We start from the raw sequence: 143,133 nt of genomic DNA, 5'->3' as shown, positions 1-143,133 counted from the left end.
TTTTTGCGAGAATGTCTCATGACAGTGACGTAAGCAAGTGCGACGTTGGTGACAACAGCTGTGTGCAGCTCAACAATGGATAATATATTGAGTGCGGGAGAGAGTATGAGCGTGCAGCGTTTAAAGCGTGGAAGTACTGACCTTACTTTGAGTTTGATTCCATAAAAAGTGACAAAAACATTAGTGTCCGTTGTGCGTGGGAAGAAAACTTCTTTTTACAGCGAAAAAACCCCCCTAAACTTCCAAGCAAGCACCGAGTGCGCAACGACGTAATGGGAAATTTACAGAGAAACTCGCGGATTCTTCAACTGACCGCTGCGGCACACCTGACCCAGGGTAAACCTCCGCCTACCCTACTCCTGCTTTACAGGTGAAAATAGAGCAAAAGGACCGCTAGACCAAAGGACTTTATTTATTTTCTGCTGTGTTTTACTTGCATCTATTTGAAAGAGTGAGTGTAAACACAAAATATATTTTATTTTATGTGCTGGAATGTGCAGAAAATAGGTTTAAATATTAAACAAATTTCTTCCAGTCAGAGAATGGTGCATATAATTAAATTTTTGCTTGATGCATAAAGTTAAAAGATTAAAACTAATAAAACAAGTTTTAAAAAGATGCTTTTCCATTTGATTACATTTTGTATGATGGATTATGTAGAAAAAGTAGAATTGGGCTGAAAGATCTTTCGCTTTATCACCTCTTCAGGTTGTAAATCGTGTTTTTAAAAAGTAACTAAGTAATTAATTTTGAAAGTAAGTAATCAGTAAAGTAACGGGATTACTTTTTGGGGGAAGTAATCAGTAATTAGTTACTGATTACTTTTTTCACGTAACTTGACCAACACTGGTGACGACATTGTTACCTCAGGTACCTCCGCTTCTTCCCTGATGGCCACGTCATCATGCTGACCACCCCTGAGGAGCCTTTGTCCGTTGTTCCCCGTTTGCGTACCAGGAACACCAGGTACACCTTATCTTTTCTCTAAACTCAGCTGGACCCATAGAGAGTATAAAGGATTGACAATTGTTTAATTGTGCTTCTTTTCTCAGAATGGATTCAGTTCTGCTCGGTCACTTCCGTCTCTCACAGGAGACAGGCAATCAAACCAAAGTTTTTGCTGTTGTCTGCAAGAAAAAAGATGAGGTAAGGAAATGTTTGAGGCATTTGAGGGGTGGGAGATGCATAGATAACCGTATATGTATAATAAGGCCAGCTCATTGAGTAAATGAAACCTCAATAAATGGAAGTGGTTAAAAAAAGTCATATGTTTAAAACAGTGCAAATACAGTTGCAGTTACACAATTTGGGGAATTTTCCCCTTGAAAAAAATTACATAGTTTAATCCTAGTATCTCATTCATCAGTGTGTTAGCGTGTCTGTTTCTTTTCATGGAAGAAGTTGGCCTCTTATTGGCCTCTACTCGAACACAAATAAGTTATTTAGCGTGCAGTACATGGCTGCACCAGCGTTGTGCTTGTCAAAAACATTCCTGCATAACATTAAATTGCATTACATAAACACAACACTGTTAAATGTATTGTTATAGTTTACTAGGTCTAAAATGATTTCCCCCTACACAAGTTATACTTCTACTAATGTGTGAGGGTGCTAAACACTGCAGCACTGACCCACGGGTGCTGACAGAATCTATGCCTCTGTTCGAAGCACCCAGAGCCTGGGAAAAAACGCTTTATTTATGTTACGGATACAGTTAGCCAACAAAATCTGAAACAAATGAATCTCAGCTGTGAGTTTGGCTTAATCTCTTCTGGTTGATTGCCAGCTTCGTAGTTATCACATTTCTGGCAGGTTTACAGTATATTCAGCGTTCTTAGGTGCCATGTCTCTGAGAGCATCTGCTGTGAATTCCAGTTTTCCATAATATTTCACCTAACCTGTCGGATTACCGCATCTTGTAAACCGCATCTGTTGACAGAAAGCGACCGACTTCCAAAGGAATCGGTTCTGCAGGCGGAACCCAGCTCCGGAGGCTGAACACAGCTTTCACGTGGGACTGGCTCTGTCCTCTGGGGGGCATCAGAGTTTTAGTAAGCTTGTGTGGATCCACCATTCCTGCCACATCACTTACAAGTAAGTCACAGGACTGCTAATAGAAGTGACCAAGAAGGGAAAAATGTCAATTTCTGTTCTAAACCTGACCGTGATTATGCTTTTAGGTTGACTGGGGAAACGGTCATTACTACTTTTGACCTGGACAGGATGTACACACCCTTCTTCTTTGCACGTGTGAAGAGTTACACTGCTTTCTCTGAGCAGCCTCTCTAAGCAGACCCTGCACATGATCTCACGAAGACCACAGCAGAGATTGAGTCATCGTTGCATCAAAAACTCACGTACTTCTCAACCTGTTTTAATTTGTGCTGCAGCTGCTTTATGGTGTTGCTGTTTGAACCCTCACGTTTTCTAAATGAAAGCATGTCATTCTTTCAGGTACACTTTAGAGAAAAATACTTATTTTCTGATTTCAGAAATTGTGGTAATATGCTGAGAGCTAAAATAATTAGCAGAATTTCCCACCTGTTCCAAGCAATGAATGTTCATACTGTTTTTGTTTTGTTGTGCACTTTCTTCCTCAAATAAACAGTGATGAACAAAACAGCCTCGCTGCTGTGTTGGGGCTTTCTTTTACTCAAAATTGATAGATTACAGAAAACCTACAATAGAAAACCTATTACACAACATGAGTTCAACAGAAAGCATTGCAGATTTAATTTCATGCTTCTACATCATTTGTCTCTTTGAGGACACGGGGGTTTAATCCACATATTACATTTTCTCTGAACTGAGCAGATCAAACAGGATTTACAGGAAAAAACCCCAAAAACAATAAATGTGAAAGTTGTTTGGATTAGTCTGAAATCATTTGTAGCTTTACTAGAGCTGGTGGCTGATCTAAAACTCTATGAAAATGGTAAGTAAATATTTAAATTGTTTGCTGTTGCCAGTTTTTTGGTGGTTCATGGTAAACGAAAGGAAAAGGTCAATAAACGGCTTCTTTTACAGCAATCCTGAATCACTGCGATGAAGCCAGCGTTTGGTCATTTAGCCGGCACTGATTTATGGGAAAAGCAGTGGGAGGATAATGAGGAAATTGCCTAATAATACCTCCAGAAAACCACACCAGTAAGCGGTTATTGTTTCTGACTCATGCTGGACACAATATCATTTTCCCATAGCAAGAGTTTGAGAAATTAGTTTGAGGCAAATTACCTGAACGGCCACTTGAACGTTTGTCTGTTTCATAAGTCTTTAAAATATCTCTGTTCGCATGTTTACATTTCAATGACATGTTAGATTGTGTTTACCATTTATGTAACAGTGTAAAAATGTACAGTTATTGCTATTAATTTGGGTTTCCCTGTCTGCATCCCCTAATCCCAACCGGGCGCCCCTCCCTGAGCCTGTTTCTGCTGGAGTTTTCTTCCTGTTAAAAGGGAGTTTTTGTTTTCATTTCTTTCAGACTTTTTGCTTTTCATTCAGTTAACTTTGCAACATTAGTTTGTTAATTTCACTTTAGTTTTTATTTATTGAAAATGTTTAATTTCCATTGGTTTTAGTCGTAGTTTTGGCCTTTAATATGTCAAAGGTAAGATAAAATAAATAAATAAATCAGCACATGTATTGCAAAAAATATGAATAAATATGTCTATCAAAGCCTCATCAGGCATTTTTTCCCCCCCCAAACACTAAATCTAAACATGCATTTACTTTATTTTAGTTGGTTTTCCAAGTTAAAAGAGGATTTGTTTTATTTTTTCAGAGGTCTAATTGTTATTTGTATTTCAGTTAACTCTTTTTTTTTTTTTTTTTTACATCTAGTTTTACAGGGGTTTTTTTGTTTACTTTCAGTTACCTATAATAACTCTGTTATTGATGGAGCAGCAGGAGATCTGATAACCAAACCTTGTTTTTACCTGTGCTTATGTTAGAGATACTGTGGGGGGAAAAAATCTAAACATTGCATACTGTACTGCTGATTTTATAAACGTCAATAATGTACTCTGACCTCTGGATGTCCTCAGGCCGTGGCCTCTAAAAATCAGTGAGTAAGTCATTGTTTGAATAGTGGCTGGCCAGCAGATACGCCACCAAAGCTCACAAACAGTGGCTCTGTCCTCCAAACGCGACCTCAGTGTGACTCACGGCTCTCCAGTGCATCAAGTCTGCATGCAGTGCTCGTGAGGAGGAGAACAGAGCAAATGGAAAAAACTTTGGGGTGAGGGTGGGTTATTGTCTCAACATATACTGTGTAGACTGAGTCGAAACGACGCTGACCGACCTCGGTAACAGAGGGGAAGAGACTTTTTTTTCTGTCCCCACACCATTAAATAAAAACTTTGTAAGACAAAGCTCCCAAAGAGCTAGTTGGAATAGTTTCATGTGTAAGTGAGAAAGCTGTGCAGGGTGTGACCCCCTCACTCTGGCCTCATGTCTGCTTTCTGAGGTCAGACATTTGGTCACAACATCCTGATTAAATCCACAGTGAGCGAGCACAGACAGAGAGACATAGAAATTGATAATCTCCTGAGAATCAGAAAAAATCATTTTGATATCTAGATTTTTTTAAAGATAATTAAGTATTGTGTTTGAAAGAAATGCTCCACAAAAATGTCCAAATTCTTCTTCTACACACAGTAATACCAAAAAACTTTAGAGCCCTAGCTTACACATTGGTTTTTATCCATAATGCACAATAGAACACTGAATACAAGTTTTATTTTGAAAAGGTTAAAATTACTATTCTGTACTAAACTGAATTTAGGAATCTCACACTGAGAAGAAAAAAGATTATCAATCAAAACATTATTAAAAATGAATAATTTAACATCCTTTCTTGCTATAAAATGTGGAAACTGCAATGCTTATGACTTTGAAAATAAAGTCTATGTTGTCTATCAAATCCCTACAAATGTGGCATCACTAGAAAGTCGAGGATGTCCTCTCGACTGTACACCAGGACTTAAATAGATGCATTAATGTTGTTTGGTATAGAGCTCTCAGACTCATGTCCCCCACATAGGACAATAATAATTTGCTGGGTCTGGATCATATTTAAAAACCAAATAAAAGCACAATGCCCTGATATGCAGATCATTCAAAACTATAACTACAAGAGCTATAACTTATTTGGAAGCTTTAATGCAAACAAGAAGTTTTCAAAAAGTTGGGTACAGGGAGAACAAGAATTCTGCCGATGTTACGTAATGGGGAAAAACCCACAGCTGGTGAAGCTTCTCAAAACTAATACGATTATTCAGTAAAATGCTTGGGTGTGGGAAAAAAACTCCCAGAGAGGTTGTTTCATGTCTCAAATTAAAGCTGGAAAGAATTTCAGGATTTCATAAACTAAAGGAAAATATCATTAAAGATTCAGACAGTCCAGACTCACATCTGCACACATGGGACAAGGCTGAAAGCTAATATTGGAAGGTTATTTTGGAGCCCTGCATTAAACACAGGCGTGATTCTGTAGTGGAAATCGATCATTGCTCGGGTTCAGGATCACTTCTGAAAGACAGTCAGTGAACACTGACATGCTAAAAAAGAGAAATGTTTACAAAAGACACAGAAATGCTTCTGCCTCCTTTGGGCCTGAGGGCTGCGGAGAAGAAGTAAAGCATATTGGGATTTGGCCAGTAAATTAATTTAAGAAAATGTGAGTGCCACGTCATAGCTTAAAGAGAAGAGGGAACATGCAGCTTGTGTCCCCAAAAACTAGGTGCGTTAATATGGTATAGAAATTTATGAAGGCACCCGTATTGTTCAACGATTCAAATTTCTGACTAACGTATGCTGCCATTCTTTTTTCCCCAATGCAACAGGCCTCACTTATCTTCAAAACTGATAGCAAACTGCATGTATTCCAAATGCACGGCTGTGTAGCAGCAGTGAAAAACACTGAAAACATGCATATTTTTTAATGTCGTTATATAAAATGACAATTAAAATGATTGGTTCATTGATGTGTAAATCATTTAATGTTGCAGCGGTTTACTTAAATTACTTTTGCACTGCTTGATCAATAATAACTTCACCTATAATAATGCAGTTTATCTGGAAAATGATTCAACTAAATGTTATTTATACAGCACCACATCACAATAAGTCACCTCAAAGTGCTTTACGCTGCAAGATAAAAACCCTACAACTTTAGAAAGAAAACCCCAGGAATCAGATGATGCTGGATGAGCAAGCACTTGGTGACGGCGACAAGGAAAAACTCCCTTTTAACAGGAAGAAGCCAGAAACAGAAACAGTCACAAAAATATTTGTAAATAACTTCTTTTTTTAAATACATAGAAATTGTAAATCTTTTTATCCATGCAGCCAGTCGTGCTAACATGCTCAAATGGCAGCATGTTCGCATACCAACAGTTACTAACTATACATAATACAACTGATAAACTAGTTTTGCTATTAGCAACGGCCAGTAAATGTTTTGCAAACTCAAAAATAATTAAGAGTCTGTTCTCTTTCGTTATTGTCAGTGTGATAAATTTTCAAGACAAACACAACAAACATGTTCATAGTCTTTTTTTTTAATGTGTTACAGTGAATAAACAAATTCTAACACATTAATTTGGATTCATGACCTGATTTCAGAAAATATATCTATCAATTTAACAATCTAGAAAATCTTTGATCTCAGTGCATCTTATTACATGTCATTACATGCCTGTATGATTTCATGGGTACAGTGTCAGAAATTAATTTAAGATTCATCCTTTAGCCACCCTTATACATTTCTTCTTCCATACCAGCATTTACTACTGCCTCTGCTTGGAAATTAAATAAAATTAATAAATAGTTTAATCACTAAAATCTTTTTCCCTCGTGGTAAGCTGTTATTTATTTTATTTTTTGTTTTGGGGGAGGGATATGAGAGGAATAGAGAAAATACTCATTTGCTGATATATGTGTGCCAAACATGTAGCTACAGCCAGTAGTTTAGCATGAAGGCTGGGAACCGGGTGAAAAGCTACTTTGACTATTTTCACGTATATTATGATCCAAAGTGAGCTTTCGAGGGTTTAAGTGGATGTAGTTACTTTTGAATAGAAAAAGGTCGGTCTTTTTTTTTTGCTGTTGTTTTTTTGCTATTCTGTTTTATCGACATCAAATTATGATTAGAAGTTGTTAGAAATAATAATTTGTTGAAATTCTCAAATCCCACAAAGGAAATGTAGATTCAGGCACAAGATTCAGACATGAAGTTGGACACATATTTGTCTGACGTGAACAAACATTAAGAAAAATGTGAAAATGCTACATTAGAAACCAAATCAACTGGTCCAGAAGGCACAGAAGACCCTATTTCAATAAAGATATAATTAAAAAGAATTGTAATGATATTAATAATAAACTGTCCTAACTGAGCTTTTAATGTAAAGCTTCTCAGCAATGGGATTCGTCCAGTTGTCATAATCTTTCCAGTTTTTGAATGTTTAGTCACGTGTTCAAGCAGATCATAGATGTTCTATCTGGTTTACCTACGGGGGGGTAAGATTGCCTTTCAACAACTTGATCTAAAGATAACAGATCTTTCATAGTCAACTATAAAATTTGTCTGAATACAACATATTTACTTACTTAGCCAAAAACACTATGGTTATCTTTACCATCTAAATAGTTTAAAAATAAGCATTTATGCTGCAGTGCTAATGGCATAGGTTCATTTAATCAAATTATATTTAAGGTCTTAAAAGCTCAGTGGACAAGGGAAGACTAAATTTTCTGAATTTATTAAGCAGAACTGAATTTAAACTACTCTCATGAAACACCACAGCTGCCCTGTCACGCTGTCTTAAATGCTTTTTAAATAGAAATCCTACAATGCGCAGAACACTATACTTTGGTTATGCTCTGTTAGATTGCTAAATATTCCAAATTTGAGACCCTGCACTGAATATTTTTCTGTAAATGTGCAATTTCAGTTGTTACAGCCTCTCAGTAAGTATGCATTACAGTATTACAGAGAGCAACATTTAAGATGATGCAACTGCTGAGGCAGGAATGAGATAAAGCAAGACGCGAGATGCGTATTCTGGTTACACATTAAGGACCACAGTAAGCATCGTGTACGTGTGCATGTTTTCAGTCCCTCAAGTTGACGTCACTGAGTGTGAGAAGAACCTTCAGCTGCCAACACACTCGGTGCAGCTTTCATTTGTAGATCTTGCGTGTGTAAAGCGTTACTGAATGTGTGCTTGTTTGCTGGTAGCAAGAACAACATGTTTGCTTTGGATTATCATTACCTCTAGAAGGTGGGGAAGGCAATATTGTACAGTGTCAACCTTACTACAAAATATTAATTTTCTTCATTAAGTCAATAATTCAGTACAGTAAGTAGCAATATGTGCAAAAACATGGAAAGTCTCTGGCTATACTGTATGTGGCTATGGCTTATTTCATCTGAAGAAGTGCTAGGCTATTCTAGGTAAGAAGACACATCTAGCAGCATTAGCTAACACGCTACATTGAGAAATAGGTTTCTCAAATGTCAATCCACCCTCAGTTTCTTGGGTGCGGTGAAGTCCGTTGACGGCGTCCCGTTAGCATGTCCATTTGTTGATAGCAGGGAGCTGTTCTGTGGATGCTTCCTCTGAGAACCGCTCTTCTTCTTGTAAGTCTTGAGTGAGACAAAAGAGGGAAAATAAATCACTACATATAATTTTATAGATGAAAATTCACTCTTCCTCTCAGCCTTCCTGGTTATTATAGTACAGCCCCGAACGACATATAGGAGACCAGGGCTCCACTCCTTGAGGCGGTAGTAATGTTTCCATGGTATTTCTCGATTCCTGGCTCCTCTAGTCGCATAACACAGTAACCTTGGGCTGGATACTGAACTCTGAGGAATCCATCAGAGTGTGAATGTTAGCTTGAGAACAGAACCCGTCTGTGAATCGGGCATATTTCATTTTATATAAAAACAAATGTAAGTTTGCTTGAGAAATAATAACTGCTGGCCACTGCTCTAATGACTCAAAGGTGCAAAGGGTACGTTTGCAGCAGACTACAGTCAGCTGTAGATAAAGGTTTGTATTGGTGCTTTCACAAGTTCAGGTATTTTAAGGAGCAAGTTATTGTAGGACTGCGGATGTCATCCACTCCAGTGAATGGCTCTCTAAATTTTAATGGGTTTTGTATAAAGGCAGAGGGCTGTAGCACAAAGGAACAAGAAGCACATCCGTGAAAAAGAAAGTTTTCATAGGGAAAACTAAGCACACGTTCACTGCTTCCTTATGATTTAAAAAGGGTCCAAGTAGCAGCCAGGTATTCCTGATAAAATGCAATCAATTTAAATGATCATCAGAAAGAGTGCATGCTAAATGTTCACAACATTAAAATGAGAAAGACTGAACAAGTATGGCTCGTTTGCAAAGGTTTCCAACTGAAAGCCTCTTCTCTCTAAAAGGATGCAATGTTGCATCTGAACAAACCACAAGGCATCTGGAAAAATGTCCTTCGGACAGATGTAGCCGAACACAGCATAATGAAACAAACTGCTTATATGAACTGTCAAGTTAGATGGACCTGAATCATGAACTTTAAAGGCCATCTGTGTGACATCTAGGACTTAGTCATGTTGTTTAAGCTGATTTTGACTATGATCCCAAGCACCGTAACAGACTGGGCGAAAAAGAAAAGAATCAAGATGTTGCAATGGCTAAGTTAAGGTGTTACTAAGTCCAGAGCTCATTTGCACTGAGACCTGGACTTTGAGAGCTGTGCCTGCAACATTCAATGAACTGAATCAACATTGTAAGACAGAGAGGGCCAAAATTCCACCATAACAATGTGACACGCTGATAAAGTCGTGCATAAAACAATTACTTCCTTTGAATGTTTTACCTTCTTGCAAAGGAAAAACTCACCTGAATGTAGAAGTTCATGAAAAGGATAATGAGTGTGAACATGTAACTTATTTGGAAGTACAACCATCCAATGGGGAAGCTGCATGGCCATATGACTGCTAAAGTTGTCTGGGTCACAGTTAAAAAGAACTGGATCTGTGGAGAAAAACAAACAAACACATCACACACCACAGAGTGAGAGGGTGACAGAGAGCCCCCCCCCCCAATGTTCCATACTACTTTATATTTCTGCAACACTACAGGCAAAGGAAATATTGCTCTTTTTATGCCACTACATGCACGTTTTCATACAATACACACAAAGTGCTTATAAAATATACAGTTCAGTGTGTCAATCAGCCTTAAGTTATTTGACTTTGTAACGGAGTCTGTATTTCCTTTAAATGTTCTTTAAAAGAAATAAATTTAAAGGAGAATTACAGCAAACAGATTTAAAACTAGGAAGCACTTTGAGACACTGTTTAAACCCAAAGTAAACCTTTTTTTAACAATACATTTTCATAACTGCTTATTTAAACAGGATTACAAGGGATAGTAGCAATCTGAGCTGACATATGACTGTTCTGCAAAGAAGAATGGGCAAGGATTTCAGTCGCTAGATGTGCAAAGCTGGTAGAGACAGACCCTAAAAGACTGGCAGCTGTAATTGCAGCAAAAGGCGGTTCTACAAAGTATTGACTCAGGGGGCTGAATAATTACGCACACCCCACTTTGCAGTTATTTATTTGTAAAAAAAAATTGGAATCATGTATGATTTTCGTTCCACTTCTCACGTGTACACCACTTTGTATTGTTCTTTCACGTGGAATTCCAATAAAATTGATTCATGTTTGTGGCTGTAATGTGACAAAATGTGGAAAAGTTCAAGGGGGCCGAATACTTTTGCAAGCCACTGTATATGAGTTTAAATACCTGGTTGACCCCACGTATTTGAACTCATCCACCTTCACTACCTGTCCTTCTTGCATCTTCACCTTTCCACCCGCCTCCTTCCCTTTCACATATATGTTTTCTCTTGCATCTCCTGACTTTCATTCATCTTCCACACGCACGCTAATCTAGCTACAAATCACAGAGTCATCTGCAGAAACTAAAGTCCATGGAGTTTCCAGTACTTTTGGATTTTAATTATGCATTTAATTGCACTTTTATTTGAAACAAACCACGTTTTTTTTACTAAAATGCTGCTATTTTTACTTAAGAATCTGAATATTGTTTCTAGCACTGGAGGAAGAATGTAAACCCACCAGCTGTAACTGCGTGATGTACTTCTTCCACCAAAGGTATGGCCGGATGGCTGGAATGGCTGAGAGGCCATAGTACGAATACATCACGACGTGAATGAAGCTGTTTAGTGAGGCACCGAAGTACGCTGGAGAGGCACAAAAGAAAGAGACAGGATGATATTAACAAAGAGAGAGCAGGGATAATAAACTTGTTATTAGTCTGTTGTGTTTGGAGAATTTACTACAGATTTTATGTTAAAATAAAAAATAAAAACACTAGAAACCATTAACAGTAAAGTAATGCAGAAGTAATATGGTTTATGTGAGCAGTAAAAAGCGCAAAGTTAGTTACACATTGTAGCAGCGTGTGGGTCAATAAGTGTCACTTTGTATCCTTTAAGAGACTAGAATGAGCTGCTTTCAAGGCTAATGGGTTAGAGCACTTGAATTATTTAGCTGAACTGTGATGCCAGACTGTTTCTGTGGTTACTGGAGGGTGAAGCTGTGTAAAAACACTCACAATGACCACAAGGTATCCAGTTCATAACAAACCACCAGATATTCAGCATGCTGGCATGGTGGTAAAGGTGCAGGAACGTGATCTGGTGATTATTTTTTCGTAGTATGAAGAAGAAGGTGTCCATGAACTCGATGAGCTTGGAGAAGTAGTACCACCAGAGGACATTTATAATCTGGGGGGGGGGGGGGGAGGAGACAGAGAGAGAAACCTTCATAGCAAACAAAATATATACACAAAAAAAAATGTTGGCAAAATTGGAATGGGTTCCCAAAGGTCTGGGAGGAATCTGTTTAACTGTAGGACTGACAAACTGATAAAACTTTTAATTTAATCGCTGCAGAACTGCAGAGCCAAGCACATTTCAGTGAGAGGCTTGTTTTCACTGATGCTGAAGAGAGCCATCATGATGTCGAGAACTGGATTAAATGCACTGTCTCTGCAGCTTATCTGGCTGGATTTATAGCTACCTGCCCACAGAAATCAAAGCAGATCAGTGGATACACATTTTAAGTAAAATGCCTAAATATGCTCTCTCTCTCGTATTACATAGACTCTCTTACAATTTCACTGTAAAGCCCATCAGTGTATCAAAGAAGCGATCAAAAGACAGAGGAACACCCACACAAAAAGAGTGACTGACCTTAATATCCGCTTCCTCTGCACTGTGAGTGTTCTGGCAGTAGAAGTTGTAGCCTCCGTGCCACGCAGCGCTAATGAGCTGTAGATAAAAAGACATTAAATGTAAAATAAATTTATTTTGTACCAAAAAAACAAAACTAAACTAAACACAAAGAATGTGCAGTGCACAAATAGAAGTGCAGGATTTGTGTTTTTAAATATGATTCAATCCTTCCAGCAACTAACAAACGTGTGCAAATACACGCACAAATAGCAAGTAAGATAACTATTTTCTCCTGTTAATACATGTTGTGTCAGATTGTGATGAACCATCTTTAGCTGATAACAATTAATGACAACAAAGATGATACAGTTTAAAAGGCACCAAGCTCCTTGTTTATTATCACACAACGTGCGGGAAGTCGTTTAATCTAGGAAAGGCTAATTGCAGTACTCTAGGACAGCAGGTCCCCAACCCCCGGGCCTCGGACCGGTACCGGTCCGTGAGTCGTTTGGTACCGGGCCGCGAGAGTTGAGGCTCAGGTGTGAAATGTGTGGTTTTCAGGGTTTTTATCGGTTTTCAGCGTTATTTTGTTATCGTTTTTATCGTTAACTCGGTTTCCCTGGGTCTTTTCACGTGTTTTATGTATAACTCTTCTATTTTTCGGTACCGGTACTAGTTTTATTTTGTTGTATTTTTCTGCGACACCTTAAAGGCCGGTCCGTGAAAATATTGTCGGGCATAAACCGGTCCGTGGTATTCAGCAAAGGACACCATGTACTCACCTTTAGTCTACATTAACTCCCTTTTGTTTGCACTGATTTTTGTGTGTGTCAAAGGTTTCATTGGAATGTTTGCAAAGCTCCGAACACTTTCTGACCGGCTGCTACGTTCCTTAAAATCCAGACTCTCAGACCATCTGCAACATATTAGCTTCAACAATAAACATGCACCAGCAGCAGCCTGTAATCTCTGTGGACTACATAAGAGGAGGAAACTTACAGAAACTGGATTATTCAGCCTATTTGTTGCCATTTCTAGTAAATCTTGTTAGAGGCATTGAAAGGGCACATTAAAGAATAATTATTCAAATACACGTGGATGACTTAGCTGATTGCTGAGTCACTTCCATATAGATGCACTTTGTCTGCTGCTGTAAAAGGCTTCACTTACACAGCTTAGAGCCAAGAAACCGCCAGCAGAATGAGGTTTGTATTTTATCTTGTGGGCACAGATATTAGCCTGTCTCTAACTTAATATACAGCTTTGATTGATTTTTTTCAGACTTACAGATGCATTATAGTCAAACAAAACTGATCACAATTACAGTTGCGCTCTGGAAAGTTGACAAAGAACAAAAGTGGCCTGTACTTTGATTCACATCAGGTGGCCTTGATTGATTTTGCACTGCCAAAAGTTCACCCCGTGGCTGCGGCATTACCAAACTGGAGTGCTTAATGAATCAAAGCAGGCAACAGTCCACTGGGGCCTTACGCAATGCAGCGGGACAGACAAGATTGGTCTGCCAGCTGTGATGGGGAGGAGACTAAAGATACTTTAGACTTACACGTCCTCAGAAATGCTATGTCTGGTTCTGACATCCTGGTGTTCACAGTACGCAAAACAGCAGATGCCGTCACTGATAAGAGAACTCTCTGCACTATTGCCACATCCCAGTGCACTGAGCTCAGACTGACTGAGCCTCCCTGCCAAATAAGAACGCTCTTCCATGTTTGTTTACATTAGTGCGTCTCTCAATTGCAGTCACTTAGTCAGCCCGTTTATAAAAAAGCAGTTTTCCAGCAAACAATAGTGTCCTGTGCTAAAAGCTGGCACAATGAGCCTGTCAGCATCCAGCTGCGTCCCTCTCTCCCCCCCGGGGGCTTTGTCTCTTGGTGCAGCTTTCAGCCACAGATGCAGGCAGCCAATTCCTCGCAAAAGAGTGATGGCGCACTGATATCTGTTAAAAATGAAGCTATAATTAATTTTACACTCAATTTTTGTACTAATCTAGCATGATAACTCATGTTAGAGGCAGATGTGGGAGGTAACAAAGTATAAATACTTCGTTACTATAAGTATCAGTACTTTTTCTGACAGCTTTTTACTTTTACCTGCTACATTTTCAAATCTGTACTTTCTACTCCTTACATTTTCAAAACTTTTTGAGGGGAGTTATTATTTCGTCACTGTGTCTTCAAACATGAAACTGATTTAAGCCTGAAGAGTAACAAATGGAATCACCGGAGGACGTCGCATAAAAAGAGATGAAAGAGGAAAACCGTGTGCCAAATTGGGCGGGTGTTTTTTGGCACACCGGAACGATTGCAGGTGTCTATAAGTTGCGGTGTCTGAAGTTCAGCATCTTCAGCGAGCATCTTGATGAATTCATTTGTGTACATCCACAAAGAGCAGTGGGTCAGCTGATCACAGCCTGTACACTAAGAAGATCTACTGGAGCTCTAAACGGTAATAATTGTGAGCTGATTTTAGGATTCCCCCACCTGCTAAATTAGTCTTTAACCTCTTCCCAACTCATTTTCCTGTTTAGAGGCAAAGTCACCCTCTACAGAAAATAGAGCTATTTTTTAATTTTCTGTCCTTTTCTCTGCTCATGTCCTACTTCCCTGATTCAAGCCCAGTACCTTTGTAAGAATTAAAATGTAAACTGAAATAAAATCAGTATTTCTATCTACTAATATTATTTTATCATTACATTAATATGGGACAAGGTTCGGTTAGCTTTGCATTGCAAAAGTGGTAGAAATGTTCTTCAAGGAGGTACTTTTACTTTCTTTCTTTAAGTAGGTGAGATGCCTGCTGTTGTGATTTGGCACTATATAAATGAAACTGATTTGAATTTTCAACACATTAACTTAAACAACCGTCACACTTACTGCCTTGTATAACCTGCCTCTTGATAGTTGCCACAGTAACAACACAATCAATGGCCAATTGGTGTATATCTAGTTCTGGGTCATTTTAGTTTCCTCCTCTTTATTTTATAATCTATTTGCAGTGCGACTCTGCTGTGTTTGCTTTGGCCCAGTTTAGCTCATCTATCAGCACTGAGCAGTTCATTTACCTCATAGAACATATAAAAGGACAAGAGCGTCAGGCCCAGATTGTAGAACACCATGACGGCTCTGCAGGAGTACGGCTGCCTGTGTTTCATGTACTTGGGCCCCATCCAAACGATCAGAAGGTACATGACTGTGAGTGCAAAGGTTGGTGGGTAGTTGTCGAGCAGCAGCATTCCCCGAACCCGCTGATCTGAAATATGGAGATAAAGAGGTGAGGAGAAGAGGATGGACAATAAGGTGGCCTGACTGCCAGCAGCAAATGAATGAAGAGAGCTGAAAAAAAATCACCAGCAAAAGGAATATTGCTCAACACCTAGAAAGTTAGCAGGCGGAAAAGCACAAGACGATCCACAGAGCAGTGTCGAGCATGTAACGTACGACTTGGGTCAAAGGTTTTAAGTAATGTTTACCTTATATAACATTTTCTCACAGGGTACTTGTAGAGTTGTGAATGATTTGCACCGTTCAGTGAATTAGTGCAATTTGCATCATCTTACCTCTTGGACCCATCCATGAGTCGATATACGCGTTCAGTTTATGATTGAAGGTCTCCATTTTTCACCTAGAAAAAGAACAGAGTGTTGTTAGACGTTATTACAAAATAATTATTCAAAAGCTTAAAAAAAAGAATAATAAATGTAAAGGAGTATGTGCTACAGTAAGGTAATCGAACTACTCTGTATCATCTACAATTAAGACTTTTAACAGCATGAGCATCACGGCGACTGTGGTTAGCACCGTTTCCTCACAGCAAGAAGCTTCTGGGTTCAGACCTTGGTGGGGCACTACTGTGTGGAGTTCGCAGGTTCACTGGGAGCTCTGGTTTCTTGCAGGATTAAAAGAGATGTTATGTTAATGCTGCCTATGTATGCCCAGGGTAAACTTGAGTTCTGTGCATTCAGGAGAGGATGACTCATCACACCACGATTTTATATGCAACATACCAGGTTGAACCCCATTTTCCTTCACAACTTCATTAATCCTTCATGGCATACATTCAACATAGATTCAAGGTGCTGGAAACACTCCTGGGAAAGCCTTGTTCATATTGACATGATGACACCACGCAGTTACTGCAGATTTGTCAGCTGCAGATCCAAGTGTAGCCCTGTTGGATTGTGATCTGGAGATTGTGGAGGACCTTTGAGCACACTAAACTCATTGTCATGTTCAAGAAACAGGTTTAAGATGATTTGAGCTTCGTGACATGCCACATTATTCCCCCAGAAGCAACCATCAGTAGGTACACTGCTGCCATAAAGGGACCCGGACATAGTCAGCAACAATACTCAGGTAGGCTGTGGTGTTTAACCAGTGCTCAGTTGTTATCAAAGGGCTCAACATGTGCCAAGAAAACACCCCAATAAACTAATATACGAACACCAGCAGCCTGAACACACTTTCATGTTACCTGGACCGAATTCAGACCCTCAACATCCAAATGTTACCAATGTTTCCAGTCTTGTATTGACCAAACTTGGTGGGCCTGTGCAAGTGGTAGCATCAGTTTCCTGTTGTTAGCTGCCCATCTTCTTTGAGATTCAATGTGTTATGCGTTCAGAGATGCTCTTCTGCATACCATGGCTGTAACGACTGGTTGTTTGTATAGTTACTATTGTCTTCTCATCAGCTTGAAGCACTCCGGCCATTCTCCTCTGACTTTTGGCATCAATGAGGCTTTTTCAGCCAAAGAAATGCTGCTCTTCAGGATATCTTACCAGTCTGTGTAAACCCTGAAGATGGTCATGTGAGAAATTCCAGGTAGATGAGCAGTTTCTGAAATTTCTAACCGATTGTGTTGCTTAATCAGTCATTTCAAATGTGAGTTGAGAGACTGAGCTAACGTCACTGGATGTCTCTGTGTGTGTGTCTCTCTCTCTCTCTCTCACACACACACACACACACACACACATACACAAAATACTAGGTTATAACCTAAATTTAATACCACGGTACCTAAATAAGTCTAATGAAGAACATGACGCCCAAAACCACCTCTCCCAATATGGTTGTCATTTGGAATTAGTAACAACGGTCACTTATGAGAGCAAGTACAATTTCAGGGAGTAAAACAAAACCAGCACAATGAAAAGATGTTAAGTCTATAGAGTGTGGTGGAAACCAACCATAGGTTTATCACTACAAGTAGACATACAGATGAATGCAGTGGTAATCAATCCTTGTGAAAGATGTCTTTATTAGTGATCAAAACCACAGCCTTTTAAAAAATATGATCAACTCTAAGCAGAGTTTGAACACCATGACATAACTCCAAGAAATCAATTCTGATATATGCCTATCAGCAGCTGAAAGCATCTGTGCCTGCCTGCCTTTTTAAGTCTCCATACTTCAGTCCATAGATTCTCTCCACCTAACACATCCCATAAACCTAGCAGCGATCCTTCACATCCCTCTTGTTTCCATCAACACATCAAATATATCCAGTTCTCACTCTGGGATGCAGATGAAGTGCAGAGGCCAGGAGGCAGGTGTACTCAGAGGATAACCACGACTCTATCCCATTACTACCGATGTGTATTGATCCTCTGGCTCTCAGATTGTTGAAGATGATGAACGTGTCAGAATGTGCAGATTCATTAGCCCTTTATGTGTCCAGGCAGCGCTGTTATATATATATATATATATTTCCTAAACCTTGTGGATGTTCTGCTGCCAAAGCTGTCATATTGTGGTGGTGGTTGTGGCCCTGTGTCTGCTGATAGTTCAGCCCTTTGTGACCGTTTCAAACCCACAGTTTGTAATGTCCCCCTCCTGATTTAAACAGCTGCCTGAGGAGCTGTCAAGAAGAGCGTGAAAGCAAATTATTGCTCTGTCAGTAGATATACCACTATATAACTGTCATACAGCAAAAAGTTAGGTTTTACTGCTATACTTCAGAAAGTCAGATCGGCCCAGTGATATGAAGCAGAAGGCCATGTACAGGCCAGTATGAACGTCTGGATGTGCACCACTGGATATTTTTTCCATATAAGTCTAATAAGTTACTACTGCCAGGTTCTGTTCACAAGCCTGTCTGCTACTATGATTTACAGCAGCAGGAAGCACATTCATCACGACACGCAGGCCTGGATAAACGCATCATATTTTTAACAATACAGGACATTTTCAAAAACCAGTGCTTCTACAGAATAACAGCACTGCTTCCACATACAGTCTTAACAATACTCTCACTTCAGAAGTGCATGAATCCCTGCGTTAAGATTTTCTTACTCCCAATCTGATAAGTCTCATGATCACATGCTTTATTCATTATCACCCCAGAGGTGTTTACACATTCCTGCAGGCCTTTATATTGTTTGCAAAAGCCTGCTGTATCACTTCAGCCTTTGCAAACAGAAATAGTACGACTGCCTTCTTTATATCCTCTGACATGTTTCCCCAGCTATTGAGTCAATGCAGCAGCCTGTGATCTAACCGACTGCTGCACCGCTGGACTGTCGCTACACCTGCCCCCTGAGAGCATGAAGACAAATCCCATTCTCCTGCAAGCTGAGAGATACTGTAGCTCTTCTACCACATATGAAAACACTTTTTTGACTCTTACATTGACAGTAAATCGCACCGTTTTTCAGAATAACCTTGGCCACTAAAGACAGAAATGTGAGCAGATCTATCAAATTTAACCAAAGCATCTCAATTCAATCTGCACACGCCTCTTAGACACAGTCATATGATACTGAAATGCAACTAACAGAACTGAGAGGACACACTAATGACTTTGTTTACATGCATTCAGAAAGTCTTTTAATCTATGTAAAGAAATTCTTATTTAAACTGACTAAAGCCCATAAATACAGAGTATATATAAGTAAAAGTTAAACACCTATTTGAATCGCTGCTCAGGGAACACATAGCATGTAATCATTTATCTGTCGGCACTGAATATGGCTTATTCTGATCGACCCCAGTTTGGTAATATCCTCGCTGATTATCTGAGATGCATTAGGCTGCACCAAAACATGATAATCTGCAGGGCCTTAATCAGAGCAGGCTGAGCCTCAACAGGGGAGCAGGTTAGCAGCCAGTCAGTGAGTCTTTGCTGGGTACAAGCTGCATGCAGCCCTGCAAAATATGTCTAAACAGTCAGAGCTGAAGCTTCTATTTAGTGATATTTTATTTATATAGCACCAAATCACAACAACAGTTGCCTCAGGGTGCTTTATATTGTAAGATAAAGATCCTACAATAATGCACACATGACCCCCTATGAGCAAGGGCTTTGGTGACAGTAGGAAGGAAAATCTCCCTTTTTAACAGAAAGAAAACCTGCAGCAGAATCAGGGTCAGAAAGGGACGGCCATCTCCTGCAACTGGTTCTTCTTGAAGAGAGGAAGACTCTCTAATAGTATTCATCACTGCAGTATGTGCCACTTTAAAGGCTCTCTGTTTCTTTCAGGCTACTCTGGGAATGGTTTGTAATAATTTCTCCACTACTGTGGCGATTTTCACTTTATTTACCAGGTGTTTGTCAAAAATCAGAGAGTCCTCTTATTAGAGTTCTCCTCAAACATCACCACACAAAGATAAGACTATCAAACCAATCCATGCACATCTGTTTTGCTAACCTGCACAAGAATAAACACAACCTTAGCTTTTTAAACTCATTTCATTGTCTTCACATTCATTACTGGTACTTTCTTGGACACTTTTATCTTCTCAATTTTTTATGACTGCTGTGTGAAGGTTGTCTGGCAAACTAAGATTTTCATTGTACAGTATAAACCTGTCTGTGCTTATTTGCATGTGTATATGACACTTACAAAACGTTATGGACATTTCCCACCTCTCGTAACACATGTAACTAATTCTCAACAAAAATTAAACTACAACTAAAAACCAGCATCATGTTTTCACTCTAAGCACCTGTCATGTCTTATTAATTACATGGAAATAGTCGATATAAGGCTAGCTTATTCTCTCTAGTGCCCTGCTTTAAATGCTAATGTACTCATTAACTGCATGGGTGACCACCGAGAATAAAGTGGCTCTACAGATGATGATGATGATGATGATGATGAAGAAACCCCATTCAGTTCCCGAGAGCACATAAAAATGCACACTTTCACTCCTGGGTTTGTCACATTATCTACAGCCATCACTTACAAACATGTATTAAGCGCACAAAAACACGTTGCAGTACTCGGTGGCTACTTCCAAAGAGTTTTGACGTGATGATCGCGACAGGTTCACGGGACTGCTACACAAAACCGCCTCCCCCCCAACACACACACAGTATTATTGTATAATAGCAACTATTCTGCATGGAGGAGGGAGGGGGGGGGGTCACACGCGTAACCCTAAGCTGCACTTTACGCACTATCCTGTTCAGCAGCTGCCCCGTTAACATAAAGATGTGAGCTGCTGCCGATGACGTTAACCCCGTTAATTTCAAAGCGGAAACTTCCAGAGAGGAATTCATTAACATGCCGAGCAGCAAACTTCGCATCCCGTCGATCGCAACCTACAACCCACAGTAACAGCAGAGGTCACCGCTTCGGCAGCATCAGTCAAAACTGGTCGCTTTCACCGCAGACGCCATGAAGGCAGCATCATTAATAATAATTTTTTTTTTTTTTTTTTTAAAGAAGAAATAAAACGTAGAAGAAGACAGAGAAAGCGCCTACCTTACAGCCACGGAGCTGGGCCGGCGCCTTATTTAGACGGAGGAAGAAGCCCTGAGAGTGGATCAGGAGAGAGTGGATGCAGCTGTGAGCAGCGGACTGCCTACCTTTGGAGGCGGAGTGAGAAAAAAGGAGAAAAAAAGCCCGCCTGTGTAACCTTGGCTTGGCCGGGTCTGGGCACAATGTGCAGCCTTGTCGCTCACAGTGGAAAATAGTGGGAGGAACACGCAGATTGGCCCATTGCCCCGCAGGAGGGTTACAGCCACGAGGTGACCCGATGCGTTGCAACTGCACACGCAGGAAAAAGGGAAAGAAGATGACATGCAGGTTTTCTGTACCTTCCTGTAACTTTATTACAAAGTCACATTCATTAGAAGGGAGAATTGGGTCGTTGCAGATTTTATTTCTCATCAGTGGGAAACATATTTGAAGTAGAAATGAAGTAGAAATAATTGAAGCCACACGTGACGTTTATGGTTTAAAGACACGAGTTATGTCACAGGTTTTTACTGCTGGTCAAAGGGGAGCTCGTTCGTGCATCGTGATTTTTTTTAAGCTTTGCACTATGCCAAGGAGTCAGGCTTCTGATCAGGCATCATTTAATCTGTATCAAAGATCACTTATGATGTAGAAAAAAAAATCCTCCTGTCGCAGGAGACTTAAAAAAATCTTTTCTCTAAGTGTCTAAATCAGGGGAGTTAAACATAAAGTTTGGGGGCCAGAATCAGCCCAGCAAAGACTCGAGTTTGGCCCACTGGAAGGCTGTGGAAATATGACAGATGGCATTATATTTAGATTTTTGTTGTATTTTCATAGCTTTTTACAGCTTTTCCTAAGTAATAGATAAAATAATATCAGTTAAAACACAGAAAATCCCCGTTTTTTACATTTCTTTTTTATTCTTCTTTTGTTTTTTTTTCCAGTGAGTCCACGGGAAAAGGGGACATTTTTTGCGAATTAATGTGAATTACTCTCATGCTCACTTGAAATCAAAGTGAGTTGACGTGGCCCACTATGTAAAATGAGTTTGACATCCCTGGTCTAGTTTACAACTGTTTTTATGACCTGTCATAATAAAGACACTCTTTCATTGTCTTTCTCTCTCTTTTGAAATGAAATATTTTGCAAATATATAATCAGTGTGTTTAGTGATGGTGTACAGTTCACTGAAAGTTTCCTTGATTTGTACAGAGCTAGCTGCAGTAAATGCTACACTCAGAGGTAATTCCTGCTGAATGACATTTAATATTGTGCATGTGGCTGCTGAGCTAAGCGTACTTGAAGTATGGCTGTGTGCTCACTATACATTTTTAATAAAAAACAGCTTTTTCTTTCTTTCTTTTTTCTCCTTACAGTTATGACTGGATGCTTGCAGGGTAAACAGGATATTTATGCATACCTCACACCCATCTCTTTTAAGAGACCAGTAGGTCCATAAAGCACAGACACAGTCCCAAAAAATCCCACATGTTTAGCCACATCTAAATGGGTTGAGAGAAAAACCTTTGGTGAGCATCACTTATGAGGAGTTTACAGCACAGCACAACATAAACCACAGTGGTGCTGTGGTTTGTTGGATTTTGAACTTTTTTGACTCAGTTATTAGTTTTTATATTGTTTAATTACTTTTATAATTCACCAGTAACACTTTCCAGGTCATGCTTTAATTTTTTTTCTTAATTTTTTTAAAAGAAAAAGAAAACACATTTATCCAATTTGTCATTAATAAGTACTCTGTTCACACTGATACAGACACACTCGCAGAAACACCCTTTGGCCATTGAACGTTCCCCCAGAATTTAAAATCCTTCTCCTCACATACAAGGTCTTGAATAATCAGGCCCCACCTTATCTTAGAGACCTCACAGTATCATATCACCCCAACAGAGCTTGTCACTCTCAGACTGTGGGCTTACTTATGGTTTCTTGGGTATTTAAAAGTAGAATGTGAGGCAGAGCCTTCAGCTTTTAGGTCCCTCCTTATGGAACCAGCTCCCAGTCCTCCCTTAGTTACACTGGAAAAGGCCTAGGCTGCTGGGGACTTCCCATGATGCACTGAGCTTCACTCACCTCTTTTCACTCTCTGTGTCTATATACGCCACTCTGGATTTAATCATACGTTATTATTAATCTCTGGCTCACTTGTGTGCCCTTTGTCCTGCCTCTGTCCCCCATCCCCAACCGATCGTGGCAGATGGATGCCCCTCCCTGAGCCTGGCTCTTCCAGAGGTATCGTCCTGTTAAAAGGATGTTTTTCTTTCCCACTGTTGCCAAGTGCTTGTTACTGTAGATATAAAGCACCATGAGGTGACTGTTGTTGTGATTTGATGCCATATAAATAAAAGTGAACTGAATCAGTGATGATTATGTGGGCTTTTTTTTCCTGCTCATTGATAAAGCTTGTGTCATACTGCCCAAAGTGAGACAACAGAAAGAAGCTGTAAGCATACAACTAACACATTTATCTGATATAGCATGCATGTTAACAACCAGAAAAACTAAAAATTAGTTGAAGTTAAGTTTCTGATCTGATCAACATCAAAACTCATTTTTAATCAGTTTTTGGTCTTCGTATAATCCTAAAGGAAACAATGGTGTCTTTGTCTAAACGCTCCGGTAATTTTCCACTAATTTTTTGTAAGCATCCATGCTTTCCTTTTTCCTTTTAAATTTATAAATGAAGAAGTTTCTTCCCCTGAATTTGACCCTTCCCAATGGTTTGGAAAAGGGTGTGTACACGTCTGCCTTCTGCTGATAGAAACCCTGCTGATCAGAGTGGGGGTGGAGACTATAACTCTCCCCCCCCCCCCCCCCCCAAAAAAAACCCAAAACAAAACAAAAACAAAAACAAAAACAAAAAAAACAACCCTTTAGTATGCCTTTAAGACAAGCCTTACTCTTTGTTGTTACAATCACAGGATAGGATGTTGTTGTATTGTCACAACATGAAGGCTAGAAAAGCTGCAGTTCAACCGATGGCCACTATGATTACAGCCTAAAACATCTTTCGTCATCATTATGGTCCCTTTTAATTTAATCCCCCCTAATAATCATTTTAGAAGTTTTCCTGTATAATCACTGGTCAACCTGTAATATTTTGAAGACCTGCTACTGGTTACTGAACGACCGCTGTTTCCACAAAGAGACCTAACATTGATTGCAGTACATCATCATGCCAACAGCACATTAGCTGCAGATTACTGTCAGAAGAGCATGATTGTCCTCTTGTTATGAGTACACAGTGTGAACCTGATATTTGTGCACAGCCTATAATCATACATCAATTCAGACCAGGGCATTTTATTTTAAAGAGAACATTGGGTCCCAGGGCTTTGATTTCTTTTGCAGGAGAAGTAGGCCTGTACCAACCACAATCGTTATCTTTATCCTGGAGGTCAAACCGAGGTAATGCTCTCATCTGTCACTGTTGTGTGAAACGCTGGTTCAATACCACCATCTTGTGGGTGACAAGGTTCAGGACTTCTACAGCAGAAGGTGACCAAAACAGAAAAAATATTGAAACACGCACTATTCCTTAAAAGGTCAACTCTATAGCCGTTAATAATTCACTGCAAAGTGTAGGTTGGTTCCAAGGCTTCTGCATCATATTTGAGCAAAATGAAATGGGACTCCATTAAATATAAACCCATGAGCTTACTGTTGCACAGATTTATTTTAAAACAGCATCACATTGCAAACAATTGTTTACCACTTGAATGCAACATCAAATTTAAAGGTCCCACTACAACGTCAGCCAGTTCATTCTCATTCCACGGGGGGGAAATCTGATAATGAGGTTTTTGTCAAAGTTGGCGGTGTGTCACATGAGACAGGTCAGTCACATCCAGTCTCTTTTTTTTTTTTTTTTTTTTTTTTAAATTTGCCTCCACATTGCAGGGTTACCACTGCAATGGGATTCACGTCCTCCCAACACAAAAACTGTTTTTAATGCCCGCATATGATCAAGTAGTTTCATTTTAGTGCCTATATGCGACAGAGTACTGATTGGTTCTCACTCAAACACATCCCCCAACCAACAAGTGATAGTAAACAAAACAAAAACAAAATAAAAAAAACAGAAACAAGTGAAAACAAAGTAATCTGAGTGGGGGGGAAAGAAAGTGAACTTCATGCTCTCCAGGCTGACAAACCTGCCCCAGATGTTGTAGATCTCACGGTCCTCTCACATTGAGTACCACCACCAAACAATACATTGTGCGTTACTATGACTGGCAGTCAACGGTATCTGATTTATGACCTCCCCGGGATGAGAACGCATTAGGTCAGCAGAGCAAAGCAAACATGTCATATAAATGTATTTTAAAAAGGCAAAAAGAAAAAGTTGTGTTAATGTTTTAAAGAGCTGAAGTACAGTATTTACAGGAGATTAAAAGCAGACTACTGTACAACTCTTTGCTACATTTACATTCTCACAGATAGGCTTAATTTCCAGATAAAAATAAATACACATCTGATTTCTATTACCCTTTGCATGTCTTATTGCTCATCTATTAAAATAACATTGTAATCATAAAAATCTCATACAGTATATACACACACATATGTCTGAAGCAGGTGCATTTCTTTACATTACACACATGCCGGTTTGCATTCTCATATGATTGGACCTCTTCTGTTCCGAGCCACACTTTTGGTCTTTCTTTACATGCATGTTTGTATCATCTACAATATTTTTTCCCCTCCTCTCTCGTTCACTGGGATCTGTTAACTGGGTTGCCAATGAGCTCAGGGCACTGCTCCTCTCCTTTAGCAATCCTGTCGCACTTTCTGAGCAGGTCGTAGTTGATCTTGTCGGTTATGATGCTGTCCTGCTTGTAGTCGGGGTGCTTCGCGACAAATTCCCTCATCCACTTGGCCATGGTCATCAGTTCACCTATTTAACATCAGGAGAAGTCGTTTAGGGAGCGTTACAAGGAGAAAAATGCTTTTGCTTATGAGACTACTCAGTATTAACCTTTTAATCACACTTTACCTGAGGCACGTTTCTTTATGAGCTTCAGATAATTCAAGATGGTGCACCTGGTGTCCACATCCACCTCCATGTTTTCCAGGTAGCAGTTAAGTATTGGGATAAGCCCTTGAAATACTCCCTCCTGATGATTGAAAAAAAGAAAAGAAAAAAAGATTAAAAAAAACAAAACAAAATGCTGAAGTCTCCTCAGCAAGATAGAAAAAGAAAACTTAAACTACTGCAACTACAAACCCTTCCAGATTATTTCAAGAGATTTAAAAACCGATACCCTTGCGGCCAAAACTTTTAATATTGTAAATGTCTCTCTTTTATTTGTATAACAAAGCTCCTTTAAAATTGGATAACTCAAGTCTGCGGGTTTCATTTCATCTACATGCATCTGCAAACAATGTTTTCTTCACAGGCAGAAATATTGTTCCTCCATCTCCATCCCAGAGTTTGGCTACTAAAATACATCTGCATGTTAATTTTAATCAATACGATGATAACTGAGGGCAGCTTTATTGGGGCGACCGTGGCTCAGGGGGTTGGGAAGCGTATCTGTAACCGGAAGGTCGCCGGTTCGATCCCCGGGCTCTCTGTCCTGGTCGTTGTGTCCTTGGGCAAGACACTTTACCCTACCGCCCACTGGTGTTGGCCAGAGGGGCTGATGGCGCAATATGGCAGCCTCGCTTCTGTCAGTCTGCCCCAGGGCAGCTGTGGCTACAACTGTAGCTGCCTCCACCAGTGTGTGAATGCGAGAGTGAATGAATAGTGGCATTGTAAAGCGCTTTGGGTGCCTTGAAAAGCGCTATATAAATCCAATCCATTATTATTATTATCACTTGTATAGTGCTCCATCCAAAAGCTGGTTCATGAATAATGACAACTTATAGTTGAGAACATCATCAGGGTTTTAAAATCAATAAAATTCAACTCTGTTCAATTCATTTTTATTTGTGTAACAGTCAAATCAGTGCTCTGTATACTCTAAGGTAAAGACCCTATCAGAAAGAATACCCCAATAATCCTCTAGCACTTGGCGACAGTGGGAAGGAAAAACTCCCTTTAACAGGAAAAAACCCCCTCTGGCAAGACCAGGTCATGGAAGGGACAGACATCTGCCATGACCAGACCAAGGTGAGGGGAAAGAAGAGAAAAGGAGAGCAGACGGGAGTGTACATCTGCTTCTGCCAAAGATTTCTTATGTTAAAAGATTCCCAACACACCACTGCCAACTGCTGCTGGATGAAGATCGTTAGGTTTCTATTTGTTATATTGCATGGCCTGACAATATTAAGTGCCTTGCAATAACTGCTATTGGAGTTTGGCATCATAAATCTAGGAATCCCTTTTCTAATCTTCTGAATCAATTTCTCAGGGAAATGGCTAATTTACTGGGTTTGTTGTTGAAGCAGTGGTTATCGAAGCAAAAATGAACTCTTCTCTCTGCAGGTCCTCATTTTTGTCTAGAGATACAATCCCCCCCAGCTCAGTCACGGTCTGATGAAAGTCAGTTGTCGTCTAATGCATTTTTGCTCTTCACAGCAACGGTTAACCTGCATGCAACTAATGCCTCAAATGTGACTGGCCTATACTTGCACAACAAGTATAAATCTGTCATTACAGACTGAAAACAGGATTAAAAAAAAAAAAAGTTAAAAATAAAAAGAAAGAAGGGATCGTGACTTAAAAAAGGTGAACTGAAATAAAATGACAGATACGGTCGTTCAACATCATTTTCCTATTGAGTCATTACTACCAGCATAGCTCAAACGTCATGCGCAGGAGAATAACTCACCTTTCCATTGATGATTGTGTCAATGCTCATCAGTGTGTACTCCTCATTGGCACCATCAGACTCCAAGCCGTTTTGAGCAGACGCGGTGCCATCGAGCACCGGGTTGCAGCCTGCAAAATAAATATATTAGCTGCTTCAGTCTGAGGCCTTGAGAACAAGCGCCGATCCAAAGATAAACTGGTTTTTTTTAAGCACCTTTAAAGATGTCCTTGCGGAAGTAAAACATGCCTTCCTGGACAGCGTTTCTCTTCTGCGCGACCTTCATGTTTTCATCCACCTAATAAAAGACACTTCCTGCATCAGACCACTGTGTACAAAAATTCACAGCCCTACTCACCGGTTAATTTCCTTTTTTAGAAAAAGAACTGTGGGGTTGTTATCACCTTTGACAGCGGGATTATGAAGTCCAGTTTGTAGGACAGGATCACACGGGTCAGCAGGACCACAAACACCACATATGCAGCGTTTTCAAAGTCAGTGAGCTGCACCTGGAAAGAAAGGGCAAAAAAAATAAAATAATAAGACAACTCACCACATCACTGAATTTGAAAGCAGATTACAACAAAACAGTCAAAGAGGTGGGCAGTACCTCCATGGGGCGGAACTCGACTCTCCAGCCGATATCAGAGTTTGGAGGGGGAGGTTTGAACCTCATCGTCTGCCAGTTGGTTGATTGGAGGTTCTGCAAGAAGTCTGAATGAATATTCGTGTACACTGCAGCCATGTGTATACTGCATTTTTACATGCAGGTGGCCCTCTTCTAAAAAATCATTTAAATTCTCACCTCAAAGTGATCGGACTCGTTCTCATCATCCAAGTGTATTTTCTCCTCAAAGACAGAGAGTGGGTCTCGTATAAAAAGATGCGCTATGTGCTGGGCCAGGAGCTTGTCGATGCCTATTCACACAGAATGCATTATTCATTTCATTACTGCGCGATCATCTCGTTTAGAATTTCCCCTGTGGCTAAAACGTTTGTATTTTCAGAATCAGTACCTGCACTCAGCAGCTGCTTGTAGATCTCCTCGTCTATCGTCAAATCAATGTCATTGTACTTTTCCCCACAGCAGGACAGGTAGCTGTCAATGGAATCATACCTCGACTTGAAGATCCTGTATTTGTTGTTTTTTAAAGGCTGCAAGGAAAGAAAAACATTTCGTTACTGCTTCACTTTCACTTCAACAAACTATAATGAAAAGTAACTTAGTAAAGAAAATAAAAAGTTGGCTCTTTACAAGGTTAGATGAGAAGCATCATAAGCATAAGAAAAAGGGGAAAAAAGAGCAGTTAGTAAAGTAGTAGTCGATGACAAGAAATTTACGGCAGAAGTTTGTGTTTGACTAAAACCTATTTTAAATCCACTACTGCCACTTGATAGGACTCAGCACAACACTCAAACTGCATAGACCATCAGTGGTCCTCTGGCCATTTTACTATACAGATTTATCATTTAAGTTACAACAGCCATCATTACAAATTATTTTTAAACACATGTAAGAAAGTCTGTATAATCTGAAATCTGAGCATACTCAGTCACTGCAGTGGTTATAATACAACTTCCAGTGTTTTGTTCCTTGCACCTTTATGCAAAAGCATTATGCAAAAGCAGAAATGCATCTTAGTTTGGCCTCTACACACAGATGTGACACTGCACTTCATTATAGGAGGAACGACGAGAGATTAGTTTCCAGGAAGCATGAAAGCACATGATGCAACACATGACTGACATAAACTTTACAAATAAAAGGGTCAAGCCATGATGTAGAGCGCCTACTGTCACTACTGACACCGGCTGGACTAGAAATACTAGAAATACAGTGAGTAAATAAAGCTACTCACTTTCATTTGAGGTTTTTAAATCTGATCAGTACACTGAACTAAAATGACGGCCTGAACTGGGTTTTCTGAGCTCAGCTCATCTGGCATCATCAAGCATGAAAAGGTTATGCTGACCTGCAGCTCACGCACTCTTTGCAGTTGGTTTCACAGTCTCATATCATATTAAACTGCTTGAAAGCACTGTCAGCAAACTGCACTCAAAAGAAAAAAAACATTCAAACTTTGTTGGGAAATCTCCCCAGTAACTTAGTTTCACCATTGCACTCGGGTTACTTCCGTGGATCTCAAGGGCTAATGACTTTAAATGTCAGAAACAGGAACACAAAAAGCCCCTTTTAAATCCAACAACTCACCAGAAGTCTGCCTCTACAAATGAATAAAACACATTTATAAAGTCATGGCTACTCCTGGCTGTTTTCAGGTCCACCTGCTCACCTTTAGCCCGCGCTCCTCCTGCGTCCTGTCGTCCACCGAAGCAGAAATAACTCCCCAGCGACAGTCGATGTCTGACACATGGCCTCTGTAGAAGGGTGAGGCTGCACTCAGTGCCATCTGGTAAAGAGTGAAAACTCTCTTTAGTGCGTTTAAAGGAAATGTGGGTTCAAATAAATAAAATCGATGCAAATTTGTTAAAAAAACAAACAAAAACAAAACAACCAAACAAAAAACGAGCAACCTACTTAAATAGCTGTTAAGAACCCAACAGCGTTTCAGAGCTTCTAACAAATCAAATGAATGCATATCAAAGAGGTGACGTGGACTGCATCAACAAAATACCAAAAATTTGCATAAATATGTATTTATAACACTTGGTTTGTTTGCAGGTTTTACTATTTGCATTCCCCTGCATGGAGCGTGCATCTACTGTAGAGCCACAGACAGTGTTTATTTACAGCATCCATTATGTCAGTGTGGTCTGTTTTTGGCTTCTTAGACATCACATCTACTATAGCACAGCAAAAACTGCAGGTTCTAAAGCTGCTACAGCATCAAGCGCATAAATAGCTTGATAAGCAGTTGAAACAGTCCTGCTGAGAATGAGGTCAGTTACGGAAACATAATATATGACAGGAAGCAAGTGTTTTGTTTATCCACTCACCACAATGGGGCAGAATGTTGCTAGTTGGTCATAAAGATACCTTGCCTCATCAATGCTGCAAGCCTGGAATGTCACCTGCAAAAGCATCGTAAAAATAGGATGAAGTACACTTATAAGTTACTTATTAGGAATGTGAAGCTGACTAAGACAACCAGACGTGGCACGCTGCTCGGTCAGTTCATTCACTACCTGCAGACAGCAGTTGCCCATGCCGAAGCCCATGGCATCCATGTAGATATGGTCAGGCAGAGCCGCCCTCGCCGCTTCGCCATCATCCTCAGGAAACTCTTCCACAAACGGAGATGGAGTGCACTTGTCTTTGAAAACTAAAGAAATTTGGTCACATGCATTTATTCCACAATGTCTTAAAGGCAAATGAACCACATAAAACCCCCCAAAAAACTTTAACTCCATTTACAGTAGCTTACAGATTCCACATTACAGATGTGTTCGACTCTGACCACATCTACAGGTCGCAATTGTTGCTTATCACAAAAAACAATAATATAAAAATATCCTCAATTCAGTCAGACTTACTTGGCACATTTATTACAACTTTTTCTCCCCTTCTGTGACGTATGTTTCTGGTTAGAGTGCTGAAAAAAACCCCATAAAAAATGCAAGTAAAATGTATTTATTTATACAGCACTTTTCACAGATTCAAAAAAAAAATAAAAAAAAATAAAGTGCTACACAATAAAAACACAAGAAGCAAACGTATGACATCACAATCTAAAACGTAATAAAAATCACACGTAACCCTGCAGATATTTCCTGTCCATCAGTTTCTGATCCAGTTTGCTCAACTAACTCCAAAATTTCTAATTAAACACATCTAAACTGTACTGACATTACAACCATGAAGCCTACCTGAATCTCGGGTGTCTGTTGATGGCTTCATCGGGGAAAAACAGCGACTTGGACACTCCTGTTTCAACAGGAGTTGGTCGGTACTCTGGTTTGGTGAAACCCGGGCAGCCTAACCTGAATAAAACCATCACATAACGCAACATTAAAAAGCTGCGGCTGACATTTATTAGAACAATCCCACATCAGCTTATAGATTCACATTTGTATTGACTTCCTTTATGAGGGTAAAAACCTCTGATCAGTATAAACTGAAGCACCTTGGAAATGCGGTGACGGTGCAGAGAGTTTCTTTTGGGGTCAGGACAGATGACGCCTCGCGCCGCCTCTTCCTCATGTTGCCCTCAACAGTGTTGAACTCTGACATTGTCCCGCCGTATGGCTGACCTGGAGTTCCCTCGATCATGTAGCTACCATACTCTGGTCTCCACAGTGTGGGGTGACTGCAAAAAACACACAAAGTGTATTATTAAGTTACAACACTTAGAGGTCAGGCTGGAAAAAAGGCCCCTGGTTTCAGTATCACGATGACCTTTCTGATTAAATAAACGGACCGCTCTCCCTTTATCATACGTCGGGCGTAATCCTGGCGGGGGCAAATGAACGCGACACATTTGTGCTTCTGAGCCTGCTCTTTGGTGTGTGCGACAGAGGGGCAGTAATGAGGAATGCATCGGCTCTACTATTCCCACTGTCACTGGTATTTCCCCTGGGTGAAGTTGGCTACACAGATTTAGACCGACGTCATGGGCTGCAAGCAAACATAACACTCAGGAGCCTGTACAAACACATTTACAGCGACTGCAGAGATGGCACTACAGATTAGACATGCAAACAGTATTCCCAGGAGGAGCTCATCAGGGGGGAAATACCTTGGCATCACCTTGGAGATGTCAGTCAGTCATCAGCAAAACTTTTGTAACCGATTAATTTCCGCGTCACATATTTTTAAAGCCACCTAAACGACGCTAAAAAAAGGGCACATTACAGAAACAAAAGGGACTCACTGTGCTGTACATTTTTTGTTTTAACAAGTGTGCTACGCACCCTTTTCTTGTGCTGCAATATTAATTGAACTATTGAGCAGAAAGACTGGAAGAGTCAAGCTTTGGTACCATGTGCAGGGAGCCTGTGGGGCTGTGCCAAAATCAAACAGAATAACTCAAAGCTCTGAGTCGGGGAGATGTGTCTCTTCCAGTTAACTGCTTGTGCAAAGACAATGTGATCAACAGAGAGTCTCTGTGCATGTTCTGTATGGACACTTTTTTTTTTTTTTATAACCTTAGGTAAAAAAATTCTGATGAGATAAAACAAGACAACCATGTTTGACTGTTTAAGACTGTAGTTTTTAAAGTGTATAGTAAAAAAAGTTAATCTGAGATCATATTAATAAAAAAATAACTACTGATCTCAGGAGCGTTTCACAGCAAAAATACTCAAAAGATTTCTGTTAATGGCACCAACTTGTGTGATTTGAGGAAAAACAAAAACAAACAAATACTCAAATACAGTGAATGGAAACAGCTGATTGAGAGTGAAAATCCAGCAGCCTGTATGATGTGAGAAACAGGATGAGACAGGAGGATCTGACTCCTGCACACTCAGAATGGGACATTCAACTCAACTGCACTTCTCAGGTGGTTTTGTTTTAAGTGTGTGTATATATGTAAATAAAAAACATGTTAAAAATGTTTAGCATTTTATTTTTGCTGGAATAAACTGCCACAGAACTCTGTTGAACATTGCAACAGAGTCATATACTAACACACACCTGAAACTAAATGTTCTGCAACAGCTGGAGGAATAGGGAGCTGTAATTTCTAATGCATAAGACCTCCAATGAACAGCTATAGCATCTGTTACTTTAAGTCACATTGATGCATATCAAAAAGAAGTGTTTTCTCTTAACTGCTGCACTTCCAATTTAAGTTATAAAAAAAAAAAAAAGCCACCATGCACCAACTCAGGAGCTTTCACTGAGGCTGATAACAAAACAAATACAAAAAGAAAGTGTCCGCCTGTGATGCATGCCGATTTAACCTTTATACAGCATCTCATCTCATCTCACTCATCTTCTTATTATCCCACTGTGTCATAAGCAAAGCAAGATCCGCCATTAATCTCTCATCTTACATTTATTCAAAACAAACCGACAGCCTTTTTGTCACAGCTCCTGACATTTGAGGTGTGGCATTTAGGGCTGCACGATTTTGCATAAAATGAGAATCACGATTTTTTTTTGCTTAGAATTGAGATCACGATTCTCTCACGATTTTCTTTTCCAATATAAATATTTATTGCGCTTATTAACTGCTCATCGACTTCGTAACAGTTGAGACAGAACATAAAAACAATAAATAAACATAACAAAACAACAAATGTCTCACATTTTGTCGTTGAAGCAAAATGTTGTACTGCTTGTAATTCCACCTCCACCGTTGCTCGACACTGCGTGTATAGAGCAGGTAGTGCAACATTTGAAAAATAGTTGCGGGATGGCACTGTGTAGCATTTGTCTAGGGTGTTGATAATTTTCATAAATTCCTCGCTTTGCACAGTGTTGATGGAAGCAATATCTTTGGTCAGGTGATAAGTGATAGCCTCTGTAATTTCTTTGTGCCTGTGGGAGTTCGACGGGTATGGGGAAGCGCTGTATAAGGTTCATGCTGGACGGATTTTCTCCTGTCACTTTCTTGGCCTCTCCATTGTTTTTTCCCTGCCAGCTGGCTTCTGTATCGCGTGGTATAAGGCTCCACCCTTGTCAGTTGCTGAGCAGGAAGAGTGAGCGCTTGTTTTCATGCAGATTATGTCCCGGATCAAAATGCGGTACAATCGTTATTTTTTTTTCTTTATTTAAAAAATCGTTGTCATTTGGAAATGAGATCGCACATAAGTATGAATTGAGATCGCGATTTTCTAACGATTAATTGTGCAGCCCTAGTGGCATTTATTCAAATGTTATTCATATTCTAGTTTTGTGTGTTGCCATTTCAGTGCAACAACAGTGTCTCCATAGTGTAGTGGTTTACACATTCGCCTAACAAGTAAAAGATCCCCAGTTTAATATTGGGAGGAGACACAAAGGAGAAAACGACACCAGCCAAGTAAATTATGAGCATCTTTCATATTTTAGTAGCATATGCAACTGAACGAACACACACACACACACTGTTACAGTGTACCTACTTGGGGTTTATGTTTTCTCCCTGGTCCTGCAGAGTTGCTAAAACATCTCCACCATTCAGGACGAGGCGAACCTTCTCATCCTTGTCGTCAAACTCCACCAACATGTATTCAACCTAAAAGCAAAACGATCAAAGACAGAATTAGACAAATACTGTATTTAAAGTACTTGCCTGATTTTTTTTTTTTTTTTTTAAATAAACACCAGACTTTCCATCGGCGCTATAGACGCCATCACATCAATTCCAGTTCATCAGTTACGTTTCCTTGACTTTTGACTCTGCTACCCTGTAATCCCCTGTCTGAAAGAGGGATTAATCTATAACAACAGCATTCCACATGGTTTGAAATCAAAATACTTTGTTCAAGCTGTACAGATTTTTGTGGCCGGTGACGGATGAAGAGATGTGAAGTTTTGAATGAAAATGTAAGAGAAAACCACAGCGAGCAACAGAGAAACCCACATACATTGCATAGTAGCCATTAAGTTACCATCCACACAGTAACGAGTGTCCTCATGTGGTAGCAGGCATGCCAGCAGTGTAAGCAGTAAGGGAAAATAAATGAGTGTTGGACCACCACCAGTGACAAAGCTAGACTTCTGTTTTGTCATGTTTTTTTGCTCATGGCTCTCTTCAACTCTTATTCAACGCTCCCCAACACCTGACTTAAAAGTCAAAACTGGCTCCATGGTTACGGCCTTGTCATGTCAATAAATGCAAACATTCTGGGAATTACATTGCTTCACATATTGCAAGGAGGCCAAACTAGTTTTACATCGAGGGCCATATACAGCTGCCTGAGCGGTTGGTGCAAAGGAGCACAATTTCAACAAGCACATCTCGGTTTTTCTACACGATAAAGAAATGGCTAAAATTGCTGCCCAGACTGTCCCGTAATTATAAAGCAAGAAACTTCTTTTAATTTACAGAAAATGTCCTGCTTTATTTATTTTATGGTGGACACATGAAAAACTGAAAATTCTATATCAGACGAACACGAACTTTTCTGTCATTTAATTGTTTATCTATTACTTAATTACTTGTGTGTAGGCAGAGTAGGGCAAGCTGTAATATATGTAAAAATACAGTTAAAAGTCCAAAACTTATGCCTTCCTTTGAAATTTTCCAAATATGGCCAGAGGGTCGGATGGGAGTCTTTGCCTGGCCAATTCTGGAACCCGGGCCTTATGTTTGCCACCGTTGGTATACAGTATCAAAGAGCTGCAGGATTTGTTGCAGTTACATGTGTATGTGCTGCAGTCGGTCAAGGTGCGCACACACACACACTTAATTAGTCTCTATCAACACAGGACCACTGTTGCATCATGCCCAGCCGCATTACTAATAGACTAAAAGCATTAACAGACAACACCAGCATTAATATGGTGTTGTCTGTTAATGCAACACCTTACCTCATCGCCCCACTTTAGCACATCTTTCTGACGATCCTTCAGTTTGTTGTAGATGTTGAGAAACTGGATGATACCGTGTTTTCTAATGTGGTCAGCATACTTTCGGGTTTCTTCCCAATTCAGCGGAGATCCCTGTGACAGTAGACCCATCGCACACGCTGACTGCAGGTATAAAGTGACCGCTGTTCGGCTCTTGCTGCCTGGTTTCTATTTAAACGGCACGCCGGGCAATAGCTAGCTAGCTCGTCTGTCCAGGTGGGAGAGCTCGCATGAAGCGTCGGTTAAAACAAGCGGCAGAGTATGGAGGGTTTTCAGCAGAGCCGCGGGCTGAATGAAGGATCTCTTGGGGTTTCTAAGCAACAACGTGCCCTGTCGGTAACCTCAGCTGGACGTCCAAAAGAAACAGGCCCCTGCTCATCACTTGCTAATGCCTCGTTAGCTCGGTACCGTGAGTTAATAACTCCGCACCCGCTGCTAAACGGACGACTTAGTCAGTGCCTGGTGACACCAGCTCGGTAAACAGCCACGGACTGAAGCCAGTAAAAGCGCAGCTATATGGGGGAGAATGACAGCGACGTGCGCCGGTAGAGAAGTCGGTGTTTCGGAACCACTCTGCCGCACGCAGTCACTCAGTGTTGTTCATATGAACGCCCTCCTACTTCAACACACGTGACATCTTCAGGCGGAGCGTAGCGTGGAGTTGCGTCACTATGACTCAGCAATCTTCGCTTCGAGTCTCCGCCCACTAAGCCGTCAATCATAGCGAGCACCAAGGCACGTTCAAGAGCGCTGGAAAAGCGAGATGCCGTAGATATAACATTCGTCCATATTACAGTTTTTCGCAAATGCTAAAACAGATTTCACAAACGTTTTCACCATGTTCCCCAATGTCTAAACACAACACCCTTTTCTAAAGCTACATAAACACAACCACACCTTCCCACTGCAAAACTCAAACTTTCACACCAAAAGAGCAGCTTGAAGCTTTCAAAAATGTAAACACTATACACATCATTACACATTACAGCAAAACAATTGAAAACACAATGCTCAATTTGTGAGAAGGTTCTTTGTTTCATAACTGCCAATGCATATTTTTATAAACCATACAGTAACGGGTCGTCGTAGATCTCTGCAGAGGATTAGGCATTTAGATTTGTGGGTTTCATATGAAGATAAGATAAGTTAAAACTTTATTAATCCCTCAGGTGGGTTCCTCTGGGAAATTCGGTTTCCAAAAGCACAGCACCGACAGAAGTTACATACACACACACACACACACACACACACACACACACACACACACACACACACACACACACACACACACACACACGAAGGGGATAAATAGAATAAATAGGAATAAAAATAAAAATACAAGTGAATTGCACATTTCAAGTATTGAGGTCTATTGCACCATTGACTATTAACAAAAGTATTGCACAAAAGGTATTGCACAGTGAAGTGAAGAGGCACTACAGCTTAGTTGTTCCCCCCTCCTTTGTCCTCCTGTTTCCCCTCCAGAGAGGAGTTAAACAGTCTGATGGCGTGTGGGACAAAGGAGTTTTTAAGTCTGTTAGTTCTTGTCTTGGGGAGAAGCAACCTGTCACTGAACAGACTCTTCTGGTTGTTTATGGCCGTGTGCAGAGGATGCCCAGCATTGTTCATAATGTCCAGCAGTTTTTTTAGTGTCCTTTTCTCTTCCACTGTCACCAGAGTGTCCAGCTTCATGCCGACCACAGAGCTAGCCTTCCTGATCAGTTTCTCCAGCCTGGATGAGTCCTTCTTTTCTGTGCTGCTCCCCCAGCACAGAAAAGTACTCCAGCAACCACTGACTGGTAAAACATCCTCAGGAGCTTCCTGCAGATGTTAAAAGACCTCAGCCTCCTGAGGAAGTACAGTCGGCTTTGGGCTTTTTTATACAGGTGCTCTGTGTTGCATGACCAGTCCAGTTTATTGTCCACCCACAGCCCAAGGTACTTGTTGACCACCTCCTCTATCTGAACCGGCAGGGGACCTTCTCTGGACCTCCCGAAGTCCACAACCAGTTCCTTAGTCTTTGAGGTGTTGAGTTGCAGGTGGTTTGTGTAAAGAGTATAAATCTATAGAAAATCCTGCATGTACGTACACTACTGTAACACAACTCAATGCAAAAACAGAATCTATTGCACACAACAGTACTCCTGAAAACATGATCATAGTGTGAAGTTTTTTGTTTTGTTTTTTTTTAATTTATTTACATTATTCACACCACAATCACTGTGCAGGATCATGTCACTGAGCTGCATCGGGCCACATCACCTCATCCACATCGCAGGCTATATTGTCTCTTGCCAGACACCGCGGGAAAAAACGCTCTGGAATGGCGAATCCATCCTTGGGAGGCCTCCGCTGGGATGTCAACACAGGCCAGCTCCATTGCCCTTAGGATGTTCTCTCTTGTGTATGGTTGTCTGTCATAAACCTTCCATCTCCACGATGAGAAGAACTCCTCTATAGGGTTCAGGAAAGGGGAGTAGGGTAGCAGACAGATGTTTAAAAAGTGGTCACTGTTGGTGGTGAACCACTGTCTGATTTAGTTTGTTCTGTGGAAGCAGACATTGTCCCAAATGATCACATAAATGTGATGTGCGGGCCCAGGATGGTGTTGTTGGCGGTCCAGGAGGATGTCTTTTAGCTCCTCTAGGAAGAGGAGGAGACGTTGGGTGTTGTAAGACCCAAGGACAGCATGCCGGTGGACAAGCCCCTCCGAACCCATGGCCGCACAAAGGGTAATATTACCCCCCCCGTTGCCAGGGACCTCAGTGATGGCTCTTTGGCCAATGATGTTACGGCCTCTTTGCCTTCGTTTCTGCAGGCTGAAACCAGCCTCATCCAGGAAGAGTTACTCATGAGGTCTGGCTATCGTTTCCAACTGTAATATCCTCTGTGAAAATGAGGAAGTGCACAGGTGTTCAGAACGACAGTCAATCAGCTAGCACAGTATTGTCCAGAAGTAATGTAGGCCACTGAGCAGCACAGTATGTCCATTAACTGTACTGTGAACATGGATGTATACTTACTTGCACATACTCGTAACGTAGGTCTTTGTGTCACGCAGAGTTGCGCTCAAAGGGAACCCTATAGACCCGTTTCATCCGCGTCTTATTGCGCCGGAGAACTCGGTCTATTGTAGCCAAGCTGACATCGTCAATGCTCTCAAAGTTGACATTATTGGCAATGACTTTGTCTCTGATCTCCCGGAGTCTGATGAGGTTGTTCCCAGAACCATATCCACAATGAGGGTTTCTTGTGCCGCTGTAAATATGGCAACCCTCCCACCTCTATGTGGCGTTCTTTCAACTCTAAAGAAAGAAACATGTGTTACAATACAGTCACAATTGATATGAAACCAATAGATTACTTTCACAGGTTTGTAAAACTGTATTGTGACAAAGAAAGCAATCAAGTACAATACCTGTTGTGTTGTCTGACTGCCCTGATAATGGTGAACCTACTCAGGTTTGTGTAATGAATGACGCCAGGTGTGTTCATTGTGTTCAAATATTGCTGACTGTGGCAAGCATGTTGCATCACATGAGCTTTCATTTGAGAATATGAGCAGAGTTCTTTTGCAACTTGTGATTTAGCAAGGAAAGATGTGTTTAGATTTATGACAACGGAGGATTGTGTTCTGTGAATTGTGTCTTCATGTGTTTATGATATTGGTAAATGATGGCTAGATTTAGTAAATGTGTTTAGACAACTGGTCATTTGGTTTAGAGGATTGGCTTTTGTGTTTTAGCATTTGAGAAAAACTGTAAAATACTTTAATAATTTAAAAATTATTTTTTATTTCTAATTTTAAGATTTTATTTTAGTTTCATTTAAAAGAAAAACAAGCTACACAAAGAAGAAGAAAAAAATACCATGACAGTGAGCAACACCAAAATAATCAATAAACTTATTTAAGAAGGTCTATTTTTTTCTATAGGGTCATCGGCGAGGCTCCACAGGCAACATCTTTCATCCTCTGTGTTTCTAGCCAGGAACAGATTTAGCCACAGTCTATAAATGGTAAAATGATAATGGAAAAATGGGGCACTGAACTTCAAAGAGAGTGAGTCCTTCCTTCCTGTGGAAATCAAGTTAAGCTATTGAATTACTGTTATTGTTGTTTAATTTAAATTTAATTATCTATTCGCGTTTACTCTCGAGCAACTGTTAAAAACAATTGACTATAGGGAAATCGCTCATATTCTCTTTACATTGACCTTTTCTAACGCAGATTACTGTTTGCCATTGTCTTTTCCATAATTATGAACTGATTATTTTGGTAAGACCAGAATCCACGCCAACTTAGGTTAACCTGCTGTATGGCAAAGTATTAAACATTCACTTTAGGCTTAATTATCAAAACTGGTATTATGTGACTTTCTGTCTTGACAAATAAATAATGAACATATACATTTACATGGAAGATTTGGTTTATTCTTATATGAAAAAAGAGGGTTATTACATTAAGAACAATGACTATTAAAGACAAAATATCATTTTGCCAGAGTAAATGTGCCTCCTTGTATACACAGAACACAAAATAAAAACACTGTTGTTTATCTGACATAAGGCAAGCTTTTCGTTTCTTTAGTTTTTTGGTTTCATGTTCATTTGGAGTTTTCTGATTATTGGCTCCCTCTTTGTTTTTGTTTTTCAAAGTAAAGAATAGCATGAGGAAGACTACGGAAGACAAAATCAAAAGCAGCCATGTCCTGTTTGTTTTTGCAGGGTAACTTATTTACCCTTAGTTTCCACAGCACTAAAATGAACGAGTCATGTTTAGGGTAGAGTGTTCATACTAAGGCAAATTTGCAAAAGTAAATGTAATAATGATACAGCACTCTCGTGAGAGGGCGAGGATAGGCCTATTGTATATGAGCATGAGTTGACAAAATAGCTTGTAGGGTTATTACACTCATAGCCAAATAAGGATTTAAGGATGTGGTTTAACCAAACACAATCGACTGCTCGGGTCACACCCCCTCTGTGTGGATAAAACCTGCACAGTCACTTAGAGGCAATCACTACAAGCGATGTCACTGTCGATGTAATGTTTTTGCCCAAATATTAAGAGTTTCTTAAGTTTTTTTCACAAATATATAGTAAAATAAATTTGTGAGACTCGGTTTACAGCTTGTTTAAATACATGTGGGTTGCTTAACACATTCTCCACGTGTATGGTTACATACTTATATAATAATTATTTTGTCTAGTTTGTTATATTAATTACTTGTTTCTTTTTTTTTTTGAGTGTCTGGAAAGCAAAAAGGTGTGGCAAAGGCTGGAGGATTGTGAAGTACTGCAGCTAGATTATAAAGATTAGATTATTAAACCAAAGCATGTGCTGCCACTGTATGGGGTTTAAAGAGGTTAGGAGAGGGTGGAGAGCTCCCACTGCCCCCCCCCAAGAGCACAAGGCAACGTTAAAAACAACCATTCAGACTTTCTGTTTGAATTGCTGTTGTCTTCAGGCAGAAGTTTTAGGACATCAAAAATAAGGACAAACATATTATAGATAAGTTTCAAAAAACCACTAAACCACTTCAGTTACACTAAACTCTGCTGGAGAATGACTCATGTGATCAATGGTCAGGGAGACTTTCACTGTATATTGTTTTCCGTGTATGTGCAGAGATTCAAAATGATGTGTCAAAGACATTGCAAACATCATGGGACCTATAAAGACTGAATTAAGACCAGAAACAAAAGGTGCATGTCTCTTTCATGTTTTAGAAGACAGGAAAACCGCTTTACTAATCCAGCCAGTTTACCAACGACGCTGTGAAAACCACGCACTACTAAATCCCGCTGATAATCATTCAATTTAAGGTTTGTACCGTCAAACAATCCAATTCAATGTTATTTATGAAGCATTTCTTTTTTAAAAACAACAGACTTTGACAAAGTGGTGTACAAAGCACCAAAACAACACAATAAAACAATAAAAACATTAATAATTACAAGATAAGAAAACACCACTCTCATTCTCAGTAAAAGCCAAAGAGTAAAAATGAGCTTTAAGACGTAGTTTAAAAACAGGCAACGAGGGGACCGATTCTAAATCGGGCAGGGAGATTGTTCCAAAGTTTGGGGGCTATAGCTGAAAAAGCTCAATCGCAGCTGTTTTTCATTTGAGTTTTTTGGGACTAGCAGGCCTCAGTGACCTCGATGGGACGTATGGAGTCAGCAGCTTAGATATATGAGCAAACTCACAGCTAGTTTGGAAATAAGACATTGTGCTACAGGCAACGTAGATGAGCATGTCATATGCCTAACTAAGGGCTTGTCATAAAGGCCAGTGTGACTTTACAGACTTAACAGTGAAATATTCAAGTTATGAAATCAGTTCTCTTCATCAGCTTTTGACTGTGAGTTATGATCTCTTATCTTATCAAGTTACGCTCTGTTCAAACACATTCTACTTTTGCTTCCATGTGAGCTCTTTGTGCTATTGTATTAATGCCACTTTTAATGCACATGTTAGCCAAGTTTTGCTGTAATACTTGCAGATGGTGCCCACCAGTTTCTGACTCATAAATTCAAACTTTATGAGTTGTATTGAAAGGTCATTGGACTTTTCAGCCCAGTTACAAAGCACAGAAAGCTGTAAATGCACATATAAATTTGCAAACACAACACATTCTGATTTGTTGATTTATGCAAAGTGTGCCCAAGAGTAGCAATAAAAAAATGGTTTTCAATAAATGACCACAGCTCAGACTAGCTTATCCTTATTCTCTTTAATTAAAACAAAGAAAAAAAATGGAAACACATGAGCAGTCAGGGAATCCATAAATAACGATTTCCAGCAAAGCTCAGGCTCTGAACATCATTCCCGAGTTAACTTGTTCCTTTTTTTTTTGTCCTTTTTACAAAAACAGTGTCTCACCATCACATCTAAACTCATTCAACCCTCATTGCTCCAACACGTTCCTAACCCCAACCTGTTTTCTTTGCTGCAATAGTGTTTATGGTGATCACACAACATACAGAGCAAAGCTGCAGAATGCTGCACGTGGCACACAAGCAGAGAATCTGCAGTCTTGCTCCGTGGTGCGTTTCAACACCAGTCACGAGCGCCTACTCCTGGTAGGTGACGCCAACACTTATTCCAGCTCCAGCTTCTTCTTCTTTTCAAGTATCTGAGAATCACAGTAGCTATAATCACCATAAACAAGACTGTCAGACCATACCATTGTTTCCATGGCACTGGGCCAAAAAAAATTGTTGTGCTGCAAGTGAATTTTAACAGGAATCTTGAAATTTATATCTTATATTTTATTTTAAATAGCACTCCATTTGCTGTAGAAAAAAGGCTAACAAAATTATTCTGGCTGAATTGGCCCCAGAGTTAGATTTGTCAAAAAAAAAGGAAAAAATAAAGAAGATAAATTAATAATTTACTACATCAATTTATCTCTTTTATAACCATTACCTGGCTTTACTGATGCCAAATATAATATGAAAGCTAAGGACCATTTTCAGGAGCTTGGACAAGTTGGAAACCTCCGGACATGTAAAGTACAAGGTTGTTATGATCTAATTCTTTATATACTGACAGGTGCAGATGAAACTGAACTGGCTCTGGACTCTCGTGTTTTCCGTGTCGGTATGGTGACGACACAGCATGAAATTCCGACTGTGGCTTCTGGCAGCTCATCATCCTCAGTCCATTCATTGAGGTCAGGGTTGTAAACCTGAATGCATTTCTTGTACTTCTTCTCGCCCTCGTTCCAGCCACCGAGGAGATAGATCTTGCTATTCAAAATGGAAATCCCTGCTGTGCTCACCCCCGTGTGAAGAGGTGCGCAGTAGCTCCACTGCCCACTATGAGGGTTGTAAGATTCGACAGCAAGGACGTCCACCCTCTCCCCACGCCCTCCTAGCTGGCTTCCGCCGATCACATAGGCGCGGTCTCCCACAGTGGCGGCACAGTGCCAGCCTCGAGGCGTGCTCAGACTGCTCTTATCCTGCCAGGTGTCAGTGGAAGGGTCGTAAGAGCACACAGACCTGGAGTAGGCGTTATTAATGTAACCTCCAGATACGAGTATTTTTCCGTCGATCACGGAGCTGCCGTGGCAGCAGCGGGGGACCTCCATGGGTGCTTTCATCTGCCACTGGTTGGAGGAAGGCACGTAGCACTCCACGGAGGCCTGCACACCATCAGCATTTCGCCCTCCGATGGCAAACAAGAGGCCATTGAATGTGTTGAGGCTGAAGTGGGTGCGCCTCTGGATCATGTTGCTCAAGTGAATCCAAGCATTGAACCGGGAGTCATACCTAAGGAATGCAAAAGGGATTATTTTATGCTACACATACACTAACTAAAATGACAGATGGTGGGCTTACGTGTCTTAGTTCTTACCTGCAGAAGTTGCTCACGGCATGTTTTGCCTGGTTTCTTGCATCATTCTGGTCCTCACCCCCCGCAACATACAGGAATCCGTCCAGGACTGCAACACACTGATTGAAGCTCTTTGCTGGCATCTCCGTCAGCTTATTCCACACATTATCTGAATCTCTGTAGAGAACGTCTTTGCTGAGAGATTTCTCTGTCAAGGCAGGGCGTCCGCCAACTGTGAGAATCACTTTGAGACCACCACGTACTTTTGTTCTGCGTGACTGGAGGATGTTCTGTTGGTACGGAAGCAGATGGTAATTCATAGCATCGACGAGGAGGCGGTGGCACTCGGGGTCCTGCATCATTCTTGGCACACCTTGGACATGATTCACCAGGTCTTGGGGAGTGATAGTGCCAAACCTGATGAGAGTTAGCAGATCTGCCGCATACTTTAACCTCTTCTCATCAAAGTCCAGCCATTTCATGGCAATCTGGAAGGCTGTAACTTCAGAAGGTAGCTGCAGGGAATCATCTGACAGAAATTCGCTGATCTGCTCATAGGTTAGCTTCAGGAACTGCTCCATCTCAGAAAACTCAATGAAGTTCTCTCTCATGAACTTCTGAGTCGCTTCCTTGGTTTCTTTGAGGTCGTAGGCATCAGCGATATTGGCTACGTACATGCAATTCTCCACACTGAGCTCCTGCATGAGGAAGTCACTGCACATCTTCACTAAGGTGCCGATCTGCAGCAGCATGGCTGCAGCAATAGTGCTGCCAATGCTGTAGAGCGACAGAGTGAGCTTTCCCGAGTATGCGTACGTAATTGCAGTAGCGAGACCAACCGGTGAGAGGTCGTTCAGGTCTATCTTCTGGAGGGTCGAGTCCTTCTTCAAGATGTTTCTAATGTACTCACTGCAAGAGGCCATGACAACCTTGTGCACATCAAATGACTTTGATTTGGTGGCGACTGTTAGATCACAGAGGAAGCTTTCGTTTCTCATGGTGCTCAGACCTTCAAGGAGGTTCGGGGCATACACAGAATCAGTAACTTCAGTCGAAATGCAGCTAAAGCCATTTCCGCCTTCAAGCAGAGTGTTCAGCCCGTTAATCTTGTTGATGGGGCTGTTCTCAACCATCAGGGCCATATCATTTATGTCTCCCTTGCTCTTTTTGGTTGCCTTGTTCTTTTTGGGTGCCATGGTTTTAGCAGCAGAACACAGCCCGGACCTTCTGAAAAATGAGCACATAAATGTTAGCTTTTTTAGTCTATTTCAACTTGAATGGATAAAAAAGTGTTTTATGAGCGAACTAGATAAAACCAGCTGCAGATAAAGTGCGACAAATGCAACTTGTGACAGAAATTAATTTTTCTGGGTTATCTTATTGATGAAAGCAACTCATTTTAAGCAGTGGGGACAGGGGCAGCAAAAGACACAGCTACCCAAGCTAATAGGTAAAATAAATGGGTAAAAAAGAGCACCCGAGAAAGCAACTGAAGAAAGTGTTCAGCTCTTTGTGAAAGACCATAAGGACAAATAGTTATAGACATTCAAAGACTTTAAGGAAGATTCAGATAACCCTCAGAGAAATTCCTGCACAAAAGGGACAGGACGGAGGCTAAAATGAACTGAGGCAAAGCAGAAAAACTGATTGTTAAAGATTTGAAATTCTGTTTGGAACTCATTGGTGCCCCGTCCCCAGGGCTAAAGAAGAAAAGGGAAAATCTAGCTTACTGTCACAGTGTGGGGTACGAGAGCCAGCATGTGTGAGGACATGAGGGTTCAGGAGGTGCACATGGCACCCTTTATCCTGAAAATCACATAGTCAGGCTTTTAGGGCAACATATATTGCCATCCAGCCAACTTGTCTTTTGGTAAGAACCTTGCTCATTTTAACAAGACCATAATGAACTGCACTGAGCTCACCATACCCTGTGTGAACACTGAAAATGAGCTTATATTTTTCAATGAACAATAAAGTTTTTACAGTTTTAAAATGTGATGTGTTGTCCTCATAGTATCATCAATGAGCGAATAATTGCTATCTGTTTTGTATTTATATTTTATATTATCTTATTATATTTCTAATTTATATTAATCATTTTCTTGTCAAATATGTAAGATGTCTCCACCTTCAATGTTGGTTTTGTTTTGGAACTGTTCAGATTTCTTTTGGCAGATTTGAAAACGTGTGCTACCAGGTGAGCCAGGAGTGTTTAAGTGCATCAGCATGCTCCCTCGTTGCATCTGTCACAATTTATCAGCAGCATGTCCAGGAATAGCAACACTGGCCGGCTCACCCATGACGTTCCTTTTATAGACTTTGAGACATGAACAGCAGGCCTAATGTCCTCTGACTGTTTGCTTGTTCTTTTCTTTTTTGACACTTTTCTTTCATAAATTGTTTCAAGTTTGTCTTAAAGTCTACAATGACGACCGTATACAAGACAAACGTCATTGCTGGCATTATTTACCACAGGCCTAGCAGACACAGATAGTTCTTTTTCCCATGCCTATGTTTGAAAAATGAAATTACAAGTTCTACTCATCAGACATTTTTGATATTCTGAAGCACAATATTTGGAGCGAGAAAGCAGATTTTCTGTTCTGTAAAAGCTTACAAATGCTGATGTACGAGCTTCCTCTGACTGCCTCCTGCTTTGTTATAATGCCAAACAATCAAGCTTTAGAAACTTACCTAAAAAATGAAGTTGAGGCCGGTGAAGAGGGAGCTTGCACCTCCAGTTACTGGAGCAGGAGAGAGACCAGCCGTCACCCCCGTGGAAAGGGATATGCAGTAAACTCCTCCTCCAGGGGAGTGGGTTCCAATCAAGTATTGTGCAATACCAGTGGCAGAAGACCCTCAACGTGAAAGTGTCCCACAATAGCCTGTAATCATCTGATAACAACATACTGCCGGGTGGCTGTGTATCTTCAGTGGGATGCCATGTGTCACGTGATTAGTGCAAACAACTTTGTACACTTTTACAATAAAACTATTAAAAGTAAATATTCATTTGCAGACACGATGTCGCTGCCAAATAAAGGTTTAATTATAGAGAGGCACGTGCAACATTTAAGCAACGTTAAAAATGTAATTGCAAAATTCACAGTGACCATACTGTCATTTGTTTTACAGCTTTTTTTATTGTAATATTTTTTTTGTTTTACAGAATATTCATGTATTCCTAAAATACAGCCAGTTTACATTAAAATGATGTTGTAATATTTACAGCAATTAGTGTCCCAGTACAGCACATTTAATGATCTGCATGCTAAAAGGCTATAGCAAAAGACAGAGACAGCAGAAGTCTGAGGAGATGTTGAATAAAGGTGAATTCTGCAGCTTGAGAAAGCATAAAGATGACATATTTTATAATAATAATTGTGGGGACTTTCTCTCCATTGTCAGGTCTTAACTTTACAGTATAAAGTGACTTGAGGGGATTGTTGTGATTTGGCATTATATGAATAAAACTGACTTGAATTGAATTGTTCTGAATCAAATAAATTATTTTTTCAAAACTAACCTGCTTATAGATACAAAACCTTCACTTTTTTAAATCACATCAGCATGGTTTATTGCTGTTTGCTGATTTGAAGGGTGCTATATCCATTTTATTGGCCTTACACGTGTGTTCAAAAGGCCAACAGCTTCCAGATAGGCGCCTGCAAATGACCAAAATTGAGTTAAGTCAATTTTAATTTAATTCAGTCAGTACCAAATCTCCACGATAGCCCGTGGGCACCTCTGATTGTGAGACCCACACAGTAAAAGGTCCCATAGCAATAATATTCTCAAGAAGCACTATATGTTACCGGTTCATATACACGTATTTATTATAAGTTGTTGTAATTACAGGACCTCCCTCCCAGTAAATGCTTTAAGAAGCAGCTCTTTAAACAATAGGCTTAAGATGATCCAGCATTAGTGGCATCATTTTAAAAGCCACACCTCACATACCATTATATCATTTGTCACTGGTTCCGCCCATTACTATAATAGTGTCATCAACGAGCGCGCGCTGCCCGCTGTGTGTAGACGGCTTCACGTGAGTCACCGTGATGGCCAGCAGCTCTGATGTGGTGAAGAAAATCATGAGGCTCAAACGTCAGCTCTCAGACAAAGCAGATCCTGCTACGGTAGTTATCGTTTGATTTAAACGGTTTAAAACGTTTTTATAATCCCAAAAACCCGGAAAGCTTTGAAGAATTATTTCACCGCTGTTTCATTACCGGCTGAACAAATCCCACCTGCTTTAGTCATGGCTTTGTCTAATCATTGGCTCACAACACCTGCTGCCACATCGGGCGCTATTTAATGAATTTAATGAAAATTATGAAGCTCAATTAGATTTTTGTATCTATATATTTTGTATTAGTATATGTGTGAACAGAAGCTGCGCTGGCAGTGTTACCCTGCCGCTTTCACACAGCACTGAAAATCCTTTGATTTGGAGTGTGTGTGGGGTCAGGCTATTTAAACTGGAGGCGCTTGGCTGCTGCTAAAAATGGCAGCTCCTGCAGTTGTTCAGCTTATGGCTGCTGTCCATCATCAGTGCACTGCAGGCAACTTTAACCACCTATGCCTGTGCTGTATAAGCCTTCTCATATCGTCTTTGTATCCCGTGGATCAATTTTCAGTTGAGGAATTTACACGCAAAATCTGTAAATGACCAATTTAGCTTTAAAGACATAAGCTGGTGCTACTACTACTACTACCACCACCTCCTATCAGCCAGCCACGGCTATATCCATTTATAGTCCAGGGTAAAAGGAGCAGTCTAAGTGGGTGTGTAAGGTCCCCATACATAGGTTCTGCTCTAAAATGCACAGTCAGCTACTGTGGCAATCCAAAACCAGGACTGCCATATTTGGCAAGCCAGTTTATCTTCGACAGAGGTCCCATTCTAGGTACTTTTTAACCAAAAACAATCAATCGAATCACCTTTATGTTGACAAAAATGCTCGAACATTATGAAATGCACCACAGCATGGCTGCAGGCAGTGGGGATAATATGCTTGTCACTCTTTCCAGGTTCTAAAAATCTTGCAGAAACTCAAGGATCTGGATATCACTTTAGATGTTCTTGCCGTGAGTCTCTTATTCACAGACTGTTTTTTTTGTTGATGTACATTGTGGTTGATTTTCATTTTTATTCCCCTGATAATGGTCTGATCATCAATTAGGAGACTGGAATTGGCAAAACTGTTAACTCCTTACGCAGACATGAACAGGGTGGAGAATTAGCAAAGTCTCTAGTAAAAGGTTGGAAAAAGCTTCTCTCCAAAGAATCCACAAGGTAAAGTGCATTTAACAATAAAATATTGCTTCTTAATTTTATGTGTTTAGGGGCTTAATCTTGAATTTTCATTCTCCGAAGCCGTGGAGAAGATGGGACTTTCTCTGAGAGCCTTTCTGTGAAAGACAAACTAGATGATCAAAGCAGTCCAAATAATGGAAATTTGGAAATGGAAGATGTGAACAATAATCCTCTAACATCTCATCACAGTAAGAATAGTGATTCTTCAGATGACGGCATCTTTAAAACGGGGAAAAGGAAAATGGATTCACAGAAAGGACAATGTGAGGGACGGAAAAGAAAAACAGACTGTGAGAAAAGTCCAGAAAACCAGTACGTCTCCCGGCACGACGTGTTAACACAGAAGGACAAAATGGACAAGAAGAAGAAAAAGGATCGGAGCGACCGAAAACCTGGAGACTGCGATCGTCTGCTCGGAAACAAAAACTTGAAGGAAAGCCAACAAAAATCCAGATCTGATTCCAGAGAGAAATGTAAAAGTGCCTCTGAGAGTGGGAGGTTCGGGTCAGACAGGGAGAAGAACACAAAATCAAAGCTTTCGAAAGATTCGAGGGGAGGCAAGGAGGATGACAGAATGTCAGGAATGTTGAGAAGCTCCGACGCCCAAAAGAGAAAAACAAAGCATACAACTTCGCTGGAGTCTGAAAGGGAACATTCAAAACACAAGAAGGCGAAAACGAATGAGACTAAAAGTGATCCAGAGGAGCCCTCTATGTCTTTTGAGTCCTACTTGAACTATGATGTGACTGTTTACAAGAGAAAGGAGCGATCTGGAACGAGAAAGCCGCCCAAAAAACCCAAGATGATTCCCAGTGAGCAACAAATAAAAGATCCTGTAATTAAAAATATGGAGTTGGCCCCAAAACAGGTATATTTGTCAAGAATCTTTGCTTACAGAGAAAAGGCCAACTTGCTGATGCTGATTAACAATGCCTCATTATTTATAGAAGTTTCTGGAGCCTGTAATGCACCTGATGAACATTCCTTTGCCTGCTGCTTTACCTGAATGTGACAAGCCCTCCAGCTTTGACTACTATGAAAGGAAAGGTACACGTTCAGTAAATGCAGGTGTATTTTCAGCTTTATCATTTGGCTCTTGACACCTCTGCTTTCGTTTTAAAGTGGAGAAGGAGCCTGTGGAGCCCGATTTCTGTGACGTCTCTGAGGAGTCTGCAGTCTTCACCGGCCAGCGTCTCAACAGGAAGATGCAGGTGTACTCTGGTGCCAAGACAGTTTTTCTCCCAGCCATGCTGAGCTTGTACCAGCAGTGTATCCGCACCCTCCAGAACAACATTAACTGTGAGTGAAGCCCAGGAAGACATTTTTTCCTAGGCTCTGTTGGTTTATGTCTGATTTAATAATTAGGTGCAGGCATCTCTTCTTAGTGCTTTATGAAACTGGCGGGGTCCCGTTTGAAATCCTCGAGCCTGTGTTGGAGAAGTGTACCCCAGAGCAGCTGCTACGCATCGAAGAATGTAACCCAGTAAGAAAGTGACACGCCAACATGTTTAGTGCAGAACAAAACCTTGTGGCCACTTCAGTAGGTCTACCTGACCAGCAGTGGGTTTACTCCTCCCAGTTTGTACCTGTAAATCTGGGTTGAAAGCCTTGTTTATCTGCTTTTCCTTAACCACCTAATCATTACTGTTTGTGATATGGATTAAGAAATCAGTATTACGAGCTTCATGCCCCTTTCCCAAAAAAGCAAATATTTACCCAATAGGAGTCAGGTGATCTACCAAATAACCTGAATATTTGTGGATATAATTTTTATGATAATGATCTAATGATAAGTACACAAATATAAATCTGGATTTAAAAGGTTAGCATTTTTAACTGCACTACAATGGTCATGCACTACTTGAGGCAGGGCTGTGAGGAACTTTGATTTCCATTATACTTCCTGGTTGGTTATTAATTTATTAAATACTTTTCAGTCTATCTGGTATCAAAAGGTGAGAAGTGCACAATTAAAGTTCCCATTTTTACATCTTATGTTTGTTTAGAGAAATGGACCCTACAATAATGTGAAATTGGAGAAAAGCAGAATACCCATAGCTGGGATTGTGAAATTGGGCAATCTGTTTATATTTTATATGAAAGGACAGTTACACAAATTCTTCCAAATTAGTTTTTTGATCCTCTAGTCAAAGTTTTTCTTTTTTTTTTTTTTTTTCTTTTTTCAGTCGTCCTCCTTGGCTATCAGTACAACAGATGATCTTTTTCATATAGGCAAGATTCAGCATGTTTTTGATACTGCCTATGTGTCTTCTCTGGGCTTTGGCTAATAAGGTGTACACCTTCAGTCAACAGAGAAGTCTAAACTTGCGTGCCAATGGAAAGTGCATCTTTGTGAGAGGGCTCCCACACTTGGCATCGATGATCGAGCCACATTCAAACTTTTAGACTGCGCACGTCATGCAGAACAATGTTTATTTGAATAATCTAACCTTCCGACCTCATTATGCTTTATTTATTTTGTTTTGTTTGGTTACAAAGTATGTAGAGGATGTTGTCTCCTCCAAGGAGGTTATATTTTTCATAGCGTGTTTGTGTAATACTGTAAACACAATAGCTTGAAATATTCTAAGTGATTTCTAATAAAACTTTGTAGGGGTGTAGATTTGGGGTCATGTTAACAATTCATTAAAATTTGGTTTGGCCACAAGGTCTTCAAGGCCTGGAACAAAAAAAGGACTTGGAGACGGTGATTGTGACAAATGTTGTGTTTTGTCAATTTCACATCTGCCGTTCTTTCAAATTGACCCCAAAATGCTTCTTATCTTTAAAGTATTGTTGAGAGAGAATGAGCTGCCTAATTAGAAATACACTGAAATATACTGTGTATACTGTGGTATATTATAGTTTAATAAGGTCAAGGTATTTATGTGAAGTTATTTACAAAATTAATGCCCATCATCTATTAATTATTCCAATGTAATATTTGTGTAAACATCTGTCGTGGTACTCTTACTGCACTACAAATTTCTTATTTATTTTTTTCCCCCCCCCCATTCATTAATTTTGCAGATCTATGTCGGCGTGACAGACCATTTATGGGGCAAACATTGTCAGAGAGACTTCAAAGACTCCAAACTTCAAGAGTATGAATCATGGAAAGAGATGTACATCAGGCTATCTGAAGAGAGAGAAAGGAAACTGAAAAGACTGACAAAAACTATTGTCTCAGCACAATCTCAGAAACCCAAAGGTGACTGCTCTACACTGAATGCAACTCGGGTCATTTCTACTGGTGATAATTCAGAAATAAAACAGCCATATGGTCGATGCAAGACATTTTATTGATTGATATTCATCCAGAAGTTCTGTATGAATTAAAACTCTGAAATTTGTAAAAAGTAGAAGAAAAGTAGTCTCTAGTGAGGTTTGTTTTGTATACTGGCTTTCATTAGACCCTTTTTGCATCTCTTAGGTCGGCAGGTGAAGATGGCATTTATTCACACGGTTGCCAAGCCACCGAGAGATGTGCGAATTCAGCAGGAAATTCATGGAACTGCTGTTCAGCAGCCTCATCAGCCCAGGAGCAGGTGGGTTTCAGCCTCCTACATACAGATGATACATCTTCTGACCAGGTTTTCTTAAAATCACATTAGAGCATATTTTTCTAATGTTTATATATTCATGACATTTATGTTATTGGTCTCAATATTAAGTACACGAACAAAAAGCCCATAAAAGAGCTTTTCTGGGTGATTTACATGCATCTGTTTATCTTTGGCAAAGTGTGGACACCTGGCTCGCTCTGTTCCTTTTCCACATAATAGCCCTTAACCACAACGTGATCACTAAACAAGAGCAGCTTAGCGGGGTCATAACCCATCAGAGATTCATGTGATAACGGTGGGCGAAATGCTTTTTGGGTGAGCTTGGCTAAACACAGGAATTAGAGCAATGTGCTGGATAAACTGGTTTTATTCTAGTTGTAGAGAGCCTTGGGTGCTTTTGTTGTGAGTTGTTGCAACATGGGATGTGCTCACCAGCAGTGTGTAACACCGATCTTTGGAGGTAGATGGACACTAATTTTGTAGTTTCATCTGCATTGTTTTTGTTTTTTTACTCTTTTAAATAGTTCAGTTTATTTCCTCTGTTCAGTGTCAAGGTTCAGGACAATCGATCGAAGCAGAGTTATGAGCCCAGCAGGCCCAGCAGCACCAGTTCAGGGGGAAGCGGAACACAGGACGCGCGCAAAAAAACAAGTGAGCTGGTAGTTTATGGCTTTCCAAGCCTCCCAGATTGATTGCTTCAGTTGTTTCTTTTATGCATATTTTTCACTGATCATCAGGCTGGAGGTTAAATGAATACATGTGCCATGTGCATAGTAATCCTGACATCATTTTACCTGATGATTTATACTTTTCGTTGTTCTCACAGGAGTGGCTCCAATGATGGCGAAGTCCTTGAAGGCATTTAAGAAACAGCTCGGACGTAGATAAGTGTTTATACAATGCTACGGTGTGGATGTGCACAACATGAACTCGATCAATGATTAACTCTGGGCAGTAATAAGCCTGTGTTCACTTTAGATTATTCTGTGTTGCTTGTCTATATGTATTGTGATCAGGCAGTGCCATGTTTCTTTTCTGCAAGTTGTCTTCACTATTAAATGGGCCATGAAGTCAGCAAATTTACTTGGCTTTGATTTTGTCTCTGTTCTTTAAGGGGAACAAGGTCATCCATTTAATGGCATTTGGTGCCCTCTAGAGGATATATTGTTAAATATTTTTCTCTTTTGAAATTGGAGAGTTCATAGTCATATTATATGGGCATTTTGACATTACTGATATCATATCTCTCAGCTCTTGCAGGACTATAAATTCAAAACTGAATCCAAATGTAGCAAACGTGTCAACTTTGTGCGGTACTGTGCAAAGTCTTGAGATATCCCTGATTTATTAATATTTTGCTCCAAAGAGCTAAAGCTGGACTCTGTTCTAGTTTTTTTTTTTTTTTTTTTTTTTTTTAAAGTGGTCTTGAGCAATAGTTGATGGAAACCATTTCAACAGACAAAAATAATGGCTGCTTTCTTTGCTCATTTTGAATCCAGTAACCACTTTCAGCGGAATGTTTTGTCTAAATCACTTAACGCTGACCTGTGACTCATCCAGTTACAAAAAAGGCAGAAAACTCATGGGATGAACCAATGTTGTGCCTGCACATAACAGTTTTAATTTGGGTCTTTAGGCACTTTTCTTTGGTCAAATCTGCAAAAAATCCAAAGATGAGTGTGATGGGGAAAATGGTATTTATGCACAAGCAAAGGTTTCCAAAATGTTCTTTGCTGAAAATGTGGTATATCACTGCATGGCGTTCTTATAAAACACACAGGATACTGGACAGATGGAAGATGGCCCTTCAGTTTGATTCATCTGTTTACTGAAGCCTCACTAGGCATGTCTGTGCAAAGGGTGTCTGTCAAGAAGTCATTAAGGGAGATGGGGAGAAAAGTCAAGAATTGGACTGCAACAGGTCTTATGGTGAGTGCAAATGTGAAACTTTTGGATTAAATGGTCAGTATATACGGAGGTCAGAGGTACGACAGTTACTACAGTCCTCTGTAAAACAAGGTGGAGGATCTATCTTGGTTCAGGGTTGCATTTCAGCCAGTGGTGTTGGGGATCTTGTCAAGGATGAAATTTTCATCACAGCAAAGTGCAGATTGTGATCCACCATGACCAATGATCCCAAACATACTGCCAATACGGTGAAAGCATACCTGGATACAAAAACACACAATGGAGCACTGAGTCAGGGATTGACGTCCCCAGAACCTGGACTTTATAGAAGCAGTGTGGGATCATCTTGGCAGAGAATGGAACAAACGGAAACTCTGAGGGTTAATGAAGCAGTCCTTCCACAAGAGGACCAGATAAATAAGACAAATGGAGCTGATGCTGACCCTTAGAAGGATATAATCAAGGGATTATATGTCGTGCTCCGCACATTCCTCAAGTCTGACCTCGGCAAAGTAGCAGAGGGCAAAAGATGGCTGCAGCACAATGATTCACACTTGTGCAAACAAACTGTTAATGTTTCTGCATCTTCATCAAAGTCAAAGTGCACAAAGCCATTGTAGTTGACCTAAACCAGGTATACAGCTGTCAGTGGGTAATTGGTTGAACAGGGTTTCAATCCTATTGGGTAATACATTTAAGAGTGGGAGTTGCCAAAGTCAGTGCATTAAGTGTCACACCTCCAAAAGTACAAAATGACAAAATACAGCAAGTACAACCACAATTCCAAAAGTTTGTATACTGTGTGAAATATGGAAAAAAAAAAAAAAAAAAACCTGGAATGCAATGATTTGCAGATCTCACAAAACCACATTTTATTCTCAACAGGACACAGAAAATATAAAACGAGAATATGTATTGTTTTATTTCTAAGAAATTAACTTTTTGCTTTTTTTTTTTTTTTTTTTTTTTACAAAATAGTATAAAATGTCTCAGTGTAAAGATTTTTCTATGCCCTATTGTGAATACAACAATCAGTTGCCCTCCATTTTTATTTACATTTTACATAGTATCCCAGCACTTTTGGAATTGGGGTTGTATAAACATCTGCCCAGTGTGACAAATTTAGATCTTTGTTTTAAGGCTGCAAAGTGTTTAGAGTATAAATCCCAGATGTCTCTTTATGGAGCAGTGACTTGCGGTGACATGAAGAAGGTAACTGCTTTTTAATAATGCAGTACAGTCTGTGAATAATGCTATCCAATATTATGATCTATGTTTTTTATACATTTTTCAGTCTGCATGTCTTAAAAGTTGCACAGGGGCATCTCAAAATAGATGTTGTGCAGTTGATAAAGATGTAATGGAGGACTTTCCCAGTATGTGGTTGCATAAGTACCTGGTATTTGACAATTAGAACACTGTGCACAGTGGCCATGGCAAAACAAACAACCATGCAGACTGGTTAGACGGCCATGTGAAGGTATTTCTGCATACAGCGGAAAATGCTGAAAAACTCAGTTACTCTTGGTGCTCTCGGGTGGCGCTTCGTTAATAACAGAAGTGAAATTTTCTGCATGAGCTCAGCAACACTTTTGAAAACCACTGTCAGAAAACACAGTTTGTCTCTGCAACCATGAAATCAAGTTAAAACTTGGAGATTCTGAGAAAAACAGAATTACAAGTAAAGCTTCGTTTGTTTTTGTTTTGTTCTTCGCTTTCCTTCTTGCCACTCTGCCCCTGGCATTGTTACACTATAAATGTAACAAATCTAAAAAGAAAAAGAAATCTGCTAACAATAGGAGTCAGGAGGAGACCAGGATTTTGCTTGCTAAAGGTGCCACACAGTTTAGTTAAAAAAACACAACAGAAAAAAAAAATGCTGTAACTTTTTCTGGGTACAAGCTCATGTAAGATGGACTGAGGCAAAGTGGAAATCTCTTGTGGTTTCTGATGAATCTATATTTAAGGAAAATTTTTGGAAATGATAGACGATGGTCTCCGGGCTAAAGATAAAAGGGACCATCTGACTTTTTACCAGGGCGAGTTTTAAAAGCAAGCCTCTGTAATGTTGTGGGAGAGTGCATGTGGCACAGACAGATACATAAATGTCCGATTAAACAATGACGTTTTATATATAAGCTCTTCTTTGGTTTAATGGCTCTGTAATAAAAGACTCCAGGGGAAACTGGTCTTCCAGACCTGGCAACTAAACATTTAGTGCTTTATGAAGAGCAGGAGATGCAGCATAGTGTTAAATTTCCCCCCATCCTAGCCATTTTTAGGTGTGTTGCTTGCATCAAATTCAAAATGATTAGGTACTAAAAAAAGAAAAGAAAGAGAATGTCCCAGTTTTGATGTCAGTGTCAACTTTAATCTTACAGGAGATTTTGAATGATTGATTGTCAGACTGTTTTATTTCAAACATGTACAGTTATCTGAAATAGCAACAAAATACATTGTAAATAGAAAAAAGTAAAGAAAATAAAATTGCCACAAATATCAATATACAACACAATGTACACGTTTAAAAAGGAGTACGATGATCCGAATCTTTTAAATCTATTTCATTAGATATGAACTCAACACAGGATAAAAAAACAAAGGCAAAAATAATAATAGGATTTATTATTATTTATATAATATTTATATTAGTTATTGTGTGTAGGCTTGTAAGAATAAAACTGTTTTAAGCTCGCTTTTGAATTTAGCTGTAACTGACCTCAGGTCAGCTGGAAGCTTGTTGTGAAGAACAGGATCAAAGTAAGAAAGTCAAGACACTTAGATTTAATTCAAGGAAGGAGTTAAAAGATCTGCCCCTGATGACCTGAGAGGTCTGACTGGGTTAAAGATACCGAGATGCACTGGGACTTTATGAACTACAATAAAAGGATTTTAAAGGTAAGTCTGTACTAAACTGGGATCCAGTGAAGTGGCTTTGTCAGTTTTAAGACATTGTATTTGTACCATTTTAAATTAGATCTAAACATTGGATATATATTATGTGAAATTCATTGCTTTCTGTTTTTATATTGAGTTCACACAGTATTTCCACGCTTTTTTTGTTGAATAAAATAAAATAAAATAAATAAAATAAAATAAACAAAGCAGGTTAAAATAGTACAGGATAAAACACTGTAACCCTTTAAACCTGAACCATGGACTAATTACCAGAAAATTATATTTTTTAAACTAAAGTACTTATCGAACCCAATGGCATTTTAAAAAAAGGAAATTAAATCATAATTTGCATATATGAGTAGTACAGGTCTCAAAAACTCATGTATCAAGTATGAGTAACTTGCAAGTGAGTAACAAGTTAAAGTTGTAGACATAATACAGGTTTGAACCCGGATAATTCACATACTTGAGGTCCGGGGTTTACACTGTGGGTGCCCTTCCCCCGCCCCGGGCCGCTGCCAGTCATCTGTGCCCTATCATGGCGGCCCCGTGCGGGACGGGATCCAGAGGAGGGACCGGAGGGAGGAGCAGCCTGGAATGATGACGTAGGATTGGAATGAGGGAGTGAATTTTCCGGGTCAGAAACAGGACGGGAGAGGAAATTAACTCCAGGACGAGACGAAAAAAAAAAAAAAAGAAAAAACCACACGAGAATGCCGCCCTCCTTTACACTGAGATGTAGCCCGTGTGTTTAACGCTTAAGAGGGGGCTTTAAAAAAGGCGGACGTTGGACGAGGAACCGAGTGGAGAGAAAAAACAGGTGTCTGCAAACTACAAAGTGAACCTACGACGGGGACTGGAGCACCCATGTTACTCGCGACCTGCGGAACGTTAGCTCGGTAACGTTACAGCGGCTGACTTACAGCGGGAGTTTCGGTGTTTACTTGCCTGCGAGTTTCGCCTCGCTTGTGTTTGTCGGTGGCTGTCCCGCCATAGCAATCTGTTGCATCTTCCACCATCTCCTCCTCCCCGCTGCTTGTTTTATCGCACGGGTACGAGATTTATTTCCACCTTCCCCGTGATGTTTAACTGTATACCCCTGTGGCGGTGCAACCGTCATGTCGAGACGATCGATAAACGCCACTGCTCCCTGCTCTATGTGCCCGATGAGATTTTTCGCTACGGACGGAGTTTGGAGGAGCTGTTGCTGGATGCCAACCAACTCCGAGACTTGCCCAAGGTAAGGAGAAAGCAGCTTCCGCTCGTTTAAATTAAATGGCAGGTAACTGAGCTGATCTGGCACCCCGTCTAGGTGGGATCCGGGCACGAAAATTACACAAGATCAGTAAAGTGAGACACCGCAAGGGTGGAAATTTCCCCCAAAGATACACATTTGCACCGCAGGGTAGCTAGAATTATGATTCACAATCTTAAAACTTAAGCTCTAAAATATTCATCGCACTGATACTACTATCTGAACTGCTGAACCTGTTTGGGCAGGTTATGATGACCTTTGTGTTTGTGCTTTTTCCTTACATGTAGTATCTTTCTGCATGACAGAGAGCCATACATGCAGATGATGTAGCTTATGTATATTTTACCCCTGGGAGTATAGAGTTAAACAGCACTGCTGCTCCAGGCTGATATTTATCCATGAGTATGGATGTCAGATTTTAATTAAGAGAAATGCAGTCATCATTTATGTGGATGTGGTTGCCAAGCAGGAAGAGGCATTCACTTCTTTAAACGAAACAGCTGTTTTTGCTCTTCTCTAATGCAAATGCTGAATGGCCTTGGATATATGTTGGCGAATGAAGCAACCTGTCTGCTGATAAAAGCACTGAGACCTCTATAAAAATTCCAGCAAGGAGATCATAATTTTCCGTCTGTAGCAATAAGGTAGCTTGTAATAAAACCAGGAATAGACAATAGATAAATGATAGGACAATCAGCACTGTAAGTGGGTATTGTACTATGACTACTAGTCAAGAGACACTGCATGTACAATGAATTGTTTTAGGGCTATCTGATAGCACAACTTGGTAGCACAAACTAAACTAATTAACATAAACGGGTACTTTGACATTAAAAATAGCAATCTTTGCTGTGGGTTGGTCATGATCATGGCTGATGCTTCATCTGCTGCTAATACAAATTTGAAAAAAAAAAAATAGCCCTATCACAAGCTTGATATCACAATCCTGGTCCTTCATCCTTTAAGAGCAACCACGTATTTTGATTGCAGGCTTCTCAGTGTGACTTACACTCTTGGTGAAGTTGGGATACACAATCCTAGTCTGTTTACATGTGACCTTAGAGATCTGGATTACTACTCAGAAGATTTACATGTTTTTTCCCAAGCGCATGAATGGGTCATGTAGACTTTTCTGGCTGAAGATACCTCGCCTGACATTAGTATTCTCTTTAGCAGAAAAGTTGGTTTTTAGAAGGTGCCCTTGGTTCAGCTCTGAGTACATTTTAAGGTGGAGAAATTGTTACTCGTTCATGCTGTAACCTAGGAGTAGTAATTCATTGGGTTTACAGCTGTTCCTGACAAGCAAGACCTTCCTGAAGTCACGGTGGGTCAGATGGAAAGCTTTGGTTCTGGAGGGCAGTTTTCTGCTCAACCTTTCTTCCTTGTGTCAAAAAGCTGAGATGTAGCCATTTTTAAAGCTGATGAACATTATCTAAACAGGATGTACAGTGATTTGGTTTGCAGTTTTCAGAGAGCCACGCAGGAAAGAAAAGACCACAGAAAGAATATTTTTGGGTCTGGCATGAGCATAGAAACGTGATGGAACAGAGATAATGTGAGCAACCTCCCATGGCTGTGCCACACTGCTTACTTTGTCCATCGAAGAAAGCACAGGAACAGGTATTCTGTCTGAAAACAAAGACTGCATTATGTGTTTTGTTGTTGCTTCACTAGAGCAATTGTGTGTTCTAGCATTTTCTAATGAAGTCATAATGAATCAATGACCTGAATTGTAAAGTACAGACTGATAAAGCCCCAAACAAATGCACAAAAAAGAGAAAGGGGGGAAAAAAAAAATCCCCAACACTTGACAGACTGGATATTTGCACCAGACAGGATGCAGTTAGCAGGTGTAATCTCACTGTGACGGTGGACACAGAACTGTGTGACATTTAAGCTATTTCTACACTTAGTTCACAAATATTTTAAGCATGTTTAGGGGATGGAGGGGTTGCATCATTTGCGTGGTGACAACTGAAAGTGTTGTCATCAATGCTTGCCAAGAGAACCCAAGAAACGCTCGACTGGGCAAACTGTTGTATCCGTCCAGTCCAGTGCGCACCTCGCAATCTCATCACATTTGCCTCGGAGGTGGCTAACTGATCGCACTGAAGCCTCCCCAATGTTATCATTGTATTGACAATGGCATTACAGAGCCTTGACAGTAACGTATTTCAAGTCGCTTTTACACAGCAGGCAGATAAAAACATGCACGAGGCAGTTTTAATAGCAAGATAAAACGGCAAAGGTGTCGTTTTACTGTGACAAGATGGGGCAAGTTGAGCAGATGGTTTCATAGTTTTACCAAGACAGATCAGCTGACTAAGTCAAGGAACCTGAAGCGTGGGTTTGTGTGAGTAGGGTTAATAGTTAGGCCCTGCTTCTCTCTTTGTTGTTTTAATTGTTTTATGTGTTATTTGTTGCCCAGGTACACGACTAAGTTTGCAAACTGTAACTCATGACTGTCTGTGTATTCAAAGTTCCCTTTGAGCAGCTGGCTCTTAGAGTACACACATCAAGCTGGCTGGTAAACAGCATTCAAATGAACAAACTGCCTGCAGAGACAGAATAGGAATGCAAGACTAGCTGGCTGTTGAAATGCACTTGCCTGTTTATCCAGTTTAAAAATGAATGCAGTTTCCAGCATACTGAGCTTCACTGAAACTGTAAGACACAGAGGTAGCGGTGACTCTGTTAAAGGTCTTTGAATGTTTTTGTTCTTTACCTGTGTAAGCATCAGTTTGTAATATCAGACACAAAACAGAAACTATCAAGCCACATGTAAAAAAACAAACAAAAAGCATTTAGTAGAGTAGAAACTATGATGACAGCCGTTGATATGAAAAGCTAAGAGCGGCCGATCTGGCCTTTACTGGGAAATTTAAAATAACAGTTTTGCAGTTTAACAAGAAAGTTGAGGACAATGCTGCCCTGATGGGTAGCTGAAAATGAACCTGCGAGGACACGTCCAGGAGAAGCCAGAATACTTGATGACTTTCAGGCTACTGTTAAATCCGAATAAATGAAAGCAGATCGATTAATAAGTCAGTCAACTTTTAGTCCAGTGAAAATTGGTTCTTGTTTTTGATCACTGTGAATCTGTCACAGTAGCATGGTTCATATGTTTTTTTTTACTGTACATAATCAGCAGATTGAGTGACAAAGTGAAAATAGGCACTAGTTTTTGGCCTCTGTAACTTTTTGGAGATCTGGTGTGCATTCGTTCAGAAAATACAGACACGGTGACTGTGGTGATGGAAGGAAGAAGCAATATCCGGTCTGAGACAGGAAGCTGCAGGGTTTATGACCCGAGTTAAGTGGTAAAGAAAGTTGTGCTCTGAGTATCCTGTGATCTACAGGAAGAACTGTCATAAAGGTAGTGCAGTTGTTGGCTGTCTGACATGCGGTTGAGACGGTTTTAACTCTCGCCTATGCTGCGATATATAATACTATAGCCTACTTTGCAGTGAATTAGACTCCACAACACATTTGACACTCATGTCTTTCACTTAAGCTTCTGTGCTTATAGGATTGTGCCTGGCAGTCAGTTTTGCTAAGTGTGTCAACATGTAATAGTTAAGTTAGTTTAATGCAGTCTGTTCTTTGTATGGACTAGACTAAAATAAACAAAGGTATTGTAAAGCAATTGTGTGATTATGTTTCCCAATTGCAGTCATTTTACCACAAAATCCCTTCAGACTGCTGCTTATGTTCTAACTAGCGCTGCTGAAGGTGAACCTGAGGATTCAAACGTCGGTTTGGACTGCATGAGAATGGTTAATGTTTTCTTGACTTGCCCTGTTTTGGTTTTTTGCGTTTCATACATGGGTGATTGTTTGGGGCAGAGCGTGAAAAAACCAACAGGAAGAACAGGTTTGTTGTCAGGGTTTCAGTTAATGCAGGACTCTGTCACAGTTAAAATAAAAGGTGGTAACAACACTGGTACCGGCTTTGCATTGCTCCCTTTTAACTCTGATTGTCTTTATTGTTAAAAGGATTTCCATGAAGCTGTATCTGTTTTGTCCTTAGCTGTTCTGAATCCTTGACATTGAACCTGTATGTCCTTCCCGCGTCGATTGTTGTGTCATAAAAGTTACACAGGAGGAAGTCGGATAGAGAAAAACACACGCTATAATTGAGTTTAAAAAATGTTTTTTTCCAAACGTGTTAAACTTTCAGTTAGTTTCCTGGTTGGAAACATGACAAATCTCCAGGTGTCCACTTGTAATATAGGAACTGGCTTAGCAGAAAAAAAAATTCACCCACACAAATGTGTTTTTTAGTGAAAGTGAAAAGAAGGGATTTAGGATGCAAAAGATCAGACCTATATTGGACATCACCTTTGTTTGTGTGTTGAAAAGACAGATTAAGAGGTGTTTAAATGTCCTTAAGAGCTTGGAATAACATGTGCATTTTGCAACAGGGTGGAGTTTGACTTTTGGACTCGTGGGTTTTATTTATTGTGCACGGATTATTACAGTGTGATCTGTATCTGGGATTGGTCTGTAGATAATGAGCAACACATTTACACCTCACTGACAGTAACTCAGATCAGATCTGCTGCTGATTTGGCAGCTCATTAACATTATCATTGTATTTGGTGCTGCCTAGGGTTACAGCTTCTTATATTGCTTATCCACATAGATAGCATCTGTAGTCTTTATGCAGTTTAAAGGTGGTGGTGTTTAACTTTGAGGAAGTGGCACAATTTATTAAGTATTAGTCAGGAATCATTAAAGCTGGTAATGTGCTGAACAGGTAACTTTAACTTGGTAATCATAAGCTGCAGGCATTGCCTGTGTGCTACACAAACAAAGGGGAACAACTGTCTAGTTTCCTCTAAACTGCAAAGACAAATTTTTTCCCATAGCCTGCAGGGTTTCTCTTCAAATAAGAGAATTGTTATCCTAAATGTTTTGTTAATGAAATGAGTAGCCAAAAAGTTTGTACTAAGCAGCTGCAGTAAGAATTCATGTAGTTTTCAGTGGATTACAATTGTGAGACATTTTTACATTGAAGTTCAAATACAGCGAACCTAATGTGTTTGGAACAAACCGGACATGCAGCTCAAAAGAGAAGAAGTGGTTGGTTGATTTAAATGATATGTACAAAGTGGATGAACCCTCCTGGCCTCTTGGCACACCTTTAACTCACAAAGCCCAGAGGGGAAGATCAAGAGTTATTTAGTTCATGCCAAAACATTAAGAGAACCCCCCCCCCCCCCCCCCCCCCCCCCACACACACACACACACACACACACATTCAAGGCTCTGCCTGTTCTTGTTATGGCTGTCAAGTATGTGCCTGTGATAATTGATTTTTGCATTGTAAAGAAGTGTGCTGGCTGGATCTTTCTTTCTTTTTTGACCTCATGTCTAATATCATAGTCTGAAGGACACAAAAAAGATCGGAGGGGCCTGTGATGAACGTAGCCTGTCTGTATTTTCTATTTTGCTTTAACTGTTTTAAGGTAATCAGTGTTTTAATAGTTGTTTATTTTATTTCTTTTGTTAATTCATATTGTGTTTGGAGTTTTTATTTCCATTCAGTTTAGGATCAGCTAATTCATTACTTTCAGTATTTGTTTTAGTCTTTTGAATTATTTATGTGAATGGATGGTATTTGTTAGGGGTGAGTTGATATTACAGTGCAAACAGGCTTACAGTCACACAGACATCCCAAGTTTCAATAAACGTCTGTACCAAAGCAGACCTGCACCAGAAAGCAAGGTTAACAAACCCGGAGTCTGATCCCGAACTTCTGAGCTCTGACTCTGCTTTTAGTATGATCACCCTGAGTTAAACATGCGCGGGGGAAATTTTTAAAATGGAGCTCAAGGATTGACTGTTTGCAGGTAAATAAACATCAGAGCCTCCATTTTACTCCTGTGAAACTGTAAATGTGACTGCATGTCAGTGGGGACCACAATGTTTATCTTTAAAATACAAGAAAAAGAGTTATATAATTTATTATGATCCCTTATTAATATAGGTAAAGTTGTAATTCCAGCTGGATTTTATATTAAATTTGTAATTTTTTTAAAAATAGAATTTTTCACCTCCGGTTTTTTGGTGCAGCTCCCGTTTTGCTGCTAATTTCACCTAATGACAGCTAGCAACCACTCGCCAACCCGCTGGGGATTACACATTTTTCCTTAGTGACCGGAGTTTGCCAAGGGTAGGCTGACTGGTCTCTAGGCTTGCGTGACCAGGATTGCGTTACATCATCTTCAACAAAATTCCTACTATGACAGGAATTTATCCAACATGGTGACAGGTCACAGCATGAAAAATGGCTCCTTATCAGTGTTTATGTGTCTGAAGTTTCACATAGGTTTGTATTATCTACACAGCGAATAACACATAGTAATGGATGGAAGGTTCAGCACAGAGGAAATGGCTCACAGCCTGACCGCTGCCTTACTGTACGCAAGCACAGCGTTTGGAAGCGCAACCTATAGATTTTGTGCCAACCTTATAATAAATCTACAATGCCCAGTGATCACCATCACTGTCCTGTCCTAGAAAACTAACATCTAACTGGGATTTCAGTGTTTGCAAAGATGTACATTTCTTAATTAATTAATTAGTTAATGCGCTCTGATATGAGTTTACAAATCGTTTGTATGAATGTGTTTGTACACCACTTTGCATTTAATCATTAGTTATTATTAATCTCTGGATCTCTGCAGTGTCTTCTTCTGTGCTGTCTTCCTCTCCTCATCCCCAGCCGATCATGGCAGGTGGCTGCCCCTCCCTGAGCCTAGGTGGTTGGTTGATTGCTGGGGTTTTCTCTGTGTTATTGTAGCATGTTTACCATACAGTATTAAGCACATTGAGGGGACTATTGTTGTGATTTGGCACTATATAAATAAAACCTAACTGAACCGAATTGGATGAGGAAATAAAAACAGTGGGTCAGACAAATGCATCGGGAGGAGTTCAAAAGAGTTGTAGTTTAAGTTAATACTCTTTCTGGAAAGTCTACAGTTCTCTTGCCAAAACTCAAAGTTTAAGCTAAACCTGCTCTCTGGAGCAGACCTCAGGCAGGTTGTGTTGACAAATGTGACTAAAGTCACTAAAACATAGGCTTTTAAATTATTTTCATTTTAATTTGATTCAGTTTTGTTACTTTTTCTGTGTCAGGGAATGTTGCTACTATGTAACAAATTTCTAACAATGAAACAATTATTTTTCATTAAGTTGGAATAAAATAATAGTGTAAATAATTTTTTTTACAGTAGCAAGTTGATGGAAGAGTCATAATGAGCAGCACATACTTTTCATTGTATTTGAGTTCTCCCTCTTTACAAGACTTTTTCTGAGTGGTTGCTAGTAGCCGTTTTGTTTTCGTTCAAGTTTCTTGTCATGTGCTGCTTACTTTTCAAACACCTCAGCTTAAGTAGACACATGACAAACAATAAGCAGACATTTTGATGTGTCATACTAGAGAAAACACAGATGTTAATACCATTAACCTCCGAAGACCTGAACTCTTTCATTGCATGAATTTTTATTTTTTCTTTGCTATTTGGGTTGATTGGGACCTAAAGAATGTAAAAACAAAGAATTACCAGTTTGTTTGTTTGTTTGTTTTTTAAACCTAATTTTTGTTTTTGAGAAAAATGAGATCCACATATGAGGACATTCATTTCAAATTTTGATTGATCAGTGGCAGTATAATGTTCTCGTAAGTGGATATCAGGCCCTTATAGAGAAAAATTAAGTATTTTGGTGTAGACGTCTACATATGTGGACGCCAGGTCCTAGGAGGTTAACGTTGGCTCTGTTCTGTGTCCCAGTAAGCCCCGACAGTGAACCACCATAACAACCCCAAGTTCTAGAAACCGCTAAATATGTTCAGCTTTCTTCATTTTATTATTTACAGCTGTGACACAACCGTGGCAAAGGTCTGTAAAGTGGTTTGTGATAGGAGAGCCGTATATTTATCATGACAGACTTAGGTCATCAAATATTTCAAGACACAGAAAACTACTTGATGTTAAGCGTGGGGGACAGGGATAGTGGCTTTTGTGTGAGTTTCTGCAGTACAAAATCAAACCTGTGAAAGATCAGAATAACAGATTTTAAAGGATTTAACAATTGTGTTCTTGAAAATAAAACCTTCTTCAGTATTCAGTTTTTCCTTCCTACAGTTGCATAGTTGTAATTCAAATCAAATCAAATCACTTTTATTGTCACATCACATGTGCAGGTACATTGGTACAGCACATGTGAGTGAAATTCTTGTGTGCGAGCTTCACAAGCAACAGAGTTGTGCAAAATACAATAATGTAAACAAGCAAAATACAAGAATGGCTACATCTGAAACTAATAAATATATGTACAATATATAATAGTATATGCATTTCTGGATGTGTATACTAAATATTTTTCTACGTGTGTGTGTGTGTGTGTGTGTGTGTGTACACATATTTTACAAATTAAATAGAGTAAACAATAAATAAAATATATAAATAAATAAAATAAATATACAGAGTGAGACATGTGCAAAACAGTGGCATTACTGTACAGTATGGAGTGCATAATGTTAAAGTTCCAGTAGTGAAGCTGAGGTGTCTATGAAGTGTTCAGCAGTCTGATGGCCTGATGGAAGAAGCTGTCTCTCAGTCTGCTGGTACGGGACCGGATGCTGCAGAACCTCCTTCCTGATGGAAGTAGTCTGAACAGTTTATGGCTGGGGTGACTGGAGTCTTTGATGATCCTCCCCGCTTTCCTCAGGCACCGCTTCCTGTAGATGTCTTGGAGGGAGGGAAGCTCACCTCCAATTATCCGTTCAGAGCACCGCACTACTCGCTGGAGAGCTTTGCAGTTGTAGGCGGTGCTGTTGCCATACCAGGTGGTGATGCATCCAGTGAGGATGCTCTCAATGGCACAGTGATAGAAGGTCCTGAGGATGCGGGGGCTCATGCCGAATCTTTTCAGTCTCCTGAGAAAGAAGAGGCGCTGCTGCGCCTTCTTCACTGTTTTGTTTGTGTGTACTGACCACGTAAGATCCTCAGCCAGATGTACACCAAGGAAACGGAAGCTGCTCACTCTCTCCACAGCAGCGCCGTTGATGGTGATGGGGGTGTGTACTTCTCTGCACCTCCGGAAGTCCACTATCAACTCCTTTGTCTTTGCGACGTTGAGGGTGAGATGGTTGTCTTGACACCAGTGGGTCAGGGCGCTGACCTCCTCCCTGTAAGCTGTCTCATCACCATTGGTGATAAGACCCACCACTGTAGTGTCGTCCGCAAACTTCACAATGATGTTGGAGTTGTTAGTGGCTGTGCAGTCGTAGGTGTAGAGTGAGTATAGGAGAGGGCTCAGTACACACCCCTGTGGAGCACCAGTGTTCAGTGTGATGGGGGATGAGGTGATGCTGCCCAGTCTGACCACTTGGCGTCTGTCAGACAGGAAGCTAAGGATCCAGCTGCAGAGGGAGCTGCTCAGTCCTAGATCCTGCAGTTTCCTGTCCAGCTTCGAGGGAACGATGGTATTGAATGCTGAGCTGTAATCTACAAACAGCATCCTCACATACGTGTCTCTCTTCTCCAGGTGTGACAGGGCAGTGTGTAGTGTCAGGGCTATGGCATCATCAGTGGACCTGTTGTGGCGGTATGCAAACTGTAGAGGGTCCAGTGAGTCGGATAGTGCAGAGCAGATGAAGTCCCTGACCAGCTTCTCGAAGCATTTGCTTACGATGGGGGTCAGGGCTACAGGTCGCCAGTCGTTCAATGAGGAGATGGTGGAGGATTTGGGTACAGGGACGATGGTGGCCATTTTGAAGCAGGCTGGGACTACAGACAGAGAGAGGGAAAGGTTGAAGATGTGTGTGAACACTCCAGCCAGCTGAGCCGCGCATGACTTGAGGACGCGGCCGGGAATCCCGTCCGGACCAGTAGCTTTGCGCGCGTTCACCTTCCTGAAGCACTTCCGCACATCCTCCTCAGACACAGTGTGCGCACTGACGTCATCCGCGGTGCGCACACTGTCCGGTCTCATGGTGTTCGCTGTGTCGAATCTAGCGTAGAATACGTTTAGATCCTCACACAGAGAGGCCGTGGTCTGCGGTGTGCTGGTTTTCCCTCTAAAGTCTGTGATCGTGTTTAGTCCCTGCCACATACTCCGAGGGTTGTCAAACTGTTGCTCCACCCTGTCCCTGTACTCACGTTTGGCTGCTTTGATCGTCTTACGGAGTTGGTAATGTGCGTGTTTGTAGTCCGATGTGTTCGCGGAGGCAAAGGCGGTGCTCCGTGCCGCCAGTGCCGCGCGAACATCTCCGTTAATCCAGGGTTTTTGATTTGGGAAGGGAATTGATTTGATTTTGGGAATTCATACAAGAATGAATCTTTGACCAGGTTGTGTAATTTGAATGTTAAATATCTTGAAGCCTATTAATAAATCTATGTTTTCCTCCCTTCCATCTTTCAGCAATTTTTCCAGCTGGTGAAACTTAGAAAACTTGGCCTGAGTGACAATGAGATCCAGACAATTCCATCTGAAATAGCCAACTTTATGCAGCTGGTAGAACTGGATGTCTCTCGAAATGGTAAGCAGAGTAAACACTGGTATATCACATGGCTAAACCACAAAATAACAACACAAGTAAACATGTTCAGAGGCGTTTCATCTGTCACTGCTAGAACAGGTTTTTACACAGAAGAGCTCAGAAAAAGAATTGCACTCACATATTTAATTGCCATTACAAAAACTAATGCCACAAACAAATTTAAAGATTAATTGACTTATTCTTTTTGATATACTGGTGAGGTTCCTTCTGTAACAGAGCAAGCCTTTCTCAGCTGTAGCTGTAAAGACCTCTTAAGTTCAGAGACAGCTTAAACAGCTTTGTTCTACATAAAAACACTTATTATTTCACTTGTGTACTTTTCTTTTTTTTTTTTTTAAGTTGGCACATTTTAAGACCCAATTGCAGTCAATGAGCAGTGTTATAATCAACATATTTTCTCTTGTTCAGATATTTTGGGCATTCCAGAGAGCATTTCACACTGCAAAGCTCTCCAAGTGGCTGATTTCAGTGGAAATCCATTAACAAAGTAAGAATTTGACATACTTTAAAAAACTTTACCTGTGATTATTTTTAATACTTTTACAACAGTCTGCATTCAAGGCTTTTCAAATGGTACATTTCATATGTGTTTATTTTTATATGAAATTATATATATATATAATTTCATTTTCTGCATTGTGTGGTGTTAACCTCTCTGCTGTTAGTAACATTAGTAATATTTATATACCTGGCAGATTGCATATTTCCCATACTCTGCTTTTCCATGTGTGGGTGAGATCATGTCTAATTTGCACCTCAGCAGGGGCACAAAGCCACACAAGTTTAGGAAGTAATAGTGACGCTTTGGTGTTCAATACTGTTAAAGTACACACAAGCTTACACACACACACACACACACACACACACACACACACACACACACACACACACACACACACACACACACACACACACAGAACACTACTTTCCAGAGTAGTAACCTAATTTCCCACTCTTCATTCTACATCAGCCCTATTTTAACAGGTTAATAGTAACACCCCAGGGATGACTGGACTGTGGACTGTGGCTTTACAGGAATGTGACATCATTTGGTTATCAGTCATAAATTCAATGGAGCAATAAAGCCCAAACTGGTGTGTGTATATTTGGGATATGCATACACATAATAACACCTAAACTTCAGGTTGCATATGGTCTTTTGTTTAATATAAAAAGAGCCAATCTGAGGGCAGAGATGATAAGCAGCAAACACAGATAATGGCATCAGGGTCATCAATGCTAAAGAATACTGTCTGAATGATTGAAATGTCTGGATCAAATTATACTGTTAATTCTCGTGGATTCACTTTGTGTCTTGTTGTTTGTTCATCCAGGTTACCTGAAAGCTTCACGGAGCTGAGGAATTTAACCTGCCTTTCCATCAATGACATTTCATTGCAAGTGCTTCCAGAAAATATTGGAAAGTAAGTGATTTAGCACAAGTATGTAAAAGTTAAAGTATATAGATTTTATCATGAAATCTGAAGTGTGTCTAATGGTAACATACTCTGTTAAGGATGAACCTGAATCTTTCTAAACCCACTAAGGGTTTGTTCTGGAGAGTTTCGATGCACTGGTAGACTGATGTTTATCCAGTTTAAGGGAGACTAGTGTTTGATAATATCTCACCTGCCTCCCTTTGCATTTTCAAGTCACATACCTTGCTTTAGTCTTTGTGATCTTGCCAGAAAGGAATTTGATAATTACTGTAACAAAAGGCACATATTTCTGTTGTTTTAATGGCAACTTCAATTATGGGGTTTGTCAGTTACTCTGCTCAAACAAAGCACTTAGCATAAGCAACAACATTTTTACTTTAAAACACACAAAGCTCCAAAGTATTCCTTTAGGGTGCCACTTCTCTGCGTGATAACTTTGTCTAGTGGCAAATTGTCGAGGTTGGCCTCCTACACAGCTAATTAACACACAGTATGTTCCTTCTGGAAAGCATTTCAAAATCTGTGATGCTCCCAGGTCATTATTCTACCTCCCACTGTTCAAAGGTTACACAGTAAACACCATTAGAAACATAGAAGCAGGTTTCATTTTCAACATCTCCTTTTGCTGTCATTTCGCCTTCTTCAGAATCTCCTCCATCTCACCGTATCTCACAGGCGAACATACCAACCACATTACTCCTTACCAACTCATCAGTTAGCGTCTTTTGCCTTTGTTCATAAAAGGCAAAAATGCTTGTTTGGAGATGGCATATAATACAGAGTACCGGTAGTTAAAGGCATGCCTGCCAACATTCTCAGTCCCGTGGGGTCCCTTTTTAAACATTGAGATCAGTTCTAATTGAATTTAATAACAAAGCTATTTGCTTTCAGGTCAGAGTGCCACAGGAGATATTTTAGTAGAGGTTTGGTATTTTAAGGTAAACTGAATTGGAGGTCTGACAGGGATAGGATTATTCCAGATGTGTGAAGCTGTTTGACTGTTTTTCTCAAGAACGGTTCTCTGCCAGGTTTTCATTTTGCATCTCGCTCTGGGTCTCAAAAAAAAAAAAAAAACAGACAAGAAAAAAACCTTCCAAATTCCAGGTGGCGCTGTGGTGTCTTAATGCAATTAGTTCTTCCTTTAAGATAAAGAAGATGAATGCTCATATGGTGATGGTCATGGGTCAAAGCCTGCTAGGAGTAACTCTTAAAGCTCCTTCCTTTATAACACACAATGCCTATGCAGCAACCCAGAAGCTTTTCAAGTGATCAACAAACCGAGTCTTTGTCGATACAGTTCATATTGAGGTGTCAAACTTGTTTTTGAGGGTATAGGGGAGGCAATCAGATGTCATCTTTATGGGAAAAAAGTTAAGAATTTTGATTGCACAAACTCTTAGGATTGCCTCTCCCCCCTCTTTCTGCCTCATGGTACGGCATGTTCCGCACATATGTCCAATATTTTATCTCGCTTAACACAATGGCTTAAGGCCTGCTCTCTGTCAAAAGGAGAAGGTAATGAAAACCATAGCGCAGCTGGAACAGGATGCCTTGGTTTTTTAGAAGTAGATAAGATAAATGTCCAAGGGGTTACACGGCAGCAGCGGTTTATCTTGTGAGATGGGAGTGTTTGCTGATGTGAAATGGCACGCACAGAAATCAGAGAGTTGAGCAGTAAGGTGGCGTGTTTTAAATCGAATCTCAGGCACAGTGTGCTGGAATTGGGAAGATTTTCTTTTGTCTTTTTAATATCTGGTTTTAGTGATCTGCTGCGGTGGAATCAAGGTGAATGAAAACTAGCAGCAGTGTTGGAGCTTTGCATAAATTAATTTATTTGCTGCTGTGTCTGTAGTTTTCCACAGTGAAATTGCTAACATGCAAGGAATGCCGGCTTGGCGTTTCAGTCAAGGGTGTGCTGTAAAAGGCGTCGTCTTCTTGGTCCATCACTAATAGCACACAAAGTCTAACCTATTTAGAGTTACTTCTCGTAAACAACATAGACTTTGTACTGTTCTAGACGGCTACTGTTATAAAATCCTGTATCAGCTAGGTGCATGTATAGCACGAAGGCATACATGAATGGCCAGATGACAACCCTGTCCTTTGGTCTGCGATGTCTCTGTTTTTTGCTCTTCATTTAAAGTATGCAGACGTTGTTTATCCTGCTGCAATTTTACAGCCTCGATAAGATGGACACACCTCCAAACTACTTCCTGTTTTCAGATGTCTGATTGCAAAAAGACTGTCTGTGGCCATTTTTAACTGTCATTTAAACTCATTGTTTTAAAAACACTCGGAGTAACATGTAATCATCTTTCTTTTTTACCTGTCATTGCAGCCTCACCAATTTGGTATCACTAGAACTCAGAGAAAATATATTGCAATTCCTACCAGAGTGAGTACTCATTGCTTTATGTGGATATGCATGCGTTCTTAAGCACTTTTCCATTTTTTTTTTTAAACTTGTCTTGCACGTGTCATCCACAGGTCATTATCACAGCTTCATAAACTTGAAGAACTCGACCTAGGCAACAATGAACTCTACTCTTTGGTGAGGTTTTTTTGTTTTAACCCAGAAGAATGCCAAAACACAACTTTTCTCTTTGCCTCGTTTTTGTCATGTCCGAGCAGATTAGCATCCCTCGAGAACAGCTTTCACCTCTTATCGTGCAGATGGGAGGATGGCCATCTGTTTTCAGCTTTGGTTTTAAGTTGTAATCTTATGTGAGAGGTTTAACTCCGATGGTGAATGAGGTACTGGCAGATCATGCAAGGATGAGCTGCCAAGAATTGTCTAATGGAGATTGTGTTTAGAAATTTGAATGGGCTCTTTGCTATTTTGCCAAAAAGCAGCACAACAGGTGCAGTCATATTGTATTGGAGGGAAACTCATGTTCAGTTTAAAGCAAATAACTGAGATGGCTTTTTCTGCTTTGTCCCTTTTTTTTTTTTTTGTCTCTTTCTCTTTTATATTTTCCTGGCTCTTATGGTTCCTGCATTTCTTCCTCCCACGCAGCCTCAGTCAATAGGCCACCTTGTCAGTTTGAAGGACTTGTGGCTGGATGGAAACCACTTGACAGAAATACCTGCAGTAAGCTAATCATGCATTTCATGTCTATGTTTTACAGTCTGTTCCAGTCTTACTGCTAATCATAAAACCACTGTCATTTGCATACTGTTACATATATAAAGTTTAGAAAAAGACTGTCTCTGTTCCTACTCCTTGATCAGGTTTGCCGTTGTATTATTTTAACATACACAAGTTTTTGCTGTGAATCTTAGGAACTGGGCAACATCAAAAGCCTGCTGTGTCTGGATGTATCAGAAAACAAACTGGAGAAACTTCCAGAGGAGATGGGAGGCCTGGTGTCACTCACTGACCTGCTAGTATCTCAGAACAACATTGATTCTCTACCAGAAGGCATTGGTATGCATATGAATTTGTCAGCATGATTGTAATAAATCTGAAACATAATATGTGGTTCACAAATGTTCTTGGGTCTCTTATGTTTTTAAATGTATAATAATAAAACACAATTAGCCATGACTTATGATCCACCAGAGGTGTGTTAAAGCGAGCAGAGAAATCATCTTTGCCTGTCGTCGTATTCTTGGTGTGTTTGAGATGTTTCTGACCTTAAACCTTTTGGGCAGTGGGTGTGTCACCAACAGCCAATAACAACTGTAGGTCTAACTCTAACCCTGTCTGTTTGACAAAGGTGGGGCTGAGCTACACACACACGCAGAGCAGGATGAAGGGTGACTTTTGTCCGCATTTATACCAGTTGCCTTAGAGCAGCGGTCCCCAATCTCCGGGCTGGTCCTTGAGTCGTTTGGAACCAGGCCGCGAGAGTTGAGGCTCAGATGTGAAATTTATGGTTATCAGGATTTTTATTGTTAACTCGGTTTCCCTGGGTCTTTTCCCATGTTGTAGTTGTGTGTCTTATTTTGAAAGAAATATTTACACGTTACCATAGCGACCAGAGAGAATTAAGGGGAAGAGAGGAAGATGTTACTCTCAATGTTGTTGCCGCATTTCAGGAGGACGCTGCTAATAAAGTTACACAATTACACAGTACATTCGCCTTTATTATTATATTTACCAAAAATACCACAGTTTTTGTCTTGGTCGTATTATTTTATTTTGTTGTATTTATCCGCGACACCTTAAAGGCCACTCCGTGAAAATATTGTCTGACATCAAACCGGTCCGTGGTGCAAAAAAGGTTGGGGACTGCTGGATTAGAACATGACTACCATGAAGATACAGATAAATATGCAAACACCAAGATTGATGTTGATATAAATGCCTCAGTTGACTGACTGCCTTTCAATGCTTACAGGGTTTATATTGTTTAATGTATATCATGTTCAACATATGTATATATTTTCTCTCTCTGCAGGAAAACTACAAAAACTTTCTATACTGAAAGTTGATCAGAATCAACTGGCGTATCTTCCAGAGAGCATTGGCAACTGTGAAAGTCTTACTGAACTTGTGTTCACAGAGAACCAGCTACAGGTTTGTTTGGGGTCTTTTTCAGCTTCATGCATCCTCTTTAAAAACAAATTAATGAGCTCATGGTCTAATGGAAAAATGGCTACAGCCAAGGTTATTGTGCAAATGTTTAAACTAAGTATTTACCAATAAATATACACTTAGTGGTCACTTCATTACGTACCCCTTGCTAGTACCAGAACTGTCTTAATTCTTCATGGTATAGATTCAACAAGGTACTGGAAACATGTGCCATTGAGATTTTGGTCCATATTGACATGGTGGCATCACACAGTTGCTGCTGAATTTTCAGCTGCACTTCCATAATGAGACTCTCCCGTTCCACCACATCCTAAAGATGCTGTATTGGATTAAGATGTGGAGACTGCGAAAGTCATTTGTCATCAGCCTGAATAAGGCAGGGTGGACTTGTGCTTGTGCTGACAGCCTTAGTTTGCTGTTCTTAGCTGTATGGAGCGGCACCTGGTGTGGTCTTCTGCCGCTGTAGCTCATCTGCTTTGAGGTTCAACCTCAGATGCACTTCTGCATACCTCGGTTGTAACGAGTGGTTATTTGAGTTTGTGTTGCCTTCTTAACAGCTTGAAGCAGTCTGACCATTCTCTGTAATCCATAGACATTGGTATGTGGGAAATTCCCAATGGATCTGCAGTTTCTGAAATACAGCCATGCCACCTTCAAAATCACTAAAATGATCTTTCTTCCTTATTCTGATTATTATGCCTGAATGCATAAACCAGATTTAAGATATCTTTTTCTTTGGAGACATGAAGGAGATGGACAAACTGATTACAGTTAGGCTTCTCAGGATGCACACCCTGCACACAGTGTAAGCAACCAGTGAAACAGAAAGTATTGTACACATCATCACCACCGATAAGTCGGCCTGTTTTTATGTTGTTGTTTTGTGTGTAAATGACATGACAACGTGGGCAACACAGTGCATGAAAGCACTACATGGATAATTTGACTTTATTGTCCTTGTTTTATGGATAAATTGATAAGTTGCTTAGTAATGAGAGAAATAAATATTTCTATTTAATATAAAACCGAGCAGACGCTGATGTTTCCTCTAATTTTTGTTTTGGTTTATAATTACAGAGCTTGCCGAGGAGTATTGGAAAGTTAAAGCGACTGTTTCACCTGAACTGTGACAGAAACCAGCTACTGTCGTTACCCAAGGAGGTAAGCTTCTTTTATGCCACCTGACAATGCTGGTGTTTTAACAGCAAGCTGGCAAACTGCTTATTCAAGTTTATAGCTGCACTGAAGCACTTCCTTTCTTTGCTGGTAAGTGACACAGATATGAATCTCTTGGGCCTTTGCTGTTACTGGTTTTGTCACTTGTTTGCACAGGTTAGAGTGGAAATTGAAACCGAATCTGTTTTGTACACAATGATGTAATGTGGTTAAGCCAGACTGCCATTATTGTAATATGATGCTTTTCTGCAACTGTTATGAGGGAGTTAAAGCTCAAACTGAGGTTCATTCACATTTGACTGGACAATGCTCTTGCTTGTGGTGCTCTCTCATTTCATTTTTACTGCTCGGCCCCCCGGTTTGTTCAGCTTCAGCTCTGTCTCAGTGTGTCCTTTGTGTTTGCATGCGACATTCTTCTCTAACCTCTTGTCTGCGTAAGTGAAGGCTCGCTTGGTTTAAAGCTTCATCTGAAAGGCTTCTTGAAATGTTGGACAATGCCCCTGTGTCTAAATGATGCAAAGCCTGCAGTGTTTGGGGAAAAATAACAGTAGGCACACTTGGCCTAGATAATGAATCCATGGTATCACTGTTTTGCATTGCATGACATGTCTAACAGGGACAGTGTTACTGTGGCGTGTGTATTGATTTGAGCTTTGCTCAGCTACTTGATCACTGGCTAGGGCCGGACAATTAATCAGATTTTATTTTCAATTAGGATGTTGGCTTCAGTCGAATATAAACACAAGGTGATCGATAATTATTGTGTCACATTGTGTTTCGTCGTCATGCTCTTGTTTTGCAACGGATTTCACCCTGAAGGCACTCACTCCCCACCAATCTGCTGCGTGTTTAGCAAAAATTCATTGGATCTGCTTGGATGGAAACCAGCACATTTAGAGCCCTTATTCTCCAGCAAGGACAGTGCCTTGGTTGTTTTTGCTTATTCCTGCTCACACATACGCAAGTAGCCCAGTAAATTTGAAAGTTTCTTACTCTTCTTGCGTGTAATTGCTTTTAGCACCTTTAGCCATTTACTTTACCCTGCACCTTTTAGCCCGATTGGTCTAACCTGTACTGGTTAGTCTGTGCTGATAAATATATTGTAGCTGGAGTTCAGCCGGCACATTGTTTTCTCTGGCTACCAGGCCTAATTGTTCCTAATTTTAGGCCACTCTGCCACATCTTATTGACATGTAATTGTTCTTCCATCAAGATCACTAAACCGGGGGCAAAGTTTCCAAATGCTGGCAAAAGATCTATCGCGCTTTTTATTGCTGTGGCATTGTTGAAAAACATCAGATGTGCATTTAGACTGGATTCATAAAGCTATTAAGACAGACTTGTATTGGCAGTTGTGTGTGTGTGTGTGTTTACTTATGATTAACCATTTTAACTTTGAAGTGCCGGCAGCCTAATCACGTTGTTGTTGTGTCTCCTGTTATTAAGATTGGCGGCTGCAGTAGTCTGAATGTCTTCTGCGTACGAGAGAACAGGCTGACGAGGATACCGTCAGAGCTGTCGCAAGCCACAGAGCTGCACGTGCTCGACGTGTCTGGGAACCGGTAGGTTCACTTATCTTGAGCTGGCAAAGTCAGATTGTCAGTTTATTCCATCTCAATTAAAAAAACAAAAAACAAAAAACATTTCATAATGAGTAGCAAAAACATGGTTTGTGTTTCATTTTTATGATGTTGTTTTATAATTAAATACTTGGTTTCGGCCTGCTAATCCCTGAAGATCATCCTGATATTTTGACCATGTTATTCAGTTAGTCAGAGGTTGTTTTGACCTTTATTTCCCTGCCTGTACCTGTATAGCTCCCAGCTTTGTCTAGAACGAAAGCTGCAGATATCTGCAGCTTGAGTCACACAAAGACACGTTCACCTCTGTGTCTGGAGAGTGTTTTCCCTCCTCCACATAAATAAAACAACTGCCATGTACCTCATCCAAATGTGACACCTTTACTAATTCACACTGTGCCCACAGCAGTGTGTATATTTTGGAAATAATAACCAGGAGGTATCTTGGAGGTGGGGAGGTTGTGTGGGCAGTGATTTATTTCCTGTTTGTTTTTCAGGCTCACCCACCTACCGCTTTCTCTGACGACGCTACAGCTGAAGGCCTTATGGCTGTCAGAAAACCAGTCGCAGCCGCTCCTCACCTTTCAGACTGATCAGGACCCTAAGTCAGGCGAGAAGGTGCTTACCTGCGTGCTTCTCCCTCAACAGCCAAGTGATGACAAAGGTAATGTTATTCATCGAGTATAAGCCTGAGATAATTATGGAGGTTTGAGTGATTGTTTAACTGTAGAGAAAAAGCATTTTCTCACTGGTTGATTGAAATCACTCTGCTTCTTTGCATGTGAGAACTTTGTGTGAATAAACATAGAAGTGGATCAGCGTCTCCGTGCTCTTAAAGTGATGGTCCTCGTCCAGAGTGAAATAACTCTGTGCTCGCTCTGAGACATTTTTAGTAATGTTCATCGTTAAGTCTTGTACCGTCTCCTGCAGTTTTCGTGACATTATCACATGATCTGCTCGGAGGAGCACAGTGTGTTCTGCAGCCTCTGATCCCTTCCTGCAGTATCTGTCGATTATAAGGTCCTGTAAGGGATCACAGCGCCTATAACAGATCAGGCCCTCACTTGTCCCTTGAGGCCCTCTTACAATATGTTTTTCAGAAATGTTGTGGATTGGACAGCTAAAGAGGCTTAAAAGCGCCTGGCTTGCTGCCATTAAAAGCTCACAAACTGGGTACAGACATGCTGCTGACGGCTGGCTCTATCGCTGCCTGATACAGCAGATTATTGTAGTTTTTTCTTTTTTTCTGTCCTGTCATTGACAGATTTTCACACAGATTTGTAAATATTTGTGATATGCTTGCTGATCACTTTATTTTTCATGTTGTTTTCTGCCAGCAAAAATAATTAGCAAATTCATCCGTTGATTTTGAGAAGTGCTGCATGTCTCCTGTCAGAGAAATGCAGCTATAAAGCTGGCGGAAGTGGGGAAAGTGAGGCTGAGGTTGGGGGCAGGGAAGATTGTGTTGCTGTAAGCCTGTGACTAAGCTCAGATTTGAAATGGTGATCTGACAGTTTCAGGCTCGCTCATTAGCACTTGACAGCTTTTATTTCTTGTGTTTGCAGATTGCAAACAGATTGCAGAAGTAATCGTAGCCATACTGATTTTGATCTGTTGACATGTTTGCTTTTAGCTTGTACTAACATTTTTATGTGAATTCCAGTAATATTAAATATGCTGTTTGTTTTAAAAACAACCCCAGGCTCTGATAATCTTGCCCGCTGCGGAGGTATGGAGAGCTTGGTGAATGACATTGCTAACGAAACATGGGACAACAACGCCGTGAACAGGACCAGCGTCATTCACTTTGTAGATGGAGATGATGTCGACGATGACGACGATCCGGTGAGTCCATAGGGTGTATATAAAAGATGGATGCAATCTTAGAACTCCCATTTTAAAGCAAGATTTGAACATTTGAGCACAATTTAATTATTTAGCAAGCTTTACCAAGAAGCAACCTTGGTTAGCTTAGTTTCCATAGATTTTAATGGGTATATGTCCTCATCTGTATTAAATATGCCATAAATAAGGTTATGGGGATTGCCTCAAGCGGCTTTTTCAGGAACTCTGATCGTTTTATATCCACAGCCTTGGGGTAGGACAGTCATGCTAAAGTGCTACAAATTACTGCAAATAATAATAATAATAATAATAATAATGTTTTCTGGGATATTATTTTGACAAATCATGAATGCAAGGCACGTGCATCGAGCATCACAGTCTGCTGTCATGTAAACATTGTTCTTCAGCTCTCTCCAAGGCAATTTAAGCAGATTTTAAAAAGCATCCCACTAATTAGATTCTGTTTCATCTACACAGGGAACACTACTTCGGCGGGCCACGCCTCACCCCGACCAGCTGAAAAGTATGAAGAGAGCAGCAGAGAACCTCCGCAACGACATGAATGCCGCCAAAGGGCTGGACTCCAACAAAAATGAGGTCAATAACGCTGCGGACAGCGTGACCACGTCTGTGTGACCTTTACCTCAGAAATGTCTTTTACCTCCTGTGTCTCGCCGTGTTGTCCTGCACAACCCAGTTACCCCTTTTCTCCTTTACCTACAAACCCTGGTGTGGCCTACCCCTCCTGTGATTAAACCCTAGGGCGCCTGTAACCTTACTCTATCTCCAGTCCTGTGTAAATCCCACTCAGTCTACCAGGGCTGCTGTGCCTTCAATTTTTAAAAAATTATTGTCCACAGGAATTTTCTGCACAGAGAGACTCCTTTTAAAAGACATTTTAGAGATTTATTACTTTTTTAAATGGCTCATTTTAAGAATATAATTTAGGTAGTTGCACTATTATAAGTCTTTATCAATGTGGTCAAACCTTTTAAATGTATTATTATATATATGTTCTATATATTTTTTAAAACACTGGGTGAATACTTCTTTTTACCTTTTGGGCAAACAAACCAGGATTTTTTTTTTTTTTTTGGACCTACTGATTAAGGATTATTGTACATACTCTTGTGAATATTGATACTTTTATACTTTTTGGCAGCTCAGATGTAAATAAAATGTATAGCAAATTTCTTAATCATTTGCAATTTCAAAACTTTTTTTCCCCTTTTGCAAACGTGGTACATTTGTCTTTCTTTGTTTTTCTTGGTTTAAATCGAAGCAATGAACAAAACACAGTCACTTATGTCTTATTCAACCAATATAACTGTGATCGGATGAGTGGATGGCCTTGGATCCTCGTATTAATCTATGAAACATCTAGACCCATAATTTTGGAAATAAATAGATTAATTTAGTTTGAATTTAAGTACTGCACACTAAATTTGAATTACGCATCTGCAATGTAACTATGCAGAAGTAAAAATGCTATCTTATTATAATATGTGCTGTGCTTCACTGCTTTGCAATCTTTTTCAAATAGATGCCAAAAACAGATGTATTTTTCTTTGTCTTTAACAAAGAGTACTGTCAAGAATAATCATTGGAAGTTTGAGGTTTTTACCACAGTGTCGGCATTCTTTACAAATGTAGTCGATAAAGTTCCTTTTCAATACACTTTTCAGCTTTGCTCAAATCCTGTTCTTGAGATGGTACAAGATCAGCTGTATCATTTTGTTTTTAAACTGAAAAAAAGTGGACCAGGGAAATTGGTTCAAATGTTGATTTTAATGTTTTTAGCTGTTTTCTGATCAAACTGCACAAAACAGATCTCAAATAGGTGGTGAGCCTGGGGATTTGGATGACTTTCTAACCACTGATCAATAAAATGAGTGCAACACTAAACGATATGTTTGTTTTTCCTTTAATTTCATTAGTCACCCTGTATAATTCAGATTACAATTTAATATTTTCTTCTTCTTCTTTTTTTTTTTTTTTAATTGAAATACATTTGGTGGGATCTATCTCCCTGTCCAAAAATAATATATTTTCAAAGTAAGCTTAGAGTGGACCCGTCTCATTTTGAATTAAAACCTTTCTTGGCCCTTTCACGCTTGTTCTGTTTGTCTGGAAGTGCATGATATTTCTGTAATGCTTTGCAGGCATGACTTGTTTATCCTGCATGTGCTGCATGTTGTTTTGCTGCTGGCATGCTTCCACTTCAATGCATATATGTTTTAAAACGTTTAAGGGAATGCTGAATCATCATGTAACACAAAGTCAGGTAAACTTGGGGGGGATATCAGCCTGTCTAGTTTATACACTAGTCTAAGATTTATAAACTACTTTGAATCCATTTCATACTTTGGTTCAAATGAAAGTGACGTCAGGTGACCTGGAGAGGCAACAAGAATATAACCCCCATTAGGTAATGTCTTTGTAGGTGGTGGCCACAGATCATTTCTCTCCTTATCCCCACTGGACCGATGTTTCTTCAGTTTTGCTTTCTGTGAATGCCCTCACCATGACGGATAGCGTGATATGGTACCTGCAGCCCAGTCATGGTGCACAGATAGACCAGCTCTTTCAGGATGGCATATATGTTGCAAGAAGGTTTAGTGTGTCTCCTGGCACAATCTCAACACTGTAGAAGAGGCAACAGAAGACAAGCTATATACAAGAACACCTGGACAGGGGCCATGGAAGGGATCAACCCAGCAGCAGGACCGGTATCTACTCGTACAAGAAGAGGACAGCTTCACGTCTCTTCACGTTGCACAGGTCCTTGTACAGTGACAAGGACACCAGAAAAAAGCACATCTAGAGAAAAATCTGTCAGGAGGGTAAAGAGTGTCTCTGGTGTCCCTCAAGGGTCAGTGCTGGGACCATTTACGATTTATCTCCTCTGTCTCTGAAATGACTTTCATCATTTTGGTGTACAGTTTCATTTTTATATTGATGACTCTTTTTCTACAAAACCAAGAACCTCTCTTTCCTCCCCCTTTTCTTATCTCCATTACCTCAATCAGACCAAACTCAGTGACAATAAAATGCAAGTTTTTACAAAATTACGCCCTTTTGTTGTCTCTATAGATGGATGTCAGGTCCACAGTGTCAAAAGTCTTGGAATCATCTTGGACAATACTCTCTCCACTACTGCCCACATCAGTAATGCCTAATTCCACCTATGTAGCATTTCTAGACTACACCCTTTTCTCTCTGAACACAGCACACAAGTCCCCCCCCCCCCCCCCCCAAACCTCTCCTTAATCCATTTCAAATGGTACAGAACTCAGCATGAGTCATCACCCTCATCAAGTCTATTACACCTATTCATATCCAGCTTCACTGACTCCCTATTCCTCAGTGTATCCAGTACAAGATTTCTCTTCTTACTTTTCTCCTCCTTTCCAAGGCACTTAGCACTCCTGTAACTTTTAGACCTCATTCCTCACATCCCTTCCAGCAGCTTCAGCTGCTCTTCTGATTGCTGCTCACTTCAGGCATCATGGGTGCCTTTAACTGTGCTGCACCTTTGCATCTGATTGCCACTTCACCTTTGTCAGCTAGACTCTATGACGTAATTCAAATCGAAACTCAAAAACAATAACTATTTTGTTTTATGTTTTAAGTTCATATTATTTGTGTCTTTAAGTGTCTTTCACGGTTGTTCATGTTTTAATATTTTGTTATAAGGTGACCTTGAGTGCTTTGAACAGCACCAAAAAATGGATGTATAATTATTGTTATTAGGGGGAGAGCAATAGTCTGTGGACAGCACATATGGATCCGCCATGGCCTGCAAAACCATCCTCTTTTTCGAGGTGTTGTCCTGTTTTTGGCTCTTGAGTATAGCTGTTGTCACTTTCATTTGCACCAACGGAGGTGAAAGAGATTCACAATGGTTTGTTTCCTAATTAAATAGATTGACATCCTTGAAGTTTGACTGACTTCATGCTATATTGAGATGACAAAGTGTTGTCTTAATTTATTTTGAGCAGTGTATATACAGTATATATAGTGTTCTCCAGTCCACACCCAAACACAGTGAAACTGGAGCTACAGATCAAAGGGGCACACGTATGTATTGATCTGTTATCTTAGTTCGAGGCATCAAAAAGTAAGCTAGTACTCATGCACTTTTAAATTGGATCAAACATTTAAAGACAAGTGTACTAGCCTTGGTACTGAAAGAAGTTTTAATCTTTTTTTGTGAGTTATTAAAAAGCTTTCACTGGTCCTGACCTGTTTGTATTGATACGTTTAGCACTGCCTCAAGTGACCTTCTACTGTTTTAAAGTATGGGCTCCATAAGTGAGACCAATGTGTTTAAAGCATGTCATCATTCTTTACTCCTTCTTTGCCTTGCTTCAGTCATACAGTCATGGGAAGGAAAAATTGTGGCAAAAATTAGAGAAAGAAAGATGAATTCAGCTTTTGTCTTTGTGGCTCTTCAGAGCTTTAAAACTATGTAAGGGAAAAGGTACTGCAGTAGGATACTGACTGTTTTGATGTACTGTGGTGCACAAAATCCTAATGGTCTCTCCTAGCAAGCATTAACATTGTCCCAGGACCAGAATGGCAACCAAGTTGGTCCTTTGCTACAGACAACTGTACATTTGCATTCAAGGTTTACTTAACCCTGAGCCATCATTGTCATTAGATCGTTTCTACAAAACATCTCATTGACTTTCAAATTTTCAGCAGCAGGCACTGTCTTCTGACCAACTCCAGGAGTGTAGAAATCCTCATACTAACCAGCCCCTCAGGACCACTTCAAAAACCTGGGTCATCCCAGGCTTCAGCTGGGTGGCAAGCAGAGAGCGTCTACAGGAGGAATCTCAGGTGCTGCCACCCAGTGACAGTGTGTGCAGTCGCTTCACAGAGGAGGACGGAAAGGAAATGAAACAACCCGAGGAGGTTTGTTGTCCAGCCTAGATATCTCAATCAGATGATATTGCTTAATTTGTTATCTCTTAAAGCTTCTCTGCTCCCCTTCTTCACCAATTAAAGATTTTACATCCTGTGCCAAGAAACTTTCGTAACTGGAGATTTCATTCTTCTAATAATCAGTGTCTTTCATAAGCCCAGTGAATAAAATTTAAATGTTGTCATCTATATATGTCACAGAAAGCCAGTAAAACCATGAAATTATTTCTTATCACCAGGCTGGAGTGGGCGAGCTGTCAGAGTGTGATGCCTTACCTCGTCTGTTTCGCCACCAGAGAGTTGAAACCCAAGAGTGCAGGAAATTTCAGCATCACAAAGCTCTTATTAAAGTGGGCTCTTTTCCCCATGGAGACCCCGTCCACAGCATAAACATCCCATCCATCACAGTGCATCAGAAATCTTCTGTGGTGACCGAGAAGTCCCTTCTTCAGGAATCATTCATCTCCCAAGTGCCATTAAGAGTAACTTCAGTCTTTCTTAAATGTCACATTGCATCTGCAGGATTACTGTAGTCGCTGCAGAGAAGTGTGTTCATTCTGTTAAATTGTTACTAATTGATTTTAACTATACCAGGGAGTGTTGCTCCATCAGGCCTCAAATTACAGGATTTTAGCCTTTTAACTCTAACAAAACTATTTCCTTTAGTTACAGATCAAAGTGTCTGGTCAGAGGGGTAGTTTGGGAATCAGCATAGCTGGTGGAAAGGGCTCACTGCCTTACAAAGATCACGATGAGGTGAGTGCTGGTGGAGAAGCGTCGGGTATTGCTCAATCTCTTGCAACACTGTACATTTATAGCGCATCGTTTGGCTGCCTGACTGAAGATGAGGAGAAGCAGCTGCCGAGGTTCTCATGGATTTGCTGGTTTTAGTCAAACTCGTATAGATCTGTGTGCAACTTGAAGAGATTACCCAGTCACAAAAGGCTTTCGTTACATACTTAAACAATAATTTCATCCAAGGTTATTGTGTCTGTTTCTTTTCAGGGCATTTTTATTTCCAGAGTAACTGCAGGGGGGCCATCTGAAAAGGCTGGAATCCATGTTGGAGACAGACTGCTGGAGGTATTTGTAATAATTATTAATAACTTCTGATTTAATCAATATGTGCAAAGGTCTTGAGCCACCTCTCGTTTCTTCATATTTTGCTTCCAAGCAGCCTTTTTAAAAGTGGTCAAGCAATAATTCTCCAGGCTTTCTGAAGGTCTTTTCAAAGTTTTTCTTTCCCACATTTTCAGCCCTGTACCTGAACATTTTCAGTTGTATCCACTTTGTTACAAGCCGCCACACACACACACACACACACACACACACACACACACACACACACACACACACACACACACACACACACACACACACACACACACACACACACACACACACTTCTTTAGTTGATTCTACAAAAAAATGTCCAAAATTATAGTATATAAGTTGGCATATCTCTGTATGTTGTCTGACAGTCGTGTCCTTAAGAAATAGGAATAATCCAGCTAAGAAGATGGATCTGGTCCTTCAGTTGATCCATCCAAATTTCACTGAAGCATATCAGTGAATGGATGGCTGTGAAGAAACCATTCCTAAGGAACATTCAGCTCCTTCAAACGCTTGGAGAACTATTCCTGAAGACTACTTAAAGACATGAAAAGATAAGCTTGCCTAAGAAATTTCAGACTCCTTTGAAGATCAAAGGTACATGCCAAATATTTTGATTTAATTTTTACCTTTAATATGGCAGAGTACCGTATTTACAAGTTTCAGTAAATTGCTACACCTTTTTCTCATTTTCCTATAGCCAATTATAAAGAAAGCAGTGTTGGCTCAAGACATCCACACAGTACTGTATGTGCAAGTTTGTGAAATGTGAGTGAATTTAAATAACACACAGAGATAAAACTCAGGTACTTCCCATTGATGTTCCTCTTCTGACCAGTGGAGGGCATCATAAGACTAACAGAGGAGACAATCACTGCTGTGAGAAACAGAAAACCGCAATTAAGAAGTGAATATCTACCTTTAGACATACTATTTCAGTACTTATGGTGTGTGTGTGTGTGTGTGTATGTGAGAGAGAGAGAGTGAGAATTTCTCTCCTCTGACTCATGCTCCTAGTTTCATTGCTCCTCAAAGTGTAATGTGACCATCACCCTCCCAGGTCAATGGCATCAGCATGCAGGGGGCGACCCACCATGAAGCGGTCAGCGCCCTCAGGAATGCTGGGAGTTGCATCAAGATGAAAGTGCTCAGAGAGAGGCTTCTACCTCGAGTGGTGCGTGACCTGGATGTGTCTCAGGATCCTCGGGACGTGGCTGGACGGCAGCTGTGCAGCCAGCACGGCGGAGGCCGGAGTAAACAGCTCAAGCTGCAGAGCGCAGAAGACTGTGTATCCAAGAAGATTGAGGCGGTTGTGTGCAATGGCAACGGCATTGTGGGTGGTTTACAAATATATATTATATAGCATACAAAACACACTTTTCCCCCACCTGCCATGTGTGGATTAAACCTTCAGGAAACAGCACTCCTTGAGTAATTCTTTTACACCTCTTCCCAATTTGCTCTGTTTCTCTTGTTTCAGTCTGATTTGGAGAGTGATCTGAAAAGGACTGTGTCTGAGCTGGTGGCGGAGGCTTTAACAAAAAACGATTTCCTAGCAGGGGGGAAACAGACGATGACAGTAAGAAGATTTCTTATCCTTCCTTCTGAAATAAAGCCTATTGTCATTATTTTTCAGGGAAATCTTAGTGTCTTGAGACACATTAGGAAAAGCTGAAACTGCCCCACAAGTAAAAATATTGTATTAACAAAAACATCACAAGAAAAATAATTTTTTTTCAGTAATGTCTTAATGACAAATGACAAAATCTTTTGTGGAAAAACTAAATACATGACCGGCCTTAGACACTAGTTTTGTGCTCTTAGGAGAAATGGCTTTTTTGTCCTTATTTTTATCATAAACACAGAGGTCACATTCTAGTAATGCATCTGGTCTCCATCCTGTTGAAAGCTTCATTTGATTTTAACTGTCACGCAGATGGACTCACATTATATTCAATCACTCTTTGATAAGAGGCAGCTTACTGTGTGCAAGCTGCCCAGTCGCAGAAGCAGCTAAGCAACCTCCCAAACCATCAAATTTCCACTGTTCTGAGCTTCCCAGTCGTTAGAACTTTTCTTATGAAAAGCTGTTTTTTTATCTGCTGAGAGCACGTCTGCTGCGACCGTTGCTGCTTAATTTGCCTATTCTGGTCAGACATACTCATTAGTAAGCTAATATTTCTGCTCTGTTGCTCTTTTTGTACAGCAAAGGCTTCTTCCTTGTGTGCCTGCAACATATTTTCTTTAAATTGTAGCGCGATGGTTGCAAGACTTACCTGCAGATCTTGGAGGCTTCCTTTTGCAACTAGAGACTGTGTGTGTGAGCTGAATGTCCTAGGGCAAACTATCTTGGCAATATTAGCAGTCATTAAAAACCTGCATCACTTGTTGATGATGTTTTTTCATTGTGTAAAGACTTTCAAACAAATTGACTTGCCAGATGTATGCACAACCATGAAGGCTTTGGGGAAAATGCTTAACATTTGGCATAATGACACCAAACACTTCAACAGAAAGCAGAATGCAAGAATCGGAGAAACCATATTCCACCCGTCTCTCGCTAAGGTAGTGCTGATATTGGACACCTAATTTGGAACTCCTGACTCTAATCTTAATGGATTTGAGGATGTGCACTTAAATAAACCTTTGATTGGATTTTTTTCAGTTGGATTTTGCTCAAAATTATTGCTTCGTGTTTATGAGAGCCAAGAATAAATTTTTAGTGTACTTTCTCAATTAAAAACAAACAAACAAATAATAAGAAAATGGTTGCAGGGTGTAAATATTTTATGTCTTGGCCGTGAGTAAGTCTCAGTCAATTGATCAAGTAAAAAATGGGACATCATCATTTTTCCACCTGAGTTTAAAAGAATGTCCTGTCTTCTGGAGTAGTAGATACTACTATTCTTCTGAGACTTCAGCGTCTTCACATCATATCACCTGATAGCTTGCCTCTTTCCTTACTCCATCTTGTTTCCTTCTCTAACAATCATGTGGCAGATCCCCCGGATCATCCTCACTCATCCCTCTACCTCAGATGAGGATGTGGAGCTCTTGACACAAAGCCCCTGCAGAGAACTGCTACGTGACTTTGAGTGTCCTGGCAAACGAGTGCACGCTGACCGCTGCAACAGTGCTGTCTGTCTGCCCTGACCACAGATTGGTGCTGCAGAGATGCAGGACACAGACTGTTACTCTCCAGCTGTTTGTTTTATTTCAGTACTGAAGCTTCACTGATGTTACTGTGTAGTCTAGGTTTGAAACAGACTGTTGGATTGTGGTTTTTACTGTCACTGCAAAGCTTGTTTGCCTGTCAGTTTCAACTGCTGCTGATAGTGTTTAATATTTTTAAAGCTTTAAATGCTTATTAGAAATGTTTGTTTTTTTTCATGCAAAGCTGAATTAAGACGACTGTACAGCTCTGCAAAGTCCACATAAAATACAGGTTGGAATGTCAAATGTGATCACTTAAACAGCGAATGATTGCTGGATACCTCTGCTTCACACCACGGAGTGTAAGTAATGGACGTAGAGGCACACAGTGTCTCCGCCCATGACGGTGTGAAGCCCTTAAACCTTTTATAGCCCACGTTGTGATAAAATGCTACATGGATGAACAGAGTGCACAGCAGGGAGTCTGAATCCCACAGAGACCTGAGACTGACTGAACTCCGCTTCTCATCTTCACACACCTGCTGTATGAGCAAAACGCACACTTGTGAGATTATACGCAGAGCTGAGGGAGAGAACGGACACATCGCAGGAGGAATCTGCAATCTCGCTTCCACAGCCCTACAATGTTCGGACCGTAAATGCATAATTACATCGTGTTACTTTCTCAATAAAAAGCAGCAATATCAATATTCCAAGAGGCTTTTATCTGAGTCGCAGGAGGCGTGTTTACTTGTGCAAATGTAAGATTGCACAATGCTGCTGTTTCTGTTTTCACTCTTCCTTTGCTCACAAAAAACTGTCTGCTTCTTTAACATATGGTAGTGATGACTCCTGGGTGATATTCCTTTAGGGATACAACCTGTTTGGAAAGCACATCCAGTGTGCGAAATTCAATTCAGAGTCTATTACTTGAAACTGTCTCAAGAGGCGTTTGTGTAAATTCGCAGAAGGAGATGAGGAGGATGAACATGGATTTGGAGGACTAGATAATAAACTGTGAATCTGGGAAGATTGTCACAGGGCATATGTTTTCATAAGTGCCTTTACTGTAGGAAACATAAATTCCTTTGACAATGTCAGATTTACTGCAGTGATTTTTAGTCTTCAAATAATGAAAAATGGTACATCACGGGATGGTTTTCTGATTTTACTGAATTGTCAAATCTGTATTTATTCATTTACACAAACACAAACTTCCCTGCTCAGAGCTTTAACTTTCCACTTTAAGTGCTTTCTTTTTACCATGCACACAGCTGGATGATATATAAAGTCCTCTGTCATTCTGTTACATGGTGCGATGAGTCCTATCTTTAAGTAAACATTGCTAAGACAAAAGATATGATTGCTTATTCATGAAAGGAGTGCGTTCAATCTCGGACCAATTATTAAATCAAAAGTAGACAATGAAGCAAACTGTGGAGCTGTGTGCAAAAACAGGCCACCGGCATCTGTAGTGCTTGAGGAAACTTATTTATGTCCACAGAGTGGAAACAATGACGATCTTATATTTGTGTTTTTTGTGTTTTTATTGAGGCTATTTTATATTGTTCCTTGGTATCATGGCTTGGATGCTTACCTTTTAAGAACAGCAGCTCACACAGAATAAAATTGTTGAATAGTCTAACAGGCTGATTGGTGAACCACAGCTGAATCCAGCATCCCTGTGTGCTCTGCAGGTGACTGGTTGGATTATTTTTTTAGATTAATTTTAGTTTTTTTAAAAAAAAAGATTTTATTTAACAACTCCCATCCTTTGCATAATATGTTTCATGTTTGTAATCCCAAAGTGTAGAACAACACGATCTAAAAATTGCTTTGTTTCAGCTGCCATCACTAAGGCGACTTTAGGTTTACGTGATTCAGGATAGCTTTGAACCTTGGAGAGTTATTTCTTTTTTTAGCCTTATGTATACCGTATATATATATATATAGGTATATTATATACTTATTGCTTTCATAACAGGCACATATTACCTAACTGCAGACTTGTTGCCTTACAGGCTATGTCTAAAGACACATCTTTACAGTTAATATAGTCATATTAGTTATATTAGTTCTTATTAGTTGAATTAGCTGGCAAGCTTTTTCCGATATATTTTGCCAACAATTATCATTTTGACAGCAAAAATAACATTTCTGGATAAAAATGACATACTAATTAGTACTAAACCAGTAACTGCCCATTTTTACCCAAGTCTTGATGTTTAACTCTGTCAAACTATGTTTATCACTTGACCATAAGGCAAAACAAAATAATCTGAAATGCAGTAGTTTTAAAAATGCATAAACATTTTTGAATATTAAACTTATACATTTTGAGACACACAATCAAACTATGGCGTTATTTTTCTGCCACTATTCTGAGCGCACTTAAAAAATTTTTTTGCAGGTGCAAGTGTTGCATTTTGAGAAGAAATTTATTTTGAGCGAAGAAAAGCTAAATTTGAGTGAACAAAATTCATTGCTGCGGGCAAAAAATGTATTTCAGTGTTTGCTATTGTCCACACACACACACACACACACACACACACACACACACACACACACACACAATAGCAGCCCCTATCGCTCAGTTTTTGCATTGGCGCTTGCTCGCAATGTGTTGCTTGCGCTCTCAACACTTCTGCCCGTGAGCGTTCAACTCTTTCTGTACACTGTTATATTTGTGCCACAAAACCAATCAATCACAGACTTACGGAAGAGGATTAGGGCCACTGGAAAAAACATCTGAGAAAAAAGTCAGAATTCTGACTTTTTTCTCAGAATTCTGAAAAAAAATAATTTTGATGAAAAAGTCAGAATTCTGACTTTTTTCTCAGAATTCAGGAAAAGAAGAAAAAAAAAAACTTGCCCACTTTTTTCCCCCAGTGGCCCTAATCCTCTTCCGTACAGACTTGGATGCAACTAATCTGATTGGCTGTTTTGGTCTCCAATCAGCTCGAAATGACGAAATGCAATATCCCAGAATGCATTTCGTTCACAACTCAAATGAGGTAAAATAAATTTCGTCTCAAAAAGCAACACTTGCACCTGCAATTTCTTTTTTTACGTGCGCTCAGAATAGTGGCAGAAAAATAAGGCCATATTAAACACCATTTGTAAAATTTACAAGACATTTCGCTTAAGTCCAGACAACATTTACTGTTCTTGAGCTCATTCATTCATGTGTAACATGAACCAGTGGGAAGGGAGACGCCTCCACAGGCTAGAAAATCTTATTCATACATTTTTTTCCACAACCTCGACTGAGAAGGAGCCCAAATTTGTGAAAGCTTCAAAGACGTCAAAACGCTAAAACACAGTTTTCTTGTCTGCTATCCAGTTCCATCCGCGCGCATTCATAATGTTACAGAGTAATGAACAACTGAACACGCATGTCTCAGCTGGGTCCATCATTAGCACATGTGGAAGCTTTTTGCAGGGAAGACCTTTTTGCTTGTGTTTCAACTATTGTGCCGTCATAATCAGCATCCCTTAGTGGCTTCAAGAGAAGAAGAATCCAGTGCTGTTTGTTTGGATTAGCCATGATTTTTTAAATTTTCTTTTACTATTTATCTCCTCCACATAGTGCAAAAGACTGCAACCACTAACACAAGCTTGAAGATGTTCACTGTCGTCAAGAACAATAACTGTGTCTGAAGCAAAACTGCAGCTGTGTGTTCGTGTCTGTTTGAGGGAGAAAATGTAGTTGTGGAGACTCCATCTGTAGCAGGAACTACTGAAAAAAAGCAGTTTTGAGTATTTTGCAGGCAGATCAGTCACAATAGCATCAGAGTCTTGAAAGGCGCAGGTGTATGGTTGACACCAAATAAGGAGATAGCATTCAGGGGTACACGAGGTCTGACATCTGAGAGCTGAGTTAATGTAATCATGTAATGCAGTAATGACTATGATGACAGCATTATGTCAAGATAATTGCTAATTCAAATGCTGATTTGCTGTAAGTGGATTAGACACACATCTCTGCTGATGTTCACTTATACCACCCAAATCGATGTGTCACTACACTCGTAAGAAAATCTCCTCAATGATGAAAGCTAAGAGTCATGCTTCCTGCCTACATGTGACTCTCCCCCACACCCTCTTATGATGGATGCCAGATGTCAGGTGAAACACGATCACATTTATCGTTCGAGGCTGTAATTTAAAAGTTGAAGCTATCAAGATTTGCCACTCCAAAAGCATTTCGGGCACTTGTCGAATACTTATCACGATAAAAGAAAATGCCAATATTTCTGATATATACAACAGTTTGAGTAAAATAGAAAGGAAGAGGAAGCAGGGTTGGAGTACGCTTTATCTTAATGTGTTTTTCTCTGCCATAGACAGGCAGGAAGAGGAAGACAGCAGGGTGGAAATGGACAAGAACAGCTGTGACAGGAATGAAGAATGTAGTGTACGTAAAGGATTAGCATCCACTTCAGAGGTCTGTTTTCACTCACTGATAAGGGAGCCGAGAGGTCGATGTTGCAACAGGGTAATGAATTCTGTTTCTGCTTGATATCTCATTATTGCAAATGTCACATTGGTCTGCTGGCTTACAGGACTCTAGGTTATCTGGACACTGTAAATGATCATCTGATATTATATAGAATTTTTATTTAAAAGTATATAATTGTTGTTCATTCCAAAAAATGACAGTAATTTTATAATGCTGTCCTCGGTGGACCAAACTGCTGCATTCTTGGTGGTTACATGTGAAAATAGGACAAAGGTGCTATTATTCAGTGTTCTCTGCTAATACAAAAGCTTTGCCAAACAATCAGATAAGAAAACAACAACAAAACGTTCATAAAAGCCTTCCTTTGAATCTTTTTTTTTTTCTAAGACACATTTTTTTCACAGAATAATCCATTTCACATTCATCTCTTTTTGTTGTAATCTGGCCTCTGTCAGACAATATACTTTTGTATATTCAAAGGAGCTTGCAAAGAAAAGCGTCAGTTCTGAACTGAAGAAGCTTCTCGGATGAGAAGTGAAAAGTCCAGACGCCTTTCATTGCAAGCTCCTTTGACTACGATGACCTGGATGACTGAGAACCTTCACAGACATACTTTTTTATATGTGTAACAGATGATGTCTGCTTCACCCATCAGCCCTCCAACCATTTGCATGTATGGGAAACACAAAAACATGCCAAGGAAAATCCACAGAGGATCACACACGATGCAATGAAAGACTATAAGGGACTTTAAGGGTTCAAGAAACTGATGAGTGATGGGAGAGAGGAGGGGGAGGACTACAGGTGAGCACATTTAACAACAGACGATAAGAAGAAACACCAACACAGGAAAGGAAACAAACCTTTCAAAAGCCAGACATGAATACTAACACTTATCAAGGAATCGGAGAGGGGCCAAGGCATAAATATGGAAATGAGACGGAGGGTTGCACAGTGAAATACTAGGAAACAAACACTTATACAAATTACAATAGACACAAGCTAAAACAAAAGATAATGCAAAACCTATTTAATTCAGTTCTATTGATTTTGGTACTTTATATTCTAAGGTAAATGCCTTGCAATCATACAACAATCAGAAGCAAACACTTGGGCCATCCTCAACTACCAGTTGGGTGTGAAGCTCTAAAACAATAAAAGTAAGAAAAATACTGAAAGAAAGCATCCCACTCAGGACAGTTTCTTTTGTGTGTCTGACTGTGAAGCAATAATTTTAGTAACAGTAATGCGACTACTGAATTTTTTGAAAAGTAATGCTTTCTAAAACCGTGTTACGGACAAAGTAGTATTATTACAGTGAAAGTGTAAAGATTTGTGGGTGACAACTGGATCAACTCAACTGAGTTGTGAGAAATGTGAGGAAAAAGAGAGAGTTTATTTTAAAAGAAAGTCAAAAGCAAAATGAAACAGTTATGGCTATTTTTCTCCCGTGTGTGTGCTGCTCCTGTTGTGAACATTGTTACCACTGCCCAGCAGGCAGATTGCTGTCTGCAAGCTATTTGTGGCTATTATGTGTCTATAAAAGGAAATCTGCAGGGTGATACACACACCAACAGTAATACACTTTGAACTTCATGAGAGGAGCTGAAAAGTGGGCATCCTGCTTTCCATATCTACTTTGATTTCCATGTGAAGTCATTTATTAAGTCTGGACTCAAGAGAAACTTCTGGATGGGGAGACATTTGAGACCGAAATGGACAGTTTAAATCTGGGTACAGGAAAGGTAAGATGGTTTGGAAATATATATACTTTTTTCTCTTGAAGACATTTAAACTTCTTCTTGGGTAATTGCTATAAAGCTGAAGTGATGCGACTGACCCGCCTTTGCCTTCTTTTGACTTTTGTACTTCCAGTGGAGTTAGTTTAAAATGACGTTTTTAGAAGAATATTTCCCTCAAGGCTATTTTCCTGCTAGAAAAAGGAAACCAGGAATTTAATTTGAATGCATTAACACTATTCTGTCTAAACAACACTCTCTCTGTGCTCTCTACCAGCCATCACCACCCTCCAGGCTTACACACATAAACACTTAGACGCAGTTTATTTTCAGTGGTCGGGTGACTAACGGTTGCCACATTTTCACTCAGAGTAATTTCTGAGTGATTTAATGCTAACTTTTACTACAACAGAACTATAAGTTACAAGAATAGAACTTATAATTTAATGCTAATATATAGCTGGAACTTTATATATGACTTTTATTAGCTACGGTATCACTAAACCAGTGTGTGAATGTGAGAGTGAATGAATAGTGGCATTGTAAAGCGCTTTGGGTGCCTTGAAAAGCGCTATATAAATCCAATCCATTATTATTATTATTATTATTAAACTTTCATTTTTCTCTACATGCCTTTTTATCCATGTACGTGTTGCCCTAAAATTTTCAGGCATTAACTGAAATGCCTTTACATGCTTTGCTGTTGTTATTGTATGAGATATGTAATGATAATATTTGTTTATAATCTTGAGCAACAGCCTAGTGAGCTCTGAAGCAGCTGGCTGTGAGCTATATTTGCACAGACTACGCTGGAGGGAGGGGTTGTGTGTTTGCTGTAATTAAACTCTTTGCTTAGTGGCACACCCAACTCCTTATGCATGTGCTGTGGCGCAGCATGTACTGCTTTGATATGGATTTTAGCATCTGTGGAACACAGCAGTCTGGGCTTTGCAGCTGTAATTATGGAAATTAACTGAGCACTGTGAATAACAAGGACTGATAACAATATGTGAGAAGTTAACTCTAAATTTTTAGATATTAAAGAAAAAAATGCAAAAAGTGCACAATATTGAGGATATTAAAACTGTGATAATGTTGAAGAAGCATAACATCCTTGGCATTCATTCATAATGCTGAGATTGCTCAAAACAGAGTTTTCATTTTGCAGGAGGTCACTTTATGGGAGTCCCTGAAGGCTCCCACACAGGGTGGTCTCCTTCAGGAGATGATTTAGTGCAGCTTTTATAAGGTCTTTGGGACGGATTTGACAGACCACAAGACATAACTGAGTGATGGCACTCGCACACAGTGAGGACACACGCAGCACACTAAGCCAGTGGTGGCTGGAAATGTGATCCATGAGGACATCATGACCTCAGCAACACTCAAACATTCACGAGGGCTTCGCCAGGCAAGTAGGAAATGCCTGTTTTAACCTTTCACCATGTAAACTTACTCTGCTATGACTACAGAGGACTCACAAACAAGGGGGTTTCATAATAACACAAGTACATAAACAAGTTAATGTGATGACTCAGGATTATTTTAGCCTGAGAATTTATCCAGGTTGTTTATAAAAAGCTGATTAGTGATAGGCTGGATATAACTGAACCTCCTCACGGCCACAGAAGTCTAAGATGTCACAAAACTCAAAACAAAATTATTGCTGTTGTTTTAATGGTAAATTGCACTTAAAATTGGACTATTCATCACAGAGACAGAAAAGGTACTGACAGTGTTAAACTCAACCTTAATATTGTTTCTGGTAAATATGAAAAAAAAATCATCAAATACCACTATTGATAACTATTTTTACACACACACACACACACACACACACACACACACACACACACACACACACACACACACACACACACACACACACACACACACACTTGTCTAATTTGTAACAACGCTTTAACAGAAGACATTTACACCAAATGCAATATCACAGTCATTTGTCTCATGTTGAACTCAGACTAAACTAATATGTTTAACTTAGACAAACCTGCATTTGAAATTGAGAACCTTGTTTTATTGCAGTTTAAATAAATATTTCCCTCTCTCTGCTCTTACTGCATACAATTCATCATTTGCTAGTTCTACAGCTTCTGTATTCACTAAACATGCAGCCTAAATATGACCAGAAGCATTTTCTCCAAGAAACCCCCCGAATAAAATGTTATGTAATCATTTATTCAGTTTCCTTATTAATTATTTATGCATAACACCCACTAAACAGAGGGCATCGCACCAGGAAGTGTTGTTCCAGCAAAGTTATACTAGTATATATGCATACATAATTTTTACCTAATATATAGTGCTGATAAATGGTCAAATAGTTTTTTAAATAATGCATTTGCCAATAAATTTTGAAAAGCAGATTCATAATATATCAAAAATATTAAACTGCTGATTTGGAGTATCTTTATGAAGCACTTTTACTGTCACCATTAAGCGCCTTTGCATTAACTACAATCACACCAATCATAAGTATGATGCCCCTAAATCATATCCTGCTTTATACTATCTGACTTAAGAACACAACAAAAACATTAAAGGTACTGCACTGAAGTGGTTTATATTAGAGATAGCACGATACCACTTTTTTATGTCCGATATCGATATCATAAATTTGGATATTGGCCGATACCGATATGAATCTGATATAGTGTGTTTTTTAATAAATAAAACTGTTTTCTTAATATCTTGCTGCATTTTGTATAAGTTCAAACTCAAGTTAAAAAAAAATAAAACACTAATACTATTCTGTTATACCTGTATGTAAAAAATACACTGCACCCAAAATATTTCATAGTTCAGCAACACTGATCAATCTAATAAACTTAAACCTACTCCATCCTCCCTATTCTGGTATTTTAAAGAGTAAGCAACCTAACTAATAGGGCTCTAAAACTCCCTCTAAATGGCTCTAAATATAGGGAACCACCCACCCTCCCACCTTATGATGCTTAATCGACTTAATCAACTTTAATTTGATGCAGTGTGAAAAAAATGCACAGAAATCAATTATTTTTCAAGAATAATTAAATAGATTCAACATCTTTCTTCAACAGAACTGCAGACTGCACAGATGGTATCTTCCCAAAGGAAAAAGTACTATAGCTTACTAGGGTATATTAGACTTAATAGTTACTATATACAGTAATGGACTTCTATACATTTTACATCAGATTAAAACTTTGGGTGTAAGATTCAGATAATTATTTATTAAAAGCTAGACATTTTAAATGAGAATAAGAAAGAAAAGTATGTCTTTGTGCCCCCCTTTTCCCTGTTAATGCCCTATCGGCCCCCCCTGGCTAAACTTTGCTAGATCCGCCCCTGCACAGTTACCAGCCGTCAGCTACGTAGAAAAGGATCCTGGTGTAGAAAGTAATATTAAATCAATTCTAACAACAGCTTATCAAGCTTAAACGTGCTGCTGTTGTTCAGCCGCTGGTTTCCTCTTTCTGGTGCAAAGTGGGCCAAAAACAAACAAGACAGACGGACTCACGACAGAAAAGCCGATCAGTTGATCATTGATCAGTTTCGATTGAAGTAGCAGCAGGAGAGGGAGGGAGAGAGAAGAGGCACTCGCACCATATATGGTTGTTAAGCTTAACGCTGGAATGCTTTACAAACATTCAGAGATGAACTTACACACCTTGCAAGTTTTGTGAGGTGCTTTTTTGATATTTAATGGTTCGGATTACATTTTTTATTTCTTTCTGATATCCGATCCAGTAATTTAGGTCAGTATTGGACCGATACCGATACGTAATATCGGATCAGTCCATCCCTAGTTTAAATCATGTTTCTAATGGACTCTAGTTGGTTCATGTAAACCGGGAGTCTTCCTCACACACTAAGGTCAACTATTCTGTGCTGGGACCAGTTCTGTTTACATTATGCATGCTTATGTTAGGTAGTATTATTAAAAGAATAGCATACATTTTCATTGCTATGTAGATGATAGATGATACCCAGATTTATGTATAAAGACAGCTGACATACACCAGTTATTTAAACTGCAGGACTGTCTTAAAGACATGAAGGCCTCTCATTTCCTGCTTTTATAATTCAGCCCTAATTTTTTTTTTAGAAACATAGTGTCTAACCTAATACTCCATTAACACTGTGAGGAATCTTCGAGTCACTTCTGACCAGGATATGTCATTCATTGTGCATATTTACTACAAATACGAAGAACTGCTTTCTTACTGTGCAATATCTCTAAAATTAGAAACATCCTGTCTCAAAGTGATGCTGAAAAACTAGTACTACTACTATTACTAGATACTAGTTACTATTACTTATAGGCTGGACTACTCTCATTCCTTATTTTCAGGTTGTCTTAGTTGATCCAGAATATGGTGAGAGAACTGACAGGGACTAGATTGACAAAGCATATATATCCCGTACTGGCTTCTCTTCATTGGATCCCTTTTAAATCCAGAATAGAATTTGAAATCCTCCTTCTCATATATAAAGTCTTGTATAATCAGGACCTTGTCTTAAAGACCTCATAGTACCATATCACCTAATTGAGTGCTTTGCTCTCAGACTGGTGGTTAACTTGTGGTTCATACGGTAGAATAAAATAGAATGAGAGGCAGCGCTTTCAACTTTCAGGACCCTCTTCAGTGTAACCAGCTCCCAATATGGATTTGCACATCCTCCTCTAAGATCAGGCTTAAAAATGTCCTTTTTTAAAATAAAACTTGATAAAGTGCTGGATCAGGTAACCCTGAACCCTCCCTTAGTTATGCTGCAACAGGCCTAAACTGCTGGAGGCTGGATGACACACTAAACACTTCTCCTTCACCCACCTCTTTTCACACTCCACAGTATTTGTTTATATACTTTGCATGTAATCATTAGTTATTATTAACCTCCTCCACAGGGTCAAAGTCTAATGAGATATTTTTGAAGAAAGAAAAAAACAACAACCTGTAGCTGAAGTCTTTATTTCCTGTAAGGAATTCAAACATCACACCTACTTACATTCCACTGTTTGCAATACACATCTACGTGACATACAATATAAACGAAATGATATCCTGAATAAGGGAATGCAGTTTTACATTTAACATGAATAAGAAATCTTGTTTTGTAACTATCTGAGTAAATATTCCATCCAAGCTCCTTTATAAAGTAGTTTGGCTCATTCTCCGAACACTGAAGAGCAAAGGTTTTGTGATCCATTTTTAGCACTGCCTCAAATATCTGCTACAATAACCTCCACTGATTAGGCAAGACGCTTCAGCGGCCTCACTCTTCAGCTTGCCGTTAGCAGATGACCCCACCACACTGAGCAGAGAAGCGTGATTACTGAGCAGCAGAAACACTTTTGATGAATGTGTGCGAGCTTTGATTGCTGCAGACAAAAACACTTTCACAAACACAGAATAAGAAACGCCATTAAACTCTCATTCTGGAGGGAACTGGAAGTTAGCACTTCCTCATATATATGCACAACACTTAGAGTGCCTCAACACACCAGGGTAATGTGTAGAATGACTTTGTGCAGTTTGATCTCAGCTTTGTAAGTGGAAATAAACATCCTTTTCTGCCAAATTTGAATTTGTACACCTCTCAACTCCACGAGTGGCCTCAGTGAGAGTCAGCTGATTATCACTGCTAGCTAATGTGATACGTACTGAGCTGTAGAGGCTCCAAAATAGTTGAGTCTTTGATGTAAAGACAAGCAGCACAGCACAGCATTGCAAGACAATCATCTACACCTCAAAATCTTTTTAAATGACAAATTAACAGAGACAAAACAAAAATATTTTAATAATGGGCTTCTCAGGCTTTTTTTAAACATATTTTGGTAGCGCCATGTTAATCATTTTGTCTCTCTATATCATTTATGCTAAGCTTAGCACAAGAGTGATATGTCATTTAACTCTTGACAGAAAAGTCTATTTACTCTCATATCTCTTTACAAAGCAGTAAAAATGAACGTTGGACGGCTCCACAGCTTTATTACTGTTTTAATATCCTGCTAAACTTTAAGCTTAACCTTCAAAAGAAGTGTCTGTGTCCTCCAGCGTGGATTCCAGGAGGACTTTTGCAGAATCTGTGACATTTCCATGACCAGCTGGTCCACCAAAGAACTTGCACTTAACAGCATTTCTAGCTGATGCACTGTGGTATTTGTTTTGATGATAATCCCGTTTAGTGCATTCCCCTTCAGTGTTTTTCTCTCTGATGACACTGACATTTTGACAAGCACCTTCTTGTTTCTTGCTGTTGTCATGGCTCTGTTGTTGTTCAAGTTTTAGTTCTCTTGATAGATGCAGCTGCTGTTGTGAAATGGTAAATATCATCAGGATAACAGTGATGAGCTGATCACTTATATAGCAGGAACAATAAAAACAATGCCACTTGATTCTGTTTGGCTTCTTTCTTTCCTTCTTAGTTTTGCATTCATTTCTTTTTTCTATTATCTCCGTATCTCATCAGAGCTGTGGTGAGTGAACACAGAGCCAGACCTTATGAGTTACTAAATTATTTAACCGGCTTCTTTCGATGTAGTTTCTTTAAAAAAATACATAAAATATGAGTGAAACAGCCCAGTGCGCGCATGTCAGTGTGGCCAATTGAATTTAAAGGCTTATTACCATTCTAACTACAGAGTTATATAAAGACGTATCTAGACTGTAAAAAGAAGCAAAGAAAAAAATCTTTAAAAGAATAAATACAATCGTAAAAGGTAACATTTTTAATCTATTATATTTGGTGAAATTCAACGTGTGGTTAAAATATGGAGAAAAAACAGCATCTCTGAAATATTAAAACAGGAAATTCATTCATTTTAAAATGGTACATCTTATTGAATTTTTTCAGTGCAGATGTCATGAAGAGGTAACAGCGACCAACATTTCTTTCCGCTGTAGAGTCCATGAGGGTTTCACTAGTTTTTGAAGATCTACAGCTCTTGGCACTTTTCAGACTTTTCAGACTGCTTTGTTGTTACACAGACACACAGAAGCACTGATTAGTATTTAGGCAATTTCCTTCCAGCCAGTCAATCTGAGGTTCTTGCCTCAGAATAGTAATTATGTCCAACCCACAGAATGTTCTGGACATTGACAAAATGCCCAGATTATCAGTCTGCCTCTGGTCCCTGAAGTTTTCCTGAGCTTGTTCTTAGTGGTCCATTAGTATCACTCCCTGCAAAGCTGTGATTACATCTGTCACATGCATTTCAAACGACCCGCTGTGCAGCGCTAAACCCATGAATATTCTCACCCAAAATATGGAAATAAAAGCCGGCCCTGTGACGAAAACTCCTGCAGTGGAAACGCTACAGTTTTACTCTCAGTTGTGTTTGTTTAACACAAAGGAGGATCTTTTGCTTATTTGATGCTGATGAGAACAGGAGCTGATTTAATTGCAATCATCACTCCTTGTTGAGGGTATGTGTGTCAGGCCACTGAGCTGTAGAGTGCTTAATTGCCTCATCTGTGTGAAAGTGTGATGCTGGATAATTAGTGGTCGGGCATAGTTACACAACCCTGTGATCAGAAAGAGATCAGAAATGGGAGCGACTCAACGTTTCGTAGGGCGCTCGGCATCTTTCCTTAAACTTGTTTTTGCTTTCTAGCTTTTAATTGAGAATAAGCCTCTTTATGCTTGACTCAGCATGCTCTCCCATACTATATGAATGATTTGCTCCCCTCCTCTCTGTTCTACAGGTTTCCGCAGGAGTGCCGTCGAAGCTTTCTACTTTCACGTTTGTGCCAGCAGTGCAGAAATTGCCAATTAAAAACATTTTTACTGAGAAGGGGAGATCTGGAGCTCTGACAGAAAAACCAGATAAGGTACAGCAGCACCACTTGTCCACAAGATGGCAAAGCAATAATTATATAACTAATAACTAATATTCATCTTTGAAACAATTTGATTGTAAAACATTGATCAAACTTTATGCCTGATTTGTATTGGTTGTGGCGCTGCTGCAGAGCAACGCTTTCATGCTTCATGCTTTGAGTGGTGAGTCACTAGCACTGAATATGAGCCCACTCATCTGACTTGTTATATAAAAACTTCCTCCAGCTTATGTCAAAAGTTGAAGTAATCATGTTTTTGAAATTGCAGACTCGGTGTTAAAACGAGAAGTTTAAATTTCTGTCCTTACTTAAATCGGATGACAGCATAAAAAAGTCCTTTAAAAAGGTTTTCATAGAGCTCTACGCAGCTCTGTGAAATACTAATCACACCTTATGATTTAGTAGCATGTAGAAGCATATTTAGCACAGCTAACTTGAAGTAATCTTTTTCTGTATAACTCTCTCTCGCATCACTGTGGAAGAATTTTGGCCCACTCTTCTTTAATGTTACCTCATTTTATTGTGGGTTGTGGATATTTGTTTACGCATGGCTCTCTTAAGGTCCCAACACGGCATTTCAATCAGGTTGAGGTCTGGACTTTGACTGGGCAACATTTTGAATGTTTGCTTTATTTGCAGCTTGCTGCAGTGCTTGGGATCATTGTGCTGTTACACGAACCCGTTTGGGCCAAGCTTTAACTATCAGACAGATGGCTTCACACCTGATTCTAGAATATTTTGGTATACAGAAGCATTCACGGTTGACTTGCAAAGCAACCTCACTTCATCTCCCCTCCACCACTGCTCCCGATTGTTGGGGTGAGGTGTTTGTGCTGACATGTTTGGTTTTCACAAAATGTGAAAATGTGTGGACTGCAATTGTTGAGCTTGAAGAGTTTTCTTCTTCTTCGGCCATGTTCTCTTAATAATACACTCACTTGGTTGATTACTTTGCGTGTTTCTTTTATTGTTAGCAACACAGGAAGGGAATACAATACATCATTGCTGCAGTTCGCGCCAACTGAACATACACACGGAACAGGAAGAGGAAATACAAAAAAACAATTACCAAAATAAAATCTCTTTCAAAATAAAATGACAATCAGAAAACGACAATCAGAAAAACGTCTCTCCCAACATAAAATAAATCAATATATTTACTCATGAGAACACAAATCTAACAGCAATAATGTCCAGTTCAGTCTGTTCTGTCCAAAGGACATTTTTCCAGAAATCTTGTGGTTGTTCAGCTGCAGCTTGGCAAAGCTAAATCTTGCAGCCAGGTTCTTGTCAGAGAGCAGAAGCTTTCTTTTGGTAAACAGTACAGTCATTAACTTGAACAGGGAGCTGAGAGTCTGAGATGCCTGCTCTTATTTACTTTTTATTATTGTGCAACTCCTCTGACCTTGGGATGAATTTGCTGGGAAGTTTATATCATTGTGTTAACACACACCTGACTGCTCCACACCAGCAAACTGCCAAATATTCTGCTTTCATAGAGGTAGTCACACCTGATAATCAAGATTAATCAAGTGCATTTAGTTAATCTTACTTAACCTTTTTAATTCCTATGAAAACAGTAAGGGTGTACTTCGTTTTTCACATGACTACAAATATATCCACTTTCCTTTTACATTTAACATGATATGTACATTGCCATTTTTCTCACTCTAATAAGTCTCAAAATGAAATACTTATTTAATCAAACTTCATATATTTTGTCAATGAATTACTCAACTAAGTTTGCATGTGACTGTATATGTCATTGGAGACAAACCACACAAACCCTATTTTTTATTAAAGGAAATTGGAATGAATATGTCCCTTTTTTCCATTAAACTCTTCCTGCATGGGGGACACCCCAAGTCAGTTTCGCCTTAGGTTAAGCTAGGGTTAGGTTTATCACCTATGATGGCTTAGACTTCAGACAGAATATTAAATTCTTTTCAGTGGAAAATGAAACGTAAACTTTCCAAATGACTCTAATTGTAAACGACTAATAATGCCAGTCACCCGAGGATCAAAAGACACACCTTAGTTTCTGAGACTCTTGGTACTTCCTTCTCAGACAGTGCAACAGACATCCGCGTGAATCACCTTCCCAGAGGAAAAGGCTATAATTAGTTCTCAGGTTCACAATGAAAATATTTTACCCAGGTAGAAATTTCCTGTTACATTTCTACATCTTTAAACGAATTGATGGAGTCAAATTATTCTAGGTATTCCAGCAGCCAGACTCACACAGCCTATATCATGTTTGAAGATTCATATATCCACATCAAACATATGTCAGAGTGACCTCGGGCATTAAATTACATGTTCTCTGACTGTAAAGGGCAGAAGAAATGGTTCTGCTGCTAATGACGCTCCTCGGCTCATCGCGTGAAAGTTACATTTTGTATAAAATAAGGAGCAAACATGAATCAAATGTAAATAATCTCACACCAAATACGTAACATTTTTTTCTGCTGGAAACTACTTTAGTGCGCACACACACACACACACACACACACAGACATTAGAAACACCAGCTGATCTCGGGGAGGGGGCCGATGCTGACCATCAGTTGTCACGATTGCTGAAGGGGTTAACGTGTTATTGGATGTTGATGCAGCATCTAAATCACAGCAGCATCAGAGCTCTGCGTGCCTGGAGTCAGCTTGCTGTCTGCCTCTATATAGACTTCAAAGTTCTTCTCACTAGGGGGGTGACACCATTAGTTTCTCATCTTCCTCCACAGCTATTACCACAGGAGTGACAGCTCTTCATGTTATTAACTGACAACATATAGGCGTAGCTACGCTGCTGCAGTGCAGAGAAGTGCAGAGAAGCCTGTGTTCAGTCTTTTCGTAAATGAACAACATAGAACTGTGTGTGTGTGTGTGTGTGTGTGTGTGTGTGTGTGTGTGTGTGTGTGTGTGTGTGTGTGTGTGTGTGTGTGTGTGTGTGTGTGTGTTTGCATGCATCCAAATTTCCCTGCTATGAATGCAGCTGATCTTCTGAGTTTTCTTCTCTATTCAGTTGGACCTCTACAGTGATCTATATCTTCCTCTCATATGGTTGCATTTATTTTCTGTTATTCAATTAGAAAATGAATGCAAACACCTGTGGAAGTTAGCTACAGAGGTTCTTCTCATATACTGTAGATTTAAATGATCAGGTTTTATCATCTATATTAAGAAGTAATTAAGTATTACTGCAATCAAGCCTGATAGCTTTTTATATAATGATAAAAAACTATAAATGAGAAATGAAGTGGTATATAACTCCGTTGTACTCGGTTAAACACTCAAAGTGCTTTCTTAATACCTTTACACACCAGAAAAATAAAAATCGTCAAATGTTTTATTTAAAATGTTTTTCGGACTCACCTGTTCTTAATGAAGTTGCTCATACATGTAATTTCACTGGACAAATTTGCAGCGTTTAGCTCACATTCTTCTTTTTTTTTCTTTTGAATTTTCTCTTGCAAATAAACAGATCTGACCAATCAGACCAAAGGATTTGGCTGCAACTGAGCTAGAGGCTCAGGCGTGCACCAGTATTGAATATACAAGTAGTAAAATAATATTATTTTACCTCAGACACACAGCTAGACGCTGCTCCGGGTCGATCGGCTTTCTGAAATTATTTCTCTTGCTCCTTGGATGTGGCCCCAAATCTGCCAGCAAGAGCTCAAACTGTCCCACTGACATCCTGAAATATATAAGAAAGTGGCCGTGATACGGCTTCAACTCCTGGATCGAGCCATGAAATTGTCAGTGCTCCTGCCTTGTACTGAAAATTGGATGATGGACCCAGAATCCTCTCAGTAAGGCCCTTTACTACCAGTCTCATTCACTCAAGCACACACACACACACACACACACACACACACACACACACACACACACACACACACACAAGCACTTTTATGTACACTTAAGTGCATGTATGCCCAAGCCTACTCTCGTGTGCAGACTGGAGGAGCTGAGGGCTCAATCCTCAGACGTTCTACTTGGCAGACGACAGATGTTGGTGTTATTACTCAAGAAACAAATCATGTATTACATGATACTAACGACTTTTCCTAAAAGCAATGCAGTATGTTAATTAATTGCTTTCCGCAGAAAGTAACTCACCTTAATGCTGCAAGCATGGCTGCTCATCACTGCCTTTGTTACCTGAAGTTCAGGGTCAGGCTGCCGGGTCAGCAAACACTCAGCCTTAACATCATTCTCAGTTCTTGGCTAGCTTTGTGTTGGCATGCTGTCTAGCTGATGTTGTGTCGGGAGTATACTAGATTTGTTTCTGTCCTGGACACAGTTTTCATTTCACCATTGCACTAATGTCCTTATCTCCACTGCTGAAAAGCTGTCGATCACTTCACCATTGCCCTCCTCCTGCACAGGAACCAAAATCAGCTGACCGTAAAAGGAGGCAAAAGGTTGTTTGATATATTTTCTTTTCTTTCTATTCTTAATGTGCAGACAACTGAAGAACCTTTGTAATGCAAGTAATGACATAATTGTGCTGTCACGTAATAACTGACTTTAGTGTAATAAGTTTCATTACTGTGTGACTGATTACAGTAACACCTTACACCCAACATTAAAGGGTACGTGTGAGTCACAGCCACCTCAAAAAGGAAAGAAAATTATAAATAAATGTAAAATTATAAATAATGAAAAATAATGCATAGAATTTTGTTACATGGTGGTACGCTGGTGCCTCACTGAGTGACATGCTTTTAAATCTTCAACACACACAAGTCGCCCCTGAAATAAAGCTCTCTTTGTTTCCTCCTTTAATTTTTCTCTCCCTTATTTGTTCAAGTCCTTGTCATCCTGGATAAAAGAAAGGCATTCGATAACAGTGAAAAAGGCTGCTTTCTGCTCTCAAATTATCCACTTTGTGAAGCCGAGTTATGAACTCATTTTCACACCACTTTCCATTAAGCGCAGAAAAAAAGCCTCTTTGGTTCCACTATTGCAATCTTCCCTGCTCAGCCGCTGATATTTTACACTCAGGTTAACAGGGTGCCCATCAGTTTCACGCAGCGATCTGAGACCAGACTGAATGAGCCAGTCACATCTTTATTAATCTTCTATTCATTTGGGTTTTTGTTAAAACTGAAATCTAACACGAACATTTGATCCCACCATTTGAAGTGCAAGAAAACAACTCCATAACACTCTTTCAAATTATTTCATTTTAATTATTTCTACGGGACTGATCCAATTCTGGGCTCCTTGTGGCCATTAATTGAGGGCTGGCAGCCCAAACACACATACATTTGACTGGTATTATCTGCCTTCTGATCTAGTTCTTTGCTGGGGAGCAAAAAATTTCCCACAAATCTGGACAGATATCTTTGACTTGCTTCCATCCTTTGGCACAGCCTTTCCACACAATCCCCCAAATCCTTTTTTCTCTCCCTTTAATGAATTCAGTGTCACAGGATCTAAAGGTCCAGAGAGGCAGACTAACAAACGACTGTGCTCAGTTATCGCCATCCTTGATATGTCTTTCTTAATGAGATGTTATATGGTTATTAGAAGTGAAGCTGTAGTCGCTGACAGGCCAGAGTGCAGATCGGACTCTGTTTGGTCCATCACTCAACTATGGGGGGAGATTAATTAATGAGCAGACTTTTTCCTTTTTCCTCTGTCTGTGAAGACACCGGTTTATTACAGTGTGTGCCTTGTTTCTGCTGAGTTGTAGCCTCAAGTTGCACACAGCTATCTGGGATAACTATGCCTTTCATAATATGCATAAAAATAACAGGCTGGCAGTGCAGTGCAAATATTTCATTGGTGTGGCATCATTGCTTCATCACAGCTCAGTGCTCATCCTGATATTGTGCTTTCATGTCAGCTGTATATAAACACGACTCCAGCATCTACCTCCACCTGCTGTCTATAGCTCATGCTAAAACCCACATCCAGCCACACGTTGCTCACTTTGGCTGATCGAACGATCCCATTGTCTACACTTATTGCCTGAATTGAGCTGACTCCTATATTGACATCCCAATAAACAGAATGTAAAGAATTCCTAGTGAGACATTCAAGAGCTCATTCATCCTTCAGTGTGATTTAGAGCAGTCAGATTTAGAGGAAAGACACATGTCTTTGCGATCGATGGTGATAAGTTCTCATTGACAGTTTGCCTTCTGATTGGCCGACATTAATTTGAAATGAGGCTGTACAACACAATACTCAGATTCTTCCCATAATTACTAACTCATTTTGACTTTTTTCTTCATTTTTATTCCCACTTAATCTGCGGTGCATCACAGATTTTCTTCAACTCTACAATGAATGCACCAATGCTGAGCAATGAGCACATCTCTTTCTGAAATACCCAGCGCTAAATCTTCAGTTTCTTGCTAAAAGATGGGGAAGCTTAACTAAGCCACCATAATAAATAAATGTTGTTATATTAATTAGTTAAGAACTAGGCAGACCAGAGTAAGACATGTGAAGTTAAAATACTATATTTGTATCATAGAGGCAATAATTTATCTTATCACTTACATTAACATTACTTTTTTTTAATGGCACTTAGTTTAGATAAGAAAAATCCCTTTCATATAGGTTCTAAATATAATGACATTTGACACAAGGTGTTTGATAATCTTACTGACATTAGATGACATTTATGCTGCACACACTTCCAGAAATGAATGTCCTTCTGGCAGCTTTTCATTGCTTTGATTACTGCTCCTCTACATTAAAGGCAAAAGAAAAATACAGAGAAATTTTTAATTGGTTCAGAAATCTGAAGGTTGTCATTATAAGATAATGTTGTACGTATATTTAGCACCCTAATTGCCATGCTAGGGAGAGTGTGCTCATATCTATAATGATTCATATAATGAGCAGTTACACGTTTTAGCTCAACATGTATTTTCACAGATAATCCTGTTTTAAACTGGATTCCTGAAATGCATTTATAGTTCACACACTAATATTAATTATATGTAAAACAATGAAAAGGCCTCAATTTTGGTTATCTGTGGCACTGGGTTTAAACAGTGTTGGCCTCTGCAACACAAAGTGAAATGAATGTTCTAAATAATGTGAACTTAACTTAATAGAGTTCATTTGAAGTGCTTCAGTGTCTAAAATGTATGCCACAAGGCTGCAGGAATATGTGCACTGCTGGTGTCGTGACTCAGGAAACTTAGTTTTACAACTTACCAGTTTGCCTGGAAATATGTGACTAACACTGTGAAACGGTGCATTTTAAACCAAATTCTATTTCTTTTCTTTTTTTTTTTTTTCGCTAAGTCTAACCACACAGCTTTGTTGCCCAACTTTAACCAAACACCAGAAAGGAAAAGTCAGAAATGAAAGTAAAACAAAACAGGTTCAATGCTGACTATATCAAAAAGATTAGCTGTCGCCTCACACCAAAAAGCTTCTTGGTTCAAACGTGCTGGTCAGCATAGAGCTGCGTGGGTCTTCTGGGTGCTCACGTTTCCTCTAACAGACATTTACTCAACGTAATTAAACACCATAGAAGATTTTATGCTTCTAATATGGAATATATTTCTGAAATTGTAGCTATATAGTCAGAGATGTTTCTTATATAAAACTTCTATGTGCTTTATACAGCAGGCTCCATTCACACAAGCACTTTTTCCTACATGTGAGTGCTTTCTATGTACCATTTACACAGATTCACACTCTGGTGAATACATCAGAGACTTGGGGTTTAGTATCTTCCCCAAACATAATTAAGCATGCAGACTGGAGACTAGGGCAGCCAGAGACTGAACCACCAACCTTCCAATTAGTACATGACCTGCGATACTTCCTGGAAGTCAGCCTTCCCAATGTTTCCACAGGTTATTATTTGGATATTCAGTCCTGAATATAAACCTTAAGGATGCTCTGTTATCCTGATTGTTGCAAGCGCTTAATTTTTTGTTTGACTTCATTCTGTCTAAAATACACATAGCTATATATTTTGATTGGGTTGGGATCTGGAGAAATGGGTTCAGAAGGTGCAAATCCTCAGGTGAGAAGGATCCTGCCAGAGCCTAATATTTTAAAGGTTTCTTATGCTACTACCTCATCTTTCTAATTATCCCCCGGTAAGAGGATTAAGGTCAAAAGGACACCACAAGCGCAAAATTTAAATTTCGTCTAGTGGCAAGCACGCCGTGTTAATACACAAAAACAAGGCTTTAATGTTTCACACTCTCTGCTGTCACTTTACATTTTATTAATACTTTGGCATGTACACAGACCCTGCGTCAGAAGCTCACATGACGCGTATACTACGCCGGTGTCTGCAGGACATGTGCGTGCCCATGTGAGTTATATGTGTGGGGGGATGTGGCGTGTAGAAACCAAACACACCCCGAGCTCAGAAAGGGTCACTGATGATCACCTCGGGTTTCACTCGCTAAGTTTCTGTTTAACATTTGCTTCATTTCCCCTGTCAGAACGGAGCCGTGTCCCACGAGAAGACGAGCAGGAAAAGTGTATCAGACGGGGAGATTATCAGAGCAGAGTGGGTCTTAATTAACGACTCTGTGGAGGGAGGAGCAGGAAATGTAACCCTACCACAAGTAAGTACAACTCTCAATGTCACGAGCAATGTAGAACTAAAAGGATTTGACTTAATGTGATGTAGATATGTGTTTGTGTGTGTACATGTATACACACAGTGTGTATCTTTGAAGGGTCTTAATTAACGTAATGTAAAGTTGAATTTGGTAAGCTGACATTCACTAAAGAAGCACTATCAGGAAATTAATTTAAAAATGAAACGACTGTCCAAGGTGTGCGTGTGCTGCTTTTCAAATGTGACATTTTAATTGGACTCTAAAAATACAAGAGTTCTAGTGTCTATAATGAGTACATTTTAGTCGTGCTTTTGCAGGGGGTCAGATGGTGTTTTCATCAAAGTAATTTCACAAACCAGCCACAAGCTTGTTACAAACGTAATTTTGCAGGGGTAGCATTTTTGGTATATCTGGGCTTTTAAGAAAGTGGAGGGAAAGTCCATTTTCAGTAATTGCTTCCTGAGGTGTGAATTTTCAGATAAGACGCAGGAAAGAAAACGAAAAAAAAACAAACCCCAAACTATCTTTTTTCTTTCTTTTTGTTTTTCAGTTGAAGACTTCTCCAGCTCGTGCCAGCCTCTCTCAAACCAAATCCTCTCTTTCAATCAGTGCCCAGTCTCAAAATACACCCAACCACGCAGCCGCAGAGACGGCCTCCATGGAAACAGGCGCTGATAAACACAGGGACATTTCCCAGCAGCAGTGTCACCACACCTCCAGACATGTTGAGGTTAGCTTAGGTTGCTGTGCAAATAGAACGCCAGGGTCAGAGGACATATTAAGCCCCGCAGACTCTGGAGACCTGCTTCCCACACTGGCTTCTTCCAGGGAGTCCATCCTCTCAGATGCCTCGGACAGAGAGAAGAGCTGGTCCGCCGTGCAGCTTTCCTCGGTCACTTCTCCTGCCTCGTTAAGCCGTACCATTTCTCCCTGCTCATCCGTCCCCTCTGGTGTCTTCACCCCTTCTGTGATCCAGGTCAAGAGGCACTTTCTTGCTCCAGGCTCTAGTCTGATCCACATCCCTCAGACCTGCTTCTCATCCTGTGAGAGCCTCTCTTCCTCTGTCTTCTCCCAGAACCCTCCTCCCCGGCATCGGCCTCCTCTCACCCGACTGTCTCTCCTCACTGCCATCCTGAGAAAAGGTCGTCTTCCTGTTCTGTCCTCAGCGCTGCAAAGACCTTACACCCCCTGCTGGCCTGTTAACCCCATAACACTGTCCTTCTGTAATGCGTGCTCAGCAGCCTCCAGCGTGGCCTCCATTCCCCTCGAGTTTTCGTCTCGGTTCTCCTCACTGGCATCTATAGACGTTCAGAACCACCATTGCAGGGAACCAACATGTCAGTCAAATGAGCTCAACAGAACGTGCACGCCATCTCAAGTGCAAAGACGCTCAGAGCCGGTGAAGAGTTTCGCGCTACCCCGAGCTCCTGTATTTTGCTCAAACTTCCTCTCTGCTTCTCCACCAAAGCATGAAGAAACAGTCTGTACAACTTCCAAAACCTTGCCCTTCACACACATCTCCATATCCAAACTCCCTGAGCTGAAGCCCGGCAGTAATCACACGTTCCTCAAGGGCAGTGCGGATAATAACCTTAAAAAACTCATCTCCCCGTCCCCCAAACTCATTAACGAGCCACAGACTTCCACGCCCCAGAAATGGAGTCGCAAGCCAAATTCATCTCTCTCAAAGCTTCGTTGGCTTTCTCAGCAACTGAGATCTTCGTCTGTCTTCCCCCCTCATCCTGAGCCTTCTCACTCATGTGCAACGATTTTCCCCGCTCGTGCTGACACAGCATCACCTCTCCCTCCTCCACGAAATCCCACAGGAAGGTACGAATTAGAGAGGAGCCACTTCGACCCCACAGGTGCCACACATTCGCAGGGCATTCGCAAAGCCCCCTGTCTGTCGCCTTCCTGCTACACGCCCATTGTTTTTTCTGGATGGCCTTCACCCACCAGCTCTCCCACGCCAACGCCCTCTCCTGCTCCACCAATCAGAGATCTCACCCCTTCCCCTTTCTCCCTGCGCTCCACACCCTCACCAAGGCCGGGGAGTGGAATATCAGACTACAGTGACAGGGAGGGTAAAAAAAGAAAGGTAGCCTCTATCTGTGCCGTGTGCATGACTCGTTTAAAGTGAGGATATTTTTTACTGTGTTCCCTCTGACATACTGTTCTCACATGCTGCGTGGCTAAAAACAGACTTCTCGCACTTGACATGTGGATATCAAGCGGCATCGTCTATGTGGAGCTGATTTTAGATGTGTCTTTTATCCATTTGTCTTGGTCAGTGCTCATTTGTTCCTTTGCAACAGTTTCAAGTGCACTTTTCCAATGCCTAAAAAGTTTTTTTTTAAAGCCGACATTAACTGAATGGGTGCAAAATTCAGAGTATTAACCACCAGGAATTCAATTTATTTCGAGCCAGCAGGGGCAAAATAAGTTGAAAACACACTCATCCAGTTTTCTTGCCCGTCGGTGAAGGAAAACTAAGTTTGTTCATAATGTAATCCATCAAACAGGCCTCCTCTGCAGCAAAGTGATGTAGTTTCCACAGGCTAACACACTTCGGCTCACACTGCTGGGCAACTCTGAGTTTGACTGTTTTGCATGATAAGTGGCCAGCACTAACAGGAGACAGAGCATGCCTATAAAACAATTTCCACCAGACTGTCTACAAAGTTTATCTTCAATAAAATTTAAATTGTAATTACATTTATATTCATATTGTTTGCTCTTCTGTCTCCAGACACACAAAATTACGCTAAGCTACAAATCCCTCGCCGCTATTCCCACAAACACCCTGCTACTGGATCAGCAAGTGAGTTCATTTCTGGCTCTAATCCCATTAATTTGCCTTGTTAAATGGCAAGCCATACAGTACGAAGCGTTAATGATGCAGCCAGTGTTGCTATGGTGAGCATGATGTGAGTAATTTAAGATAAATCTTGAGATGCATTAATCAGATTTAGAAACTGCAAAAAAAAAAAGACATTTTGTTCCTTCATTTCAGAAGGACTTAACAGCAGCTGCAAGGACAGTACTTCTTAAAGCTTTATTAAAAGTCATATCATGCTCAGGGAGACATTAAAACACATTCACACCTCTGTATGATACATGTAGACGAAGGAGTTATGCCTGTGAAGAATATAGAGTGGATCAACAGGAATTGTCTGGAGGAGATGTAATGAATTGCGTGCTATTGCTCCAGTGAAACCATTAGTGGTGGAGGGGAGCTCAATTTCTTCTCTCTCTTTGCATTCACAGGCCATAGATGAGCAGGTCGAGAGAGAAATGAGTTCCTGTGACACGCTGAACACAGGCATCGCATCAGACACCCACACTGAGGTACCACAGCACACATCGCCGCCGTTATTTACCGCACACGTTGCGAAACGCCATCAATAAGTCTGTGCTCTCCACAGATGTGCTCGCCTGCTCAGCTCCGGCAGCAGTCTGAGGAACTTTATGCCGTCATTGATGAGATATTGGCAAATTCCATTGCTGCAGTGAGTTTGGTGTTTTATTTCACTATTAATATGAAATTAAACAAGTATAAATGTGGTGCTGAAAGTCACTTAACAGGTTTCTTTTTTTTAATCCTTTAACTCCAACACAACCCTACCACTGTAGTCCACCAGGTCATCAACAACCAACAATGGTCTGCAGGTAAAAGATCTCTTTAACAGCATGTGAGCTATTTTCCTTTGAAATTTTTACACCAAGATATTATCACTTTAAAACTAAGAAGTTGGAGGATTAAACACGTTACTTAGCTAACAAGTATTTTAATTTGCAAGTAATGTGAAACAGGGAGGAAACGTGGGATCTGAGCCCACAGTGAAATACGCACCTGTATATGATCATAACCTGTCTTATTTTCTGATTTCTTATCAAAATGATTAAAACTGTATTTTTCTGAGATTAGCATCGTGCTGTATCAAAGACATAAAAAGCTTAACCTGGCAGTAAATCCAAAAGTATGGTCATTTTTCCACAAACTTCTATTAAATTGAACTTGAGTTTGTTGCCACATGAGTCACTCCTGGATCCTATTACACAGAATGCAGCTTTAATTCAAATGTTTCACTCTCGGAGGCCATGTCATTTTTTTTCCCATACACACTTTATGCTTAGATGGAGCATGTCTTTATACTAACCTAAGGTGACTGGCTGCTGACTCCAGCTTCATATTCAACTGGGACACATCTGAGAATGGTGTCAGATCAATCTTTGGCCCAGTCCCAGGTGAAATCAGTCACAAAGAAGTTTATTTATCTCCAAGGACACTGCTGCTCGCAGTCGTCGTTCACAGGCTCAGAATCTCTTAGTTTTTCCTCGTACACAACTAAAGAGCTTTCAGTCACTACGACTGCACTAAATCGACTCTGTGGAATCTTTTAAAAGAAGCAGTTAAAAACATTTTAGACTAAACATGCCTTCTGTTGGGAATTCTATTGATTGCATTTTATGTCTTTATATTGGCTGCTAAAAGGTTCTTATTTATTTGACTCTTTTCCTGTTGCTCACTGCTTTGTGACTGTCTGTCTATGGAAAGTCTTAGCTTACCCTGCACTGGCTGATCTGATTGTTTTCTTCACTGGAAGATTGCAGCAATCAGTTTATATGGAAGATGTCAACTTGTCTGCAAATACTCACCAACCTGCTCACTGAGCAAATTGGAAACAGAACCCATTTGCAATCATCACAAAAGCTGCCCCTTTTGAAACACGTGGGTTACAGCTTTTACTTTGAAGGTGAACATCCTCCGTCTGTAGTTTCACATTCTTTTGCTTGGTGCTTAGTTAGCGAGTGTTTACAGACAAATGGCATCTTGAATACAAACTACAGATGACTGTCTGCTGGTGACCAAATCAATCATGAGCAGATTCTTGGTTTGCCCCCCCCCCTGCGAATGAGTTCCCCAATCAACTGCCAGATAGACAGTTTCCCCTAGCGACTGGTAGTTTCCATGAAGGCCACTGGCTGTTCTCTAGGCCTCTGGGACTAGTGGTAGCTGACTGTGTCTTTGTCAGCTACCACTCTGAAACTACATCATCTTGTCCAGTTTGTGATGATTAACAAAACTTAATTTTTTCTTCTTTTTTATCTTTTTTTTTGTCTTTCTTTTTGTAAAAACTGTTAAAAGTTCACACTGCAAATTTTGCACACACAGTGATGCAAAGCTGACTAAAGCGTTGTCATCTCAGTTCTTTAGTGCAGAATTTGTTTAGGTCAATAAAAGGCAAACGAGTAAACACATGCTCTTTGCACCCAGAATAACAATGCGAATCAGTGTCATCATTTTGCATCCTAATTGCAGTTTCATCATTTTTAAAAGGAGCAGGCAAGCAGCTTTCACACAAAAACACACCCAAAAACAAATAAAAGAGAGAAAGAAAATGTATATTTGTGTGTATATATAACTAAAAGTGTGAACCATTGAAGTAAAAACGAAATAGAAAAGATAAAGAACTGTAGTAGCTTTGGAACTGAAGAAATGAGTCCTCTGTACTGTTTTACTGAAGCACAAGCAGGAAGTTGGATAAAAGTGAATTTTAACTATATGAGCACAAGAAATGAAAGGACATCTGTCCATTATTTATCAAAGGAGAATGCTTCCTATAGTTTGCAGAGAAAACAAGTGTGTGTGTGTGTGAGAGAGAAAATGTCATCCATGGGATGTGTGCTCTTAAGCTAGATGCTTGTGTAAACTCAGCAGGGGGGGGAAGTATTCATGAAAACATCAATTTTTCAATCGCTAAAAAGAGAAACTGTGTTGTGTAACAAGAAAACATGTTAAATTCAAGTCTGAGAAAATAAAGAGACGCGTTCTGGAGAGACCATGATTCATGTTCTCCAAGGACTTCTTTAGATCATTTTTTCATTAATTTCTTTTCTAAAAAATGACCATCACAGTTACAAATGAATGAGTTGTTTGATGATTCTTTCTTTATCCCTGACATCCAGCTTGTGTCATTCAGTTTCTGTTATTCTTCTTCATTTCCAGCCAAAAAACTCATCATTTTCAAAATCGCTGGGACGTGAAACCAAATATGTGAGTAGAGGTCAGGTAGTTTTGCACGTTGAATTAAAGGCAAATGCTTTCTGTTTTTCTCAGCTTTTACCCCACAGGATAAACAACCTGCTGCTGACGGTGCTTATTCACAGTGTTGTTCAGATGCTTTTATTGCAAAATTCACAGGACATGGCGAGCAAATCATTTTTTCACTGTGAGGTGTTAGGTGAGATATTTTTCATCAGGAAATTGAAGGTGGCTCGAAGATTTTCCAAAACATTTGCTCTTTGAATATTATAAAATAGAACTTGCCAAATTTCAACCAGCTTCAAAAAACTTGGTGGCACAGTGGTGCAGTGATTAATGTCACCTCACAGCACAGAATTTGAATCCGAGATTACATGTTTTCCCTGTGCCTACAGTGCGTGGGTTCCCTCTGCTTCCTCCTACAGTCCACAGACATGCATGTTGGGCTCACTATTGATTCTAAATGGGCTGTAAGGTGTGCTCTTGCACTAGGACAGCAGGGATAGACTCCATCCTCTCGGTCTGTGTTTGTACTGAGCTTCTGACAGATTTCACACTTCACCAGGAACACGGGTCATTTATAAAGTAGCTTACTGCATAAGTATGCACGTATAAGAGGTTCAAAACAGCGTGCTATCATGTGTTGAAGCTACTCCAGCTCATAGCAACAGTTTATTAGCAAGCTCAGAAATAAAACCTTATTCCTGGGTTCATTAAACTCCAATTTAAAACTTAATTTTCCTCTAAATTGTATATCTTCTTGCATGAACAGAATAATTTTCCGTTATTTTGAGTAAGAATAATTAATCCGATTTGCAACCAGATGTTTATGTATTTATGCTATCATAAAAACTCAAAAATAAATTACTTCTCCCAGTTGTGTATGTTTTCTCTCTGATGGCAAATATCATAATTAATTGAAAGAGAAGAAGGCGGGAGTGCTTTCGGTTATCAGTGTTTAACTTTTGTGAGAGGCATTAGTAATTGTGTTAATATTTCTTTTTTTCCTCTAACTTATTTATTCAGGCATCTTTATGCAGCTTGCACCCATCCGCCGACGTGGAGAGAAAGCTGCTGGGTCGCAAACAGGTACACATTCTTTATTTGATCACGCTCCTTCATCTGCTGAATTAGGAGAATTTATGAGCTGCTTATCAGAATTAATTCCTTTGCGCTGTCAAATGTCTGAATTGTATTATCCAGACAAAACCTGGGGTCATTCGCCCGATGACGGCTATTCCAAGACTGACAATAGAGGATAAAGATGAATTTCATCCAAAGCCTTTCAGGCAGTTTGCCAGCAAGCAGACCTCAACTGACAAGAAAAGGGTAAGCTTGTGGCATTCAATCAGTTTTTAATTTAAGTGATAACAAGACTTCGCAGTCTGCACAATCCTCCTCATTGACTTGAAATGTGTCTCGTTGGTGCCAGTTGCACTGAACTGCAACTGTCAGACTCACAGTAAAAATAAGCTTCCAGAAACTACTCAGACTATATTCCAATCTCTATATCATGGATAGCATGGATACTTTTTTTTTTGTACATTTACAGTACAGAATATACATCCATCAGGCATAACATTATAGCCACTGACAGGTGATTATTTCTTTATCGTGGGAAGTGGTTGGGATATATTAGGGAGCGTGGAGTGAACATTTTGTTAACTCAAACTGTCAAAAAATGTAATGCTGATTCTAAAAGAAAGGTGTCGGGACAAACAGTGCATCGCAGTTTATTGCGTATGGGGCTGCATAGCTCCAGACATCATGCGGATGGCCCAGTGGGTTTGGCAACACAATGAAATCTGGGTAAAAAAGCAAACCAGTGGAGGCAATGTGATGCTTTGGGCAAGCTCTAATAGGAAGTCTTGGGTCGTGCCATCCATATGGATGTTACTTTGATGCTTAGCACCAAGCATTGTTGACCACCCTTTCAAGCGAACAGTGTATTCTGAATGGCTGTGGCCTCTTTCAGCAGAATTGCTCCCTGCCACAAAGCAAAAGTGGTTCAGAAATGGTTTGAGGAGCACAACAACGAGTTTAAGGTGTTTACCTCTGCGGGATGTGCTAGGTAAACAAGTTCAATCCATGGAAGTGGTGGACATTTCTAGATTCACCATAATATAAAATCACTTCAAACACAAGGAGACAAAAAGTTTTAGAAAAAAGACAAATTCTGGTAAAACTTCTGAACTTGACCGTATCCTATCTTTCGCCCTTCGTTTCCCTGAAGACACAGGGTAATTTGTCTAAAAGCTCTTACCAATTTTCCTTATGCTGAGAAAAAGATAACAAACTTGAACACCTTTGCCTCTATTATCAGTGTAGATACCTGTTCTTGTCTTCCTTTGTTGTTTGTTTTTTTTCATACATATACATATATTTTTTCATACATACAAAGATATTTGTAATGTTTCCCCTCATCACTCTGTCATCACCCGGTCTGGTCAGATTCTCTTAGGAGTCCCTTTCCTTCACGAGCCACTGAGCGTCGGGCTTGTTTCCAAACTGTCTCTTTCTCACATTAAAGAAAAGTGAAGTGATGCAGAAAGCGGTAACTGCTTCACTCAGCATCATGCTGGACGCCCAAAAAGCCATCTTTTTAGTGAAGTGATTTTTCAAAAGAAATTCACTTTTTTGTTTAAAAAGTATTGTGGAAAAATCATTAAAGCAGAAAACATAATTAGCTTGAATGTATCTAACAGGAAAGACTGTGGGGGAACACGTTTAGATATTACTGGAGCATGGATAAATGACACCTGATCAGTCCAAACTCATAATCATTCTCTGTAACAACTAATAAACTGTCCTGCTAACTGGAAATGGAGTCAACCTGGTAATGGCTTTCATTTCAATCACTGTTAACATTTTCTCTTAATAGTGTGATTGGGTTTTTGTTGCACCCTCAGAGAGACATGACTCCATTCTCCTTTTTGCAACTTTATTCTCTTCAGTTCAGTTTTGGAGTTTACAGGCAGCATAGCGTATCATCAGCAAAACATTGCTCCCACATCTCAGACACTGTTTGTTTTTCTGCGCTTACTGATGACATCACACGTCTGAACTCTGACCTCCTGGAGCTAGTAAACTACAAAAATTAACTAGAAATGTGTCCAAAAACAAAACACAATTAAATAAGAATAGTCTTTAAAGATTTTCCCAACGATTCAGAAAAATGTACGTTTTATAACTACTTTTAGAGCGCAACATTTTGGCACAAAAAACATTTTAATGAGGGCTTTTTTGTTTTAAAATATACCCCTTTATATTGTCACACATTAGGAAGCTTCATTCTGTAAGCTTTCCAGGGTGGCAACTTTAACCTAATCTCCACCTAAAAGTTGATGACTCCACACTGTATTTTCTGTGCAATTATTCCTTTAATGGTCGCTTAACTTTAAAACATAACGATGGGTCATAATTTCTGCCTGCACAAATGGCTTATGACCCACGGCCTCTAAGGGCTGCAGTAACAGCTGTTAAAATATGCAGATTTAGACGGCTTCCCAATTGGTTTGTTACATTTGCAGAAAGAGTCATATTCACCATCCGGCTGTATGCTGTTTATACGACTGCTGCCATTTAACATGCTGGTGTTGTTTACCCATACAAACACCCACATGCTGCAGCAGATTGTGAAGAAAAAAAAAGGTAAATGGCCTGTATTTGTATAGCGCTTTACTAGTCCCTAAGGACCCCAAAGCACTTTACACAACCAGTCATCCACCCATTCACACACACATTCACACACTGGTGATGGCAAGCTACGTCGTAGCCACAGCCACCCTGGGGCGCACTGACAGAGGCGAGGTCAAAAAAGGTCAAATATATGTAATAAAATATTAATTTCTTCTTACGTTTAGGTGTGGGACTTGGAAGGAAGTGTTTCACATTTTGATTGTTCCTGCAATTATGTCGCTGCAGCTGCAGTCAGAAGGCTCCAGCCACCAGTAAAACAAGGAAACAAGAAAAACATCAGTGTATATAAAACTCAGCCATTAGCACATTTGAAGAAAAAAAACCAAAAAAACAACTTTTTTGTTTAATTAGTACTTCCATTGTCTAGAAGGCTACAGGCGGTCCAGCGTGTCACATTCATCCAGTTATTCTAATGGTGTACTGTGTTGGTACAAAAATAGGATGTTGCTGTCTGCCACAATACTTTCGACAGGGTGCCTTTTTGGTCAATTTCAGCTGTCATTTTTGAAGACTTGTGGCAACAACAAGCAGTTGCGTCAGTCTGTATTTATTGCCACATAACAGAGGCAATTTCTGTGACTATTTTCAGGGTGTATCTTTGGCTCTGTCGCAGAGAGAGGATGCCCCCAGCTGTGACTTTTGACAGCAGTTTGGAGTTTTGAGGTCTGGCTAGCATTTATGATCAGAAGTGTGCAGTTGAACAAATTATTATATCAGCAAATTGTGAAAAATGAAACATTTGACATTTGAAAATGCTACTCACAGACCAGATTTATTGTATTCATAAAGAGAATAAAGATGCTTTCTTATTGTCACCCAGAGAGGTGTAGTGTGGAAAACAGCAGACATCACTCTTACTTGACTGAGCAGCAAACAACGTTAGTTTATTGTCCTCTAATCATCACACAAGTAGCAACTTCCAAAATGGCAACCCATCCATCTCCCTCTCTGTCATCCAGCAGTCCACCTACACTTTCAGACCCCACCTTCTTATTTCAAACTGGCCTATCAGTTTGAGAGAAAAGAAAAACAAAGAAGATTCATTTTCACAAATAATCCTAAAATTATCATTCATTCGGCTGCCACAGTGGTTTGAACTGAGTGACTTAAGCCAAACATTTTGTTTATACGCTGGTGCACAGAGGTGTGTTTAGGACTCATTATACAACATTTTAAAAACCCACCACAGGGGAGATGGGGAAGCTTTCTAACACATATGCATTCCTATTTGAATCTGGTCACCAGAGTTGTTATATTGTCATAATTTGAATTAGGATGACATTTTTGATTTTTGATTTGAGTTTAGTGTCAGTCATTTTCCAAATACAAAAAATAATAATAAAATAAATCAATTTTTGCAACAGAGGTTATTACAGATGTCAACAAAAAGAAAACAACAAAGAAGAATTTTACCCAATGTGAAATGGAGACACAAAAATCACAAACTGAAGTAAAACTACAGGAGGAAAAAGACCCTCTTAGAATGTCAACAAATGGTTCTGACTAATAACACTACATTAAACTACAAAATTACATTAATTTATACAGGGAAAGTATACACAATTGAGAATGTTAACAATATGAATTAAAAAATATGTTAATTGTAATAAATGAGATAAAATGCATGATTAAATTTACTACGTGTTTAATTATTTGGAAAGTTTGTGGATGATAATTAGAGAATACTAATATGCAGCAATGTGAAAGTTTTCACATGGCTCTCTATAATCCCATGAAAAACTAAGCAGAACCCATAATTTAGTAGCTACTAAAACCATCTTTAGCAGAAATAACTTGACTTAATTCTTTTTTGTATGATTTGTCAGACTCTCACACTGTTGTAAAGGAATTTCTACCTGCTGTTTACAATGTTGCTTCAGTTCATCGAGATTTGTTAGCATTCGTCTGGAGGTCTGGACTTTGACTGCATAATTGCCAAACCTGGATTCTTTTCAGGCTCTATGATATAGATTTGCTGTTGTGCTTGGTATCATTGTCCTGTTGTATGACTCAGTTTGGCCCAAGGTTTAGCTATCAGACCGATGACCTCAGAATATTTTGGTATACAAAGGAGTTCACGGTCGACTCAATGACTGCAGGATGCCTAGATCCTGTGGCTGCAAAACAAGCCCAAATCATCATCGCTCCATCACCGGGCTTGACAGTTGACTGAAGGTGTTTGTGCTGATATGTTTGCTTTTCACCAACTATGCATTCTGGCTAAACATCTCTATTTTGCACTAGTCTGGTGTTTTGTTAAATTTTACTTTGCAAACCTAAACCGTGATGCTATTATTTTATTCAATTCAATAAAACTTTATTGATCCCAAAGGTTGATCCCGAAGGAAATTGGGTTAAAATTGGCTGTTGACCTTTGCCAGCGCCATCTTTCCCTCTAACCACATGTACATTACACAACATCACATGGGGAAGACAGGTCAGAGAGGTATAACAATGGAAAATGCACAACATGAGGTAAGACGAGGAGAAAAAAGGACTCCCCCCAGGCTGAGCTCCAACAGGGAGATCAGTTTGAGAACAGAAAAAAACCCACCTCAGGACATAGCACATGAATCATCACATCTCACAACGTAGAAGGCATAAGCTTCGAAGGCGTTTCGAGGGGGTTGGGGGGGGGAGTGTAGGTCTGTGTCAGAATTTTAGGGAGAGAATAAGCGTTTTACTGGCAACCCTTCCGAACAAGATATGCCTATTCAGTCTTCTAACTGTACTGCTTCAATGTTTAACATGCTAACGGAGACCTGCATTGCCTAAATTATAGCTCTTAAGTTTTTTGCAATTTCTTTGAGCAGGTCTGAACTTTATATGAGTTTGTTGGAAGGTCCACTCCTGGGAACACTGTGGTACTGTGTTAACACACCTGAATACTTCAGATCAGAAAACTGACAGAATCTCTGCTTTTATAGAAGTGCTCACACTTGCTAATGATCAGTCAATCAGATTAATCTGATTAGCAGCACCTGGCTGCTACTTACCTTCTCAATTCCTATGGTAAAAGTGCAAGTCCTTAGTCTTTCACAGGACTTCATAGAGTCCTTTAAAAACTTTGTTCTTCACATAACTGCAAAGCTGGTACAGAGTAGGTGTTTTTGCAAACTTAAAAACTTAAATTCAGTCTCACCTTACTTGCATAATATGAAGTATGCATGTAGAAAACATAATCTTACATCAGGCTGCAGAAGTTTATGTAACAGCAGGGGAAAACCTTTTTTTTTTGGGGGGGGTCTCAGTTTAAGGCAGATAGATAGGGTTTTTTTTCTATTTGCTTCAAGGCATTCAACAAACAAACTTTGAAGTAAGTAAGTTGGGAACATATCTGGTAATTAAAAAGAGTGACCTCCTTCGCTGCAGCCATCTGTTTAGCCTTCACATGTAAAATTATTCAGATAGTCAGATACACAAAATAAATTACTGCTGTTCAAAAATTTCACATGTTTTTGGCTCCACTAATAAATGTCACACCCTGTGAATGTTGATGATTATGTAACTTCTCTGGCTTTGGATTCCATCCATCCTTTTCCACTTATCCAATTCAGGATTGCAGAGGGGCTGAAGCCTGTCCCAGCTGTGACAGAGCAAGAGGCAGGGTACACCCTGGACAGGACGCCAGCCACTGCAGGGCTGGAGAATGACAACTAAATTACCTAATTTTGAAGATACAGACAAATACTTGGAGGCTGGATGCATCAGGGATTGAACCACTGACTTTCCAGTTAATAGACCTCAAGAGCGAGGCACCCAGAACAGAAATCTTAAAATGTACATCATTTGTAATTTTAGTAGCTTCCTCAAAGAGTTTCAAACACAGCACAAGTCAGAAAAAAGGTGCATAAGAAAATTTAAATGTTGAGAGCCAGGAGATGATTAATCGCTGCCAAGATTACAACCTCTCTGCATGATGCTCATTATTCTCTTTACTGATTTGCTGGTGTCCTTTCACAATTCCCGCTTCTTTGCCTGTCTGCTTTCTTTCTTAATCCTAATTGTGTCAACTTGTCAGATCTCAATTGACGTCACTGTATATGTATATTTCATATCTGAGTTATATGCATCAAACCAGCTTCATGTGGAATTGCTTCACAGCGCTCCTGGGAAATTTTATCCTGCTTTGATTTAACTGGGGCAGATTTTAAATGCCAAATGCAAAAATACAACCAAATTCTGTACGACATTATGTCTGTTTGGTTTTCTGTAAACCCATCACATCGAAGCAAATCTAATATTACAATTGCAGCCACAGCCTTAGATCACCATCATCATAATGTCAGAATGAAAGTACAAAAGATGTGAGTGTTGCATTTGCCAAGAAGAACTGTTTAAAGAGTGAGTATTTGACTGACAGAAGAAAACCAAATACGACGGCCAAAAGTCAGTTTTTCAATTTGAGAGGCTAAAAGATTTCAGATTAGCTCCTTGACAGATACTTATATCTTATATATATATACTTATATTTAAAAAACAAAAAACAGACTGAGGAAACTGAACAAAAAAAAGAAAGAATACTGCAAAACAACAAGCATTGTCAAACGTTTCTAAAAAAGAAAGATGAGTGTAGTTATGTTTCAGTGACAATTCATAGTGTGCCTAAAACAATGTGTTTTAAACAAACAATAGCACTTACCCCAAAGAGCAAGGGCTATACTAAAACTTTAATGCTTCATGATGTTGTTATCACAACATGCTGATGTCGGCCTGTTGTTATTACAATATGATGACATCAACCTGTCATGGTGTCATTGTGATGTTTTGAAAAAAATAAAAATTGTGTCAACAACTGAATAAGTGTTAACATCCCTACTAAATCTCATTGTCTGGTTAAAAGCAAGCAGTTTAACTCCAAACCTATCCTCACTCACAAGTATTGACGTGCTTAAAGGTAAAAGTGTCCTGTCAGACCATTTTTATTTGATATCATTAAAGGTGACGCTATAGAGCTGTGTTGTTGGTGAGTGTATAAATATACGTGTACACAATGTACATCAAGAGATGCAGCAGTGCAATGCAGTTACAAAGACTGGTAGCTGGTAAATATACATGTAACATACAACAAAAAAAAAGTACAGCTTTTATAAGGGAACACATTTAATGTTGACATTAGACCTTAATGCACAAAGTGCATTAGTTAAACATTAAGTAAACACAATGCAGTTCAGGACAGGTCTCCTTCAAATTGGTATAAAAACAGAGATGAAGACAGTCAGGTGCTGTGAGTTTAAACACAGATGTATCAAATGTGTTTGCTTTAACCGCCCTGGCAGAGGAGATGTGACTCGCTATGTCAAAACACAACAAAAGATTTGAAACAGATCACTGTGCTGTGTTTGATCAAGATGATTCCATCTGACACCAGTTTCTTAATCTACCTTTTATGATGCCCTTGGTTTGTCTGTGCGGGTTCCTCTGAGAAATACTAAACAGCAACATCTTGCGGAACATTAACCCTGTGGAGGTCCAGGAACCCTTGTTACCCTTACTCTGATCTGAACATAAAGTCTGGAAAAGGTTAAGTAATTCTGATTTGGCGTTACCAACCGCCACGAGTTGGCAGCACCTCATAAATGTTTAAACCTTATAAACTGTTTGGGTCAAATTTGACTAACCTGATCTTTTCAGATTAGATTTTAGATCCACCAGTGCAGTGTGGGTGAAGTAAAGGAAAATTGTGGTTTTAGTAGTGACAGAGTTTGAGGGAGACCTTCAGAACATCATAAGAATTGTCTGTGCTCCCAACACATTCCTTAGGTTGCCACACAGACAGGAACCTGCTGGGTCTTTGAAGGCTCACAAAACAGTGAAATAGTAAAAGCCAAAAACTCTGAGTGATGATAGATACAGTAGTGCACTTCATGAAATGAATTATACAGATGTCTGAGAGTACCTTCCCACAGATGTGAGATCTGAAATCGAGCAGCACAGTGATGGAGAGGTCAGCAGTGTCAAGTCACAGCAAGACAGTTCCCAGCAATGGTCTTTATGTGCAACATTTGCCTGTGCCTGCTTGGGTTTCTGTCTTCCTCCCACAGTCTAAAGGCATGCATGTTTGATAAATCGGTGATTCTAAGTTAGCCCTCTTGGACTGTATAGAATAAATTGTTGCATGCGCTCGTTACATGGCGAGTATATTACATTTGCTCCTACATGCACCCACGATGTAACTAAATAATCTAAAAATAAATAAATTAGAATCCAGCCATTGAGCTAACTGTGTCGGGCTAAGAAAGAGGAGGCACACCAATGCAGAGTCAAAGGCAGGCTTGAAACTTAAAACAATCATTTATTGAAGGTCTATATCAATCTGTGAAAGTGAGAACACAGATATAAAGGAAAATTAATACCGGGAACAAAGATTGGGCGAACGGTATGACACGACTAGGCTAAGACAGCATAATGGGTGGGAAAGACAGTGGGAGCAAATCAGAAATAAGTAGACTAGGGAAGTAAATTTAACACAATGCACACGAGACAAGAGACTAGCACAAAGTATAAGTAATACTGAAGCTTCAACTAAGACACGCCACATTTACATGGGCAGAAAATAAACACGGATACAGAACAGAGAGAACAGATAGACATTATGACAAGACTGAGGTAACAATAGGATCACTAACGACACCAACTAAATATTACAAGGCCAAGAAGAAGAACCAGAGTATAAACAAAGACTACAGACTACGAACTTGATTTGAACCTATAAGTAGACATAAACCAAATGTAAACAAACACAGAGACAAAGGCTGACTGCACAGAGATGAGACACAGGAGAGGATGAAGAACCAAGGTATATAAAAAAATAAACCCACAACAAACAAATCTTAGAAGCAATAAGAAAATAACATTAAACTCAAAAGACTAAACACCACCAAAACTAGAATATCAATTATTTTCACAAACTCAAAAATAAATCCAAACCACCAAAACTCAAAAACACATGGTCAGAGAACCTAAAATCCTCACAAACTGACTTCAAGCTAAATGCAAAGCAGCTGAGATTGAAAGAAAAGAGTGCGTGGGAGGTGGGGAACTATAAAGACTCCTGAGTTGCCGTTTCAGAGAGTCTAGGGAAACACATGTGCGGATCCCACACAAAGTCTACTACTACCACTTTAAATGCACTAGTTTGCCATGAATTAATAGGGATATTATAGATGTTAGTTACGGAGGTGTTTCTGGTATCTGGTCACTATAGCAGTGAAGGCAGCTGTAACTTAAGGTAAGACAGACTGTAAGGCCAAACTATTTTACACTGCACTGTCCCTTTTAAATAAATAAATTCAAATTCAAAAACAAATGTGGTAAAAGCTAAAAAAAACCCCAAAAACCACAGTTTCTCTGACCTCTGAAACATTAATTAAGGATTGATCATCCATTCATTAATATCAGATCGGCTGTTTATACATTTTAAATCGATCTGTATTTCAAATTTTCATCAAACCATGAAATATTTAAAATATCAAAAGTTTAAAAATGCCCCAAATCACATCATTTAAATTCCTGTAGCACAGGGTTAATTGCTATGTTATGTTAAAGCAGTGATGCTTACACTTGTTAAGGAATATATAAATATGTGTGAATGTTGTCGATAAAAAGGAAAACTTACACATATTTTCGGATATGAAGCACAATTTTTGAATGCATGGTTGGTAGTCTTGGCATTTTTCTGTTGTTCATCTTGTTTGACAGTGTAATGATCCTGCATGAAAAATGATGAAAAAATGATGTTTTTCCTGTAATGAGACAACATAAAATTCAACACTCACTATTGAACAATTAGACAGACTTTCAGTGAATTTTACATCTCTGACACCAAACAGTCTCTTTCCTGAAAATTCAGACACAAAACTTACAAAGCTACAAATCTTTTTAGATTGTGTTTATTGAGGATAATGATGTTGGTTTTTCAGTATGCATATAATATGTGCCCATATAAAAAAGAAATGTTTTAATAAACTTAAAGATTAATCAAGCAAACAATATCTCTGATAAGCATGGAAGTGATTACTTTATATGTCATATAAAACAAACATTGATTTTTATAGGTACTCTGAAAAAAAGTTGTTGTTTTTTTTTTGATAGATATTTCGCCATAGGCATGGATTTATGTGATCACACATCATAATACGTCAGCTACCCAGGAGTGAATTTTATAGAAAGTGTTGCTATTTTGTTTTGTTTGTTTTTCAAAGAAAGGGTAAGAAAATAGACATTGATTTAATGTCTGTCCTTTTAGCAGAAAAAAGAACTAGTCAGACTGCACTGGAGAGAAGAAGCAGTGGGTGGTAGCTAGTCAATAGGGAAGAGGGAAATCTTTCAACAGCTTCAAATTTGTCTCATTTAGATTCTTGTTTTTGTAAACCAGAGATACAGCACTGAGTAAAGGCAGTTCTTTTGATCAAAATCACCTTTAACACAAAAACTGCTTTGAAATTGCTGTCTTATTATTCAAGGTTTTTTTTTTTTTGCGTATTTCCAAAAACACAAGTTACAACATGTATTTATGAAAACTTCCAACCGAGAATCACCTTTGATGGTATAGATACTGGCTGACTATTTCCCCCTGCATCCAGCCTCTATGCACAGCGTGACTGAGGCTCTGCACCAAATACAGAGCAAAAAATAACTTTTTATTGATTTTTTCATGCAGCTTCTCAGTCAATCAGAGGATTTCCAAATGTTGGAGATTCTCTTGAAGATGGCAATATTTGGTAAAGTAAATCCGTTGGGCATCTTTCTTTGCCTTTAGACAATAATTCTGATGGCAAAAGAGCCAAACGGGACAGGCAAAAAAAAAAAAAGAGATGGCAATATCAATAGATTTTTAAATAGTTCTGTCACCACAAAAATGTTAGCAGAAGCACAAGTGATGTGCATATACAGTAGACCTTCAAAGGTCTTTACGCAATTTGCTGGGATTCATTTATGCACAGGTCTGTTAAGGTCCCGCCACTGCATTTCATTCGGGTAGAAGTATTGCAACACCTTGATGCATGACCTACCATCCTCGTCAGTTGATACGATCTTCAATCTTCTTCTTGTACCTTCATGAACTTGAAAACCGAACATGATGACAGTAGCCTGCAGGAGTCTGAGATGTAGCTCTTGGGTTTTTGCAGTTTCTCCGAGCGTTGAACTGTCTGACCTTGGGAGGGATTTGCTGAGATATCCGCTCCTGAGAAGATTGTGGCATTGAGTTAGCACATATCTTAAAGCTGCAGACACGAAAACGGTCAAACCTCTGTTTTTATATAGATGTTCACATTTGCTTATGATCGGTTAATCAAGTGAATTTGATTAGCAGTACCTGGTTTTTAACTTACCCTCTTCATTTTCACACGACTGCATGAACTTTCTTGTTAACATAACCTATATTTTCCCAGAATGGAAATCCTGTTTAATAGGAGGTTAAACAATATTTATTATTGAAAAGTTATTCAAATATTAATAGAGAGGATATAATACCAGACAGCTTGCTTCATAAAGTGTCTCAAGACATGATGATTCTCACCCAAACTTCATGTTCTTATTCCCACCTTGCTGTCTTCTGCTTTGCTGAAATATTTTCTCAGCTTTAGAGATTTTCATAGTGAATTGTTTCAGAAATTAAGCACATATTTAAACTTCAACAAATGTGCGCACGGTAAATGTAGCTGTCAGGTTGCTATTGTGTGCTAAATTAAACTATGAAATGTACAAATATATACAATTGTTGGAATTTGCATAAAATATTTGTATATGATATAGATATTATCACTCACATGCCCTGAGCAATGTTCCTGTTTATCAAGATTAGTCCACTTGTCTAGGAGCAAACAGGGAACGTACAAAGATACATATATATGAACACTACGATCATTATAGCATGACATCAGACTTCATTATAGTAGATATGATACTAGGTTTCTTTGAGTGATGTTGACTTATTTTAAAGTAGGGATCAGTTCATTCTCCATTTGAAACAAGCTGTTCTTGTTATTCTTTAAAGCCAGTCTCTCTAAAATTTGCAAACGAAAGGTTTATGGCGCAATATGGGTGGGGCTTACATATCCATCGCCTGAGCTGTGACAAGTTTGAAACAGACAGTTTAGAACAGTAGGACGTTTTTGCCTAAATCCACCGACCTCATGTTTTGAAACTGTGCACACGCCATTACACCGGTAATTATAAATAGCAGAATATGAAGGGACAATAGGTGCACTCTCATCCCTCAATAGTGTACAATCTTCTTTTTGAGAGACATATTTGTTGACAAAACAGGAAATTGTAATAATACATCAGCTCAAACACCAATAATACAATGTTCAAACATTTCCAAATGTGTCATATTTTGGCATGTAAATTAGCTCAGGTGATTTAATATAAATTATTTATTTTTGTAGAACTACAGACAATATACCAGAGCATCTGACCAGGAATCAACATTCAGTACAGGGAGATATCTGTCAGTTAGAATTAATCACACAAGGAATATTAATGCAGGAACAAAACCCAAGTGAAGTATCAAGAAGCTTCACAGTGGGATGAAATTAGGTTCAAGGGGGGAAAGTCTAAATTGAAACTGACAACTAAAAAGTGCAGAAAATTGCAAAGCCTGTAATTGCTCATGTCGGCCATTCAGGACATTAAAATGAAAAACATTGTATTCTCATCTATTTCAGGTGGAAAACAAACATCCAGACGAGGTGGGGAAAGATTCACACGCAGGTACAAAGGGCAAAATGTTGAGAGAGGAGAGGAAGGCTGAAAGAAGAAGTCCATTCTCACTATGTGATCTGCACATTAAAGAGCCTGACGAGCAGCTCAGTCGCCACGGGAAAGGTGCTTCAGCAAGTTTCAGCTCCACCGAGAGGCATATGGAAGGTTTTGAAGCTCATATTTAAAACAGTGAATAACTTTTATTGAATTTCTGATAAGCCTCACTCGGCATATAAAAAACATCACATCTAAAGGATGAAAAATTATATTTCATCTTTATCTATATAGGTAAATCTCATTGAGACACAAGGTCTCATTTTCAGGAGCAATCTTTATTTTACCTTTCAAGAATGATTATCAAAATTACATCTCCATATGATTGTTTACAGTAAATAACCCTGGTTTAGTATTCCTTACAGAGACCTTAAATCTGTGTGCAATTGACCCTTTGCTGCTTTCCTTATCCTCTGATCTCGTTCTTTCCACAGCACGTGTGCAGCTGATAATTAAGTGCTTGCAGATTAACCACCAAACAAAACGCCTTTAATTTCAGACATAGTGGAGAAAAATAGTAACCTGATTACTCATGTAATTAAGCTACATGCTCCTAGCTCTAACCAAAGTATTTTAATTAAATTGTAATAGAAAGCTAAACTTAAATATAAAAAAAATAAATCATGCAAATAATGCAGACTCTTTGTTGTTGTATTGCACCACTGAGCTACAGTATAACCAATCTTGTAAGTATGATAGGGAAGGGTGTTGTGTCATGGTTGACTCGGTAAATAACATGCAAACATCCTATTGCTCATATTTTATTCAGCATGTTGATAGGAGTGCAGTGCTATGTCATAACCTACTGACTACAGGAGACATCCTTAAATCTAGTTAAAAGCTCACAGAGCTGCTAAGATTTACCCTAAAGTTGGATCTTGTAGCATCCTGGATTACAGTTGTGAAATATGTGACAGTTGCAGGTTTTTTTGTTACTTAAATCATCCATTAAACTCTTTAATTGTAGAGAATGAAGTTTATCGAAACGTCACCTGAATCAGTGAGATAATCAAGAGCTTGACTGATCAGCAGTGCCTAGATTAGCGAATGGTCAATTGCTGTTTTGCAGATGTTCAATTTACCAACGGCCTGCATTAAATTAATGCAAATTATGTAACTCACTGGGAAGAAAATATTTTATTATTTCTAATTCGTTTATGAAAAATTGTTACATTTAATAAAGAAGCTCTCTATTTTGATGTGTGTTCGATTTCTCTATGCTTTGGTCATGTGAGACTTTCTATGAAAATGACTAATGGCTAATAATGTGAAACTCTGGTTAACAACAACACCACAACCACCACCATCATCAATAACAAGGACATGGGCTAGGAGCTTTACGAGAGAAAGAAGGAAGAGTTTCATTTCCAAAGTGTAAGTCTTTTTATGGATCCAAGCAAACATATAAACACACAATCAAATGTTATCTACTCTATATAAACATCTTGAACCTTGAATAGCTCAGGGCTGTTTTCGGCATGTCATTCATCGCTCCATCTCTCATCTGCTGCCAATTTAGAATCACCAGTTAACATAACATGCCTTTGGATGGAAAATGAGCTGTCATCATGTGACTCTGACCGGACCGAAAGAGCAGACTCGAGCGACAGTACTTATGGAGACATTTATAGAATGATTGAGGGTGAAGGTGAGAAAGAAACTTCAGTTCAGGCAAGTTCACATGGGTGTTAGGGAAGAGGATAGGTTATTGTCTATTCCAGAAGGTGAGATAAGCGTAATTGGAACTGGAGTTGAGTGATCTGACGTTTTTGCACTGTGGAGGCTGAGTGGGGAAGGAGCACTGGGTTGGCAGACATAGTTCTAAGATTTTCAGGTGGATAGAAGCAGGCAGTTTGGGGGCTGAGAGACTTCTTACTGAGATTTTGAGGCCAGAGAGGATCGCAGAAGCAAGAGAGCTGTGTGGTCAGCTGAGCTTGCCCAGGATTCTCTGGCAAGAGTCTGCGAGGTGAGTAGAGGGAACAAGTTAGCTTAATAGTTTTTCCAAAAGCAATTTCAAACAAAACAAACCTAAAAGTTACTATAATGATATGAGCAGTCTAAAGAGTCTTAAAGCCACACAACCTTGATATACCTGCTGCTTAATTGCTTCATTGTGGAAAGTTATAAGGAGGACGGCTCAGCAGGAAAGGCTCCATCGATAGGTTGAACACAGACCAACGACTCCAATTAACAAAAGAGAGGAAGAAAAAGAACAGAAAGAAAACAATGTCCACCCCAGTCCTAAAACCATAACAGGAGCACCCAGTTAAATAAATGCCATTTTGTTATTTTACATTTCTGTTTGCAGCACACAATAATGTGTCTGTCTGCCACACTTAAACCATGAACAACAGGGTTTTCGTTATTAGCTTAGTTTGACAAAAACACATTTTATTTTGAAATTAGCATTTGCAGACTAAGACCAGATGGATGCTGGATAGATCACAGACACTGTGTGACTGTAGTGTAAAGATCATGTTTGTCAGGATCCTGGGTCTCCTGACCCAGCGTTTTTAGTTCTTTGTGATTCTTGTATTTTGTACTCGTGTGATTTATTCTATGGTTTCTAGTTTTGATCCCTTGCCCTTCGTGTTTCTCTGTGCCCCCTATGTTCTGTGTACATCTGTGTCTTTGCATGTTTGAGTTTCTTGTTTTCTGTCACTCTGTATTGTGAATTCTCATGGTTGGTCTTTTGTTACTCCCTCGAGTCTAGTTTCTTGTGCTCCATGCTTAGTATTTCCCTCTGTGTATTTTGGTTCTTAGAGTCTTCAGCTTTATGGTTTATGTCTCTGTGTTTCTTATTTGCTGTCTCCACCGTGTCAAGTTCGCGTCTCTGTGTTATACTTCCTGTTTTACTTTGAAGGTCCGTGTCTTATGTGAATGTGTCCTGCTTTGCTTCCTTGTCTTGTCAGTTCTGATTTCTCCCAGCTGTGCCCTCCTGTGTCCCATTCCCCTCGTTACTTCCCAGTGTATTTAAACCCTGTGTTTCTCTGAGTCAGTTCATCCCTTGTGTCGGAGTCCTGCCTTTTGAGTCCTCATCTCCTGCCTGCCACACAACGATTCATGATATAGTGAGCCAATTCAGGATCATTGTGGGGCTGGAGCCTATCTCAGCTGTCATAGGGCAAAAGCTGGGGTACACCCTGGACAGCTAGTGAGTCTGTCACAGGGCAGACATAGAGAGTCAGACAATCTGTCATGCTCACAAGTTATAACTAATTAATAATTAATTACTAATTACCCTAACTTGCATGTCTTTGAAAAAAAGCAGAAGAAAAAGCTCCAGATAGTCCAGAGAGAACCCATGCATGCACAGAAAAAAACTGGAAGCTCCACAAAGAAAGGTCCTAGTCTGAAATCAAACCCAGGACCTTGCTGTCGTCCCAGACCTTGTTGTGGGGCAATAGTCAACAGTGCGAACCACTGCACAAGTATGCTACCTAGTTTACAGTTTTTCTCAAATGCTAAAACACATGTCACAAACGTTACCACCAGGTCCCCCAATGTCCAAACACAACACCCTTCTCTAAAGCTACATAAACACAACCACACCTTCCCACTGCAAAACTCAAACTCCCACACCAAGAGAGCAGCTCGAAGCTGTCAAAACTGTAAACACTATACACAGCATTACACACTACAGCAAAACAATTGCAAGCACAATGCTCAATTTGTGAGAAGGTTCTTTGTTTCATAACTGCCAATGCATATTTTAGAAACTATACAGTAACGGATCGTCGTAGATCTCTGCAGAGGATTAGGCATTTAGATTTGTGAGTTTCATATGAGTAGTATAAATCTATAGAAAATCCTTCATGTACGTACACTACTGTAACACAACTCAATGCAAAAACAGAATCTATTGCACACAACAGTAATCTTGAAAACATGAACAGGGTGTGAAGTTTTTTTTTATTTACGTTATTCACACCACACACACACCACAATCACTGTGCGGCATCATGTCGCTGAGCTGTTGCTCGCATCTCGTCCGTAATGATGGTGCGAGGTTGTCTTGCTCTCCCTCCTGGACCTTCTCCTCTCCCATGTTGGCCTTCTCCTCTTCCTCGTTGGTCACTCCTCTTCCTCCTCTCATTTCAACTCCTCTTCCTCATTGGCCTGCTCCTCTTCTTCCAGGGCCAGCTCTTCTCCCTCCTCTGCATCAAATTCCTCTTCCCCTGACTCTGCCTTCATCCATTGTGTTTGTTTGGAATCTTCAGCATACTGTGCACTCTGAACTTGCTTTTACATGTGGGTACAGCATTAGCAACAAGTGTCTTCAATTTTGAGTCATTGTGTGTAGTGAATGACGCCAGGTGTGTTCCCTGTGTTCAAAGATTGGTGACTGTGGCAAGCATTTTGCATCACATGGGCTTTCATTTGAGAATATGAGCAGAGTTGTTTTGCAACATGTGTTTTAGCAAGGAAAAATGTGTTTAGATTTATGAGTACAGAGGGTTGTGTTTTGTGAATTGTGTCTTCATGTGACATGTGTTTATGGTACTGGAATATGGTGGCTACATTTAGTGAATGTGTTTAGACTACTGGTCATTTGGGTTACAGGATTGGCTTTTGTGTTTTAACATTTGAGAAAAACTGTAATGCAAGAGTAGGTTCAAAAAATAAAAAGGCATTTAAGCTCAGATGATAAAACCTGAACAAATATATGCAAGAGAAGGTCCGTGTGGAGTAGATATCTCAGGGCACTTAAAATGCACATTGTAAGGTCAAGAGGATAAGGAAAAGTCAAGAGTCTGCCAAATGCCCAGAACAAACACTTGACTTCCCCTTTAACATACATGTGAAATCAAATTATTATGAGGAAAGACTGCAGAGATTGAATTTAGTGTGAGATACAGGACAGGGGAAGAATCGTGGCCAAAGAAGATGAAAAACTCAGGGTGAAGCTTGAGGCCAGGGGGTGGCAGTGAAAGGTCTTCAAAGTCAGTATAAGAGGTTTAAGAAATGTGAAGGGCTGCTGAAAGCAAAAGAAGAGAAATATGAGTTCGCAGTAGGGACTTGATGCCACTCGAAGGGCATGGAGGAGATGCGGAGTAAGGCAGGAGGTTGCTGAATATCAGAAAGAACAAAATTAAAGTGTGTGCGTCAGTGCAGGAAAAGCAGAAAAGGAATATAAAGATTTTGAGAAATTTGGTTAAATATGAGTAACCAAGAGCCAGGTTTGATTAGATTTATTGTCATTGAAAAGTAGATTAGTCAAACAATAAAATAATGTTTGGCATTCAATTTGACATGCAAACATGCTGCAGTGTAGCTGCTGCACAACACTGTAATGCAACTGGTCAAGACGCTTAGGATGACGTCTCTGTAGGAGTTCGTGACATTTCAGGTAGAAAGCTCATTTTTCTATAAAGTCTGCAGAAAGTACAACCATTTCTGATTGTGTTGGTGTGCCAACTGAGGACGCCCAAGACAATCAGCTTAAGGACACACTCCACCTCACTGCCTCTGAAAATGGTTAAATTGAGTGTGTGAGCTGCCCCAGTGTTAGTCTACAGTAAGCTCCTTGGTCTTCTTGGTGCTAAGGGTCATTCATATCTCCACACCAAGCAGCCAGCTGTTCCACCTCCTTCCTGTAAGACTCCTTGTTGTTCCTGCTGATAAAACCTGGCACCATGTGGTCATCTGCGAACTGGTGTTTGATTCATGCTCATAAACCATTCAGAAATTTTCAGTTTTTGTCCTTTGCAATGTTTTTTTACTAGAAAAAATAGACTTTTTACAGTGCTGGACTTTTTTTTTTTCATATTTTCACTAAGGCAACATGGTGGTGAGGTGGTTAGCACTGTTACCTCAGAGCAACAAGGTCTTGAGTTCAGTTCCACCATCAGGCTGAGGTCTTTCTGTTCTCTTTGGGTACTCCAACTTCCTCCCACAGTCCATAGACATGCAGCTAGTGGGGTTAGGTTAATTGGTAACTCTAAATTGCCCAAATGGTTGCCTGTCTGTATGTGACAGACTGGTGACCTGTCCAGGTTGACATCTTTTTTATATGTAAGAAAGGCTAGTGAAAAATTCAGGCTTTTAGCTTCAAACACTGCCTCAGTTTTCAATGTGGAAAGAAAAAAAAAGGCCTGAAAGCCTTAAAAAGTGTTTGATATATGAAGTTACAATTTTACAGCAATCATTATATACGTTTAGAGTTTGTGCGTGACATTTTTCAAAAATAGGATGCAGTCGAGGAGAAGGCCTGTGCTGATTTGAAATAGAATGAATGTTAGCAGCAAAGTAATCACAAAATTTGGAACATGTGGCAGACGCTGAGCCTCTTGATATGCAGACCCTGCATCTTGATCAGGTAGCAACACTGCACTGACTTTGAGACTAACTTTACAATGCAATACAGTTATCATTGTTTTGGCACAAAATGCATCCAATGACTACATCTCTCAAATTTCATGAATTATCTTCTCACTCAGACACAACAACTGCCAAAAATCTTTGTACGGACAGGACATTTTGCATGTGCTTACATACTGTTTTCAAAACTGTTAAACTTATGGCCAAAACAATAACACAATGCAAAACTTGAAAAGACAGCAAAATCCAACAGCAATATTTTATTGAAACATATTTTAAATCTAAAAATGCAGTTTAACCAGCCACAGCTTATTCTCATTGTAGATGAACATCTACACAGGTGTTACTTCTTCAATTTTTCAACTCCTTCAATTCTGGCATGCCAGAAGATTCTTTCCTAGGTGTATTGCCCTAGATGACATAAGATGTGATGTGGATGAGAACCTGTGGCCAAATGGAGAAGACCGAGTAGAATAGCATTACTATTGTATGTGTATCAGTGGATGGTGTGTATACAAATTCTTGTATTTTGGGATTACTTAGTGCAAAAAAAAAAATACATAAACAAATATTAACGAATTCTGCATGATGTCTGATTCATTCCAGTAACATATATTGAAATTATAAACAGAGATGTGTCCTTGTTTTACACAAGGAAACACTGTGTAATGCTACATGTTGTTAGTGTTTTTTAGGTCATGGTGTTGTGGGTGACAAAGTGTGTTTGTCGGCTGTCAACCTTTGCTAGTGTTCTGGAATAATGAGTTTATTTGAGACCTGAATGAAGTGTTTTGGTAGTTGTAGTGTATTTTGAATGTGAAATGAACTGCTTTGCCAAGCTGACGGTCAGTTAGGAGGATTGTGTGAAGTGTTTTGCAAAAGTGACCTAAGTATTGGGAAATGTGTCCTAGCGTCTGTAAAAAACTGTAATACACTAATGGGTATAAATAAGGATAGAATGATTGTCTCTGCAAAATGAATAACTTCTGTTTGTAAGTTCAAAACGTGTATTCATATGCAATTTATCTGGCTTGAAAGGTTGTCATATTTTTAGGCAAAATGGGTTGTGGCTCATTGGTTACCATGCTGTATTTGAAAAAGTTATTATTTGTGTTTTAAGACTGTTTTGCTTCCGAGTTTTTCAGGGCTCCTCCATCAAACAGCCCTTTGGGGATGCTTTCAGCTAGGCAACAGTTTTATGAAGGGAAAAAAATCCGTTAATGCCTTGAAAAGTCTAAATCTGTAAACATCTTTTCAACAAAGTAGCAGATGCACTACAATTAATGCTTTAGGGAGAAAGCCTAATCTGTTTCAAGCAATTGCATATTGTGGCCACAAATTATTTTAAAATGGGAGAATGAATAATTCAAAACCTGGGATTTTGTGCACAGACAACAACTTTGAGTTGCCGTCTGTGGCGACGCTCAGGCTTCGGAGTTTAAGAGTACGACTTGTCTTCTGCTTAACAACCATTATTTTAATAATTGTTTAAATTCTCTTTCATCCCAGATTAGCTGTGGTATAATCCACAACACCCTGTGGACAGGGTTTAAAATACAATCTGACTTATTGATCCAACAGTTTATTTCACAAAATAGAGCAATGTAATAGATGTAGTGCTCACCAGTACCAGCAGCTAGAGACTAATACTAATACATTTAGCTGCCCTGGAGGAAATGTTAATACATTTTCAGTAAACTCAACGTTGCGCCTCATAAAAATGCAGAAACACTTTTTGTTTGCAAATTCAAGGTTGATGTTGTGCTGTTAGTTTATGCCAGACCTGGATCTGTCACTGCTGCCTTCCTCTGATATCAGAACCCCTGAGCAAGAGACACTTTTTGTCATACATAAAAGAGCTTGCATACAAAAAAATTAGGAGTACTTATATTGAAAAAGAAAGTTAAAGTTTTTGCACAGCATTTTCAGGGCAAGGAATGTTTTAGTCAAAGCAGTCAAACAGGTTGCACAACAGTGCATTTAATATGATGGCTTGATGTCAGATTACTTTTTTCCCCATTTCATACTCTTACAACCATCATTCAATACCACACTTACTTATTTTTAAATTACATGTGAGTGTGAACTGAAAATTGTAATTTCACCTGCACTGACATGAGTGTGCCCTGAGATTCATATGAATGAAATTAGAATACATTTTAAAGTTTAATATGCGTGACATTTGAAGAGGTTTTGCTTTGTAAAAGGTGTCATTACTGGTCTAATCTATCAACATTTTGAGGAGAAGGGTGAAACAGAGACGATGAAGAAGCTCCAGAGGATAAATCATGGTCAAATCGAATAAGGTCAGGCCTCAAGAGTGAGGAGGTGAACTTTTGTCTGGCTTCAGTTCCACCCTGTGAGAGAAACAAGGAATGGAGTACCACTTAGAGGTGCTTCAAAGAAAGTTACTAGCAAAAGGAAAGGTGAAGCAACAACCTCTTACAGATTTGAGAGCCAAAGTTCTGTATGCGTGAGTTTCAAGTACTTGAAGCACATGTAATAGCACCTCTGTGTGTAGCTATTTGTAATGAATGAAGCGACAGGCTATCACTGAGAAACCTCTGATTCGTTTTGAGAGAAGATGATGAATTTGGAAAACAGTGTGAGGGAAGATGCAGACATATTCCGGTCTCTCGGATGCTCTTGAGTCAGAAACCTTTTGAGGAAGCAACACTTCTTTTTAAATCCCTAAAAAATGCTTTGTTGTTTAGAAGAAAACATTTTTTAAAGCATAAATCCTTTTGTTTTAGAAAACATTAAAACATTAATTTCCCAAAGACAGGGAGAAATCACTGACTGTGAAGTCAATGCAGCTGTCTGTCCAGCCTCACACACTAGCCTTTGTTTGCCTTTGTGTGGGTGGAGAAAGTTTTTATTGCTTTCATTCTGAGTGTGCTTTTTTTGCTCTATGTGAATGTATGAAAGCACTATCCATGGTTGCTTATAAATTCATATAAAGAAAAATGTTCAGCATTCAGACAGACAGAAGTTTTCCCATCCAGCACTGGCAACACAAAGTTAAAGCTCCAATCTGTAATATTATGCTGTATCTCTGCAAAAAACATAAGCACAATTAAAGAATTGAGCTACTGCAGTGAACAGCTCCTTGGTAAAACATTTTACAGGAATTTTTAAAACACTGTAAGATTCTTGTGCTGCATGTGCTGTAATAAATGCCTTTTTTACCTCATTTAGTGCTGAAAAATCTTATTTTCATCAGAAAGTGATGCAAGAGTTGCCACTAGGAATGAAAGATTTGTCAGAGGGAATGGCACCCGTGGGAGGGAAAACTTTTTAGGAGCTTCGGCTCTGTCCTGTAGCTCTTCCCCGAGTCTTCATTCTGAATGTTTAAAGCCGAGCCACATCATTTTTTGCTTCAATAACACCAGTATTTGAATGCAGCAGAGCAAAACTTAATGAACTTAATGTGGATTGATGGAGAGTTTCAGAGTTCAAGAAAAGCGGGGGGTCAGTTGGTTATATTGACAAACACAGTTATCTGTCATGGTCCTGGGTCATTTTGACCCAGCGTTTTGGGTTTCCTTGAAGTTCATTTTTGTGCCTTGTGTTTATTCTGATTTTGTATTAGTTTAGGGTTGAACCTGAAGTTTAGTGTTTTATCAGCTCTACCTGTGTCTGTCCTCGGTGCTCTGTTCGTGTCCCCGTGTTGTGTTGTAAATCAGTCTGTGTGTTTCCAGCTTTACTTTGAAGGCTCGTGTTCTGGATTTCCTGTTCTATTCTGAAGGTCTGTTGTCATTGTGTTCAGCTTGTGTCCTCCAGTCAGCGTGTGTATTAGGATCAGCTGTTCTCCCCTCCTGTGTGTGATTACCCGATTACCTTGTGTGTGTATAT

At 39.7% G+C, this 143,133-nt stretch overlaps 8 protein-coding genes across 13 annotated transcripts in view; 5 read left to right on the top strand and 3 right to left on the bottom strand.

Moving 5' to 3' along the window:
* fbxo9 (F-box protein 9) overlaps nt 1-2,624 on the top strand; it is a 7,614-nt gene extending 4,990 nt beyond the window's left edge. Inside the window, exons 10-13 of the mRNA XM_040001894.1 lie at nt 871-966; nt 1,053-1,146; nt 1,940-2,094; nt 2,181-2,624. Coding sequence (XP_039857828.1) covers nt 871-966; nt 1,053-1,146; nt 1,940-2,094; nt 2,181-2,289 — 454 coding nt within the window. The 3' untranslated portion in view covers nt 2,290-2,624. The remainder of the gene's footprint in view (nt 1-870; nt 967-1,052; nt 1,147-1,939; nt 2,095-2,180) is intronic.
* Nucleotides 2,625-6,881: 4,257 nt separating this feature from the next.
* Nucleotides 6,882-21,174, bottom strand: elovl5 (ELOVL fatty acid elongase 5). Its single transcript, XM_040001923.1, has 8 exons — nt 20,996-21,174; nt 15,848-15,912; nt 15,353-15,540; nt 12,289-12,366; nt 11,649-11,820; nt 11,150-11,274; nt 9,903-10,037; nt 6,882-8,653 (listed from the first exon to the last, which is right to left on the bottom strand). The coding sequence occupies exons 2-8, from the start codon at nt 15,903-15,905 to the stop codon at nt 8,525-8,527; spliced, it is 885 nt and encodes a 294-aa protein (XP_039857857.1). The 5' UTR covers nt 15,906-15,912; nt 20,996-21,174; the 3' UTR covers nt 6,882-8,524.
* Nucleotides 21,175-24,641: 3,467 nt separating this feature from the next.
* gclc (glutamate-cysteine ligase, catalytic subunit) lies at nt 24,642-36,831 on the bottom strand. Its single transcript, XM_040001860.1, has 16 exons — nt 36,167-36,831; nt 34,756-34,868; nt 31,830-32,012; nt 31,573-31,686; nt 31,240-31,298; nt 30,892-31,028; nt 30,703-30,777; nt 30,039-30,155; nt 28,761-28,899; nt 28,550-28,662; nt 28,355-28,447; nt 28,149-28,253; nt 27,961-28,042; nt 27,766-27,875; nt 25,986-26,106; nt 24,642-25,886 (listed from the first exon to the last, which is right to left on the bottom strand). Exons 1-16 carry the CDS (start codon nt 36,314-36,316, stop codon nt 25,705-25,707), a joined length of 1,893 nt encoding a protein of 630 aa, XP_039857794.1. The 5' UTR covers nt 36,317-36,831; the 3' UTR covers nt 24,642-25,704.
* A 6,092-nt stretch (nt 36,832-42,923) lies between these two features.
* Nucleotides 42,924-47,351, bottom strand: klhl31 (kelch-like family member 31). 2 transcript variants are annotated; one of them, XM_040001858.1, is made up of 3 exons: nt 47,241-47,351; nt 44,568-45,773; nt 42,924-44,482 (listed from the first exon to the last, which is right to left on the bottom strand). In XM_040001858.1, the coding sequence occupies exons 2-3, from the start codon at nt 45,740-45,742 to the stop codon at nt 43,750-43,752; spliced, it is 1,908 nt and encodes a 635-aa protein (XP_039857792.1). In that variant the 5' UTR covers nt 45,743-45,773; nt 47,241-47,351; the 3' UTR covers nt 42,924-43,749. The 2 variants fall into 2 exon arrangements, with proteins under 2 accessions (XP_039857792.1, XP_039857793.1); XM_040001859.1 differs by having other exon boundaries at nt 44,568-45,770; nt 47,241-47,331.
* Nucleotides 47,352-48,557: 1,206 nt separating this feature from the next.
* Nucleotides 48,558-54,534, top strand: eloal (elongin A, like). 2 transcript variants are annotated; one of them, XM_040001862.1, is made up of 11 exons: nt 48,558-48,685; nt 49,581-49,637; nt 49,733-49,845; nt 49,927-50,734; nt 50,817-50,913; nt 50,989-51,165; nt 51,252-51,349; nt 52,897-53,077; nt 53,300-53,414; nt 53,980-54,083; nt 54,259-54,534. In XM_040001862.1, the coding sequence occupies exons 1-11, from the start codon at nt 48,608-48,610 to the stop codon at nt 54,318-54,320; spliced, it is 1,890 nt and encodes a 629-aa protein (XP_039857796.1). In that variant the 5' UTR covers nt 48,558-48,607; the 3' UTR covers nt 54,321-54,534. The 2 variants fall into 2 exon arrangements, with proteins under 2 accessions (XP_039857796.1, XP_039857795.1); XM_040001861.1 differs by having other exon boundaries at nt 50,814-50,913.
* A 4,234-nt stretch (nt 54,535-58,768) lies between these two features.
* lrrc1 (leucine rich repeat containing 1) lies at nt 58,769-82,553 on the top strand. Of its 2 annotated transcripts, none has more exons than XM_040001867.1 (14): nt 58,769-59,478; nt 69,930-70,047; nt 70,477-70,555; nt 71,403-71,492; nt 73,846-73,902; nt 73,995-74,058; nt 74,524-74,598; nt 74,790-74,934; nt 75,911-76,029; nt 77,125-77,208; nt 78,670-78,785; nt 79,301-79,467; nt 80,497-80,648; nt 81,126-82,553. In XM_040001867.1, exons 1-14 carry the CDS (start codon nt 59,320-59,322, stop codon nt 81,282-81,284), a joined length of 1,584 nt encoding a protein of 527 aa, XP_039857801.1. In that variant the 5' UTR covers nt 58,769-59,319; the 3' UTR covers nt 81,285-82,553. The 2 variants fall into 2 exon arrangements, with proteins under 2 accessions (XP_039857801.1, XP_039857802.1); XM_040001868.1 differs by having other exon boundaries at nt 58,773-59,478; nt 80,506-80,648.
* A 120-nt stretch (nt 82,554-82,673) lies between these two features.
* On the top strand, nt 82,674-91,199 carry LOC120715101 (protein scribble homolog). The gene is made up of 7 exons (XM_040001917.1): nt 82,674-85,568; nt 85,817-86,059; nt 86,244-86,333; nt 86,583-86,660; nt 87,751-88,023; nt 88,171-88,269; nt 89,691-91,199. The coding sequence occupies exons 1-7, from the start codon at nt 85,551-85,553 to the stop codon at nt 89,841-89,843; spliced, it is 954 nt and encodes a 317-aa protein (XP_039857851.1). The 5' UTR covers nt 82,674-85,550; the 3' UTR covers nt 89,844-91,199.
* A 4,647-nt stretch (nt 91,200-95,846) lies between these two features.
* On the top strand, nt 95,847-134,154 carry LOC120715061 (muscular LMNA-interacting protein). Of its 3 annotated transcripts, XM_040001836.1 has the most exons (12): nt 95,849-96,050; nt 103,754-103,879; nt 112,326-112,451; nt 112,999-114,546; nt 115,198-115,269; nt 115,716-115,796; nt 115,874-115,957; nt 116,082-116,117; nt 118,459-118,506; nt 119,521-119,583; nt 119,698-119,823; nt 132,867-134,154. In XM_040001836.1, the coding sequence occupies exons 1-12, from the start codon at nt 96,021-96,023 to the stop codon at nt 133,086-133,088; spliced, it is 2,562 nt and encodes an 853-aa protein (XP_039857770.1). In that variant the 5' UTR covers nt 95,849-96,020; the 3' UTR covers nt 133,089-134,154. The 3 variants fall into 3 exon arrangements, with proteins under 3 accessions (XP_039857772.1, XP_039857771.1, XP_039857770.1); XM_040001838.1 differs by lacking the exon at nt 103,754-103,879 and having other exon boundaries at nt 95,847-96,050; XM_040001837.1 differs by lacking the exon at nt 115,198-115,269 and having other exon boundaries at nt 95,847-96,050.
* The last annotated feature ends 8,979 nt before the right edge of the window (nt 134,155-143,133 follow it).

Source organism: Simochromis diagramma, unplaced genomic scaffold (genome assembly GCF_900408965.1).
Source record: "Simochromis diagramma unplaced genomic scaffold, fSimDia1.1 OVJJ01000421.1, whole genome shotgun sequence".
NCBI classification, from domain to species: Eukaryota; Metazoa; Chordata; class Actinopteri; order Cichliformes; family Cichlidae; genus Simochromis; species Simochromis diagramma.
The sequence above is the reverse complement of the archived record's forward strand: the minus strand, read 5'-3'. Positions and strand labels throughout refer to the sequence as shown.

What these genes read in the sequence shown, in the direction of transcription:
- elovl5 (XM_040001923.1), bottom strand. Translation starts at nt 15,905, where the DNA reads ATGGAGACCTTCAATCATAAACTGAACGCGTATATCGACTCATGGATG. An exon ending in CAGAGGAAGCGGATATTAAG is followed by an intron (nt 11,821 to 12,288) that starts GTCAGTCACTCT and finishes CCCCCCCCCCAG; the next exon opens with ATTATAAATGTCCTCTGGTG. An exon ending in ACATCACGCAGTTACAGCTG is followed by an intron (nt 10,038 to 11,149) that starts GTGGGTTTACAT and finishes TTTTCTCCACAG; the next exon opens with ATCCAGTTCTTTTTAACTGT.
- LOC120715101 (XM_040001917.1), top strand. An exon ending in TCTCCCAAGTGCCATTAAGA is followed by an intron (nt 86,060 to 86,243) that starts GTAACTTCAGTC and finishes TATTTCCTTTAG; the next exon opens with TTACAGATCAAAGTGTCTGG. An exon ending in CTTACAAAGATCACGATGAG is followed by an intron (nt 86,334 to 86,582) that starts GTGAGTGCTGGT and finishes GTTTCTTTTCAG; the next exon opens with GGCATTTTTATTTCCAGAGT.
- LOC120715061 (XM_040001836.1), top strand. Translation starts at nt 96,021, where the DNA reads ATGGACAGTTTAAATCTGGGTACAGGAAAG. An exon ending in GGGAGGGTAAAAAAAGAAAG is followed by an intron (nt 114,547 to 115,197) that starts GTAGCCTCTATC and finishes TTCTGTCTCCAG; the next exon opens with ACACACAAAATTACGCTAAG. An exon ending in TGGGACGTGAAACCAAATAT is followed by an intron (nt 118,507 to 119,520) that starts GTGAGTAGAGGT and finishes TTATTTATTCAG; the next exon opens with GCATCTTTATGCAGCTTGCA.
- eloal (XM_040001861.1), top strand. Translation starts at nt 48,608, where the DNA reads ATGGCCAGCAGCTCTGATGTGGTGAAGAAAATCATGAGGCTCAAACGT. An exon ending in TGGAGTTGGCCCCAAAACAG is followed by an intron (nt 50,735 to 50,813) that starts GTATATTTGTCA and finishes CATTATTTATAG; the next exon opens with AAGTTTCTGGAGCCTGTAAT. An exon ending in GGACGCGCGCAAAAAAACAA is followed by an intron (nt 54,084 to 54,258) that starts GTGAGCTGGTAG and finishes TTGTTCTCACAG; the next exon opens with GAGTGGCTCCAATGATGGCG.
- klhl31 (XM_040001858.1), bottom strand. Translation starts at nt 45,742, where the DNA reads ATGGCACCCAAAAAGAACAAGGCAACCAAAAAGAGCAAGGGAGACATA. An exon ending in GCCGTGAGCAACTTCTGCAG is followed by an intron (nt 44,483 to 44,567) that starts GTAAGAACTAAG and finishes TGCATTCCTTAG; the next exon opens with GTATGACTCCCGGTTCAATG.
- gclc (XM_040001860.1), bottom strand. Translation starts at nt 36,316, where the DNA reads ATGGGTCTACTGTCACAGGGATCTCCGCTGAATTGGGAAGAAACCCGA. An exon ending in ACCGTCACCGCATTTCCAAG is followed by an intron (nt 31,687 to 31,829) that starts GTGCTTCAGTTT and finishes GGTTTTATTCAG; the next exon opens with GTTAGGCTGCCCGGGTTTCA. An exon ending in AGTTGTAATAAATGTGCCAA is followed by an intron (nt 31,029 to 31,239) that starts GTAAGTCTGACT and finishes AAATTTCTTTAG; the next exon opens with TTTTCAAAGACAAGTGCACT.
- lrrc1 (XM_040001867.1), top strand. Translation starts at nt 59,320, where the DNA reads ATGTTTAACTGTATACCCCTGTGGCGGTGCAACCGTCATGTCGAGACG. An exon ending in TCACAGAGAACCAGCTACAG is followed by an intron (nt 76,030 to 77,124) that starts GTTTGTTTGGGG and finishes TTATAATTACAG; the next exon opens with AGCTTGCCGAGGAGTATTGG. An exon ending in TACTGTCGTTACCCAAGGAG is followed by an intron (nt 77,209 to 78,669) that starts GTAAGCTTCTTT and finishes CCTGTTATTAAG; the next exon opens with ATTGGCGGCTGCAGTAGTCT.